The 130,541-nt window shown below is 38.6% G+C and overlaps 2 protein-coding genes across 2 annotated transcripts; one reads left to right on the top strand and one right to left on the bottom strand.

Moving 5' to 3' along the window:
- Positions 1-60,211: 60,211 nt before the first annotated feature.
- Positions 60,212-65,135, top strand: cldn11a (claudin 11a). Its single transcript, XM_020924375.2, has 3 exons — positions 60,212-60,447; positions 61,611-61,775; positions 63,810-65,135. Exons 1-3 carry the CDS (start codon positions 60,222-60,224, stop codon positions 64,070-64,072), a joined length of 654 nt encoding a protein of 217 aa, XP_020780034.1. The 5' UTR covers positions 60,212-60,221; the 3' UTR covers positions 64,073-65,135.
- Positions 65,136-80,690: 15,555 nt separating this feature from the next.
- Positions 80,691-121,692, bottom strand: slc7a14a (solute carrier family 7 member 14a). Its single transcript, XM_020923276.2, has 10 exons — positions 121,657-121,692; positions 102,519-103,016; positions 98,775-99,011; positions 96,700-96,917; positions 96,460-96,606; positions 92,675-92,883; positions 91,655-91,802; positions 90,584-91,079; positions 89,141-89,377; positions 80,691-81,481 (listed from the first exon to the last, which is right to left on the bottom strand). Exons 2-10 carry the CDS (start codon positions 102,823-102,825, stop codon positions 81,198-81,200), a joined length of 2,283 nt encoding a protein of 760 aa, XP_020778935.1. The 5' UTR covers positions 102,826-103,016; positions 121,657-121,692; the 3' UTR covers positions 80,691-81,197.
- Between the last annotated feature and the right edge of the window lie 8,849 nt (positions 121,693-130,541).

Raw genomic sequence — 130,541 nt, forward strand, 5'->3', positions numbered from 1 at the left:
AATAAAATATAAATGTGCAGTATGGAACTGTTCTGGTGGAGGGTTCACTAGGTTACTATGGCGATCTCTCTAGTTCCTAATTTATTAGGGATGTAACAATAACCAAAATATCGTGATATCTTATCATCAAAAGTCTCACAATGATATCGTGGCTGTCACAATATATTGAATTACAAGTTTTTTTTGCTTAAATGCAGTGTTTTATAGTACCAACAGATTATAAACATCGGGAACTACATATCCCATGATTCATTTCAGTGCAAACAACATGAAGAAATTTGTTTTTTACTTGAATTCTTGGGATTATGATGAAAATAATTCACACCAAAATCTTGTAATGGTATTTTAAAAGCAAAAAAAGTGTCCTCTCCAAAATATTGCAATAAATATCGTACCGTGAGATGCATATTGTGATAATATCATGCCGACAGATTTAGATATTGTTACATCCCTATAATTTATATGTCATTGGTTGATATAAATCTTCCATCGACAGCTTTGTGTGGATGGAACAAGAGCAGGAGGGTTTGGAACTACCTCCTGCATTGGAACAAGTTACTGAGGACTCAGCACTGTGGATGAACCTCCATACGGATAAAGGAGATCTCGAGGGTGGCTTACCAGAAGGAGACAGTGAATTTATTGATGAAGGATTTACAAGTCAGACTCCAACCCCAGATTTTAGTCCAGTGCCTTTGCGACTGACAATTGGGAGACATACAATGATGACTTTGATATTGAAGCTTCAGTGCTGGAACTACAATATCAGACTCTTTCTTTCAGGAGATATTAGCCTAACACCAATCTAAATTCAAGTCATACCAGAGGAGGATGATGAGGAAGATACTTTTAGTTTTCTGTCAGAGAGAAAAAAGGACCCTACTCCCACAGAGTGTCAGTCCAGTCTTTCACCTTCTCCACAGGAGGAAAACCAGCAGAGCCTTGTGTGCCAGGAACCAGAGCAGGTGAGCTGTGAAGAAGAAGATGGCACACCAAAGAGGTTCATGAAAAACAAGATGAAGACTGTTATGGAAACTTGCAATGAGTCAGGACCACCTGGATACTGGAGATATTTGGGGTGGGTTCTTTGAGGATCCTGCCTCCACAGTACATCACTCCAGTGTTTCACCTACTTCATCCAAATTATCCAGCAACAAGCAAAAACTGGAACAGCTGCAGGCTCAGTTGGAAGAGGAGTTTGCAACAGAAAAAAGACTCCAGAAAACAAATGATGAAAAACTTAATTCTTTCACACAAGACACAGAAGAGGAGAGGAGAGACTGATGAAAGCCGAATGTGATGAGATGCCAGTACAGCAGGAAGGCTGAACAGTTAAAGAAAGAATGTTAGGAGCTGGAGCAGGAGATGAAGTTAGGGCTTCTTAGAGAGGATCACCAGAAAGAAATAGGTGATACAAGGGAGGAACATCTTAAGGATCTGAGAAATGAAAAGGAGCAGCTAGAGGTGTCTCATGGTCTCAAACTGCAGCAACTGGACAGTCAAAACCAGGCAGAAGTTCTCAAGAGACAAACCAAAAACTCAGCCAAAGAATGCAAGCTTCAGAAGATGGCGAATGAGTTGGAGCAAAGACACTCAAACCAAAAGGCCATTCGGAAGGCTAGGGTGGTTCATTTGGAGAGAAGGAAGACAGATTTAGAAGAAGAGGATGGAAAGATGAAAAGTCCCTGCCTGATTTAATTTGTGAGCAAGACACACTGAAGGACACATTAAGAAACAACAGCTGCGTCACAAAATCAGAGCCTTAAAGAAGAAAATAAACTCTTGCCAAAAGGAGGAGGAACTTCTCAGAAAAGAGGTCAACAGCACCAAAGAGGAGCTGAGGAAGAATAGGGAGCAGAGAGACGCAATGGAGACGAGGCTGAACCTGCTGCAGGAGCAATATGACAGCCTAAATGTCAGAGTCAGATAGCTTGAGAAGAGTGCTTCAGACTGGAAATTCTTAGCAAAAATATATTAGAGATATATTAGAGATATTTGACACCTATGGTCATGAGCTCTGGGTAGTGACCGAAAGGACGAGATCGCGGATACAAGCGCTCGAAATGAGTTTCCATCGCAGAGTGGCTGGGCGCTCCCTTAGAGATAGGGTGAGGAGCTCAGTCACACGGGAGGAGCTCGGAGTAGAGCCGCTGCTCCTCCACGTCGAGAGGAGCCAGTTGAGGTGGCTCGGGCATCTGTTCCGGATGCCTCCTGAACACTTCCCTCGGGAGGTGTTCCGGGCATGTCCCACCGGGAGGAGGCCCCGGGGAAGACCCAGGACACGCTGGAGGGACTATGTCTCTCGGCTGGCCTGGGAACGCCTCAGGGTTCCCCCGGAGGAGCTGGAGGACGTGTCTGGGGTGAAGGAAGTCTGGGAGTCCCTGCTTAGACTGCTGCCCCCGCGACCCGGTCCCGGATAAGCGGAAGAAAATGGATGGATGGATGGATAGAAATATTTCTCATCTTGTGGGGCCTGTCAATGTCATATGTCAACTCCATCCAGAGATCCAAAGTCGTCATGTAGACAGTAGACCTCTCCAACAGCAGATGGAGAGACTCATATCCTGGACCAGCAAGGCACTCAGAATGAACCACATTCCCATCTGCATACAACCAATCCCAGGACAGCCCGAGCTCCAGGCCCAGTACTCCAGAGTATGGATATAGAACCAGGATTTCACCATCAGCTCCAACAGATGGCTCCCGATCCCCATGGAAACACCAGTGGACTTCTGTCAACTCCTCCCCTCAAGAGGCCTGCTTCAGTTCAGCTTGGACCACAAAAATAACTCGCAAGTTCATCACTATTAAGCCTGCACAAACATTTACACAAACAAAATTCAAGCAAATAAGCCCAAATTGCCACTAACACTGTTTAGGCACACAAGATCCACATTCCCTGTACCTGTGTTCCTATACGGGCTAAGTTTACACACACACCAAAACCTGATTATTATCTAATTTATAGGCCTTTAAGAGAACTTGACTGATGCAAATAGCAGAATTTGATGACTTTGATGAGTCAGTTTTTCCTATTAGAGAACCTTTCATCCCCATCATTTTAATGTGTTGTTTTAAGCTCGCACCCACTGCCATAATTAAAAGCACTTCCATGTCCTTCCTCTATAATTAACCATGATTTGTTGACCCACTGTTGTGACTTTCTAAGACCAGATCACGAATCACCAATCTGAAAATCACCTTCATCAAAAAAAGTGTTGGACTTTATTCTCATTTGTTTTATTTAAATGAAGAAAGAGTCACAGATAAAAGGAGAATGGTCTGCTATCGGCCACTTTGCAGCCTGAACACTGAACAGATGATTGAACACTGGCTGACCCGCTGGTGCGTTCGAGAGCTGTGAGAGAGTTGGAAATGTCGGCGCCTGGATGAATGGGACGCTCGGTTCAGGGACAATGACGTCTTATTGATTGGCCTGCAATGTGTTCTGCTTATTTACCAAAGTGCCCGAGTGAATTATGTGGTTAAACTTACAACAGAGTGGGTTAGACTCAAATCAAGTCTAGTGCTGCTCTCAGTAAGTGAAAAGTATAAGAGGCCCGTTTAAAAGTTCAGAGTCCGGATTGCTGATAATGTGTAATACAGCAGACCAGTGATTAGCTCTGTCCCCGTGGCACCTCAGAATGCAACAGGACTGACACCTGTTCAGTGAGAGCTCTGTTGTTAGCATATTGATTTGGTAAGAAGCATGAATGGGTTGCTAATGTGTCTGTCATAAGGATGTAACAATAACCAAAATATAGTGATAGTGTATCGCCAAAGTTCTCACAATAATACCATGGACCATCACAATATATCGAATTACAAGTCTCTTTGCTTAAATTAAGAGTTATGGTGGAGCAATAGTTTTTAAAAAATGACATAGAACTACATAGACCATGATCCTTTGCTCTATTTCATTGTAGACTACAAGAAGAAATAACAGTTCTGGGCACTTTTAAGTCTTAGTTCTTTGAATTAAGTCTTGTCAAGGCATTTAAGAGGAAACAATAGCATACGAACAGTTTTGTTGGCCTCCACAAAATATCTTAATAAATATCGTACCGTGAGATGTATATTGTGAAAATATCAAGAGATACCAAGAGGTTTGGATATTGTTACATCCCTAATCGTGAGCCTTCCCACAATATCGCAATATATATCGTACCGTGAGGCTCATATTGTTATGATATTGTATCATGAGACTTGGATATCGTTACACCCCTAGTCTGTCAATAAACACAAACTTTACAGTAAATCATAAATTATTTTAAAAGAGGGGAAAAAATACTTATCTCCAAAGGAATCTCTTTGCTTTTACCTGGAAGGTATCTTCAAATTCAAGTGTTTTGTCCTAAAAAATACATTTAAGTACAAGCATTCGTATGGTGAACAGGGTCGCCGTTCCACAGATCTGACCTGTATTTGGCCTAGAGGTGTCACCTGGTTCTCTCCATGAAAGTCGACAAGTTTAATGTCATGCTTTTTAGGCAAAGAAATTATATCTCAACAAGTAGGTGGAAAAGTTATATAGGGCATCTTTAATTATTTCATTTTCTCATGACTTCTAATTAATTACTTAATCACCGTATTTCTATAGCGCCTTTCAAGACGCCTAAAGCACTTTACAGAGCATTATTCATTCACTCCACACTCTGTGGTGGTAAACTACTATTGTATCCACACAAAAACAGTTGATGCCACGGGCGCCCCACTGTGCATCTGATTTTCACAGTGGTCTCCGTTCCAAGTACTAACCAGGTTTGGCCATGCTTACCTACTGAGATCTACTGAGATCACGCTTTAACAAACCAGTATGGTATTTTATTTTAAACACATTGGAGTTGGATCAGTGGAACCTATAGCTGAAGTTACCTACATTTGACAGTATTAAAATTTAACTTCTTTTACAGATCCACTGATTGAGACTTCAGTTTTCCTTTTCATATAAATCTTTCTTTCTGAAATTGAGTTGTTTTAAATGATCTCCCCTCATGCCCACTCCCCTCCTGTTTCTCATTTCCTCTGACGGTGTTGACCCAGACTGCAGTCGTTTACCAAAAGTCTATGTTGCAATCTGCTCTGGTTCTGGACTATCCCTGAGCCTCTGGACCTTACTCTCACTCATCCCTCTTCTGCCCCGCGCGCTGACAGCCTGTGCTCGGACTGTACAAGAGTGCCCCTGTCTCCTGATGCTGTAGCTCGCCCAAATACGCCGTGTTTTGGTGACGAATGACCCGGGAGCCATTCTAGTGCAAACAAAGTGGAGCATAGGGGAGTACAGGGCCATTTTAATATGAGGATGACAGAGCACTGCGGAGGCCTGCAGGAGGACCACTATATGAGAATATGAGAAGTCTGCACACACACAAGAGGCAAATGCTGCGCGGTTGGTCAAATACTCGTACAAGAGATGGATGAGAATATGGACAACAGGTTTTCTTGTGTAAATTTACAGGACAAAGCTAAAGTTTTAGGGGGGAAAGATGGGGTGGAAAACATCACAAAATGGTTTCCTAAAAATAAGCGTCTACCACAAATATTGTATTGGTCCAAAAATATCAGATTTAACTTCCTTTAAACATATATTGTGTAACTTTTCTGGTAGGTTATTTATCTCCATGGAGATAATTAAACACATTAAAGGGCCCATATTATGCTATTTTCTGATCTATGTTATAATGTCTTTATCACAAACACACACATTTTATGTTTGAGGAGGTAACAACATTCTAACATGGCTAAAAGCTCATAAGAGTTTGTGTAACATAGGACCTTCAAGCGGCCTAATATTAAGAGATAGATAAGTGCTTCAAAGGCTTATTCTGCTTCCAACCTTGACTGCTCCAAATACATCATTAAAAAATATTATCCTGTACACCACTTTGAATAATGAAATATCTTGATAAATTCATCCAGAAACACAAAAACAAAATAAACTGCATATTTCACACCTGCCTGAAACTTTCGTCGACTCATAGTATATGGTCGACCAGTGATATAGCAGTAGTTACATGATGTATTCTCTGCCCAGACTCTTAACGCACAGAAGGGCCCCAGTGTGTTTGTAATCTTCATTTATCCTCACAAGGTTTGCTCAGCACTGCTATTTCTGCTTCAGCTCTTATACTATACTCATATACTCATGTAGTCATATACAGTGACTAGCCAGGTGAAAGTATTTCTAAGAACAGTTACTACTAAAGCTAAAGTGTTGTAGTTTTAGATTTGCTCTGTCAAGAATCACAATATGGTCAAATTAACTCACTTCTAACTAACAAACTAACTAGCTTCTATGTCATTAAAGGTGCACTATGTAACTTTTCTGGGGACACCAACTGCTTATCTTCCTCAAGGTCACTGTCATTGCTTTTCCTTGAACTTTCCATACTACTGCATTAAACTTATCTTGCATTTGTTCAATTACAAAAAAGGAAGGCAAAAAAACTAAAACTAGTGGGACCGCCTCTCCACAGATCTGACCTATAACTTGACCAAATGCCACGGAGAAATATAATGCGAATATTATACTGCAGAATATTGCATTCACCATTTTACGGCTGTTAAGAAAATGTTTTATTTTTGAGCAGAGTTGGGACCAAGTCGTTGTTTTGCAAGTCTCGAGAAAGTTTCAAGTCTTTGACCTCAAGTCGGAGTCAAGTCCCAAGTCAAATACAGGCAAGTCCAAGTCGAGTCTCGAGTCACTGGCTTATAAGTCCAAGTCCAAGTCATCTGCTTTGAGCTTCAAGTTATTTCAAGTCTTTAAATCAAAGCACCAAATACAGCTTTGATTTTTGCAAATTATATGAATGAATTAATTAATATTTCCTTTTTTAAATGTCTTCACCAGATCTTAGTGTGAATCCTTACAGTCAGAACAGAAAGAATTCAGATTTAAAAGTGCAAAATAACAATTATTTTGTCATGAAGGATCATGTCCTATGTAGTTCCCTCTGTTATACTGTATTGTACTGCATATTACTGTATTGTACCGTATATTACTGTAGTACATTTGATGATACCATATCACAGTACTTCAGTTTCATTCAAAGTCATAAACAGAGAAGTGGGAGGGACATGTTCCAGTTTGTTCCTGTAAAATTCAGCACCACATTAAACAATTATAAAAGAGAAAAGTAAGTAAAACATATATATATTTTAGAAGCATCAAGTCTTCTCAAGTCGCACGCCTCAAGTCCGAGTCAAGTCCCAAGTCACTGACCTTAAAATCCAAGTTGAGTCCCAAATCTTTGTCCATTTTTAACAAGTCAAATATCAAGTCCTAAAAATAATGACTCAAGTCTGACTCGAGTCCAAGTCCCCACCTCTGTTTCTGACTATAACCCATCTAAAACCAAGTCAAGATTAGGTTATGTTTAGTTCATTTGGGGGTGACTCTCCACAGATCTGACCTGTAATGTAGCGTAGTGCTGTAATCTTCTTGTCTTCCTCATCTTACAATGGTTTAATCTATACTGTGGAACATTCTAGTCAAAGCAATAACATTAGTCCAGCGTGGTTCAGTCTATAAAAGGACCAAACCAAGAATAAACCATAAATCACAACAGCATACGGACTTACAACAGAAGGATTGTACTGTACTTTTTGTTATCTGTATATCTGTTTGTTTTTTGTATCTTTTATGTGAAGCACTTTGGTCATCTGAAGCGGTGTTAAATGTGCTATATAAATAAACCTGAATGGAATTTAACTGAGTAGAAGCCTGCATCATCATTACCTGAAGCAGACACTGAGAAACATTGTTCTTATTTAAAATCCCATTATAGTCCTTACACTACACTCTATCAAAGTTATCTGCATCAGAAAATCCGCATTGCTGTTTTCAAATCATCCCATCAAATTGCTCATCTCTTTTAACAAGAAGACAGACGCATTTCATAAAACGTTTAGCGCACCCTTTAAAACCCAGAGATCTGCTGACTGCACCGCAATGTCGCTGTACTGATCTATAAAGGAAAGTGCTTTGTTCATTCACCCACTTTAAACAATGGATGGGGCTGTCTTAGCTTTCCCCCAATCAAATGTGGTGCAAGAAGTACTCTGTTTTGTTACTTAAATAAAAGTACAGATGCCAGAGTAAAGAAATACTCAAGTTAAAGTAAAAGTGACTCATGAAAAAATCTACTTAAAGGTGCACCGTGTAACATTTTTGTTTGCGGATCCGTCACCTGCATGTTCATTTCATTTATTTTATTTGTTTGAGCCAGGTACAACAAAATTCAAAAACAATAACAAAAATAGTGATACGTACATGAACATATCTGGGACCTGGTGCTCAAAAGGAGTAGGATGTTTTTAAAACTTATGGAGTCCTATCCCAATTGTTTTACATAATCATGTGGTTCACGTTTTTTTTGTTTTTAAATATCACCTTTGGAGTGCTTAAATGTCATTTGCAAAAATATACCCACATATATATACAAAAACATATCCACACATACAAACATACATATGCATGTACACACACCTATACACACATATGTACATATATACATACATATACGCATCAATATACTCAATATAAATGTTTATACACACATGTGCATAACACACATAGACATACATGCAGAAACATATTTTCATTTATGGTCGTACAAACTAATAATAATGTTAATGTAGGCACAAAGTTTATCGTTTATGATCGTATAAAATAAACAGTAATGAGAATGAAAAATGCAAGGATTTTTTGTTTTCGTTTATGGTCGTTCAAACTAATAACAGTAATGAAGAAGGCACAAAGTTCATCTTTTATGATCGTACAAACTAAACAGCAATGAGAATGAAAAATTTAAGAATTTTTGTTTTCGTTTATGATCGTACAAACTAAACAGCAATGAGAATGAAAAATTTAAGGATTTTTTTGTTTTCGTTTATGGTCGTACAAACTAATAATATTACTGAAGAAGGCACAAAAGTTTATTGTTTATGATCCTACAAAATAAACAGTAATAAGAATGGAAAATTTAAGAATTTTTGTTTTTGTTTATGGTCGTACAAGCTAATAATAGTAATGAAGAAGGCACAAAGTTTATCATTTATGATCGTACAAAATAAACAGTAATGACAATGAATGTTTCTATGAATACATCACTGCTCTGCCTGAAAATATTCCACAGTATGACATTAACCTGCTCTACCTTACATTTATTCAACTATGGGTGGTTTTATAGCTCAAAATGCCTAAAAAAACAAGCATTCTGGTGGTGAGTGGGGTGTTCTCTCCATAGATCTGACCTGTAACTTGATCTGATTTGACCTCCATGAAGATAGAAAGTTTATATACCATACTGTGAAACATTTCAGACAAAGCAACAACATCTCCAGAGATATTAGAGGCAAAGTAAAAGTATTAAAGTATCAGTTTAAAAATGTCCTTAAAGAGTAAAAAGTACAAGTATTTCGTGCACAGTTTGAGGGCTTATAAAACTTCAAATGTAGTGATTTTAATAAAGATTTGTAAAGAATTCTGTTCTACAAAAACAACTCAATAGATTTTTTTTTCCTAGCTGTTTTTTATTTGTGTTTTTTTTTTTTTTGCTCAAACAAGTATGCTAAAAATAACCCCTCAGTCTTTTTCAGCAGGCCTCACACAATAATAAAAATTGTTTTCAGTTGCTTTTCAACCCAGCTCAAAAATGCAGTGGAGTAGAAAGAATAGATAACTTCTCTCAGATGTAGTGAAGTATGCTTTTCTCCAGGGAAATGTTACTGCTTTGTCTGGAATGTTTCTCAGTATGGCATTAAACCTATCTTCACAGTCAGAATGCCTGTTTCCTCTAACCACTTGTAACTGAATAAATGTAAAGTAGAGCTGTTTTGTCATACTGTGGAACATTCCAGGCAAAGTAATAACATCTCTATGGAGACCCACCACCAGAAAAGTTGTGAAATACCCCTTTAAGTACAGTATTTTTACTTTGTTCCGTCCCACCACTACAGATGAACACTTGTTAATATGAGGCCTGACACACTGGCGCTGTGCTCTGATCGCTGAATCTGATTATTTATTACAAATTAGATGAAGCACCCTGGACAAGAGGGTCACTGTTGAGTGCGTTACACCTTGCTTTCCCTCCATTACACTGACAGGCAGGCGTCTCTGGTTCTGTCTTGGCCTCTTGGCGTATATTAGGCTAAACTCGCCCCGCTAACCTCTCCCCGGCTCACTGCCCTGCTCCAGTGCTCTCCCGAGACGCCAACGGGAGATTGAGTGCTCCATTGTTTCGGCTAATGCGCTTTAGCTGGCCGTCAAAGAGGCTGCTGGGAGATCAGGTCTTAGCACGGGCTTGTCACTGCAGCTCGTGTGGCTGCTAAACTTGAAGCTAATGGGCTATAGCGCTCTGTTGTGAAAGGGAAAATGAAGCTTAGTCTGACTTTATGGTTATTTGGTTTGTAGCATTGTCTCCAAGCGTGGATTTGTTGGTTGTTTGAACGACAGATTCTCACATTGCAAACAAAATGAGTTAAAAGTGCACTGAGCAACTTTTAGGAGCAGGGTCTCATACACTGCAAAAAAGTTCAAATGATTTAAAATAAGAACATTTCACTTTATTTGAGTAGATTCAACATGACAAGTAAAATGATCTACCAATGGATTAAGTGTTTTTCTTAATTCAAGCAACATTAGATTTCGTTTCTTATTTTGAGTTATTTTAACAGTTGTTGTTTTTCTTAAGTGTAACAAGATTTATTTTCATATTTTAAGTGCAAAAAGTCTTGCTCCTTTGGCACATCAGTTTACAAGTGAAATTTACTCAAATCATTATAAAACTTTCTTAACTTGGCTAGATTTTAGTTTTTGCTGTTTGGTCTATGGGCCAGATCCCAAAATCGTATATCGATATCACTCAAGGTGGCAAAATCTATCAGTGATTTTGGAAAAGTTCCATATTTAAGCTTTATATTTTGGTGTGATAGACTTTTCTGAGTTTCAGCGGTATAACTGTTGCCAGCATTTAGAGTTTATAAACCACGTGTCGATATATGTCCAACACATTTTGGGTTGTTCAGGCACTTAAAGGGCCCATCTCATGCAAAATCACTCTTTTCACATTGTATCTTCTGCGCAATTTGGGTTTTGAAACATCCATTACACAATAGTTCTGAAATCTTACCCTGATAGTGGTAGGAATAAACTTTCATTCGTCATGGCGACACAGCGCGTTCAGCCGCATGTGTTGGACCCGGAATCGGACGAGGACTTTGAGGTGCACGAAGCTCAAGCACCGCGTCCACATCAGATGAACATTACTGATTGGTAAAGTATTAATAAACACTAGTAGATAAACTTATTGTATCGTGTACATTGCAGTGTTGAACAATGAGCTTATGCTGTCACTTTTGTTTAGGTGTTCATGTGGGAATTGTCAGCCAATGCAGGGTGGTGGTGGGGCGGAAGCGGAGGAGCAGGGGAGAGCGTGTGTGAAGCGCTTTCATTCAACATGTCATAGGTGTAGCTGCCGCGTCATCGTTGTAGCAGTTGTCACATGGGAGGGTGGCAGAAATATGCTGCAATTTGTTTAAAAAAAAAAGCCAAATCAATCTAAAAACCACTTCGGCAACATATACAAGGCCCACACATCACTCTTAGAAGGTAGAAAGCTCTGAAAAGTTGATTTTGCATGAGATGGGCCCTTTAAATAGTTTTTTGCAAATCATTATTCAATTGTGACTTTATTGTCTCCTTCAAAATTATTAAAACATAAAATGAATGTGTTATATATCATTTGTGGACATCATTTTTCGCAGAAACTACATCATGTGAAAAATATAATTCTTTGTTTTTGCACTCATGAGGTCTCAATCAACCCAAATAACAAAGAGAAATCAATAAAGCATGCCTTGCAAGAGTTCAGATCCTAGGAGGTCATGTAACGTGATCAGATAATGATTCAAGCTGTGTTTGGAATCATTTTTTAAAGAAAAACAAATTTGTCTTTGTGGAAAAGGGAGATGTGCCTTTGTGAGAGAAACATTCTTGTATTTTGTGGCTCACTGTGTGGTCCTGCTTTGAAACAGTAAAGACTTATTATACACTTTTTGAGTTGTCAGCCTCCACAGAGTAATTTAATGTCACAAACATGTGTCTAAAGGTTTCAGGCTAAAATGTAGTAAAACAGTTCAGGCGAAAAAGGTGAAAAAAAGTTCTTAAATGACATTTGTAAAAGCTACAGTTACCGGTAATTGGTAATTGTCAGACAGTCACAGTTGTGCTTAAATGAAAGGTAAGACTATTTCCTTTAAAACAATAGCAAACACAATCGTTTAATAGTTAAAGGTCTTTTCATGTTTGTAGCCTGAACAATTGAATTTACATATTCACTTTCTCCTCTCTGCCTCCAACGTGCCAGCGCTGCTTAACCCTTTAAATAAACCAATCTAATCATGGAGCCTCCTCGCCCTCGCGCTCTGCTGCCCGTTCACTTGTTTTCTTCTTCTTCAGGAGGAGAGAGAAGAGAGAGGGAAGAGAGAGAGAGAGAGAAAGAAGAAACAGAGCGAGAAGAGAGAGAGAGGAGAGCGAAAGCAGAGAGAGAGAGAGAGAATCGTTCCAGCAGTGAAGCATGTGTGTATGCATGGGGCCTCTTGTCTCTTCTCTTTTGTGTTTGGTTCAGCGATGCCCAACAAACTGATCTCAAATCAGGTCGACCTTGTCAGTCAGAGACGCACTGAGCCATAAGAGTCTCCGCACACATGTCTGATATGAGCAGCATGAAGGGTGCAGTATTAAAGTACACATGTGGAGAAACATACTAAACCACGGATTATGTGTTTGATTTAAGAGGCTGTGTTTGAGGTTGTATTGTTGTTCAAGGAAAGGCTTTCTTCTCATTTATTGGTAAGTAATGGACCATGAGAAGTCATTTTGTGCTGTTAATATTGAGATATAATTATCAAAACACAATCTCTCCGTGAACTTCAATATCAAAGCATTTTCTATTTCAAGCCCCCTTTAATATTTTTATGTTTTATTTTTATTTTGAAGCTTTACTATATTACTTTACTAAAATATTGAAATATCAATATATGTATCGTTTTATGTGCTGATACAGTATCGATATTGTGGGCTGCTGGATCGATATATCACCAAGTATTTTTGGTATATTTTATAAAATTATTTTGTTACAGCGCTACAGTGTTGTTGCTTGTTTAGAGGAAGGAAACTCGTTTATGTGACACATTTGATGATTAAAATGTTTGTGTTTCATATGAACTTTGCTCAAAAAAGACTTTTAGTATCACAGCCACGATTTAGCCAATACTTTATATTGAACTGTATCTAATCGATTTGAAATATATCGTATCGAATCGAAAGCTCACTGTATTGAGATATATATTGTATCGTGGCCTATGTATCGATGTATTTATCAGCCCTGTTACAATGTTGTTTCCTCATCAAAAGCATATTTGGAGTTATACTTTGTTACATTCACAGTTTGTGTTTAAATCTGACAAATCCTGCATATTTAGACTGAGTTCTTCTCTCAAACTGAAAACACTCTGTTCCACCTTGTGAGGTCACGTGGCAATACAAGACGTGCTTTTTTTTAAACTCCATACCTCTTCACTACAATCAGTTGGATGATTTCAGATCTGGAATTGCCCCTCTGATGAATTAAAGGTAAAAGACAGACAGCTGTTAAAGTAAAAACTGCCACTTTGTGACATCACATGTAGACAGATTAATAATAATAAAGGATTACTCAAACATGCATGAATAAAACAAAACACAACTCCAGAGGTGGTAACATCATTATAACATAGTCATTTTGTGTAATATAGGACGTATACTAATTTAAAAATGCTCTAAATCTAAATGTGACCACAGATAATCAGTATTACATATTTTACATGAGCGTCGACACATTTGCGTAACAAGGGCATATGTCAGTGTGCTTAAACCTTGATACTGGCCTGTGCTGGCTAATTTATTCAAATCATCATGCTGTAAAAGGGATGTTACAAACTGCTATCTACAGATTTCCAACATGGTTTCCTCATTATGCAGGACCTTTTGGACGTGTCACTGATGGCATATGTCATAGTGATTCAAAAAGGAAGTAATGGTTTTAATAACTGTCAGTATTTTCAACGAGTGCTCACTTAATGCCTTTTGATTGTTCTCTTTGTCTGATTAATCCTTAACCTAAACTGTACCATACAAACCCGGCGCGCTGCAGATCAGATGGCTCAGATGTGATAGTCTGTTTAATCCTAATGACTTTTCCTCTCACACGTTTAACATCAGCCTGGTTTTGTCACCCGGACGCAGCCAATAAAGCACTCTCTCTCCAGGCGTCTCCCGCGGCAACGGCACTCAATGTGGAATGCCAGTTTGCAGATTTATTTTAATTGAGAAGGTCGGCCAACGATGGTGCATCAAAGTGAGAGAAATTACAGTTTTAAAGAGCCTGAGCCCCACTTTGTCCCCGTGTATTTCATTGTGTTGCCCCAGTACAGATATATATTATACAAGAACAAATGAGGTGTATGTCTGTATGTAATTATTGATATACTTTGCAGCTCATGTCATCAAGTGTGACGCTAACTGAAAGCACTGCTCTGTCTGCAGCTCTGTTACTCAAATTAGCCTTAATCAGAGTTTATTTCAACGCAATCGGATCAGAAAAAGCTGATTTGGTTGGAACTACAACAGATGAGCTTTTAAACACATCTCAAAAAATGTACATTATAAGCTATCTAACATTACTCAAGAGTTTTTCCATTAGTCACACTCACCTTTTTGTTAAAAATCAAACACCGAAACACGACCATGAACACTTGTATTAAATCCATTTTGTATTTTATTTTTTTTTTTTTTTTGAGTTTGCAGACTATCTTAAAACTCTTTCAGCAGTGTTTGCTAATGTGTGAATTGTGAATTTGTGTATCATTCGTTAGTTTGTTTTTCAATATAAAACCAAAAAATAATAAAACAAACAAACAACTATTTTCTTCATTATTTGTCTCCAAAACCAAAATGAAAAAACAGATAATCATTCGTTTTTTCAGTTTTCGATTTTGTGTTTAAATGAAAAATGGAAAAAACAGATAACGGCCGTTTCCCTTTTACGTGACTTCCGTGACTGCGATGTCGGACTGAATCAGGACTGTTCCAGGTCCGGGACCAGACCGAGACTGAGACCAGAGCGGGACCAGGTGCCGGGACCAGACCGAGACCAGACCGGGACCAGACCAAGACGAGACCGAGACCAGACCGGGACTGAGATTAGAACTGAGACCGGGACCAGAGTGGACTCCGAGTTTTGACTCCGAGCCTCAGCTTCGAGCTCCGGCCCTGCCATGAGCTCTGAGCCTCCGGCCTGGTCCCGGTCTGGTCCCGGCCTGGTTTCGGTCTGGTCCCGGTCTGGTCTCGGTCTGGTCCCGCTCTGGTCCTGCTCTGGTCTCAGTCTCGGTCTGGACCCGGTCTGGTCCCAGCCCGGTCTCGGTCTGGTCCAGGCCTGGTCTCGGTCTGGCCCCGCTCTGGTCCTGCTCTGGTCTCAGTCTCGGTCTGGACCCAGTCTGATCCCGGCCTGGTCTCGGTCTGGTCCCGGCCTGGTCTCAGTCTGGTCCCGCTCTGGTCCCGGTCTGGTCTCGGTCTGGTCTGGTCTGGTCTGAGTCTCGGTCTGGTCCCGGTCTGGTCCCGGTCTCGTCCCAGCCTGGTCCCGGTCTGGTCCCGGTCTGGTCCCGGTCTGGTCCCGGTCTGGTCCCAGCCTGGTCCCGGCCTGGTCTCAGTCTCGGTATGGTCCCAGTTTGGTCCCGGCCTGGTCTTGGTCTCAGTCCCGCTCTGGTCCCGCTCTGGTCCCGCTCTGGTCCCGGTCTGGTCTCGGTCTGGTCTGGTCTGGTCTCAGTCTCGGTCTGGTCCCGGTCTGGTCCCGGTCTCAGTCCCGCTCTGGTTCCAGTCTGGTTCCAGTCTGGTCCCGGACCTGGAACAGTCCTGATTCAGTCCGACATCGCAGTCACGGAAGTCACGTAAACGGGAAACGGCCGTTAGCTGTTTTTTCCATTCTTCATTTAAACACAAAATCAAAAACTGAAAAAACAAATGATTATCTGTTTTTTCATTTTGGTTTTGGAGACAAATAATGAAGAAAACTGTTGTTTTATCGTTTTCTTATTTGTGGTTTTATATTGAAAAACAAATGAACGAATGATACACGGATTATTGTTTCATGATGGTAAGCATTTCATTATCTGATAAAAAGGAAGTGTGAATTAGCATGCTAGTTGTTGTCATGGCAACACTTTGCATTGTTGAGAGTTGTGAAAAACGTTTCATAAACTCTGTAAATAGTTAGGATGCTCAGAATGCATAAGGAACGTGACGTCCGCAGTGAACTACTTCTGTTTTACACATTTTAAGACAGTAACAATCAGGTACAGCGCCTTTAAGATCTTTTACAAATGAGGCACAAAATTATAAGTGCGATTATTACACATTTTCAGAGCATTCAACATTTCCTGGAATTGTTGGGAAAAAAAATCTCGTCTTTGTAAGAATAAGTACTGGACTAATATTATTCCAAAAGAGGATAGAAAATCTCCCTAAATTGGTGATAACTACCTTAAGTGTGCTCTTTTTGATGGCACAAAGTACCTGCGGAGGGATATAAAGACTAAAATGGACAAATGACGCCTACTTTAGCACTTCAGAAATCTGAGTTTGTTCCGACTCTTTCTGCAACATATTCATAATAGTTTTTCCTTTTTCTTTTTGAAAATTTACAAAAATATCCACCTTTTTAGTAGATCCTTGTCTTGTAAATATCAGTAACTGAATCTGAAAACACTACTTGGTATCAGAAGTAAATCTCCCATACGTTTTCCCATAGACTTTGAAGGAAAAATAAATAAATAAATAACAATGTTGAATGTTTAATGGCTTACTTGGGGCTAATCAGCTTGCAGTCATAACTAATGACCACATTTTTATTTCAAATCTGACTTTCAAATGAACTTAAAACCACGGAGTTATGGGTATGAGTTAGATAACAGGTATAGGTTTAGGCACATCACTGGTGCAAGGCTACTAGCCAGGCTGGTGCCACCTAGTGCCTCCGCTCAATTTTATTTCTCTCCAGCGTCTAGGTCAGGAATTGGAATACATTAGACAGTTTGCAAAAACCCCGGAAGTTGTAGACGACACACCGGCCAATCAGCGAAGAACTATGAAGCCATGACTGGGTACCTTTTTGTGGTACAGCACAACAGTAAACAAAGAGGTCGAGATAGATGTAAATGAAGATATACATTCTGTATTGGCAACGATTCCCGAGATCGAGGATTTAAAGCCGGAACAAAGAGAATATTTGGTGAATTTTATCAAGGGGAAAGACGTTATTGCCCTTCTTTCTATGGGATTACATACGTCATGACCAAATAGCAGCAACTGGTTAAATTAAAGAAGTACCCGCCTACCATCAAGTGAACAAATTCTAATGCTGCGAGGTCAGACAGTTTCCACAAAGTGAATCTGGCTGATGAATCAGGCTGCAAGGCTACTACAGTGAACATAGAAAGTGAGACAAAGCCTGCACACTTACTCCTGATTTTAAACTGCTTTTAATGAATGACAACATTTCGATGAGTGGATCTGTGTCAGGTCAGGTATGATGAGTAAGATCCACTTATCGAAACATTGTCACTCATTAAAAGCAGTTTGGGAGTAAGTGTCCAGGATTTGTCTCATTTTCTATAGATATCAGTTACCACATAGCAGGTTAGCCTTTAAACTCTTGATAGAGAATTTTGTTTTAAGTCCAAGGGAAATTTACTTCCAGAATCACCGCTGATGTCGAAGTTGGCGGGGTTGTTAAGATCCATAAACAACAAACACTAGGGAGTACAATAATTTAATGGGGTTGTCCAGAATTTGGACATAGGGCCTCATTTCCTAGTTGTCCAGAGTGTTGGAGACGTGTGGAGACACTTTTTAAAATATTCCATCCAGTCCTTGTATTTGCAGAGGTCGCTGGTGCTAGGCTAGTGCATGTCAATGGCCATAGTTATCCTGCCACTAAAAACAGTCTTACCCACTCCACAAAACACCCGAAGCAAATCTGTTATTACACCAGACTGTCGATGTAAATGTCTGTGTCGATAGAGTTATTTTAGAAGTAAAACCAACCTTCCATTTGAAGGATTTATGTCTGAACAGTAACAGCGAGTTGTACTTCCTGATAGAAAGCTTGGCAGTAGAGGACTAATATCAGAGAAAATGAGCCTCAACATGCAACGATTCACGTGATGCAAGGTTAGTTTTATTTCAAACATTATTCTATCAACATAGACATTCACATCAACAGTCTGGTGTAATAAGAGATTTGCTTCGGGTGTTTTGTGGAGTGGGTAAGACTGTTTTTAGTGGCAGGCTAACTATGGCCATTGACATGCACTAGCCTAGCACCAGCGACCTCTGCAAATACAAGGACTGGATGGAATATTTAAAAAAGTGTTTCCACGTGTTTCCAACACTTTGACCAATTAGGAAATGAGGTCTTATGTCCAAATTTCCAAACTGTCCCTTTAACGCTTAACTAAAGATTTTCAAATTTATTTTAGTTGTTCTTTCTAAGCTCATACAGTGCAGTTTTTTCTGTGGGCCATTATAATTCCAACACACCCAGTTGTCAGCACACCACCCTAGTCCTTGCACCTCTCCATTGGCTTCCAGTTTCTTTTAGAATTGATTTTAAAATGTTGGCTGGCCTCAGACTCAAGAAGAAACCGGCCTCTGGTCTGTTGCACTACTGCAACAGACTTTGGCCTGTTTAAATCCAGAATCAGAATGTATCTATTCAGAGTGGCTTTTAATACTCATTGATGCAGTGACACATTGCGCAGTTTCATTGTTTATGTTGTTGTTTATTGTTTTTGCATGCTTTTTATTGTATTGATTTTAATGTAAAGTACTGTGGTCACCTTGTGTGTTGTAAAGGGCTCTATAAATAAAGTTTGATTGATTTTGATATGCCTATGCCACTCTGAATGTAGCCTGAGTTTTGTGTTTCTAGCTGGTTTCAGTACATTATTATATCAAGTAAAATAATTTGCCACTGTAGCACTGAAGTAAATTATGTAAAAAAAAATTAATAATGGCACATTATTGGCCTTGAAATACAAATGAAAAACAAAAATCTGAAAGTACTTCTTTTTGATATTTTCTTGCCTGAATATAAAGGAAAGTTGCTCCCTTTGTTGTTGTGGCAAGACCTTTCCGTTCGCGTTAGACTTACAAATAAATTCAAACTACTCAAATGACAAAAAACACATATTCATTTTGTTTTTCCTCCTCGCATTTTTGCAGCGTGTTATGACTAAACAGGCTTTTCATTCTTTCACGCTTTAGTTTTTTTTGGCAGTTCTTTCTTGTTCTGAGCTCTGAATGATAACAAAGTGCTGTGGCTTTAAGGAGTAGATTATACAACTGTGTATGGCCTAACTTCAACCCGACTGGAGACTGCAGAGGCTCCCATCTCCATGATATATGCTCAGTGACAGTCCCACCCCCTCCCCTCTCTGTCTCTCTGTCCCACTGGCCAACACACAACCCCATCCAGATATTAGATAATGCACAGGCAGCCATGTAAAGAGCTATACGTTATTCTATTCCTGGTGACAACAGAGAGGCAGAGGAGGAGGGGGAGGAAGGGCTAATTTAAGCAAATGCACAAACGAGAGGAGAGGGAGTGAGGCTTTAATGGAGGAGAGTTCGCATGGTTATCAGCCAACTGTCGAGGACTTTTAAAATACGCTGGGATGCGCTCACATTTGGAAAAAAAACAAAATGACTGTGAGCTAATTCACTCTCCTGGCTCTGTGAAGGCGTAAATCTAAGAGCAGCTCTAATGAACTATTATGGCTAATATTACTGTGTATTTATGATGTTGACAGAGGCTATGCTCTTCGTACCATCAGACCAACACCTGGAATCCATCACCCGCTCGCTCTGGTCTCTCTGCAGTGCTCCTGACTCACATGCAGAGCTTCTCAGTCTATGGCACAAGTACTGTAATACACAGAGGACAGGTTAGGACGAATTCTTTATTGTCATGAAGATTGGACACATTGCCAACCTTCAGATGGACGGAGTCTCCTTTAAATAGTTTGAGTGACTGTCCTAAGATGTCCTCTGTACTGGCCCCTCCTCCCTCCACATATGGGACAGACACATGTGTCTCCCCCCGCAGAGCAGGGACTGCACCTCTCTCTGCTGTGCTGTAGTTAGCAGAGGGCTGCTGATGTATGGAGTGTAATAGCTAACAGCGTTTGTTGAGATTAATTGATACTAATGGCTAACACAGTTAGTGCTGAGTGATGGCTGCTCCTCTGCACAAGCACTGGAGAGCCACACACAAATCAAGTTTCCACTGGGCCCACTGCAGAGTCTGTCCGTCTGTTTGGTCTGCTCCACTGCAATCTCACAAATGGATTTTATGAACCTGCTATTTGGCTCCTCCGCTCAGATAGAGGGAGCTCTGTGGCAGAGTAATTAGTGCTATAGGCTTCTTCTACTGTATCATGTGGTACATGCACAGTTGAGTCAGTCTGGACGTGCACTGGACAACACTGGCTAACGTCATATTAACAGTGCTGCTTCTATGGACATGTATCTACAGGACAATGCTTTAGTTTTAATAATAATAATAATAATAATAATAATAATGGATCAGTTTTATATGTGCTTTTGTGGAGACTCAAAGATGCTTTACAGAGCATTATTCATTCACTCCACACTCACTGGTGGTAAGCTAATATTGTAGTCACAGTTGCCCAGGGGCAGGCTGACGGGGCTGTATCTGTTGGGGCCCTGTGCAAGATGAAATGGGAGGCTTTTATTTCACCAAATTCAGAGATTAATTTTCCTTTTGTTTACTTGTCACTGATCATACCACAGTCTAACTTCATAATATTGGCAAATGAAATAAGATAAAGCTGTAATAACTTAGACTTACAAACACTTGATTAGAGATTTCTGGGGGTCAAATTTAATCCACGTCCCTGTGTCACTGTCACATTCCTGTTCTGCTGAGTTCATCCTGTTTTGTCCAAGTTAGGTTATGTTTATGTTGGATTGTTAGTTAAGTTACATATATTCAGGTACATACTTTCCTAGATTTGGTCTTATGTTTTCCTTTTATTTATTTTTTTAGAACGTATTAAATAACTGAATATTATCCGTGTTAAACTGCGATGTCTGAAGTCTGTCCAATATTTAAAGCTGAAAGAACAACCGTGACTAATTGCTTTTTTTTTACATTACATACAATACAATATTTCCAAAAACATAATTGCCTTCCTCACAAAGTTGTGTTAAATGTGACTAAATCCAGTTCCTAATTATTATTTTTGCTCACGGCACCTTGCTCCATGAAGCAGTAATTTGGCTTATTGTTATGGATACTGCCACATTTGAGGAACAAGTTTGCATTTCACAATAAATTAATACCAGTCATGTTTTTTTCAAAGGTGCACTGCGTAACTTCTAGTGAATAGTCTCCATGGAGATGTTAGTGCTTTGGCTCAAGGGCGACAGCTATAGGCTACATTCAGTGTTGGGAAGGTTACTTGTAAAATGTATTCCCCTACAGATTACAGATTACACACCCCAAAATGTAGTTTGTAACGTAATGCATTAAATTACTTAAAGTGAGTAACGTAATCTGAATACTTTGGGTTACTTGATTTGCTGTAGAGAAGCAAAGACGAGGAAATCATAACATAAGATGTTTTGTCTGATAAAAGAAAATAAAAAGCCCAGACTTTACTTAACCAAATTAAAAATATTATTGATAGAAGAGGAAGAGACACGGTCTGCGCAGCATGGTTTAGTCCTGTTTTAATCTGGTTTAGTCCTGGTTTAGACCTGGTTTAGTCCTGTTAAATTCTGGTTTAGTCCTGGTTTAATCCAGTTTTAGTCCTGGTTTAGACCTGGTTTAGACCTGGTTTAGACCTGGTTTAGACCTGGTTTAGTCCTGGTTTAGACCTGGTTTAGTCCTGGTTTAGACCTGGTTTAGACCTGGTTTAGTCCTGGTTTAGACCTGGTTTAGACCTGGTTTAGTCCTGGTTTAGTCTGGTTTAGTCTTTGTTTAGACCTGGTTTAGACCTGGTTTAGTCCTGGTTTAGTCTTTGTTTAGACCTGGTTTAGACCTGGTTTAGTCTGGTTTAGTCCTGTTTAGTCTTTGTTTAGACCTGGTTTAGACCTGGTTTAGACCTGGTTTAGACCTGGTTTAGTCCTGGTTTAGTCTTTGTTTAGACCTGGTTTAGTCCTGGTTTAGTCTTTGTTTAGACCTGGTTTAGACCTGGTTTAGACCTGGTTTAGACCTGGTTTAGTCCTGGTTTAGTCTGGTTTAGACCTGGTTTAGACCTGGTTTAGACCTGGTTTAGTCCTGGTTTTAGTCCTGGTTTAGCCCAAAATGTGAAAACAGGAAAATACTGCCATGTAATCCATTTATTCCAACAAAGTAACTGTAATCCAATTACCACTCACTGAAACAGTAACTGTAACTGAATACAGTTACTCATAATTTGTACTCTGATTACATTACTCTGGTACATGTCATCTGTTCCTCCCCAACACTGGCTACATTACAGGTCAGGTCTGTGGAGAGGCAACACCATTCACAGAGAGAATGATTGTATTTTTGAGCAATAGGATCAGCAGTAATGAATAAATGCTACATAGATGTGTTTAATGTCATACCAAAGTTCCACAATGCACCTTTAATGTATGTTCACTTGACCCCACAGACTTTATTTGACAAAGTTCGAAAAACTCAAATAAACCTTGAGCCTGTAAGTGTTCTACAATGACTATCGCACATGTATTACCATTTACAGCTGCCTCGTCATTGACCTTGAAGACGTTCTTAAGCCTCCGTTGTGCGACGATAGCAACATTTTCATTTTCTCAACTGCACACACTTTATGCTATAGGATTTGATCTATGCTTCTGAATGCTAAATGGAGATGAGCTGCTTTTACCCGATATAATACTGATGAGTAAGTCTTGTACAACTTAAAGGGCCCATATTACGTTATACTTTCTGAGTTACGTTTTAATGTTGTTTCCTTGTCGCAAACAGACCCGGAGTTGTGTTTTGTTTTATTCACACATGTTTAATACACAAACCTGCATATGTTTTTTTTATAACTTTGTTTTTATTGGTTTTAAGTAACATACAAAAACAATAAAAACAATGTAACAACAGTGTGGAGTTACAGGTTCTTATTTAAACATGCATTTGGTATTGACATGTTTAAGTACTATGTTGTTTTACTGGTGTCATTTATGCATACATTCCATTTTTCCCATTGCTCATCGTATTTGTACCCTTTCAGTTTAAGATTATATGTTATGTTTTCCATCACTGAAATATTCTCCACAATCCTGATCCAGTCTTGTTGTGCAGGTGGATCTGGCTGTAACCAATTCTTTGTAATTCCCCTTTTAGATGCAGCTAAAACTATTTTTGTCAAATACATGTCCTCCTTCTTTATTACATCAGATATATTTCCTAGATACATCACCAGACATTGGAACACCATCACCAGACATGTTCGGAATTCCATATCCCAGAATACTCGTTAAGGTTGTGTTTAATTGTTCCCAATATACCCTCATTTTCAAGCAACTCCAAAACACGTGTGTTTGATCAGCGTCCATTTCTCCACACAACAAACCTGCCTATTTAATTAAGATCAGGTCTTCTCTCAAACGGAAAACACTCTGTTCCACCTTGTGACATCATGTGGTCATACAGGAAGTGCTCTACTGTGTTTTTAAACTCCATACAACTTCACTAGAATCATTTGGATAATGTCAACTCTGGAATTGCCAATCTCTGCTGAACTACAGGTAAAAAGGTAGATGTTAACATGAAAACTACCGCTTCATGACAAACCTTTTTTACCTTTTAAACTTTTTGAATAAGTCATACACGCTTTTATTTCATCACGCCTGGACGACTGTAACTCACTTTATTCCGGCATCTCACAAAACGTACACTACCGACTACAGTTAGTCCAAAACTCTGCGGCGTGACTTTTAACAAGAACAATAAGGAGAGAGCACATTACCCCAATTCTTGCGTCGCTGCACTGGCTTCCTGTTAATTTTAGAATTGATTTTAAGATTTTATTGTTTGTTTTTAAAGCTTTGAATGGACTAGCCCCACAGTACATCTCGGACCTCATCCAAATGTATACCCCCGCAAGCGCTCGGAGGTCCGAGGGCCAGCTCCAGCTCTTGGTCCCCAAAATGAGACTTAAAACCAGGGGGGAAAGGGCCTTCTCTGTGGTCGGCCCTAAACTCTGGAACACTCTGCTCCTCCACCTCCTAACAGCCCCCACAGTGGAGTGTTTTAAGTCTCATTTTAAGACCCACTTTTATTCTCTGGCTTTTAACACAGCATGAGTTGTGTGGTCCTCTGTGTCTTTTATTTATTTTATTTATTTTTTATGTATTTTATTGGCTTTATGTATTTATTGCTATTCTATGATTTTGCTCTTGTTTTATTATTTTAAGACTAATATGATTAAATCTGAGCATTTATTTGATCATTTTATTATTGTTGTTGTTATTATTATTTGTGCAGCACTTTGGAAACTGATTGTTTGTGAAATGTGCTACACAAATAAAGTGGATTGGATTGGATTAAAAAGTGGAAGAGAGGATTTTGAGATGTGGAGATGTAGACAGGTTAATAATGCAGGATTCCTCAAATACTGTATGTGTGAATGAAACAAAACACAACTCCAGGTATGTTTTTGAGGAGGCCACAGTATTATAACATGGTTTAAAGCTCACAAGAGTCAATTTTGCGTAATATATGACCTATAAGTCTTTTTTACAACTTCTTTTTAAAACTGGACTGGGACAGAAAAGAGCCAAGCAACTATTTCTTTCTTTCTTTCTTTTATTTTTCTTTCTTGAATATAGGGTTGCAGTGACAAAATGTATCTTTCTTTTTCTTACCTAAAAACTTATTGGGTAACTTTGCACCATTCTTCCAGTCTCTATATTCCATAGCTTTGTCTAGGTTGTCCAAATTGTGTAGAGGTTCATCTTAGGCAAATTATGTACTTCCCTCTCCCCAGACACCTCCTGTTGCTCTTCCAGCGTAATCAGACCTGCTTATGTGATATTTGTAAAGGCAATGGACTCGTATTTGTCAGATGGAGCGAGTTCAGACAAAGGCTGGTTAAACTATTGGCATTGCTTTGTTTTAGTAACAAAACACAAATAAAGCAGAAGTCAGGCCCTGCCAGCTGAAATAAAACAGTAACTGAACCGGGTTTTACCAGGAACAACAACAACAATGAGTCTGATTATTTTGGAAAACCCAGGCCCCAGTCTGGAGTCACAAAGACTCCACATTTTTGACTTTCTGCAACTAAAAGGTACACTGTGTAACTTTTCTGGTTGGGGGTCACTTGCTTGTCTCCATGGAGATGTTACTGCTTAGAATGTTCCACAATATGATAATGATGATAAACTCAACTTGCATTTATTCAGTTACATGTATTTTATTACTTTGAAAGAACTATTATGATTGGAAAAACATCTTACAACAATCTTACTGTAAGTAGGGTTTATTAGCCTTATTCTTCAGCCGGTTTCACTTCGTAAAAAACATCTGACTTCACATCATTAGAATTCGTTTGCTCAATGGTAAACAATTGCTGCTATATGGTATGTAATGTAACCAATAATGAGACTAACTGGTATATTAACCTTTTCCCAAATCCCGTAGGAAGAAGAGCAATAACGTCTTTCCCCTTGATAAAATTCTCCAAACATTCTCTTTGTTCCGGCTTTAAATCCTCGATCTTGGGAATCGTTGCCAACACAGACTGTATGGCTCTTCACTGATTGGCTGGTGCCCGGACTTGCACTTCTCGAGTTTTTGCGAACCATCTAGTGTATTTTGAACACTGATCTAGTTGCTGGAGAGAAATTAAATTGAGCAGAGGCACTAGGTGGCGCCAGGCTGGCTAAGTTTTAATGCGGCACGGTAGCTGAGTGGCTAGCACTCATGCCTCACAGCAAGAAGGTTCTAGGTTCGATCCCCAGGTCGCCCAGGGCCTTTCTGTGTGGAGTTTGCATGTTTCTCCCTGTGTCTGGATGGGTTTCCTCTGGGTGCTCCGGTTTCCCCCATCAACCCAAAACATGCTCCAGGTCTCCAGAACAGTTGATAGTCAAGGTCAGTTAAATACAATCAATCAATGAACCTGTCCAGGGACGACAGGTGGAAATTAACACTAGTGCTACAACCTGATGTACAGTGCATCTCTCCTGTCAAGGTTAATGCGAAAATTGTGCGCTGTCCCTGTCTCAAATAAAAATATAAATTAAATTAAATAAATGCCATACTGTGGAATATTTAAGGTAAATTAAAAAGATTTTTAATGGAAAATTACACCGGAAAAGTTGTCCCCCTTTACAGTTTTTTTTAGTTAGAACTACTTAAAAGATCCATATTAGGCTCATTTCTGATGTTATAATGTTGTTTCAGACAGAAACAGACCCGGAGTTGTGTTTTGTTTCATTCACACATGTATAACACACAAACCCTGTATTTTTAGGCTCAATTCTTCTCTCAAACAGAAAACACTCTGTTCCTCCTTGTGATGTCATCTGGTAATAAATGTAAAACTTCAAACACTTTCACTAGAAACATTTGGATAATTGCAGATCTGGAATTGCTAATCTCTACTGAACAAAAGATAAAAGGCAACTGTTAACTTGAAAACTGCCGCTTCATGACATCACAAGGTGGAACTTAGCATTTTGAGCTTTGGAGATGTCGACAACATACCAGGATTAACTCAAACATGTGTGGATGAAACTTCAGGTAGGTTTTTGCTGAGGTAATGACGTTATAACATGGCTTTACATTTCACTAGAATCCATTCTGTGTAATATGGGACCTTTAATGATTCACTTTGAGTTTATGAGTTTATATCGTCACTGGCTAACAATAACTAACATGCTGGTTCTTGGAAATGAAAGGCTTCATAATTACCACACATCTGCCTCGTTTTGATGATAATGGCTGCTGCATCTGTACTGGGGCAAGAGTGACGTGCTCGACTACACGCGCAATGACAAAAATCGGACACGGCCACTTCAAAATAAAAATAAAAAATCCCATTCAGATGTTGCTGTTGATATTTCAAGGTATGTAGTAGAGACCACTTAAACTTCTTTGTCCCCATTAGTACCATGCATGAAAACAGTATCATAGTTCAACTGGCAAAACACTATGACCCCTGTTCGAGAATAAAGTACGAAGCCTTTATTTCAATTTATTTCAGACATTTCAAAAGCGTTTATAATTTTACAAACATGATTTAGTTACAAAGTGATTTTCAGGGTCTTTCACAGGCGTTTTGTGCTTTTGAGAATGTGAAAAAGTCTTTGATAGTCTTTATTCACGATTGATACGAGCGCCCTTGAACAGATCTGCAGTGATGTGGGGAGCTGTTGTAGTTTTAGTCCCAAACACTAATTCTCCACAAGTGATAAGAGCGGTGATTAGCGTAGTGTAGTTAATTCCCCCTAGAATAATTTCATTTTTGTTATAATAATTTAGTGGTTAGTATCAGTGGAACTAAAGAGTGGATTTGCAGCAGTGAATTAATATTTTTATCATGTTAAAATAGATTTTGCGACTAAAGAAATACTGTAAAAAGAAAGTCAAATGTCAGTCCAGTTTGAGCAAATCTTCTGCTTTAAAGGGGCTATACTTATGCTATAATTTTGTTTCTTCATCACACGTTTAACACATAAACCCTGAGCTGAGTTCAGGTTCAGATGGACTATGGTTTGCAGTGGTCCAAAGTTATTCCTCACTTACTTTTTTGAATAGGCTCTACTCATGCTTACGTCACAAACCAGGAAGACGTTTGGAAAGATGCGATTACAACTTCCAGCGAGCTCTGTTCTAGGAAAAATAAGAAAATGGCCCAGTTTTCTTCATCTCCATGTCATTGAGTGTGTATACATGCACATGAGTATCCCGGTTATGATCGGGTTTTTGGAGTATCCCGGTTTCGTCATGGTGTATGTAAATGGTTTCATGGTTTCAGTATCCCGGTTATGGCAGTATCCATTATGAGAAACTGGGTTACTGTAGCTGGTATTTTCTGATAGTAACCGGGATACTGTGGCATGTATACGCAGTATCCCGGTTACTGCAACATAAATTTGAGTGCGAATGCGTCCAAAAGACATACTAGACCACTACAACAGCGACATAAATAAAGTGACCATATATGAGTGAAATGACTGCGCTAAACCTGCACAAGAATCTGCACTCGTACGACCTGCACACGTATGATCGCTGAAAAGTTCAACATGAAACATCTCCTATACGATATACGCACAGAACACACTTACCATCATCAGCCTCTCCTCTGTCACAGAAAAAACACATATATTCCACTGAGTCGTGACCTTTAGTCCGACAGAAGCTGAACTGCATCAGCAGCACAAGGAGTTAGCAGTTTTTATCAGCCCTAACAGTTTTTGTTAATTATCCATGCAGTCTTAGTTTCAGTAAAACGTAAACAAATGTGACAAAGCTGAATTATATTATCAAATGGACTGATGTGGTTATGGTTCATATGTTATAAAGCTGAGTTTTTTTATGCATAATATTTTAATAAAAAATGTACACGTTGGGTTTGATCTGTGCAGTGGATTGTGGGATATCCCATAGCTCCATACTGCTGGGTAGAACCATGGATCTATTCAAATAACCTCCCGAGCTTCCTGTTTGTATTTTTCCTGGTTTATTAACCTAAATCACGTTAATTTTTGCGCTTGCGCATTTGTAAGATCATGTCAAGAAACCGGAATACTCTATTTGATCATGTATACAAGAATATGAGTATCTCAGTTTGTCAGCACGCATGTATACACAGTATCCTGAATACTACCATAACCGGGATATGGCTAATAACTGGGATACTGATGTGTATGTACACACACTCATTGTAGAGTTTTGTTATGTTCAGTAAATCAACAATTCCAACCATACCTCAGTTTTCATCATTTCCGCACTGACACAAAACTCCAAGCGCACTGGGTACATGTGATTAGAAGAGATGAGGGGCCAAATTCAAGATGATTCCAAACAGCACATACGTCTGCAGTCTTCATTTTACTGCTGATCACATTTACTTCCATGGGTTTTATCACAGTCGGTCGGCGAGCCCAGTGTCAGGAACCACATCGGAAGTTGTCATTGCATTTTTCCAAATGTCTTCCTGGTTTGTGATGTAAGTGTGAATAGAGCCTATTCTGAGCATCCGAATGGTTCACCGCTATGAGTTTATCATTGCTTTTCAGAACTTTCAGAGAACAACAACTATTATGCCAACTGCACAATTCCTGATTCACAGAGAATAAAATGCATTCTAGTTAGATGCAGACAGTGCATCTAATTACTTATTTTGCCCTCAAGGACTGTTTATACAATATATCTGCCCTGGGACAAATTTTGCCCAAATACATGGAGGAAATCTGGCTCAGGCCCTTTAAATCATGATTTATACTGTATTCTATGTACTCTCTATTTTGCAATACTAAAGGCACACTATGCTCCAAAAAACTGCTAGTTTAGTCCTGGTTTAGTCCAGGGTGTTGACCTGGTTTATTCCTGGTTTAGTCCAGGATTTAGTTCTAGTTTACTTCTGGCTTAGTCCATGGTTTAGTCCTGGTTTAGTCCCGGTCTAGTCCTGGTTTAGTCTAGGGTTTAGTTCTAGCATACTTCTGGTTTAGTCCAGGGTTTTGACCTGGTTTAGTCCTGGTTTAGTCTTGGTTTAATCCAGGGTTTTGACCTGGCTTAGTCCTGGTTTAGTCCAGGGTTTTGACCTGGTTTAATCCTGGTTTAGTCCTGGTTTAGTTCAGGGTTTTGACCTGGTTTAGTCCCAGTTTAGTCCAGGGTTTTGACCTGGTTTAGTTCTGGTTTAGTCCTGGTTTAGTCCAGGGTTTTGACCTGGTTTAGTCCCAGTTTAGTCCAGGGTTTTGACCTGGTTTAGTCCTGGTTTAGTCCAGGGTTTAGTTCTAGTATACTTCTGGTTTAGTCCATGGTTTGGACCTGGTTTAGTCCTGGTTTAGTCCAGGATTTTGGCCTGGTTTAGTCCTGGTTTAGTTCCAGTCTAGTCCTGGTTTAGTCCTGATTTATTCCAGGGTTTTGTTCTGGTTCAGTTCCGGTTTAGTCCACGGTTTTGATCTGGTTTAGTCCTGATTTAGTCCAGGATTTAGTCCTAGTTTAGTTTAGTCTCAGTCTAGTCTGGTTTAGTTGGTTTGGTTTAGTTGCTTGACTGCTTAGGTTCATGAATACATTTCTTTATCTCTGTAATTCTCCTCAAGGTTTCTCTTCTTCTCATTGTGGTTTTGAAGTTGTTCTTGCCGAAAGGGAGGGTCTAAGGACAGTTATCCATTTGCTTGCTTTCTATTGATGGTCCATCTGCTGGTCTGTTATTGACCAATGACTTTCTCTTTGTTTTATTTTCTGTTTCTGTTTCTAAATCAACACTTCTGTGAAACCTGAGGCGACCGCTACTGTTGTGATTTTGAGTTTTACAAAAATAAATGAATTGAGGTAATAAGTGTTGTACAATATTTTGGTCAACAGCAGAAGATAAATTTGTCTAAAGCACAAAAATAATATTAACAACTAAAATCATTTTCTTTTTTGGTTGCTTTTTTCAGGCTTCCACCATAGACTGTATAAAGAAGTGTACAAAGGGAGTGTATAGTCCCCCATATACAGTCTATGGTGAACTTTAGATAACGTCAAAAGTAATACCAAAGACCATGTAGCTTCTGTAGCCTCTGTAACCTTCTCACTTGCTTTGATCCAGCCCTAACACAGTGTAGAGTTAAACAGGTGTCAGGCAGTTCATATAGAAGCTCCTCTGACACTAAGATGGGAGTGATGAATATGCACAGGCCTGAATTCAATCTCTGCTAATGTATTCAGGCCCAGAGGGGAGCAGGTTAACACAGGCGTACGGCCAGATACAAGGAGACACAGGTATGAAGTAAGTGCTGCGACATGCTCCGCTTTTCACATCATTCATATTATTGTGCTGGGATTAACACGAAATGTCTTAATCTCACGTCAAGATGGATGTCATTGATTTGTCTGGGATTTGTTTAGTCCTGGTCTAGTCCTGGTTTAGTCCTGGTTTTAGTTCTGGTCTAGTCCTGGTTTAGTCCCGGTTTTAGTTCTGGTCTAGTCATAGTTTAGTCCTGGTCTATTTCTGGTTTAGTCCTGGTTTAGTCCTCAACTAGTCCAGGTTTACTTTTGGTTTAGTCCTGGTTTGATCCTAGTTTGGTTCTGGATTAGTCTTGGTTTATTTCTGATTTAGGCATGGCTTAGTCCTTATTTAGTCCTGGTTTGGTCCTTGTCTAGTCCTGGTTTAGTCATGAGTTAGTCATGGGTTAGTCTTGGTTTAGTCCTAATTTAGTCCTTGTCTAGTCCTCTTTTAGTCTTGGTTTAGCACTTGTCTAGCCCTGGTTTAGTCCTGGTTTAGTCAAGGTTTAGTCAAGGTTTAGTCATGGGTTAGTCTTGGTTTAGTCCTGGTTTAGTCCTTATCTAGCCCTGGTTTAGCCCTGGTTTAGCCCGGGTTAGGTCCTGGCTTAGTCCTGGTTTAGTCATGGTTTAGTCATGGGTTAGTCTTGGTTTAGTTCTAGTTTAGCCCTTGTCCAGTCCTGGTTTAGTCCTTATCTAGCCCTGGTTTAGTCTTCGTTTAGTCAAGGTTTAGTCATGGGTTAGTCTTAGTTTAGTTCTGGTTTAGCCCTTGTCTAGTCAAGGTTTTGTCCTGGTTTAGTCCTTGTCTAGTCCTGGTTTAGTCCTCAACTAGTCCAGGTTTGATTGTGGTTTATTCATGGTTTAGTCCTGGTTTAGTCCTCTTCTAGCCCAGGTTTAGTTTTGGTTTAGTCCTGGTTTAATCCTGGTTTGGTTCTGGTTCATTTCTGGTTTAGGCCTGGCTTAGTTCTTATCTAGTCCTGGTTTAGTCATGGTTTAGTCTTGGTCTACTTATGTTTTAGTCCTTATTTAGCCCTTGTCTAAACATGATTTAGTCCTGGTTTAGTCCTTTGCTAGTCCTGTTTTAATCCTTATCTAGTCCTGGTTTAGTCCTGGTTTAGGCTTGGCTTAGTCCTTATCTAGTCCTACTTTAGCCCTTGTCTAGTCATGGTTTAATCCTGGTTTAGTCTTTGTCTAGTCATGGTTTAGTCCTAATCTAGTCCTCGTTTAGTCATGGGTTAGCCCTGGTTTAGTCCTTGTGTAGTCATGGTTTAGTTCTGGTTTAGTCCTTGTCTAGTCCTGGTTTAGTCCTGGTTTAGACCTTATCTTGTCCTGGTTTAGTTATAGTTTAGTTATGGGTTAGTCCTGGTTTAGTCCTTGTCTAGTCACAGTTTTGTCCTGGTTTAGTCCTTGTCTAGTCATGGTTTAGTCCTGGTTTAGTCCTGGTCTGATGGAGATGTTATTGCTTTGCCTGTAATGTTCCACACTAAAGTAACTATCTCCACGGAGACAAGAAACTCATACGACTAAGTCAAGTACCAGGTCAGATCTGGGGAGAGGGTTGATGGGTTTTTATTCTTTATTTATTTACTGTTTACTTAAAGGTGAACTGTGTTTCCATGGAGATGTGTAATGCTTTCTCTGGAATGTTCCATGGTATGACTTTAAACATTTCCATCTAGCATTTATATATTACGGGTGTTTCTACTGCTCAAAAATTAAACTGGGGCGACTCTCCACAGATCTGAAATGTAATGTAGTGTAGTGCTGTAACCTGCTTGTCTCCCTTGTGATAAATAAGTTTGGTCTAACTGTGGAACATTCTAGACAAAGCAATAATATCTCCATGGATACAAGCAGGGGCGGACCCTCCACTAGAAATGTCACACAGTGTACCTTTAGTATGGACATAGCAATTACACTGGATTAGACCAGATCATTTTCAACCCCTGGCCATAGGTTTTGGTTTTTTTAAGAGGTTTGGAGTCCAGAAAGAAAAGTTCAAATGTGTACACAAAAGTACACAGTTACGTAAGACATAAGACAGATACAAGTCGGCTTAGGTCAAGTTGTAAAGAGTGGTGCAATACTAAACAGATCATAACATTTCTATTGATGAAACTTTATCTACAGAGGCCAGAAAATATTGCAAATTACAAATAATCAAGGTAGCTTTGATAACTGATAAACAAATCTAATAAACGTGTACAGTTTTTGAAGGCCTGAATAACTTTGAAAAAATAAGTAATTGCAATTCGATTTACACTTTATTCAAAACATTTCCATGAATTAAATAATGACAGCAGAACTATTGGAAGAACCAGTGAAGAACATGTTTGTATACAGCACAGAGTTAGCAGGATTTGGACATAATAAGGTTAAACAGGGATATCTTAAAGGTGCATTGTGTAACTTTTCTGGAGGGGGTCCCCAACCTGTCTCCATGAGGATGTTTGTTCAAAAATATCTTTAAAAAAAACCAAAACATCCATTCTTAATGTGAGTGGGGTCGGCTCTCCACAAACCTAAGGGTGCACTCACACTAGGACTTTAGAAGCGTGCGCAAACACGAATCGTCCCTAAAGCGCGGTACGTTTGTCCAGTGTGAGCGCAATCGAAACATGCTCCAGGCGCGGCACGGATGAAGGAGCACACCAAAGCACGGCATGGTTGCTCATGTATGCGCACACACGATTTTACTACAGGAGCTCTGTCAGGTGCGCTGATGTTACTCATGAGAGGGAAAACATGAATAAAATCTGCTCCAAAAAAACACGGCAAACCTGCACTCACCTTGAATAAGGACAGACAGAAGTTTAGCTGCCTCTCGTCTCTGTCTGTCATCACTGCTCTACGCTGTTTTTATATCCATAAACTCACGGAGGAGCATGTATCATAAAAGAACGCCTCACTATTTAATAGATATTTCTGCCACTAGACTTTTTTCTCTGCAAAAAGTATTAGCACATGTAATCAAACAGTGCCACGTGATGACGTCATTGGGTCGTGGCCCGGTTCTAAAGTCCTAGGCTACGTTCAGACTGCAGCCTGAAGTGACCCAAATCCAATTTTCTGGCCCCTATGTTCCTGTATCTGATCTTTTAATGACAGTCTGAACGACACAGATCTGATTTTTTTCAAATGTGACCCAGGCCACTTCGATATGTGCTCCTAAAACCGATACATATCCGATCTCTTGACATGCGACTTCAGTCTGAACGGCCAAAGCGAATTCATCCGACCTACACGTTATTAACAAGCCACAAACGTCACTATTCTGCGCTGAAGTAGGCAAAAATTGTTAATGAACTCTATGTCACTGAAGCGAAGCACATCACCACTCACCACTCTTGTCTCCACATCCACACGTTCCTTTCAACACACATTGCTGCCGCTGTCCCACAAAACGCCACGGCCAAAAACCTCGTCCTTCTCCTTCTCAATCTCCTCCTTAAAACAAGTAAGTTGTTCATGCTCTGGCTCTGGTACGAGAGGAACTTTAAAATCGCCAGGTGCTCAATGCTCATCCAAGTTTGGACAACTTCTGTAAACACACGTGTCCTCCAGTGCACATGCGGGACACTTTTGGGCCATTTAATGTTCACAGTGGAGATCACATACAAGTCGCATTTAATTGGAAATGTGAATGACCTCGCAAAAACATCGGATTTCACAAAAAAATCCGAATCGAGCATTAAGCCCTGCAGTCTGAACGTAGCCCTAGAGTTTGAGTGCAGTCTAGCCTGTAATTTGGCTGGAAAGGCTCCATGGAGATTCATCATTTAAGGCCAAACTGTTGAACATTCTTGGCACATCTCCATGGAAACAAGCAGGTGCTGACCCCTCCACCAGACATGTTACACAGTGCACCTTTAATGTAACTATTTGTAGCCTTAGTGCTTGATAAGAACCGTAAAAAACACAAAAAAATATATTTAAAAGTCGTTAAAAGTAAGAAAACACAGTACTTATTCAGAATACTATTTTTGAGTAACTCTGTACAGTTACACTTTCATTTGGCAGAATGCAGCTCTACAGTTCTGATATCAGAGTTCTGATACCAAAGATTTATGTAGTAATTCATTCAATTGAAGTATTTTTCCCAGCATTTATTACAAAAGTGTCATGTTTGAATTTCAACTCATCAGTCACTATAAATAAATACTAAATCCATTTCTCCAGCAGATAGTGAACATGACAAGAACAGATCAACAAATCCTGTAACAGCAATTCATTTTGTCACATAAAAAAGACATTCTACCCCTTTTTCTTTGTAAAAATCTATGAAATTTGTCTTATGTCTTCTCTTCATGCATGTGGGAATTTGAACTGAAGAATTATTGATGGCATGTCTTTTTTCTCGTGCAAAATAGCTGAAAAAAATCCAATAATATGACAGGTATTCAAGTGAAACTATGACTGATGCCTTGTTTGGATTGCAAAGATTTATTCGGGCGCATTTTGTCATCCATTTGTGTGATTCCAGCTCCCACAGATGAATGCTGTGTCCTTGGGCAAGACACTTAACCCACCTCGCCCCTCGTGTCTGTGTACACTGGTGCAGGAATGTGTGTGTGAATGGGTGAGTGGTTCGTTGATGTAAAGCGCTTTGAGTGCCTTGAAGGTGGAAAAGTGCTATATAAAAATGTGTCCTTTTGCCATTTTACCAGAATTTTCTTTTTTTTTCTTCCAACAAATCCTATAATAACCATTCATTTTTGTCATATTGTACCATTTTTCTTTGTAAAATTTGTCTTAACATGCCTTGAACTGCGGAATTATTGATGGCATGTCTTTTATTGTCATCCAAATCTCTGAAAAAAATCAACTAAAATGAAAGGTATGCAAGTGAATCTTTGACCGATGCCTTATTTTGATTGCAAAGATTTAATTCGGAAGCTTTTTGCCACAATTCTCATCATGTTTTTGCCTACAGACGCTCAGTTGTGGGTCCTGTCCTCAGCTCCTCCCTGTTAATCACAGAATAGGACTTGACAAGCATTTGAAGGAGTAGCCACAGCCCCTCCCCCCGGCCGCAATGACTCATCCAATATGGCCGACCCTCCATCAAATCGGGCCAACCGCAAAAAGGGTTCCCTCCGTCTTCCAATCTCTCCATCACGGCACCTCTTCACCCCCACGGCCGTAACTCTTTTAGTGGGACGTCGGCGCACCCCATCCCTCCCTTCTTACAGACAGAAGATGCTCCAATAGTTTCTACTTTTAAAATGTTCAGTGTTCAGGTTGGTGGAATCATACTCTTATCCCATCAAAGGTCAAATTGTCTGTTACGCTTTCAAAGTTTTATATGGCGCAAAAAAATGGACTCCTGCAAGGTTTTAGTCATGTTATAATGTTGTTGCCTCTTCAAAATGTACCTAGAGTTGTGTTTTGTTTCATTCGCACATGTTTGAGTAATCCTGGTTTATTACTCTGGCTGCCAAAGATCAAAATGCTCTGTTCCACCTTGTGATGTCATGTAGCGGTAGTTTTCAAGTTAACATCTACATTTTACCTTTAGTAGGGACTGGCAGTTCAAGGGCTGAAATCGTCCAAATGATTCTAGAGAAGGTGTATGGAGTTTGAAACACAATGGAGCACTTCCTGTATTACCACATGACATGACAAGGTGGAAGAGAGTGTTTTCTGTTTGAGAGACAAACTCAGCCTAAATATGCAGGATTTGCATTAAATATGTATGAATGAAACAAAACATGACTCCAGGTATGTTATACTATAGACCAGAAAATGGATATGAGCCCTTTCAGGACTATTCAAATATGTATATGTTTTACGGCCATGTGGACTGGCTGCACCTCACCCTGCACTCCCCGTTTGCTTTACTGCTTGTGCCTTTCGATATTTGCATACGTTGTGGGAGTCCTGGCTCGTGATTGGTGTGGTACGTCTCCCCTTCCTGCTGGGCTGGCACCGATGTTCGTCGTGCCGTGGTTGCAGGATTGACGTCCCACTCCTCCAGTGCCCTTCCTGATCTGCCAACCCCTCGTCCTATAAAAGTCCTGTTCCTCCGGGCGGCTGAACTACAGTGTCAGCTTGCTACACTCCATGATAGACGTGTCTCTTGTTTCCTCCTGTTTGCTAAGTGTGAATTGTGTACTTGAGACACATTTTTGTAACTGCCAGTTTGGCTCAGCCCTTGGGGATTTGTATTTTCTTTGATTTATCTTTGTCCCATTAGAGTTATTGTTTAGTTGTATTGGGCATTTTTGATCTGTTATCTTATGTAAATCCCCTTTTTGTTATTGTACTTACTTACATTCACTTTATAAAAGCCACTTATATTACATCACATCTTGTTTGTGTTACTTTCCTTTGTCCCTAGCACTGGTTTATAACAATACATCAGTATCTATGTGTGTGATTACATCTGCAAAAAGGAGAGATTTGGGAAATTGTGAGGTTCAGTTCATAATAATTCATTTTCATTTATTTATTTATTTATTTTTGATGACTTTGTGGCACTGCTTTTAGTCACTAAGGCAGCTCAAGAAATGTAACTCACCAGCACTTAACCATTCTATTTTGTTAGGGCAAATTGTAGCACTTCCATCTTGAAAGATCTTTTAGCACGAGCTCTTGTCCCATCCCCATCTATGAATTATTAAAAGTCTAAGCAGCTGGTACTACACGTTTGGGTCTGGCACAGTTTCCTCTATGTGAGCCAAAAAAGAAAAAAAGAAAAAAATCAGTGAATACTTTTTCAATTCTTTGGGTCAAATGAATACTGAGCATCAGTCAATCGCAACACTACAGTCTGTCTTATATTGGTTGCCGTAGTCTAAAATGTCATGACAGCAACTTGATGTAATTGCAGTGTCTAATTTAATCCTTGGAATTCGGGAATGCTGATGGAAACTGTTAAGACAATCCGGTGCAGTTGTTTATTAGCTTAAAAGTGCACTGTGTAACTTTTCTGGTCCATCAAAAGCTTTTATCCTTGGAGATGTTATTGCTTTGTCTGGAATGTTTCACAGTTTGGTATTAGCAGTAGCACGCTGTGATTTTTTCAACCGGGCAAGCAGAAAGTAAATACGCGGGGCGGACGCAAACATGCGGACTACAATTGAAGGCAACGTTTTATTTAATACCACTTAAAGGATATAAAAACATGATTTAAACATAAACATCATCAGCCATGAAATCAGCATGAATCCAAACAAGCAATCTGAAGTGCATGGCTATCACTCTCGATCTTAAATCACAAACTCTAGGCGACTTTACACAAGCTCAAAGCGCCGGTTCTTCTTCAGATAATGCTCAAACACTTGATCATAGAAGGTAGTACTCTCAGACTTAAGTTTTTTTTAAGAGCTCCCTCTCTATTTCCATTAAACCTAGAGCAGACAAACATTCCTGCCCAACAGTTGTGCGATGTGTTGATTGTTTTCAGTGTAGAAAATACGCAGACATAATTTACCAGAACACCTCAGCATCTAACCTTCGAATGTTAGATGTCATTTATAATAGTATATGTAGGTTTGTATTAAGATGTCCCTATAGAACGCACCACTGTCAAATGTATTCATCACTCAAGTGGCTCTCTCTTACATCCAGAAGACAGTTACACTTTCTGCAACTTGTGTTTAAATGTTCCCACCCTATTTAAAAGAGTTTTTGATTCCATTTAGATCAGCACATCATTTACGTCACACTCAACAATTATTTTTTAATGTTCCTATAATAAAAAAAAGAAATTGGCTGAAGAGCATTTAACTTCAAAGCTCCAAAAGAATGGAACAACTTACCCTCCTCAATTCGACCAATTACATCAATCCACCATTTTAAGGCATCAGTCTTCAGACACTTACAAACATCCTGCTTCTGTTTTCGATAAAAATACATTTTTGTTCTATGTACTTTCTGGTGCACAAGAGTTTTTTTCTTCCACTTACATTTACAAATATAAGTGTGGTGATGATAAAATCAGAGAGATGTATGTATACCTTAGGATCCTGGACTGTATAGTATGAATGCTGTCTGTGTGTTGTGTGAATGTTGTCTTTTGTTCTGTTTTGATTAGTTTTTCTTTCTCTTCTGTAAATGCTGCTTTTGTTAATGCATTAGGACCCCCTCGCAAACGAGATGCTACATCTCAAAGACCTTCCCTTATAAACAAATAAATAAAAGTTCTCTCCACAATTGCTGTTGTGGATGGAATGATCAGGAACAAGCTGCAAAGTTTATATATTTCACTTGTGGCTTCTTGGATCCCACTGTCCATCATGTAAGATGTTAGCTCCGCTGCATTGTTTTTAGCCATGTTGTGTGATGAGTACAAAACAATAAGCTCAGTGCGCAGAAGAAGAATGTCAAAGAAGTGCCCATATGTGTCCTTCAAAAATGCCAAAAGCTGCTTCAGGAAAGGCTTTGATGTACTCAGAAAATATGCCCACATTCAGCAGTTTTGGGAAAATTAGTTTTTCAAATGAACCAAATCTTTTTTTTTTTTTTTTTTAGCTGGGACAAATATTTCTGTGTACGACTTCTGAAAGTCTTCTTCATTACTCACTGAAAGCCTCGATCTTCTTGCTGGATTTTCCTCAGAGTTTATCGCTGTGGCAAAGTCTATATAGACAACAAGAAATTCAGCTTATTTGTGCTCCAGATGTTCAGTGACTCTCTTCACTTCTGCCTCACAATACCCATTAAACCTTTCTAGCTTCAAAGAAACCAAATCAGACCAAGTTACAGGTCAGATCTGTGGAGAGGCGACCCCACTCACAGTCAGAATGCCTGTTTTTCTAGGTATTTTTGAGCTATAAAACCAGCTGTAATTGAATAAATGTAAGGTAGAGCTGTTTAACATTCCAGGCAGAGCAGTGACATATCCACAGAAACAAGCAGATGACGAACCCCCAACCAAAAAGTTACACAGTGCACCTTTAAAGGCATTGTACCTGATTTTCACTGTTTTAAAAATGTGGAAAACAGAGCTGGATCATTTTAAATATTTTTGCTGAGCTCCAAGTTTATTCCCCACTTACCTCGCGCGTTCTTAGCATTCAAATTATTCACCTCAATGAGTTTATGAGCACTTTTCACTTTTCACTTTTAGAGTTCAGTTTTGACATCACAATAATGCAATCACTTATTTCCAGGTTTGCAGATCATAAACTGCAGGCGGCACACAGCGGTACAACTGATTTTACAAAATACTGAGGAAACATGTAGCTCCTTTAAGCGATTTGTATAGCGTTCCTGCACATAAATACTAAAATAATCTCAAAGGTACACTATGTAACTCTTTGGTTGGGGTTCCATCACCTGCTTGTTTCTATGGATATGTCATTGCTCTGCCTGAAATGTTCCACAGTATGACATTAAACAACTCTACTTTACATTTATTCAATTACAGGTGGTTTTATTACTCAAAATACCTAGAAAAACAGACATTCTGACTGTAAGCAGGGTTGCCTCTCCACAGATCTGACCTGTAACTTGGCATGGTTTGGTCTGCATGGTGATAGAAAGCATTAAAGCCATATTGTGAAACATTCCAGACAAAGCAACAACATTTTGACAGAGAAAAACATTTGATGGACCCTCCAAGAGAAAACTTACACACTGCACCTTTAACTTATACAAACTGCTTCAACTTTTCAAATTTTCATTCCTATTGATACTGGAAACAACAGAGAACTGTGAATTTGAAGAGGCTTTTCTGTTTTTGTAGCTCCTCTTATCAATGTTTAGCCAACAGATAATCAATTTAATCTACAATAAACCCAGTTATGTAAGGTTTGAGTTCTCTGTATGCAATGTAACATGCTCTTTCCACTTTAATCATTTCAATCTTTGTGAGACTGCCAGCTCTGCTCTGGTAGTAGACCCTGCATTTTGACTCCGAGCTACACTTTAAAGGTCCTGTATTGCACAGAACTGACTTTAATGAGCTTTAAGCCTTGTTCTAATCCTGTTACCTCATCAAAAACATACCTGGAGTTGTGTTTTGTGCCATTCACACATACGAAGTTTGAGTAATCCTGCATTATTAGTAAGGTCTACATCTCCTAAGCTCAAAATGGTCTGTTCCACCTTGTGATGTCATGTAGTTGTAGTTAAGTTAGCTGTTATATCTTTTACCTTTAGTTCAGTAGAGATTGGCAATTCCAGGGGTAAACTTATCCAAATTATTTTAGTGAAGATGCATGGAGTTTAAAAGCCCTTTTTTTTTTTTTTTTTTCCATTAAAGGGATAGTCCAGAATTTTGGACATAGGACCTAATTTCCTAGTTATCCAGAGTGTTGGAGACGTGTGGAGACACTTTGTTTAAATATTCCATCCAGTCCTTGTATTTGCAGAGGTCGCTGGTGCTAGGCTAGTGCATGTCAATGGCCATAGTTAGCCTGTTACTAAAAACAGTCTTCCCCACTCCACAAAACACCTGAAGCAAATCTATTATTACACCAGACTGTCAATGTAAATGTCTGTGTTGACAGAATAATTTTAAAAGTAAAACCAACCTCGCATTTGAAGGCTTTATGTCTGGCTTGGCAGCGGTGGACTGATATCACCTAGCACCTATCTTACCGGCAAAGATTCCACTGCTGCTGAGAAAACAGTCCCTCAACTTACAAAGATTCATGCGATGCAAGGTTAGTTTTATTTCAAACATTATTCTATCAACACAGACATTTACATGGACAGTCTGGTGTCATAATAGATTTGCTTCAGGTGTTTTGTGGAGTGGGTAAGACTGTTTTTAGTGTCAGGATAACTATGGCCATTGACATGCACTAGCCTAGCACCAGCGACCTCTGCAAATACAAGGACTGGATGGAATATTTTTAAAAAGTGTCTCCATACATCTCCAACACTCTGGATAACTAGGAAATGAGGTCCTATTTCCAAAATTCCCGACTGTCCCTTTAAATGTATTTATTTATTTCATTTTCATTACATTTATTCCACATTTAGAAACAAGCATAGGGTGACCAAACGTCCATTTTTCCCTGGACATGTGCGTTTTTTGCATCCTGTCCTGGGCATCTGTTTTTTTGTTTTTTTTTTAAGTGATGGAAATGTCCGGGTTTGGGGGCCATTAAATTGAGCGTCTCTTGTAGCTCTTTGTACACTCTGAAGGAGCGAGCAGACACAAACAGTTGGTCAGCCTGCAACATGACGAAGTGCAAATGCACACTTAACAATGACTTGTACAAGAAATTCTCCATTTTCTGTCCCAGTCGAGACAAGTGGGAGGTCATGTGCACAGGTTGCGAGGTGAGAGTCGCTCAATGTCGAGGTCCCCCATCCCTGGTAAGGTATCCCGGTTTTCACAAACGGAAATATGGTCACCCTAAACATCAAGCAGATAGATAAACAGATAGAAACACAGTGGAGCGCTTTCTGTATTACCATATGACATCACAAGGAGGAACAACAAGGAGTGTTTTAAGTTTGAGAGAAGAACTCAGTGTAAATATGCAGGATTTGTGTGTTAAACCTTAATGAAAAAAACATAATTCCAGATATGTTTTTGATGAGGAAACAACATTATAATTAGGGGTGTCAAATTATCGCGTTAATTGTGATTAATTAATTACAGTCATATTTAGCGCGTTATGTTTTTTAATCGCGTTAATCTCATTTTTAATCTCTAACTTTACTATTTCTGTATGCGAGTTGCTTTATTATAAAACCTGTTTTTATGTGTTGTTGGGACAACAACACACACACACAAAAAAAAACATTTATACATTTTTTTTTATTTCGGTAATTCCACTCATTGCCGGAAACCCACACAAAACGCGCGCAGTAAGAGCGATGTAAACGTCATGTTGGCGGCGTCAGTCGCACAATGGACGAGGTCGAAGAGCCAGTAGAACAGAGTCAGCAGTGCACAGGTAAAAACACATTCATGTCTTGGAAATTCTTCTCCCGACGTGAAATATAAAAGAAAATAACAAATATAAAATCGCCTACAACTTAAACATCACTGGTGAAAACAACCTGCATAGACTCATGATGTCTGCGCTACTGTCCTATAGTGACCTGCCACATGAGGGGACACGCACACAAACACACACAAACACACAAACACAAACAAACAAACACACAAACACACACAAACACACACCTTCATCATCGTCATTAACCTGAGAACGCGCGGACCACGTTTCCTTCCGTAGACACTGCGCGGACACCGACGTGCTCCTGTGAGCCGCGTGTGGACCGTGTTTTCTCGCGTACGCGGCGTAAACCGCGCTTCCTCCTGTGCGCCTCTAAACCAGAACTAACACCAAGACTAAAACCAGGACTAAACCAGGTCTAAACCAGAACTAAAACCAGAACTAAAACCAGGTCTAAACCAGGTCTAAACCAGGTCTAAACCAGGTCTAAACCAGGACTAAACCAGAACTAAAACCAGAACTAAAACCAGGTCTAAACCAGGTCTAAACCAGGTCTAAACCAGAACTAAACCAGAACTAACACCAGGACTAAAACCAGGATTAATTAATTCCAGGACTAAACTAGGACTAAAGCAGGTCTAAACCAGGACTAAAACAAGGACTAAAACCAATGATCTCATATATAAAGCTTTTCTCTATCAATAATATTTTTAACATGGTTAAGGAAAGACTGGACTTTTTATTGTCTTTAAGTAGACAAAAGTTATTATGTTCAGATTTCCTCGTCTTTGCTACTTTACAGCAAACAGTTTCTTATTCATGGAGACTTGGGCTCAACAGCCAAATTGGAGAGATTTGTTAAACAATAAATGACTTTATAAAGTCACTTTTTTAAATCTATATCAGTCTTTTGATCTGCCACAATAATGTAATAATGAATTTAAATGAAAATACCTCAAATTGAAGGCTTTTCTCAGCAATTTTTAGGTGAGATTAAAATTAGATTAATTAGATTAATTAATTACAGATCATAATTAATTAATCTCTAAATTTTTTTAATCGCATGACACCACTAATTATAATATAGGTCAGAAAATAGCCTAATATGGGCCCTTTAATCATACAATATTTTTGAGATTGACAGCCCTGCTCAGGTAGTAGACATCTCACTCATTTTGACTCCGAGGTACACTTTAAACTCTCCCATGTTCTTACCTTATAACATACACGCACGTTCCTTGGTACATTTTACATTCTCGGGGGGTTTGAAATCCCATCAGCCCTCTCTGTCAGAGTCGCTACTGCAATCCTAACCCCCATTAACATAATATTCCCATACCCCCCTCCTCACTCCTCACAGCGCGTATTGGTTTCAAAGTCCTGGCTCCCTCCTCTTCTTCTTCTACTTCTTATAGCAGCTTGTGTAGATGGCTCCGAGTGACAGGGCATCTATGGAGGACTATGGATTACAGGGAGAGTCTATGAGGAGGTTGACACATGACTGACAATCACTGTAAAGCTCCATCTCAGGCCCAGCACGATATAAGACGAAGAAGAAGAAGAAGAAGAAGAAGAGAGAGAGGGGGCCTGTTTACGCCAACCAGACCATTTCAGTGTGTTCATGTAGTGCGCTAACCTGAATGTATATCTGTGTATCTGATTTTTGGGAGCCGCTTAGTGGAGCTGTATGAATTTAAAAGATGAATTTGTGTTTTGAAGTTTTAGCATCACTCTGTTACAGTTCAGCGTGGTGGTGACGAACAGCAGAGAGGAGGGATTTCTTGAATGTTAGATTTTCAAATAAACATAGGCATACAATATATAATAATTTAACATACAAGCATTCTGAATACTAATTTTGAGTAACTGTATTCTGGTATAGTTACTTTTTTTCATTAGGTGGTATTCAGAATTAGCCAGTGCCACCTAGTGCCTCTGCTCAATTTAATTTCTCTCCAGCGACTAGATCACGAATCAGAATCCAAGGTTTGCAAGAGCCCCATTCACACACACATTCATACATCAGTGTACACAGACACTGGGGTGAGGTGGGTTAAGTGTCTTGCCCAAGGATACAACAACAGCATTAATCTGTGGGAATTGGATTCACACCAGCCAATCACCAACCTTCAGATTAGTGAACAAAAGCTCTACCAACTGAGCTACTGCCGCCCCAAGTTGTAGACCGCCCACCAGCCAATCAGCGAAGAGCTGTGAAGACATGACATCAAATTCAAGTACCTGTCTGGGTCCCTTTTGTGGTACAGCACAACAGTAAATAAAGCGGTCAAGATGGATGTAGATGAAGCCAGACATTCTGTGCTGGCAACAATTCCCAAGATCGAGGTTTTAAAGCTGGAACAAAGATAACTTTTGGTGAATTTTATCAAGGGGAAAGATGTTATTGCCCTTCTTCCTACGGAATTTGGTGCTTTACACATGTCACAACCAAATAGCAGCGATTGGTTAAATAAAAAAAGTACCCGCCTACCGTCGAGCGAACAAATCCTAATGGTCAGATAGTTTCCACAAAGTGAAGCCAGCTAATGAATCAGGCTAATTCAGAATATGGTTACGTTACTAAAATCAAAGAAATATAGTTCTTGATCAAACAATTTAAGCTTCAAACTGCACAGAATATATGAGAAAAATATACATATAACTGTTGCCACTGCAGTCCACTTCACTCCTGCAGGCAGACTCACCACTGTGGAAGATGAGCCCGATGAGAGTGCTGTTTTGTTTGTGTTGTTTTCTATGACAGTGACAGTGAAACCTTGCGTGCACCGGGAGAAGAGCAGGGGGGAAAGTGCACAGCCCTGTGGACTTCCATGTTGATAGTGTAAGTGTCCGAGACCATCTTCTCCAGCCACACACACTGATTCCGGTTCATCTGGAAGTCAGCAGAGAGAGCTTGTCCTTGAGCAGAGCAGGAACGATGGTGTTGAACACAGAGTTGAAGTTCACGAACAGGATCCTGGAGAAGGTTCCTTGAGATTCCAGGTGCTGCAGGATGAAGTCATGGGCAAGGTTTATGGCGTCTACATACTGTGGAACATTACAAGTAAAGCAACAAAATTTCCATGGAGACAAACAGGTGACAGACCCTCTACCAAAAAAGATAGTTAGATAGGTAGATAGACTTTATTAAAAATGTTCAGGAAAATATTTTGTTGCAGCATTCATTCACACATATTCAAATAGTGCAACTTCAAACATTTCCGATCACTTTAGCTAATGTTCCAATGACAGAACCATTTACGGTGGGGAGTCTGGACAGCCTCAAATATGAACTTTGTTTTGGGCCTAATCACAGGAGACCAATCATCTGCACTTACCTGAAATGTGCCGGTTTGTCAGACTGGAGCTCCATTTGGAAGTCTTTTGTTTGCTCGTCACTCTTCTCTCTCAGCTCTGTTTCTCTGCCTGGGTCTTTGTCTGAGCAGCTTTCATTTTTGGACATTTTATTCTACGATTTATGGACTACACCGCTGGAAATTCATAATGATTCTATGAAAAGATGAGGAGATTCCAGGAGATTTTTGTTAACTTAATTTTGATCTGGACGCGTCGTACCAGCCACAGTAGCGCACATCAATTACATCTCACTTTTCTTACCGGAACTTTGAATCTGCTTGAAAAGTAACCATTGATATCCTAAATAAAATACATTTTGTTTGTGTATTTGGTCCTATAGTGTAAATAACTGAAAAGGCAGGTGGGAAAAAAATCATATTTAGTTTAGTTTTAGGTCATCACTATTGTTGTGTCCATGTGCAAGACACTTCACCAGATTATAGTTTTTGAGTGTTAGGTTTTTTTTTTTCTATAGAACACCTTTAATGACTCTCCCCCAGGAAAGTTACATAGTGCACCTTTAATATGACTAAGGCGTGAATTAATATTGTGCCAAATTGAAACAAACTTGAAAATGCACTATCATTTCTAATATATCATTAAAGCTGTACTGTGTAACTTTTCACTTCAGGGGTCTGTTAATGTTCCACAATATGGTATTAAACTTATAGAAGATGCATTTATTCAATTGTGGGTGTTTCTGTTGTTAAAAATCCCTGTGGTACGTGCATTCTTACTGTGAGTGGGGTCACCTCTCCACAGATCTCACCTGTAAATTGCCCTGTTGACATCGCCTCCTTGTTTCTATGGAGATTGAAAAGTTTAAACCTATACTTCGGAATACTGGAGACAAGCAGGCGACGGGCTTTCCACCTTTAAATAAATGTCATAAAATTCTCAAAATGACAAGAAAATGACAAAACAATCTGCCTAAAAACAACAAATGTACAGTTAGTATCTCCGTTGTTGCTTTCAATTTCACGTTTGTCTCCCAAACTCTACTACAAAAGATTGATTCAGAAGAACTTTTAAAAACTTCCCTCATCAAACTCAGTGAGCACAGTTCGATATCTCCTGCTGGGAATTCATGTTTGAAACCAGCATTGATTAACTTCAGCGGACGGACTTCTCTGTGATGAGTTTATCCTAAAAAAAAAAAACTCAGCAAATTGCGAATGATACACAGCAACTCAATGTAACTTTTAGTTTCCAGCAAACTTTCCACTAATGAACTATATCAAAATCCCTCGATACAATATTTTCACGGTTCGATATTTATTGCAATATTTTGTGGAGGCTTACAAAATTGTGAATATGCTTCTTTCCTTTTAAGAGTCTTGGAAAAGTCTTGAAAAGTTATAATATGAAGAATTCTATTTTTAAAGTGCTTAATAAGAGTTATTTCTTCATGGAGTCTGCTCTGACAACTACAAAGCATCATGGTCTATGTAGTCCGCTCCTTTTTTTTTAGCTACTACTGCACCATGGTAAGGCAAGTTTATTTGTATAGAACAATTCATACACAAAGTAAGTCAAAGTGCTTTACAGAAAAAGAAAGATGTTAAAATCATGAAGAAAGTCACTAAAACTATTCATTTAAGCTGAAAGATTTGTAATTCGATATATCGTGAGGGCCTTTGATATTATTGTGAGGCTTCTGATCAATCAATTTCACAATATTTTGATTCTTGTTCCATCCCTACTAACCACTGAGACATTTCGTTTTATTTTTATATCCCCAAATTGTACTATGTAGTGTTTTAAAGTAATGATTTTAGGAGCTGTCTCTGAAGTGAAAAATGGCTAGCTCTCCAAGCAAATTATAGCTATCCTGAATTCGGAAAGAAAGGTATTGCCAAGATGAGTATCGCACCCAGATCCTCATATAGATTTTCTTGTGGCAAAACAAAGTAGAAACACGGGGCATCAGATAAAGCGTTCCTGTTTTGAAATGCATGACAATACGGAGCGAGTGGGCTAGTTTTGTGATTATAAAGTTTTCATTTATTTCGTGTCTTTGTGGAGAAATTTGGCTCAGAGCAAGGGTCAGTAGCGTTAAAGGTGCGCTATTTAACCCTTTGGATGGGGTTCGTCACCTGCTTGTTTCTATAGATACGTCATTGCTCTGCCTGGAATGTTCCACAGTATGACATTAAACAGATCTACTTTACATTTACTGGTGGTTTTATAGCTGAAAAATACCAAGAAATCCCCTCCACCAGAAAAAGAAAAACATGTAGAACAGGCAGTTCTGTACTCTTCGTGAGTATACATCTTAGGTACTTTACTTCAAGGTCTATTGTGTAACTGTTCTGATGGAGGTTCTGTCAGTGCTTTTCTTCATGGGGACCAAACCAGACCAAGTGACGAGTCAGATCTGTGGAGAGGCGACCCCACTCACAGTTAAAAGGCTTGTTTTTCTCTCTATTTTTCAGCTGTAAAACCACAGGAACTTGATCCATAAAAACAAGCAGGTGACGATCCATCAACCAACAAGTTACATCAGGGATCATCAAACTAAGGCCCGCGGGCCAACTTCGGCCCTCCACGCCCTTTTGACCGGCCCCCAGCCCCTCTGCCAACCACCACTTGAACTGGCCCTATGAAGCGATCCTTAAAAGTTGTCAGGGCCTATTTTTTAAAAAGTCTGCATCTTGTATTTTGTTGAATTTTTCAATTTAAAATTTATATTTATATGAAGTATTTATATTTACAATTAAATAATTATGTGATGTATTTACATTTGCCGCCGAATTTTCGTCACATGACAAGCTCGAACATCAAACAGTGACAGTCAATGCACGCACAGAGTTCTGTGGTGCAGTTAAAGACAGCAAAATGGCTCCTGTTAAAGTATGAAAAGTTGACAGAGAGTGCCAAGTTTTCAGAGAACAGTGAGTAACCGATTATTTTTTTGTTCAGTGTAAGGAGCGTGCAGTTTGTCTGATATGTAAAGAAAGTGTGGCAGTTTTCAAAGAATATAACCTGCATCATCGTTATACAGCCGACCCGACCCCGGCCCCTGTCAGGAGAGATAATGTGGCACCCAGAGAAAAAAGTTTGGTGACCCCTGAGTTACATAGTGCACCTTTAAACAGATTTTTTTTCATGTGATACTTTTACTTGAGTTTGTTTTACTCCAGTATCTGTACTTAAGTATCATATTTGAGTACTTCTTCCACCACTGAGAAATGGACAATCTACAAAATCACACAGGCTCCACTTATCAGCCCAGTCAGTCCATGCTGTTTATACATTTTATAGACTGGGGCGCTGAGTGAATAGTTTGGGGTCACTCACATATCTGCTTCCATTGAGAGACATGGGGCTGTGTGCATAGACTGATTGCTATGCTGCTCCTGTGTTGCCGGACTGGTTGGGAGTGATGGAGGACTTACTTAACTCTATTCAGCAAGGACGACAAAAAGGGCTCCCTGTGTCCTGTGGAGCTGCAGCTGAACGCCAGGGCGAGGGCTGAGCTGTGCAACGCCGCCACCTGTTGGCCACAGCAGAACTCAACACAGAGAGCTTCTCAGTTTGTAGGATCGAGTATCAAAATGTACTGCACTGAAAAACATAGAAAACATGTTCTTGCTGTGAGTGGGCTTGCTTCTCCACAAAACTGACTCTTAGTTGTCCTGGATGACGACCTCCACCAGCTTGACTCCATAGAAATATTGTTCCTTTGGCTCTAATGTTCCACAGGATGGCATAAAATCTTTGTACAATTATGCAGATGACATGTCACCTAGAGAAACTTACATAGTGTGGCTTTAAACCAAGGGTGTCCAAACTTTTTTCATCAGGGGCCACATTTCTAAACACAGATGAAGCAGAGGGCCGATTGAGGGCCGTAGACTGGTGCTCAGTACAGTGAATAATTGAAATATGTGCCTGTTTATCACGTTAGAATGAGCCGTCAGTCTTTATTCATGCCAAGATCCTCAAAACCACAGACTAAATATTCAATATTTGCTTTAGAAAGTAGATTTTCAAAAGACTTGCAGTAAAAAGTTAAATTTCGATTGATGGAAGGTAATTTGGGCCAAGTCACCTGGAAGCTTGAGGGCCAAGAAAAATTTGACCGAGGGCCGCATTTGGCCCACGGGCCGTAGTTTGGACATGCCTGCTTTAAACAAATGTCTACATCAAAAATGACAATATCAACAAAAATTAGTTTATTTCTAAAGCTCTAAATAATATAATGTACTACAGTAGGAGCTGCTATACTCAAAATGTTCTGAAGTAGAGTAATTTACTTTAAAATAATATTACTCAAGTAAGTAAAGAGTAGTACTCAAAAGTAACACGAAAAGTATGGTCAACTTTTCTGCAGAAAGTGACTCAAACAAATGCATAAAGAGGTTTATACTGTGCTTTTTTACAAGGGATTTCAGGAGTATTTTTGCAGATAATTGTCATTAAACAAGTGGCCATCAGACATTTACAAATTAGACAGCTGGAATTATTCATGTTTTTCTTATCTAAAACAATATGCGTGCTTCTTTTTGCAATATTGTGCAGTTTAATTTGATATTGTGGCAGACCTCTACGTATTACAAGATTTATTTCAGTTTGTTTCAGTTATTCCTCCCTTACTTATGCATTCAAAGCATCTTAATTGATTCACTGCGATGGCTTCAGAAGTGCTTTCCACGTACTTTCAGAGGCCAGAGCAGTAACGCTAAAACAACTAGCATGCTAACCACGCACTCCTCAGACAATAAATCTGTTTTATAATTAGACAGTAGGCAATTCCACAGTACAGAGCTGACTTATTTTGACCTGAAGAGGAGCGTATGGAATATATCTGTACTGGAGCAAGACAAAATTGTAGTAAATGAATGGAAAAAGATACATAATGTCTCTAGATTTTTAAAGCCAAAGTATCAGCGTCGGTATTGGGAGTGAAAAAGCTGATTCGGTGCGTCTCTGTCCTCTCTGTTTACTGCAGTAACTTTATTCAGCCTTTAGGAACTTGTTGTTTTGGAGCATTGGTTTGGAGCAGTTTTTTCGAGTGGACAGAGCAAAGAAAAACAATGAGCAGACGTAAACATATGAGCCAAGTGCAACTGAAACCTCTGCAGCAAAGGAAAGCAAAGGCAATCTTACAACAGGGAAGAGAAAACTATTCACAATCCACTTAGTTACATGATTCTAGACTGTGTTGGTATTCATGAACTTTCTCTTTCTCCCTGCTCTCTCTCTCTCTCTGTCTCACTCTCTCCCCTTCATGTTCTCTCTTGTCACTGTTTTTCTCTCTCCCTCTATCTCTTTGCTCTCTCTTTCTCTCTGTCTCTCTCTCTTCCTCTGTCTCTCTCCTTCTCCTCTCTCCCTTTCTTGTTATCTCTGTCTTTCTCTCTCCCCCTATCTCTTTGCTGTCTTTCTTTCTTTCTCTCTGTTTCTCTCTCTCTCCCTCTGTCTCTTTCCTTCTTTCTTTGTCTCTCTCGCCCTTTTTGTTCTCCCTGTCTCTGTCTTTCTCGCTTCCTGTCTCTTTGTTCTCTTTCTTTCTTACTTCTCTTTCTCTCTCTGTCTCTCCCTCTCTCTCTTTGCTTTCTCTGTCTACCTTTCTGTGTCCCCCTCTCTCTCCCTCTGTCTCTGTTTCTTTTTCTGTTTCTCTCTGTCTCTTTTCCTCTCTCTCTCTCCCTCTCTATGTCTGTCACTCTCTCCTTCTCTGTCTCTCTCTCTCTCTGTTTCTCTCATTATCTCTCCCTTTCTTGTTCTCTCTCTCTGCCTTTCTCTCTCCCTCTATCTCTTTGCTCTCTCTCTTTCTTTCTTTCTATCTCTCTGTTTGTCGCTCTCTCTCTCTCTGTCTCTTTCCTTCCTTCTCTGTCTCTCGCGCCCTTTTTGTTCTCTTCTTCTTTCTCCCTCTCCCTCTTTGTTCTCTTTCTTTCTGTCTCTCCCTCTCTCTCTTTGCTCTCTCTGTCTCCCTTTCTGTGTCCCTCTCTCTCTCCCTCTATCTCTGTTTCTTTTTCTGTTTCTCTTTGTCTCTCCCCCCCTCTCTTTCTCTATCTCTCTCTCTCCTTTCCTCTCTATCTCTCTCTGTCTGTCACTTTCTCCTCCTCTGTCTCTCTCTCTCTCTTCCTTTCTTGTTCTCTCTGTCTTTCTCTCTCTCTGTCTGTCGCTCTCTCCCTCCCTCTGTCTCTTTCCTTCTCTCTCTGTCTCTCTCACCCTTTTTGTTCTCTCTGTCTCTGTCTTTCTCTCTATCTCTTTGCTCTCTCTCTTTCTTTCTTTCTTTCTCTCCCTCTTCTTCTCTCTCTGTCTCTCTCTCTTCCTCTCTCGTTCCTCGTAGTCATCTCCAGTGGTTTAACCCTTAACCCATAACCACACATTCAAATCTCCCGGTGGATCACGAGTATAAGATCTCCTTCCTTCCACAACACCGATGATACCAAAGTGAAAAGCTTCTTCGGAAACATTGAAGTGCGTAACGAAACAGTGGGACCATCTTGTAACAAAAGTACATTGTTTTTGCTTGATAAAGAGATGCCAATGCGTGATAGAAAATGATTCAGTCCAATAAAAGAGAATCCATTGGCTGTGTGTGAGCAGTGGATACGCACCACTGGGCTCTGTGCTCACACAAAACAATCAGCACTTTTTAATGGGCTCGCTTTGTGTCTGTGCAGAGACAAAGAAAATACAAATCAACCATGTACTTTCTTCAGTCAATCAGGGAAATCACAGCTCTCACACCACGAGCAAATGGCCTATAGCAAACACCGCCATGTGTTTAAAGAGGGGGCTTGTTTAACTTTGTAGCAATATAATAAGACGATACTGGATAGATATTACAGCTGGTAAAGTGCACTGTGTAACTACGCTGCTTTTTTCATTAGAGATGTTCCACAGTATGGCATTAAAATGTATCTATCCACTTAGTACCTCCGCTCAATTTGATTTCTCTCCAGCGACTAGGTCAGGAATCGCAAAAACCCAGGAAGTGCGAATTCGGGCATCAGTCAATCAGCAAAGAGCCGTATATTCTGTGTTGGCAACGATTCCTGAGATCGAGGATTTAAAGCTGAAATAAAGAGAATGTTCAGTGAATTTTATCAAGGGGATTGACATTATTTGCATGGACTGATTCAAATCTAATTCAACTCAACTGAAAGACATACTGATGGCGAGCTAAGATACCTTGAACCTGGATTAAAACACCACGGATGAAACTATCATAGAATCATTATGGACTATATCCATAAACTGGACTGGTTTTTATTTTTCTATTTTGTTCTTCTTTTGCTGTTGTGTTTTGTTTAAATTATTTCAATATACATCACAAAAAATTCTGTCTCTTGTCTTTCACTCAGGCTCAGGCTCCAAAAAGAACAAATCTTCTGATGCTGCTTCTGTAGTCGTAGTCTGTAGTCGTAGTCTGCCCCCAGCCCTAACATTTCTGTTATACCCTTCCTCCTACAGGATTTGGGAAAATCTTAATATACCAGTTATCAGTGTTGTGCATGAACGAGTTCAAAAGAACACGTTCATTGAACACGTTCATTTTTCAGTGAACTTTGAACTGAACGCAACACTTTTGTAAATCAAGAACTTGAACGTGAATTTGTTCAAATTATGTGTGATGAACGACGTACGTCACTGTTGGGGTTCAGTTAAACGTCGGAATTTGACGAGTGACGATCTGCTCGCACTTCACCTCGCGAAACCACAGCCGCGTGTCAACGCGAAGGCGACTCCACCGGCAGCTTTAGCGGAACGTACGGGCTCTTGTGTCTCTCAATGGGAAGTCAATCAAACTTGACTGGGCGCGTTTAGCTGCTTGTATTTACCTTCTGTACAGGCTGACCACGGCAAACGCAAGGATTTCAAAAGTGAATTTCAAAGCACTAATTAACAGTCTATGTGGATCTGGGCTCTTTCACATGATACACAACTGCCCAGGGAGCACAATGTGCTGATGGTAAATGCACATAAAATACAACAATAGATACATGCTCTCTGTGTATTTTGACGGGGATACGCGCCTAACGCTCGTGTAGAGCGTCAAAAAATAGGATGGATCCTATTTTCTGAAATCTACACGCACAGGACGTGCTGCTCCGCGCGCGTATATATTTTACTTGGTACAAATGTCAGTAACGCGTGTCACAATGCTTTTTTAACCTGGATTGAAATGGTGGGTTTTTCGTTTTTCTTCATACAAATTTGCTAAAATCACCGCGATATCAGCAGCGGTGAAACGCCGGAGGTGCGCCCGCGTAGACCGTGATCCTGAGCGAAAGGACCGACGCAGAAGTCCGCGCTCCACCGAACTAAACGCAGCTGACGCCCGATCGCACTCGGGGTTCTCTCAGGGGCGGTCCTAGATTCCAAGTTCTAGTCCAGGATTAGTCCTGGTTTGGTCCTGGTTTAGTCGCGTTTAGCTGCTTGACACCTTCTGTACAGGCGAACACGGCAAACGCACCTGGTAATTCTTTCAAGTTTAGCCTGGTTCATTCTGGTTTAGACCTGTTTAGACTGGTTTAGTTCCTGGAGTTCTGGTTTATACTGGTTTACTGCCCTGGTTAGTCCTACTGCAAAAAGTCAGTTTACTGGTTTGTGGGTTTTAGGTGCAATAGTCGTGTGGTTATGGATGTAGAGGTAAAGTCAAAAAATCTGAGGTAGTTCCTATTTTCTGGTTAACAGTTTCTTGATTGCTGCTACATACGTTTGGGCGTATTATTTTGGTTGGTACATGGTCATAACGGCGCGTATGTTCCTGCTTTAACACCGACTTAACCTGGATTGTGGAGGAGGTAATTAAAAGGTCTTAACAGCATTAGCTAAAGTTTTACCGCGATACAGACATATATTGTAATGCCACAGTGCGATCGGCGTTTACCCTTTAAAGGAAGGGATTCACAAACCACAGTGGAATCTGTAAAGTTGTTGTCGAAAAGGCCTTCCAACACTGGTCTCTATTTAAATCATCTTGGGAAATGGTGAACTTTGTCCCTGTTTCCCAAGTTCTTAGTCCACAACAAGGTTCAGTTTTTTAGACCATTAGTGAATTAATCCTGCTTGAAGTTTCAGGGAGCAGATGGACTACAGGCCGGATACAGTTTTGATCACTGAGTGATAAAGCTAGTTACTGTTTCAGAACATTCACATTGTTGGTGAAATAAATGGAACCTACCTCTAAATGACAAGCATCCATTGTGGGGCTAAACAGGAAACTTGCCCCAGGTAAACCACGTGAGTAAACTAGGACTAAAACTGTTTACAATTAATCCCTGGACCTTCTTGGGCAAGAACTTCACAAAATGCGTGTAGGTAAAACCATTTGTGGCAGACAGTGATTTTATATGTTTCCTCATATTTCAGCATTTCTCTTACAATATATTTTTAATATGGTTAAAATATTTTCAAGTCTTTTCCAATACGTTAGTCTACTTACAGCAAACCTATTCATGGAACTTGGCTCAACAGCCATTTGAGAGAACAACACAATGATTTTCAGGATGTGTTTGCTTATGTTCATAGTAGTTTTAAAAAGCAGGACAATATTCAAGTAATCCAAAGTATTATAAGCTCACTTTAAATATTTAATGGATTCGTTAAACTACATTTTGGGGTATGTAATCTGTAAATTAGGGAATACATTTTAAAAGTAACTCCCAACACTGATCTCGACAAATAGCAGAGATTGGTTAAAATGAAAAAAGTACTCTGTACTGTGAGCGACAAATCTAATGCTGCAAGGTCAGACTTTTTCCATGAAGTGAAACCGGCTGAATCAGGCAGATGCAGAACCAGGCCAAGATGCAGGTATTTTTGATCACTGCCTGTTATATAATAAAAGCTAGACAAGGCTGTGTGGCAGAACATTCCATGCAAAGCAAACACCTCCATGAGGACAAGCAGTAATAGCTAAAGTTACACAGTGAACTTTATGAGCAGTATTTTCACAGTGAGTATTATTTTTGCAAATACAATTCATCCTGGACCTTCTTGGGCAAGACACTTCAGCAATCTTGCGTGTGTGTATCCAGTTGTGGCAATCAGAGGACATTTTTATATACTAGGGTTATTCAAGTCTTCTACAATACGAATCGTCAGTATGTAAATGGTTTTATTTATTGTGATATATGGAAAGCTCATGATACGGTGGGGAGACTCACGATTAAAGAAGTAACAATATCCCTCACGTTCTGTATGATATTTCACGAATTCATCTCAGGGTACGATTTATAGTGATAATGGCAAACAATACTGTGTTCACTTCCTTTTAAATGCCTTGACAAGATAAAAAAACTAGCTTACAGGTATTTAGAACTGTTATTCATGTAGTCTACAGTGGGAGCAAAGATCGTGGTCTATGTAGTTCCCGCAGTCTTTTTTTAGCCATTGCACCGACTCTTCAGTTAAGCGATTGTAATTCTTATGTGTTTGACGTTACTTTATCGATCCGATATTTTTATTTTACGTATTTTTATGAATTTTGAATTTTGTGGAATTTGAGGTTGAGCTTCAAATATTGTAGAAAATGCGAATTGCCAAGTGAACACAAAACAACTGAAATATCCCTTAATAGCTTTATTTGGAAGATTTGCACTATAAACCATTTACTCTATAATATTCGTGCAGTGTACATCAGCTTCATTAAGGCTCCCACCTCGCCTTGACTAGTCAAAGTTTGCTGTTATAAAATGCACAGTAGAGAACATGCATAATTTAAAAATAAAACATTTTAGGGAACTGGAGTGGGGGAGGTACTGGGAGGAAGCCTGAGGGCCGCCCAGAACAAGATGGGGAGACTTCTGCTTTTCCTCAGAACGAGTGTGTCCCAGAACAGCCACACACACTGGAGTCATGGAGAAACAATGTCATCCTCCCTAAAAACTATTGTGGCACTGACACTGAGTCAAACCAAACTGTCCTGCCTTTCTATAATATTATTTGTATAATACTGAAAAAATACACCCTTTTTTCATTTGTTTATACTTCTAGGAATGCACTAAACAAGCACTTTGGAGACTTTTTGTATTAGTTTTGAAAATTGCAACAACTACTCTGCCTCTGCTGCTATACTTATATTTTCTATAGAAGCTAATTACATATAAACCTAATGTTCCCCTAATGTATTGGTAATTTCAAGGATATAGCAAGTCAGAAAGAAAGTTTTATTCCATTCAGTTCAATTCCATTTGCTTTTGTTTAGCCCCAAAACCACACCACTCACCTCACTTAGTTTATAAAGCAAAAGGGTTGATTTAACCAACAGAAAGTGAGAAAATCAAACTGTGAAACACTAGGGATGTAACAATAACCGAAATATCATGAAATCTTATCATCAAAGTTCTCATAACAATAAATGACGAGTTATGGTGCAGTAATACACGCATCAAAAATCTTGGACTTCTGGTCATCGTGCAATGCATACTGGGAAGGATTTTCCAAAAAAGTGAGCATCAAACCGCCATGTTTGTTTTCCCAGTGGGATGCGTCTATTGACAAAGCCGATCTTTTCAAGTCTTTTGAACCATATCACTTTTGTTTCTGGTTCTGATATTGTCATATTTTAGTCTTGGGATTCAGACATCGTAATTGTGTAGTTGTTGGATGTCCTAAGAGCGGAAAACGGCTCGAGAAGTTTGTTTGCGAACTCCATAAATGCAGAAGGGAATCAGACCTGTGTGACTGCAAAAATCTGTTCAAACTGTTTGCCTTGCTAACAGAATGAAAAAATAGTGAAAGTCGAAGGCGATGGGCAGTATTGATCCACAGAAAGGACAAAAAAGGTAACCTTTCACTGCCTAAGAAATCATCCCGAGTTTGCAGCGAACATTTTTGCATTTATGGAGTTCGCAAACAAATTTTTCAAGCCATTTTCCGCTGTTAGGATCCAACAACTACACAATTACGATGTCCGAATCCCAAAACTAAAATATGACAATATCAGAATCAGAAACAAAAGTGATATGGTTCAAAAGACTTGAAAAAGATCGGCTTTGTCAATAGACGCATCCCACTGGGAAAACAAACATGGCGGTTTGATGCTCACGTTTTTGGAAAATCCTTCCCAGTATGAATTGCACGATGACCAGAAGTCCAAGATTTTTGATGCGTGTATAGCTAAAAAAGGACAGAGGGAACTACAAAGACCATGATCCTTTGCTCCATTTCATTATAGACGACATGAAGAAATAACTAAGCACTTTTAAGTCTTAGTTCTAAGTTCTTTTAAGTCTTGTCAAGGTCTTGTCTTGTCAAGTTTTAGTTCGCCTCCACACAATATCGCAATAAATATCGTACCGTGAGATGTATATCGTGAAAACATCGTACCGAGAGATTTGGATATTGTTGCATCCCTAATCGTGAGCCTCCCCACCATATCTTGAACTTTCCCACGATATCGCAATAAATATCGTACCCTGAGGTTCATACTGTGATGATATCGTAACATGAGACTTGGATATCGTTACACTCCTATGACATACAGTCAATCACTGGTCAATGTCATGTCAATCACTTACCCACCTCCTGTTTATAGCAGACTTATTTTGTATTACTGTATTTCTATATTTTGTTTGTACTTACACATTTGTGCCTTACTTAACATCAGCTTCTTGCTATTTTTGCTACTTATTTTGACTTTTTATTGACATTTATATTGTCGCTTTGTTATTATAATATATTGTGATGTGTGAGCTACTGTGTCCAAATAATTTCCCTTGTGGATCAATAAAGTAGTAGTAGTTTTTTATCCGGTCATTTTGCAGCACTACAAAACAAAACAAAACAAAACAAAACATAGACTACAACCCCCTGGATCATGACCGAAACGGGTTTAGACTGAAGTAAAAAAGTACTTCTAATGCCAAACCCTTTTAAACAATGACAGAATTCCAAGAACGAAAGCAGCGTATGAACAGCAAGTTTGCATTTACAATTTCACTTACGACTTACTGTATATAAGAGACAAAATATAAATGAAAACGAACAAAAGTTAATGCATAATTCATTCATTCCAGAGCTCTATATCTTTGAAAACATAATGCTCTATACTTTTTTTTAAGTTCATATCTTCATTTTTTAAAGATGCTGGTTTTGTTTTCATTTATGGTTCCACAAAGTAATCATAATGATAAAGAAGGCACAAAATGTATCCTTTATGATCGTATCAAAATAAAAGGTAATGTTAAAGAAAAGCATGTGTTTAGTTAATAGTCGCGGTTTACCTGTGAAGACAATATATCCAGTTTTCTAAGTATTTCTGTAAGATAAAATTTTTTATTTTGTTTTTTGAAGTGCATCAAATCAGTACAAGCTTTGATATGGTCTTTTAAACAGTGTCCATAAGTCTACTCCACATCTGGTAACACATATGCAGGCTAAGTCTAGTCTAAAAGTCGAAATCTAGTCTAAGTCTAAGTTTAAAAGACAAGAAGATCTTTACATTTTAGCAAGATCATTTTATTTTTATCATTATTTTTGTGTTTATGACTCGTATTCAGCGTCCTTAAAATGAAAGATTTTACTTTGAACTGCTTGGATCATGCTGTGTTCAATCACTCATTATTTCTTTTGCTTTACTTCTGTTTGTCCAGCAGATGGCAGCATTTCCCTTCTAGTTTAACTCTTATCTGTTGATCCACTTTGTACCATGGATGAAAGAGGCAGTACTTTTAGCTGATAAAAACATTCCCAGACGTGTTTTTTCTCACATCACTGTGTCCCTTTTGAGAAATGCTTCTGATTGGTTGAAAGTCAAATCTGAGCAGTTTTTTTAGTATCAGTCTTTCCCTTATAAACGCTGCGATGATGAGAAAGTTGTATTCTTTTAACAGCAGCTTTCGAGAAAGGACAAAGGACTTACAAACGTGTACACTTGCTCAAGGAACGATAATACAGCTGGAAATTTATTGTAGCTAACTTTTTTATATTCTTATTTTACGATTTCTTTTAAAGCACCGTTACTTTTGGCGCAATGGCGAACTCCTGTCTCCAGCTGACCGGGTTTGTGCTGAGTTTTGTGGGCTGGCTGGGCATCGTGATAGCCACTGCCACCAACGATTGGGTCATTAATTGTAAATACGGACTTAACACGTGTAAGAAGATGGACGAGCTGGGCGCCAAAGGGCCGTGGGCAGACTGCGTGATCTCCACCGGGATCAACCACTGCGTGTTTCTTACGCAGCTGCTGGACCTGCCAGGTACGCACGGCCAACGACGATACAGGACCAGCAGGACAGGCTCAATGAAAGTTTTGACCAAATCTTATTAATGTGAAAGTATAATGAAAACAAATTACTTGGGAATTATACAACCGAGACAGAAATATTAATAACAGTAGGATTCTTCAAATATCTACCATACATAGTACTACTACTACTACTGCTGCTACTAATTACTTTAACCACTTGACTATCAATATCAGATTTGCACCTGAGATCAAAATATGACTATTTATTAATGGTTACAGTGGTTGATATTATGTATGATTATATAAATGTAAAGTACTTTGATCTAACCCAGACATGTCAAGCTCAGGACCGGGAGCCAAGTTTGGCCCTCGATACAGTTATATTTGGCCCGCGAGATCATATCAAATATGTATTACAGCTGGCCCACTGGCTACAGAGACATTATTTATTTATTTTTTATTTTATCATTATTATTATTTTTATTATTACACTTGTTCTGGATTCAGTGTTTAAGCAAAACTATTATTAAACATTTATTTTAATAAGAAAAGGTTTAACATTGTATATCTCAAAAGAAGAAAAAACTTGCAGATGTTGTTGAAATTTTTCAAGAAATATTTAGTCTGACCCACAACTGAGTCCCAGTTTTTAATTTTGGCTGCCACATCACAGCAATAGGTGTTTCCTCCTCATAATACATTATGTTGTCAATATTATCTTTTAAGAAAGATAGTAATAATATAATGCAGTGTAATATAATAAATATACACATTACAATATCTAAAACTAATTCTAATACTTTTCTGACAAACATTGTGATTCGATTTCCAATGTTTTATTAATAGGGCTCTGTTCAACTTCACATTTTAAACCCGATCTAGAAACTTAAACAGACTGAAAGTGGTTTAATGAACTGACAAACTAATACAAGAATCACATGCTTGTATTTCAGAACATGTTTGTATAGGGTTTGGTATTTTACTATCAAATATAACTAAGAATAAGAGTATTTTCTTTGTTGTTTTGTTTTGTTGTTTTTGGAAATTATGGTATTTCAGTTGCAGCCATTCAAATTTAGTTTCGATTGTGATTAATCTTGCAGCCCTGCCTGTAGTTAGATTCAAATAAAGTGAGTATTCGCCTGTAATTTTATTCTTGTTTGTGTTTTTCAGCGTACATCCAGACCACACGTGCCCTCATGATCACAGGGTCCATCTTGGGTCTGCCCGCCGTGGGGATCATCCTCATGTCTCTGCCCTGCATCAAACTCGGCAACGAACCCCAGAGCTCCAAAAACCAGCGCGCCATCATCGGAGGAGTCCTCATACTGATAGTCGGTCAGTACTACTACTGCTACTACTATTTCTATTACTACTGCCACAACTACTGCTACTACAACTACTTTACTCACCTATGCCTATCACTGAATGGTTAAAGAGTGGGTATTATGTAACTTTATGAACTTCCTATCATGTTATAATGTTGTTCCCTCATCAAGAACATGCCCGGAGTGTTTGTTATTATACAGTATGTCTTCCAAGCATATTTGAATAATTTAGTGGTTAGCAGTATGAGCCTGTCCAAGGAGTGTAACTCATGCACCCACATGGCCATTTGTCATAAATATACACATCAGGATACAAAACAATACACTACAACTTCACAAACCTGATGCGATGTGCAGTAGTTTTATTAGCGGAATGTACTGTGACTGGAGTGAGCAAAGGGAGAGCGTAAAAACGAAACTGAAACGAACTAATTCAACATTTAATATAATGTTTTAGTGAATAAAAGGTAATGTGATGATCTAAATATGTTATGTGTTAAAAATGAATACCCCACACAAGTGTAATATCGTCTCTTTAATGAAGAATGGGACAAAGTTGAGTGTCTGTTCACACTAAACTGAGATTAAATTCAAAACTAAACCAGGACTAGAACAGAACCAAACCAAAGGCCATATCTTGTCTAAACTGGGCTCAAACTAAGACCCAAAAGTCCTGATGTGGACTTTGGTTCTGTTCTAGTCCTTATTCAGATTCAGATTTAGTCCTTTTTGTATGTGTACGGTAGTAATAGAGTACATTCAAATTTTCCTTCTATTTTTCTTCAATTACTACTACTAATACTACTAATACTACTAGTACTACTTCTGCATCTCTCAAAAAGTTTGAGACATATTGGATTTCAGACCGGTAGTAGTGGTAGATAGTGTTAGCACAGGTGTTGTTATTTCATGTCCCAACCTGATCCCCATGACATTGACCCCCCGTGACCCCAAATGAGAAGCAGCTGACGGGTGAGGATGTCCAAAATGGCCGCCTTCCTTCCCTGACAAAGATGCCTTGACACAGAGACCCTCGCGCATTCCTGCCCCCTCCTAAACCGTCCACACCCTAGTGGTCAAGTCCGTCGGCATGGAAACTCACTCAGCTGACCCCTTTACTGTGTTATAAACGCTGCTTTTTCCACTGTTTTTGTCAGATGAAAAACCAAACACCTGTGTCCAGTTCTTTATTTTTCCATCGGCTGCTGTTGACTTTAATAGCACGGATCTTTCCAATTCAAACAGGGAATAGCTTTCTGTCTAGTGTGAACAACAGCAATGGGCTTACTGTAAAATGGAAGTTTAATACCAAGTCTGGTGAATGGATGGTGAAAATGTCTCTTTCTGCCTTTTCGATCAGTAAATTTTCTGTCAATATAACACATTGTCAATAATAGTTTTCCACTACATACATAGGGATGCACCGTTAGGATACTGGTATCATATATTGAACATTTTGGTGAATCAGATATCGATCTCAAGATATTGGTTCAGATGATATGTAGCTGAAAACTACCACTATATGACATTACAAAGTTAAACAGAGCATTTTGAGTGTTGGAGATGTAGACAAATGTAGTGTGAAAGAAAAAAAACACAATTCCAGTTTTTTTTTGATGAGCTAAGAACGTTCAATCTAACCTGTCTTAAAACCATAGACTGTATAAAGAAGTGGACTAAGCGAGTGTGACGTCATCCATTGCGTTCAGCTCCACTCAGATGAAGTTATCAAACAGTTATTGGAGCGAATATGGAGCAAAAGACAAAATAGCAAAATATAAACACCAGGATCATGTAGAGTGGGTCAATGTGAACATTTTAAGACCAAAATGGCAAGGCTCACTGCAGCAGTTACAGAGCGAGGGGCCTCAATATTCATATGTAAAGCAATGGGAGCCGGAAGTGCCCATATATGAACTTCCTACGTCCATTTATATACAGTCTATGCTTAACAGAGCTTAACATTGCACAAGAGTCAATTTTGTGTAATATAGGAACTTTAATTTACTTAAACACTTTATATTAACCCTCCTCTGCTCTACAGGGGCGTGTGGGCTGATCTCCACAATCTGGTTCCCCATCGGCGCGTACCAGGAGCAGGCTCTGATGGCGTTTGGCTTCTCCCTGTACGCGGGCTGGTTCGGGACCATCTTCGTCCTGATAGGGGGGTTCATGCTGGCCTGCTGTTCCTCCGAGTCCCACCCACGTGCCTACCAGGACAACAACAGATTCTACTACTCCAAAAACGGAAGCAGCACCGTCCCAGCACCCACATCCGCCAATCACGCCAAGAGCGCACATGTCTAATTGGACTTTAAGTACTGAGTTGTTATGCAGAAATACTTTCTCCAACTTTTTTACAGTTCAGAAGATGTATTTGGCATTTCAAAGTACAAGAACCAAAGGACTTTCTACCACTGGATTTATTCAACGCGAAATAAATAAGGCTATGTCAGTGTATTGCAAAAACATGAATCTACTTGGGGCTATCCATGAAAAATTTGGACTGTTACCATAGAAAATATCACTTTAAAACTACTAATTATATATTTTAATTGGGAAAAGTCTTCAAATCATCTAGCAGGATTAAACCAGGTCTTAACCAGGTTTAAACAACATCTGAACCAACTGGACAAAACCCAGTGTAAACCAGCATCAAATGAGAAGAAATCCTGTGCCGAGCTCAGATCCCGGACCAAGACTAAACCAGGTCTAAACAAGGACTGAATCCAGGACTAAACAAGGATTTGTCCCAACGAAAGCTTTGAAGAGGCCCACTAAGAAAGAAATTAGCAATAATAATGTAGACTACCCTTGACTTTAACCCTGGATCCATAGACCAGACCACTCTTTTTTGATTTTATGGCTTTTATATAAAGATCTTGAACAACGACAAGAATAAAAGTAGTTACAATGTTGGGCTAGGTTCAGCTTCTGCTCCGGTTATCAAAGATTTTAAATACAGTGGGGGCCTTACTGATATTAAGTTTATTAAGTACACAAGACAGATGTATTTTAATAACATTCAATTCTGATTGGACTATAATACGCACTGTGTAGTGATTCTAAAATGTTTTCTACAACTTTTCGGCAGTTCAGAAGATATTATATTTGGCATTTCAAAGTAGAAAAATGAAAGCAAAAACATGGACGTTCTACCACAAGATTCAGTAAACAATAACTTCCACTTGGGACTGTCCATGGGTTTCAGGATGATGAAAAATATATATCAAAATATGATATCTTTTCAGTGGGGAAAGTTTTAAAATGGTGCATGTAACAGGAATCTGAAACCCACGAATAGTGGGATTAAACCAGGTCTAAACAAGGTCTGAATCAACTGGACTGAACCCAGTGTAAACCAGCGCCACATGAGATGAAATCCTGTGTCTACATCAGGTCCAGACCAAGAATAAACCAGTCTAAACAGGACTAAACCAGGTCTAAACCAGGTCTAAACCAGGTCTAAACCAGGACTAAACCAGGTCTAAACCAGGTCTAAATCAGGTCTAAACCAGGTCTAAACCAGAACTAAACCAGGTCTAAACCAGGTCTAAACCAGGTCTAAACCAGGTCTAAACCAGGAACTAAACCAGGTCTAAACCAGGTCTAAACCAGTTCTAAACCAGGTCTAAACCAGGACTAAACCAGGTCTAAACCAGGTCTAAACCAGGTCTAAACCAGGTCTAAACCAGGTCTAAACCAGGTCTAAACCAGGTCTAAACCAGGTCTAAACCAGAACTAAACCAGGTCTAAAACAGGTCTAAACCAGGTCTAAACCAGGTCTAAACCAGAACTAAACCAGGTCTAAACCAGGTCTAAACCAGGACTAAACCGGGTCTAAACCAGGACTAAACCAGGTCTTAACCAGGTCTTAACCAACTGGACTAAATCTTATTTAAACCAGCACCGCATGAAATGAAATCCTGTGTCTACATCAGGTTCAGACCAAGACTAAACCAGGTCTAAACAAGGACTAAACCAGGTCTAAACCAGTTCAAAACCAGGTCTAAACCAACTGGACTAAACCAATATAAACCAGCACCAAATGAGAAGAAATCTTGTGTCTACATCAGATCCAGACCAAGACAAAACCAGGTCTAAACAAGAACAAAACCAGATCTCAACCAGGACTTGTCCCAACTAAAGCGCTAAAGAAGCCCACTAAGAAATACTCCAGATATAACCAGGTCTTAACCAGGTCAAAACCAGGTCTAAACCAGGTCTGAACCAACTGGATTAAACCAGTATAAACCAGCACCACATGAGAAGAAGTCCTGTGTCTACATCAGCTCCGGACAAAGACTAAACCAGATCTAAACAAGGACTAAACCCAGGATTAAACCAGATCTCAACCACCAGACTAAAGACTGAAACCAGACTAAAGCAACTAAAGACTTAAACAGGCAATTCAACCAGCTCTTGTCCCAACTAAAGCACTGAAGAAGCCCACGGCAAAACTGCAAAACTTATCATCCTTCATTGTCACCGAATACCTTTTTTTTTTTTCTTACAACAGAACAATTTCATTTCAAGACTGTTCCTTCTTTGATAGACTGCCCTCTCAGACACGTAGGTCTTGGGAAAACCGTCTGCTGTTAGACATTTTTATGATAATTTTTACGTTTTGTGATTACTTTTTGATATATTTTGCTATTTTCCATGTTTTATTGTAATGAAGAATCCTCCGAGTCTCAAGTCCATTCAGCTTTTTGAATAATAGGCTTCATTAAAGGCGTTGCACTGTTTTCCTTTGAGATGAGCCAAACATATTTCAAAATAAAAGTCTTTCTGCGATATATGTACAGGGTGTAATGTAATATAATGGAGTCTAGGCCACACACTGACCTATAGTACTGTATCATTAGGTGTAAAATGCTTCTCTTCAGTTCATGGTTGAAACAGCGTTAATGTAAGTTTATGACAGACAGTTATGTAATATGTACGTTTTTTACAGTCCAAACTTTTTTTTTTGCTTTATTAACACATCAAGTTGTACTGTCTATTGTTTAATGTTGTTTATTGTTTTTAGTTTTGTTATTTTTTCTTCGTTATAATGGTTTGCGGTGGTTTACAATATCAGATATACGTGAAGATATAATTTCCAAAACTATAAGCAAGCAGTCTTTTAATAAAGGCAGTTTACATGTTCAAATATTACTGCATATTTTATTAAATATGCAGTACCTTCTCATAAGGCATAGTAAATAAACTACACAAATTGTATGACAGTACTTTGAATACTTTAAGGATGAAATGTCCATGGTGTAAAGGTTCATCAACAAACATGGTAAAAAGAATCAGTTTTTAGTAGTTTTTGTGAGTCTGGATTCAGAATGAAATATATCATGTGTTATTTTGTATTGTGATGGCTAAAAACACAGTATTGTTTAATGATCATTCCTACTCTGTACACTGAACTGATGAAAACTGTAATCAATATTATACATTTCTGAGTCATGGTCCTCCTCGTCGGCCTACAGACTGTGTTTGGACACAGATAGTATCTGTGCATTACATCACTTGTATGTGTCATCTTCTCCTCCTGAGTCACCCACAGCTGTCTTATCGCTTTTATTTATTGTACTGTTGATTTTCTACAATAAACAATTACAGTGAACACAGATTGTTTGCTATTTGTATCATTTACATTTTTTCAGGAATAGCTCCAGGAACATAATAGTGCTGGGGTGTCAAACTTCACAGAGGCCAAAATTAAAAACTAGGACTATGTCGTGGGCCAAACAAAATATTTACTGTAAAATTTCAACAACATCTGCATGTTTTCTCTTATTTCAAGATGTGTAATGTTAAACCTTTTCTTATTAAAATAAATGTTTAATAATAGTTTTGCTTAAACATTGAATCCAGAATAAGCATGATATAAAATAATAACACATTTTTAAATAAATAAGTAATGTCTCTATAGTCTATCTATGTGTATCTGTAGCCAGTGGGCCAGCTCTAATGCATATTTGATATGATCTCACAGGCCATATATAATTATATTGTGGGCCAAATTTGGCTCCCGGCCCTGAGTTTGACATGTCTGTATTTGCGAATCTTTAGTACATTTAATTGGATTCTGTACCATTTCAAAATACAGATGAAGATACCAACTTAACTCAGTAAATAAAACATGACAAATACTTTTTTGTAATTGTCAATAAATATGAGCAGTTTTAGCCGTTTTTGTACACACAATACCTTTTTCAAATATTTTTCAATATTTAAAACATTATTAAAAAAACAAAGGAATACATATTTTCTTTAACGTTTTGTTTAATATTTGTTTCTGCTGTTTTTTGTGCATGTCCTTGCTTCGATTAATAGTGAAATGTTTGCGTTCCCACTGCTTTAAGGGAACCGTCTGTGGAGTGGACAAACAGAAAGCAGGCTGCTGTGTGTTTTTACAGTGTATCAGATCTGTGTGACCTTGAGAGACCAAAACAGAAGAATGTGTCCCAGAAAAGCCACACACTGTACCTCCCTCTCTCTGAACAAGCACATCACACAGGGAAACAGACGGAGGGAGGGAGAGGAACAGGGAGGGAGGACGAAGAGAAGGAGGGGGAGGAGAGAGAGAGTAAATGTGTCTGATAAATCTTAACTCATCCGAGAAATACAGTGAGTAATATCTAAAAACATATGCGATAGGCACAAATACATGCTGTACTATCAGATTGTGTTTTGTTTATCTCACAGACAACGATGCAAGATCAGCGTCTGCTTCCGGATCTGAGAATTTTGGAAAACCTCATTAAAGTACCCATTTGTAATCATAGTAAAACATTATACTTCTTCAGAATGAGCTGAAGAACTAAACAAAGCTTTGATTTTCAACTCCATAAACACAACTACTGCTGTGTGAGTATTATTGCATGACTTCTCAGTATAGTTTTGCCTGAGAATGTAGCTGTGATGCCAATGCCCCCTCCCCAAAGCCCCTTGAGGTGTACAGTAACATAACATAACATAACATAACCGTCAAACAGACAAATAGATCCACTTCTAGTTACAAGTTGTTGTTTTTTTTTTTTGTCTGTTGTTTTTTTGCAGTGTATTTAGGGCAGAGGTGGGACCAAGTCATTGTTTTGCAAGTCTCAAGTAAGTCTCAAGTCTTTGACCTCAAGTCCGAGTCAAGTCCCAAGTCAAATACAGGCAAGTCCAAGTCAAGTCTCCAGTCATTGGCCCATAAGTCCAAGTCATCTGCTTTGATCTTCAAGTCATTTTAAGCCATCATAAATCATAGTATATTTATATATGAGTATTTATAGTATGTAAGAGTTGTAGTAAAGTAAATTTTTCCTTTTAAATGTCTTGACAAGATCTTAGTGTGAATCATTACACTCAGAATAGAAAGAATTCAGATTTAAAAGTGCTTCTCAAGTCTTCTCAAGTCACAGACCTCAAGACCGAGTAAAGTCCCAAGTCACTGATCTTCAAGTCCAAGTCTAGTCCCAAGTCTTAGTCCATTTTATCAAGTCAAGTCTCAAGTCCTAAAAATAGTGACTCAAGTCCTGACTCGAGTCCAAGTCACGGCTTGCAAGTCCCCACCTCTGATTTGGGGTAATTCATCTTTTACAAATACTACATTATTACTACTATCTTACATAATGAGCTATAGGATAAAATAAATAAATAAATAAATACACTGAGAAGATTTTAACGATGTGTGTTGTGATGTGTCCCTGTGAAAATGTATGATGTGAAAAAATAGTATTCATTGAGAATTTTTAACAGATAAATATATATAAATTAAATATATAAATCTTTCCAGTACTGTCCAATCTGTCTTCTATTATATTTGGATGACCACTATCCTGGATGAGCCGCCCTCTGTCCCTTCAACCTGGGGGGGAGGTCTGGCCCTTATATGCAAATGGATGCTTGTTAGTCCAGGACAAATCTGCAGCCATGTCCGTCCATCCACAATCTCTCCATCATTATGGTTCTTCTCGAGAGTTCTCTTTTTCCTACTGTGTTCTTTTTTTTTTCTTTTTAAGTTTTTCCTTGCCGACAAGGAGAGTATAAGGACAGGGGATGCTCTGGGCTCGGTTGTTCATCTGTCATTTGTTCATCATCATGTCATTTGTTTTTGACCGATGTTTGTTTCACTATTGAATTTTCGTTCTCTTGGTTAAATCCTTAGTTCACTACTACACATCCACAGCTCCAGACGCACACTGCGCTCCAACAGATACATAACCTGGTCGTTCCTAAAGCCCGCACAGCTTTGGACCTCTCCTCATTTCAGTTTTCTGCAGCAAGAGACTGGAACCACCTTCAACAGACTTTAAAACTAAGTTCATTTTTACTTCTGTCTACTTTAAAAAAAAACTCCATCCAGAGTATTTTACAGGATAATTGCACATGTTTTTAACACTTTTATATCTTTAATCTGCAATTGTTGCACTGTCTTACATCTCTATTCACTGTTTCATATCATAGTTGATGTGTGAGTGTTTTCTGTTTGTGCTTTTGGTTTATGTTGCCTCTTGTCCAGGTCGTCATTGTAAATAAGAAGGTGTCCTCAACTGACTCACCTGGTAAAATATTGAATAAAAAAAAAAAAAGAAAAAAAGAAAATGAGGTGAACTGATTTGAGAACCAGCTTAATTATTACTACCCTCACTCTACCCATTTCAACTAGAAACAATCTACTTTCAATATTATTCAAACATATGTAAATAACTGTCAGAGTATTCCATATAATATAATTCCGGCCTGAAGCCACAGAGTCCACAGGAGACACAGTGTGCTCTGAAGTGCAGCGTGAGCCAAAAACATGATCCACACTCACGACCACAGAGACATGAGCCCACAGAACGCTGGTCACATGTCTCCCTGTTATTCTCTAATATAAATTTGAGTCTAATATGAATTTCCTCGTTGTTTTCTGGCAACATTTTCACATGCATGAGGTGTATTTGTAGGAAACCGTCCAAAACAATATTGTCCCCGAATTAATACTTTGCAGTGACATCACACTGGGGGTGCTGTACATGTATGCGTATTGGCGGTATGTTCATTAGTTACCATGGAGACACAATGCACACATTAGCAAACACTGTTAAAAACGCTTTAAGATCACCTGGAAATGAGATTTAAGCAACACATTTTCAGGAGTCTGTGATTAATACGAGCGTTCATGGGTGTTTGATTTTGGGGGAAAAAAAAAAAGGTGAGAGTGACTGAAAAACTATTTTAACCAGCTTTTTCTTGTCAAAATGTGTTTAAATAAAGCTCAGGTTAAAGTCAAACAAGCCTCAGACAGAGACCAACTTTTTTCCATTAATTTATTTGGTGTTGACAAAGCAAATGGTGTCAAAATTTTAAAAACATACTCATAATTTATATTAAGAATCTCTTCTGATGTGTAAAAGGAAGCTGTTTGTCTACTATCTCTAATTGAAAATATGAAAGACCTTATTTTGATGACTAGACCTGACCTCACACACACATTATCAGAGTCGCCTTTCACTTGAATATTTTGCATTTATGATTCACAATATTTTCGCTGATCTCACGTCTCCTCTGCTCCAAACTCATTAAACCTTTTCCGGACCAAAACATGAGTGGGCACAGATGTCTGCTTCATCCTGGCATCTCAGCGACAGTGTGAGCCATTCGTAATGAAGTTAATATTGCACAAAGTAATGGTGCCTTGTGGACTTGATGTAATATGTGGGCCTCTATCTGATTACTCATACAGATCTGTTTGTTACAGTAATGAAGGACTGAAAGTTTTACTCACAGATAATTTGTCTACTGCTGATAGGTAATCTCAAAGTGATGTCTGACTTCCTGTAAAAACCGTGAATGCTGTTTGGGAAGCTCTTCTTTTGTGACAGTAACTTTTATCCATTGTTACTTTTAGTGCAAAGTACTTTTAGTGTAGCGGTATGTATTGTTGTATACTGTCAAATGGCAAGTAACCTGTCAGGATTTTTGCTTAAAGGGCCCATATTATGCCATTTTCTGATGTTATAATGTTGTTTCCTCATCAGAAACATGCCAAGAGTTGTGTTTTGTTTTATTCACACAAGTTTCACATTCACACAAATCCTGCATATTTAGACTGAGCTTCTCTCAAATAGAAAGCACTCCGTTCCACCTTGTGATGTCATGCCGTAATACAGGAATTCTCCACTGTGTTTTTAAACTCTCCTTCACTAGAATCATTTGGATAATTTCAGCACTAGAATTGCCAATCTCTACTGAACTAAAGGTAAAAGGTAGATATTAACTTGAAAACTGCCACTATATGACATTACAAGGTAGAACAGACCATTTTTTAACTTTGGAGATGTATACAGACAACAATATAATAAAGAATTACTCAACTCAAACATGTGTGAATGAAACAAAACACAACTCCAGGTATGCTTTTTTAATGTTCCACAATATGGCATTAATCTTGTCTGTGTTCATCAAGAAAAGCAGGTGACGCCATAGGCCAAGTGACACGTTAAATCTGTGAAGAGGCGCCCCCCTGTCATGGTAAGAATACTGTAGAAACACTTGTATGTGAATAAATGTCAGATGAGTCTAATGCCATACTGTGCAACATCCCAGGCAAAACAATAGCAGAAATGTTACATAGTGCCACTTTAAGATGCAGTAACATTAGTAGGCTAATAAAAGTACATAAAATATAGTGGAATACTGGTGAAGTCGTAGAAAAAATTGTTGTAATTTAAGGGACAGTCCGGAGTTTTGGACATATGATCTCATTTCCTAGTGAGCCAGAGTGTTGGAGACGTGTGGAGACACTTGTTTAAATATTCCATCCAGTTCTTGTATTTGCAGAGGTCGCTGGTGCTAGGCTAGTGCATGTCAATGGCCATAGTTAGCCTGCCACTAAAAACAGTCTTACCCACTCCACAAAACACCCAAAGCAAATCAATTATTATGCCAGACTGTTGATGTGAATGTCTGTGTTGATAGAATGATTTTAAAAGTAAAACCAACCTTGCATTTGAAAGATTTATGTCTGGCTTGGCAGCGGTGGACTAATATCACCTAGCACCTACTTTACCGGCAAAGTAAAATTCCGCTGCAGGTGAGAAAATAGTCCCTCAACTTGAGACGATTCATGTGATGCAAAGATAGTCTTACTTCAAACATTATTCTATCAACACAGACATTCACATGGACAGTCTGGTGTAATAACAGATTTGTTTCGGGTGTTTTGTGGAGTGGATAAGACTGTTTTTAGAGGCAGGCTAACTATGGCCATTGACATGCACTAGCCTAGCACCAGTGACTTCTGCAGATACAAGAACTGGATGGAATATTTTAAAAAGTGTCTCCACAGGTCTCTAACACTCTGGTTCACCAGGAAATGAGGCCCTATGTCCAAAATTCCAGACTGTTCCTTTAATGTGACTGGAACGGAAATTCATAGTTGTGTGTTACAGTGACAAAATGTGTACTTTAACTCTTGTATGAGTTGGCACTTTGCACTATTTCTGATATAACAGCACTTTAAAAAATACTACTCAGTGTCCCTGGATGTATCATTTTGTACTTCCAGCAAATTCCAGAATAAGTGAAAGTAAAACTTCAGCAGAAAAATAAAGACAAGAGCCAGTTTTTGGTATTTGCAATAAATAACTTTTTCCATGGAAGCAATATCAACATCTTAGCCAAAAGTAAAACAGTGCAACCAACACCTGTGGAAGAAACCCATTACAAAATCCAACTTAGAATATAAAAAACTACTACAGTTTACTCACAGTTGTGCCAAAAATATACAGAAGAAATACCAAAGCCGATCCCACCGATGACAACGACTGGCCACAGAACATTAAGCAAACAGAGGAACATGGCACGCAAATACTAACTGACTTTAAAAGCAATAGTGGCGATGTCGTATTCTGCTTTATATAGAAAAGATTGTGCACACTATCGATCTATAACGTTGTCCTAATTTTATAATCCCTTAAAGGAAAAGGATTAAGGATTATAAATGAGTGATTCTAGGCAGTTTGTTAAAAATATATTTTCTTCAAGGGCCTGTGTGAAGATTTAAAGTGCCTATGACGGTTAGACTATTCATTTGACTAAAGCACAGTTAAGATCATTAGATTTAGAAGTGCATTGTGTAACTTTTCTGGTGGAGGGGCCGCCACCTGTGGTCTGCATGATATTACTGTTTTGCTTTGATTATTCTGCAGTATGGAAATAAAGTTGGTAATCACAATGGAGACAGGTTAATGGTCAGATTGATGAAAAAGCAAGCCTGCAGATGGCAAGAATTCATGTTTTTAAGGTATTTTTGAGCTATAAAACACATGTATTTGAGGAAATGGAAGGGAGATACAGTATGTTTAATGCTCTCCGGACCCTTCACCTTAGAAGTTACACAGTGCACTTTAAAGATGCTACAATTAGCTTTACATTTTCATTCCCAATTTAGCATTTCTTTAGGTTTAAAATATTACTTCCTGGTTGGAAATCATGTATATCATGCGTATCATCTTGTAACTTGCTGCAAAACTCCTCAAATTTACACAGCAATTACAATTTGACAAATAAACGTACACAAAAACACCATTATTTCATTAAAATTGTGTTTAGAGTATCTGAAAAAGTGTTTAGTTTGTGTAAATTGTGAAAAACTAGGATAGAATTCTTTTCAGTGTGATGTCATCAATATGGGAATCTCTAAAATAGAAATCTGCACTTTTTAACTAATTTTCAACATATTTTTCAACTTTTCTTCTCAAATTGCTTCTTGATTTGTGTAAAATCGGTTGGAAATCATGTACATCATGCGCATCATCTTGTAACCTGGTCCAAAACTCCTCAAATTTACACAGAGAATACAATTTGAGAAATAAACATACATGAAAACACAATTATTTCATTAAAATCATGTTTAGAGTATCTGAAAAAAGTGTTAATTTGTGTAAATTGTGAAAAACTAGGATAGAATTCTTCCCAGAGAGATGTCATCAACATGTAATTTTCAACATATAATTCAACTTTTTTTCGTAAACTGCTTCTTGATTTGTGTAAAATTTGAATTTATATTTACAACAAGTGTTATTCCACCAGATTCAGTCAAATTTTGAGAATCATCCGAACCACCATACGCACTTTAATCCAGTTCTATCTGTGCATACCAACCCCATGCATTGATCAGCCATAACATTACAACGACCAGTATTTCATATAGTGTTTGATCATTTGACTCCAGCAGAGCCTATAATATTAAATATGTACTTTCCCATTTTTCTAATACAAAATTTCTGACTAAAAATCAAAATTTAAACAGCAGGTGGTCAAAATGTTACTCCTAACCAATAATTTAAGCTTGTAGAAAAATATCTTACATTTAATTTTTTTTACTTCAAATCTTCATTGTGCCTGCCTATAGTAATCGCTGTAACAATACTTAAATCAAATACTACTGAAAAACATTGTTAAAAGCAACGTAATTCTAGTAGTAGCTTAGTCCTACTGGGATGTTGTCACTGCGAGCTGTCCATTCAGAAACAGTAAACAAAGATGGCGGCTTTGGCTTGCAGAGGTGGTGGGCTTTGTGGTAGTGGTGTATTGTCCGGTGTGGGGGTCTCCAGTGTGCTGCTACATACAGTAAGAGAACGCAGGGTTAGTCCTTAGAGCTGGGTCAAGGTAGCAAAATGATTCATGGTTTGTTTACTGTATATGTGTATTTTTGTTATTTAAAATGTACTTTAATTGCTTTACCTTCTTTTCAATCATTATGTAAAATGTACCTGGGGAAAGCAGATGAAGTGGTTAAATGTACAGAAGCTAGTATCCAGGTACACACCATAGACTGTATAAAGAAGTGGACTAAAGGAGTGTGACGTCCCCCAAAGTGTTCGACTCCAGTCAAAAAAGCAAAAATAAAAACTCCAGGATCAGGTAGAGTGGGTTGATACGAACGTTTTAAGACCAAAATAAAGGAACCTGAGAGCAGCAGTTACAGAGAAAGTGGTGATGTTTTTTCAATGTAAAGTCAATTGGAGCTGGAATTGATGAAGCCAGATGAGCCCCCATGCTCACTTCCTATTTGAAACGCAGCAGTTAGCAGGAAAGCCCCGGGGTTTCAAAATGGTCGCCCATTCAAGTCAATGGGCCGAGCTCAATGGCGCATGACTCCAGAGCTTTTAGCCCAGTGAGGTTCTGGTGGCTGTGGGCCGACCGAGCATGTGCAGTAGTGCTTTTTTTTCTCTTGCGGGCGCACACCAATGCACATGAGCGCACACACGGAGCGCAGTCTTGTGTATCGCTTTGACCAATCAGAGCGAGAGGAGCTAGAGCGGAGCGGAACAAACTATTATAAAGCATTTTTAAGACAACTGAAGGATTTTGAGCTGAGAAAAAGTTAATGATCTAAAAATAGGTAAAAATCGCCACAAAATCCAACATTTTTGAAAGTTATAGGTGCCCTCCCAGCCAAACGTGAGCAGTTTGTGATTACATTGCGCTCTATGAGAAAAATCTTGTCTTAGCTGAAGTACCAGTGAGTGACCACTACGTCAACTGGAGGCAGCGACAAGCAGCAACACCCTATCCAGTTATTTAAAAGATCCGTGTTAGCAGGTTATGTTCGTTATGTCCAGGCTATGTCCATTTATATATACAGTCTAGGGTACACACAAGGAAACAGAAATCTATCTCCATGGAGAAAAGGAGATGATGCCACTAGGCCAAATCACAGGTCAGATCTGTGGGAGGCAAGCCTGTGTACAGTAAGAATGCATGTTTTGAGATATTTTTGAGCATAGACATTTGAATTTGAATACATTACAAGAATCTGGCAGAACCTCGACCAGATAAGTGATTTAATTTGTACACGCCCCATCCAAATCCCACTTCACAATAACACCTGTCTACAAACGTCTTCAGAACCAGAGAACAGATGGTGTAACGTCATTTTACCCCCAGCTGTAAGGACTACCTGTGCCTTTATCATGAATGCGTCGAGTGTGAGTGCAGTCGATCACCTCATGCCAACACAGAGCATGCTACACACGTCACATAGAGGCTACGCCATAGACACTCATGCATTCACTCCTCCACAGAAACAACACTCAACACGACAACAAGTCTGTCTGTACATGGTTGTCAGGGGCGACGGTGGCTTCGCGTGCCCCTGGATTTGGCTGAGCTATGGTAACGAAGCAGCAGCAGAAGTAGTAGTAGTAGTACCAGAAAAAGTACAAGTAGTAGAAGTATTTTGGCTGAAGAAGAGCAATGGTGTACAGGAGAAATCATGTGCATTTTTGAAAGGTGTTTTCTTACAATACTGACAATGGATGATTCAGCATATCTTTGAATGTTCCGTAATATGACTTTAAACTTATTGATCACTATGGAGACAAGCAGGTAATACCGCAGATGGTCCTACTCACAGACTGTTGTGGGGTATTTTAATAATAAAAAATACCTGGAATGAAATACATATAAGTTTAATGGCATACTGTGGAACATTCCAGCCAAAGAAATATAACATCTCCATGGAGACAAGCAGCATAGTGTACCTTTAGCCAATTATGAATTCATTATAATAATTATGTGATTGCATATGTTGAAATCCTTTGGTACTGTTCTTGCAATGGTACATAATGTAAGTATGTTTACATTTTAGCTGCCAATCATACATTTTTGAGCAGAATCACTCATTGCCAGTTTCGTCTTCAGTGGCATCGGGCAGTTTTATAATAATACAATGTACAGTAATTTCACTGGGCAACAGAATGGTCCTATTCTAGGTCTAAACATGTGGGATTGGAGAGTATGTCAAAGCAGAGGTAGGGCGGGGCTATAGCGTGGCATCTTTAGGTTAGTGCATTTGACAAATAAGGCTTCCCTGGCAGAGACCAATGCAGCAACAGGGGTCAAGATCTACAGTAACACACATATATATATATACAGCCAATACCAAATGTAGCCTCCCCAGTTTGTATTTCTGCTAATCGGGTGGTCACCGACTCTCTCACAGGACCATACATTCTTCATATGGACACAAAAACCTTGGCAGTTTACACGGTGGACTGATTGACTTTCACAATACCTCATAGCGATAGTGCACTTAGCAGCATACAGACAAAAGCTACATGCATGCGCTGAAAATCAAGAAAAACTAGATACACTAATCAAGCAAAACATTGTGACCACCTCCATAATATAGTAGTTTAAGTTTCTCATCCTTTGGCTTTTCTCAAGTCATACGTTGCTGTGAATGTTCCACAGTATGGCATTAAATGTATCTAAATCCGTGGAAACAAGCAGTCCATATCAAAGGTGCAATGTGTAACTTTTCTGGTGGAGGGTCTGATATCTTAGTCAGGCTGGCGCCACCTCTCAATTTCATTTCTCTCCAGTAACTAGGTCAGCAATTGGAATACACTAGACAGTTTGCAAGAGCCCCAGAAGTTGTAGACCGCGCACCGGCCAATCAGCGAAGAGCTGTGAAGCCATGACGTCAAATTCAAGTGCCTGTCTGGGTCCCTTTGTGGTACAGCACAACAGTAAACAAAGCGGTCGAGATGGATGGAGATGAAGCCAGACATTCTGTGTTGGCAACGATTCTCAAGACTGAGGATTCAAAGCCGGAACAAAGAGAAAGTCTGGTAAATTTTATCAGGGGGAAAGACGTTATTGCCCTTCTTCCTACAGGATTTGATGCATTACATATGTTATGACCAAATAGCAGTGATTGGTTAAGTACTTGCATACCGTCGAGCAAACAAATCCTAATGCTGCAAAGTCAGACGGTTTCCATGAAGTAAAACTGGCTGATGAATCAGGCTACTGCCACCTGACTGTCTTTGCCATTTGCCTGGAATGTTCCACAGTATGGCATTAAACTTATTTAAATTCATGGAGACAGGCTGCGATATGAGAGATCTGTGGAGAATGGATCCCACTAATGTTTTTCAAGATATTTCTGAGCAATAAAATACCTGCAATTGAATAAATGTATGATGGATAATAATTTAATGCCATACTGTGGAACATTCTGGACAAACCAATAAAATCTCCATGGAGACCAGCAGACCCTCCACAACACTTACACAATGCACTGTTGAAGAAAGTGTCGAGTATTGCCTATACTCCATTAAGAATGCATATTTTCAAGGTATTTTGGCATTGAAAATACCGGTAACTGTATACATGAGAGATATATACATTTAATGCCATACTGTGGAACATTCCGGACCCTCTACTTGAAAAGTTACATAGATACTCACATTTGCTACCTAATATTGCACCAACTAACCAGTATCATAATGAATATATGATCTATCAGTGGTCACAATGTGATGTTAACGTGCATTAGAAGCGAGGCTTGTTATAAAGAGAAATCCAACCCTACAGCGCCACTGCTGGTGACTTTGAGCAACACAACTAACAGGAACCAAGATCACAGAGGTTGAATGGCTCCTCTTTGGAAAATACAATGAAAAAGAAAATCTTATCAATGCAAACATGACTGCAAGATTTGGTATGTGCGGTGGTTGGTTGATGTGGATTGCATGCTGGGAAATCAGGGCAATATAACAAATATACTGTAGACCACAGACCAAGTTCCAGTGTATGGTAATGGGTACATTCTTACATAGAAAAACATTGACTCAACAGTGGATGAAGGCACTATTGCAAGCAAAGTCTGTGTACTATTTGTAACACATAACACCACTTTCTCATTCCTGATCCAAAAGGGCTAGATGGTCAGCACAAAAGTTATGATACAATGAACACATTTGTAATTACTTAAATATAGTGTTAAAGGCCATGTACTTTTCCATGTACTTGGGCAAATTTTGTCTTTCTTTTTTTGTTCCTTCATAGTTTTGATGAGAATCTATAATGTAGGTCTAAATAATCATGAAAATAAATAAGAAAAATAAATACAAAAGTGTGTCCAAACTTGTCATATGCTGTATAAGCAGCTCTTAAATTCAAAATAAGTCAGCTGTGTGTTGCATCTGTCTGCATCTAATTATAAAGTGTTTTTTATTGTCAGTTTATCAGGAAGTGCATGGTTAGCATGCTCTGAAAGTTGAAAAGCACTTGTTAACTCATCATGGTGAATAATTATAATAATCAAAACACATAAATGAGGAATATGGAGAATTTTTTAACTTTGGACCACTGCAAATCTTTTAAAATGAACTTTTCCAGGTACAGTGCCTTTAACAGACTGTAAAGGAAATATTGTAGGTATTTCTGTTACCGGAAATTAAATTTTGATTCATAGTCTGTCCCACTCAACACTTTTCAAAACAAGCTGTATTCCTCTAATCTCTGTTTCCAGGAAAATATAGTTTTATCTGGTGCTTTTCTTTGACACTGCCGTGTTGTGTGGGGTGCCCGTAAGTGAATAACAAGTGACAAAAATGTGGCCTTGACTTTTTCACAAGAGCTGGAAACAAACTGTAGCAACTAGAGGTGAAGAAAGAGGCTGCTGCTGGGAAACCATCTAGCCCTGTAATATGGAGGACCAAATATGAAGAGGAACCATTGTGTTATATTGGATGGCTTGTTCAAAATCAGGGACAAAAGATCTCAAATCATTTTCAGTACGCAAGTTACGTGCTATATAAAAAAAAAGTTGATTTTGATTTGGAAATAATCAATAATAAAACCAACAGAAGTAATTAGAGAACTAGTGTAAATTTAGGTTTATCAGTTATCAAATTCATACATATAAAACATAGATTAATGAATTGTGAATTGCCTAAATACATGCCAAATCATGTATGGAAATCAGTTCTGAGGCAGATTTTAAAAAGATATTGACAATACTAAAAAATAAAATAGGGATAACAAAAGAAAAAAAAAATACACTGACAACCTATGTCACACAGTAGCACGTGCAGTTTTATAGGTATTCCTGATGATACCCAACTTAAAGGTGCACTGTGTAACTTTTCTGGAGGATGGTATGCCACTTGCCTGTCTCCATAGTTACAAAATTGCTTAGAATGTATGGCATCATTGTTCATCTCCAGGCAACTCCACTCACAGTAAAATCTAAGTTATTTTGAGCATGACAAACACCCGCTATACAAATGCTTATGAGTTTAATGCCATGCTCTGGAACATTCCAGGCAAAGCAACATTTCCATGGAGACAGGCAGGTTGCATAGCCACTTTTGCAATATCCTACCAATCCTCAGAACAAAGAGATCATTTTTAATATTGAAAATGTTGTCCCCTGTGGTCATAATGTTTTGCTTTACATGTTTTTAATGAATTATTTGAGTCATTTTTGGTCCTCCATAGCCAGTTAACACATGAAGAACAACACACATGCATGCATGCTTACACTATCATTCACACACACTCACACACTCACACATACACACACACGCACACCCCTCCCCTCCCCCCATGATCCCACAGGCAGCAGACGAGGCAGTACATTCATAGAGACACAGTCCAATCAGAAATCTAGGGGGTCTTCTTCAGCGAGTCCATGATTTGCTATGGTCCTGCCTCCATCTTTTGTCCCATCACTCTGGGGTTTGGTGTGGCTCTCTGGCCCCCCCTGCTGGCCGTCCCATGTGTCTCCCGTGGTGGGGGGGTAGAAGTCATCGTCGAAGCCGCAGAAGCCCTCGTCCACGCCCTGGTCATAGCGCTGGTACGTGGAGGCGTGGGCTTCGTTCTCCCGGGCTGTGATCTCTAGAGTACTGTTCCACATGCCGTAGCCAAAGTAGATGAGGATCCCTGCAAACAAAACAGACAGGAGGTCATTAATTACAAGTGATAATGCACGGTTTGGTTTGGGGTGACATCTGCTGGTGAGATTGCAAATCACAATACAAAGTTGCCATTTAAGATTTGTCTGCGTACACTTGGCTCCCTGGAGTCTTGTGGTCTTTATATACAATGGATATGGAGAAAAAAGTATTCTTATTCATTTCCTACTACTATAGCATGACAATCTGAAACTATATTTACCATATACTTCATGATATTAGTCTGGGAAGATTCTTGAATTCTTGTGAGCTTTAATCTATGTCATAATGGTGTTAGCTCCTCATAAACAAACATTGTGTTTTGTTCCATTAACACATGTTTGAGTAAGCCTTTGTTATTATTTTGTCTACATCCCTGAAGGTCAAAATGTTCTGTCCACCTTGTGATGTCATACAATGGTGGCAGCTACCTTCTATCTTTAGCTCAGTAGATTAAATCGCTTATTACCACATGACATCACAAGGTGGAACAGAGTGTTTTCTGTTTGAGAGAAGAACTCAGCCTAAATAGGCAGAGTTTGTGTGTTAAACATGTGTGAGTGAAACAAAACACAACTCAAGGGACGCGAATGTGACTGTTAGGACGCACCAAATGCAAGTTCAGAGAGAGACTGGCTGAACATAAAAATGCCATTAGAATTCAATAGTTAAACATTATAAAGCGGTTGATTACAGCAGCCCAAACTTTCTCAGGGTTATGGTGATAGAGGTCATCTCCTACAACTCTCGAGGAGGAGACTGTTTAAAACGTCTTCTCCAAAGAGAGACATTTTGGATTTATACTTTGAAGGCTACGGCCCACTCCGGTCTCAATGAAGAGGTGGATTTTTTACCCTTCCTGTAGCTCCCCCTTTGCTCCTATAAACTATTTGAACTCTAAAGCCTCTACATCAGGCATGTCCAAACTATGGCCTGGGGGCCAAATGTTTCCCTCAGACAAATTTTTCTTGGCCCTCATGCTTCCAGGTGAATTTGCCCAAATTACCTTGCATCAATTAAAAATACATTTTTTACTGCAAGTTTTTTGAAAATCTACCTTGATAAAGCAAATTTTTAATATTTCGTTTGTGGTTTTAAGGATCTTTGTATGAATAAAGACAGATGGCTCATTCTAACGTGTTAAACATGCACATATTTCAATTATTCACTGTACTGAGCTCCAGTCTATGGCCCTCGATTGGCCCTCTGTTTCATCTGTGTTTGGCCCTTGATGAAAAAAGTTTGGGCACCCCTGCTCCACATATATCCATGCCTTCTTGTTACTCTGTCTCAGTGTATCATGTCTTTATATTATCTTATTGCCAATTGTTAATTTTGTATTTTTATAGTATATTTTTGATAAAAAATGTTTCTACTTGTGATACTGTTAACTTAAAACATAAAAGGATAGTGGTTCTTGTCTGTTGTGTTAGAATGATATGTTGTCAGAATACTTGGATTCAGCATGTGTATTTTGTTTTTAATGATCACGTGTTTGGGGTTACATGACTCCTATAATTAGAGTCACACCTGCTGCTCACTCTGTCATTCCTGTTGAAGACTCATAAGTAGTAGAAACACACTGGTGTGACCATTAATAAATACATCACAAATCAGAGTGCTTCTGCCATCCTCTTTCCTCTCTGCTCTGTAAAGCGTCTTTGGGAACAGAAAAATGTCTGTGAAAGCACTATATAAATAAAGACTTACTTACTTGCTCTGCAACTCAAGTGATGTTTTTGATAAGGAAACAACTATATAATATAGATCAGAAAAAAACTTAACGTGGGCCCTTTAAAAAAATCTAACAATAACTCATATTATTCAGTTTGAAGTTAAAAACATATCCAGAAATCCATCTTCTTCTCTTATTTGAGCCTGGGAGTGGTTGCTTCTCAGTACCTACACTTGACAAATAAGTGAATGACCTATAGTGGTTCATTGAAAAAGACTCAATGCATGATGCACCTTTAAAAGAAACACGTCCAAAATACACACTCACATACAGTAAACATCTTCTACGGGAAATGAAAGCACATGAGACTAGCTCCTTCCTTCCTCTTAAAAACAAACGTACAAAGAGCCACGCTGGTTCAAACACAAGCGCACCCACAGTCCCAGAATGAAGAAGCAGACTCATTATTTACAGTCACAACATCACACATCTGCAGCTGATAAACTCCATGCTATGAGTCTTATGTAACGGTGCGTGCTCAGCCTAAATCTGACTCAGTTCTGTGGAAATACCTCAAAAGCTATTTATACTCTAAGTTGTTTTGGTTATGCTGATTAAAAACTCTAGATTTTATACGGTGGTTATGCAAAGAAATAAACTTAATGGTCTTATGGGCTTCTTAAAGGTGCTCTGTGTAACTTTTTGGTTGGGGGTCCGTCACGTGTATGTTTTTATGGATACATCATTGCTCTGCTTAAATTGTTCCACGATATGACATTAAACAGTTCTACTTTACATTTATTCCATTACAGGTGGTTTCATAGCTCAAAAATACCCAGAAAAACAGGCATTCTGACTGTGAGCGGGGTCGCCTCTCCACAGATCTGACCTGTAACTTGGTCCAGTTTGGTCTCCATGAAGATTGAAAGGTTTAATGGAATACTGTGAAACATTCCAGATAAAACAATAACATCTCAGTGAAGAAAAAGCATTTATCGGACTCTCCAGAGACGTTACACAATGCACCTTTAAGAAAAACAGGGTCACAGTTGGAAACTCCAATTATTTTGTGGTGGAAAGTGACAAACATGGCAACCCAAAGGAGAATCTGTTTTTGTTTTAGCTTAACATGTTTTGTCAATCAAATGTCCTGCCAACTGAGTGAAGCTACACTGCAAAAAGTCATATTTAAGTAAATCCAGATTACTCAAATTAAGAATATTGAACTTGATTTCAGTAGATTTCACTTGACAAGTAATATTGTCTACCAGTGGAATAAGTCCTTCTTTCGTAATAATATTAAGTGTCTAATTTTAAGTACAAAGAGTTGTTGTTTTCTTATCTTTGGTCTAACAGTCTGCATTTTCTTATTTTATGCACAAACAGTCTTGTCCAATAGTTAATAGTTCTTAATCCACGTCATTTGATTTAAGATTATATTTTTTGCACTGTACTGTCTATGATTAGATAAGCCAACCAGCTCCTGATGTAAGACACCAGAGCACAGGTGAGGTGATGGGGAACAGGTTTCACATCTGCCCTCTGATAAAGGTGACTTTAAGTAAGGTGCATTGTGTAGCTTTTCTGGTGGAGGGCCCATCAAATGCTTTTCTCCATGGAGATGTTAATGCTTTGTCTTCGCTTGTATCCGCAATCTTGTCCTTTCAGTCATTAACCAGAGCTCAAGACCGTAGGTGAGGGTAGGAACGAAGACTGACCGGTAAATTGAGAGCTTTGCCTTTTGGCTCAGCTCCCTCTTCACAACGGTCCGATACAGTAACCACATCACTGCCGACGCTGCACCGATCTGCCTGTCAATCTCACGCTCCATCCTCCCCTCACTCGTGAACATGACCCCAAAATACTTGAACTCCTCCACTTGAGGCAAGGACTCTCCACCCACCCAGAGAGGGCAAGCCACCTTTTTCCAGTCAAGAACCATGGCCCCAGACTTGGAAGATCCTGCTGATCCTCACCTCAGCCGCTTCACACTCTGCTGCAAACCGCCCCAGTGCACATTGCAAGTTCTGGCCTGATGAAGCCCACAGGACAACATCATCTGCAAACAGCAGAGATGAGATCCTGTGGTCCCCAAACCGGACCCCCTCCGGCCCCTGACTGCGCCTAGAAATTCTGTCCATAGAAACAATGAACAGAACCGGTGACAAAGGGCAGCCCTGGCGGAGTCCAACATGCACCAGGAACAGGTCTGACTTACTGCCGGCAATGCGAACACAGCTCCTGCTCCGGTCATACAGGGACCGGACAGCCCTTAGCAAAGGGCCCCGGACCCCATACTCCCAGAGCACCCCCCACAGGACACCACGAGGGACACGGTCGAATGCCTTCTCCAGATCCACAAAACACAGGATGGCATGAAACCTTTCTATCTTCATGGAGACCAAATCAGGCCAAGTTACAGGTCAGATCCGTGGAGAGGCAGCTCACTGTCACTGTTTTTTTTAGGTATTTTTGAGCTATAAAACCACCTGTAATTGATAAATGTAAAGTCGAGCTGTTTAGTGGAACATTCAAAGCAGAGCATTTAGAAACCAAAAGTTATTCGGTGCACCTTTAAGCCTCCTCCTAATTAATTATGTGCATTATGTAGAAATGTAAACATTGAAATTTATTCTTTGGTGAGGTGATCGAAGCAGTTAGAAATGATAAAATTTTAAGATGCTGTTGAGATGAAATGTGTATTTATTTGTGTTTGGAAAGTTTTGAAGCCAGATAAAAACATTTGGCATGTTTTTAATCCCTTGTAAGATAATGATATAAGGCTGATCTGGGTCTGTACCATGAAGCATCTTTAAAAAACAAAACATGAATTTCCCTCAGGATCAATAAAGTATCTCTGTCTCATAAAGCATTAAAAGGACTGGAGTGATTATAAAAGTCTCAGTCATGGGCGACAGTTGTGTGTGCCTCATTGTTCAAGGGTCTCTCTGTACTGGAAAATCGGAGGAAAATCGGGCTCAATGTTAGTTTGGAAATTAAAGACAAACTTCACAACCCCCTAAAAATGACATGTGTTTCTGATAGTGTTTCAGTTTGCATATTTCTGAGTTTCAGATGACATCCCAGTATTTCATAGGCCAGTAATGAAATTTATTGTTAATATGCAGATTTATGATTTGAAGTTCAAAGATCTCTTGTCACTAACAGAAAAAACTGGATTAAACATTTGTGGATTTTCCTTTTGAATATGAGTTATAGAAAAGGAAGAAACAAAAATGTCTCTTCTCTATCTAAGAATAAAACAAAAACACCTATAACCTAGCCAGACTGGTGCCACCTAGTGCCTCCGCTCAATTTATTTCTCTCCAGCGACTAGGTCAAGAATCAAAATACACTAGACGGTTTACAAAAACCCCTGAAGTGTGAGTTCGAGTACCAGCCAAACAGTGAAGAGTCATACATGCAACGATTGACGAGATTGAGGATTTAAAGCCAGAATAAAGAGAATGTTCAGTGAATTTTATCAAGGGGAAAGACGTTATTGCCCTTCTTCCTACGGGATTTGGGAAAAGCTTAATATACCAGTTAGCCCTGTTAACGGAGCATTACATACGTCACAACCAAATAGCAGTGATTGGTTGAATGAAAAAAAAGGATCTGCCTATCTTTGAGCGAACGAATTCTAATGCTGCGAGGTCAGACGGTTTCTACAACGTGAAACCGTCTGATGAATCAGACTACCAATAACCTGCTTTGTCACTCAACATTGTATAAATCTACTTGCAATACAATATTAATGCCCCGCCAAATAATTGATGCCTTGCAGCGACGTCACGCTGGGGGTGTTCTACATGCATTTCTATTGGTGGAATATTCAGCAGTTTCCAAGATGACACAATGCACACAGATAAAAAAAAAAAAAAGCTTTAAGATGGTCTGAAAAGAGAAAAAAAACACACAAAATGGATCTAAACAACACATTTTTCAGGAGCCTGTGATCAATATAAAAGTTGATGGTGCTGTTTAGGAGTTTGATTTTCTACACAAAGGTGAGAGTGACTAACTGAAAAACGGTTGGCCTATGATAGACAGGTTATGACTGTAATTGTGGTCAGAGTGTGTTTAAAAATAAAGCTCAGATTAAAGTCTAACTTGAGTAACAGAGCTTCAGACAGAGTAGTGCATTCAGTTAACTTCACACCCACAGGGAATGTTGATGATCCGCTGTGTCTAGCCAACCTTCATCTACGTATTATTGAAGTGGAAATATGCAAAACAAGTCATCCACATTGGTAAACACGACATGCATCGGACAATTAATTTCATTTAACAGTGTTGACCTTTCGGAAATGATTAATGACTAAATAAAATACACATTAAATACACAGCATGTGATGGGGTTTATGGGAATTAGTTCCGTGTTGCTGCATGTTAATGTGAATATTAAAATTATTGAACTTCATTATCCATATAAACAGCTTAAGGGTCATGGTGTTTACATGTAAATGATGAGGAGGGGCTGGTCGCACTATACAAACTATGTCCTGGTCATGTACAGTCATTTTAGCATGAAATAAAGTACACTGACTAATGTTTCCAGCTTATATGAGTAACAGTATTGTCACATTTACCATTAGCCACGACTACCATGTTATGTTCATCCTATACAGTCGTCCCTCACTATAACACGGTTCACCTTTCGCGGCCTTGCTGTTTCACAGATTTTTTTTGTGTGTGTGTGCCATTTTGCATGCTTTTTTAAGAGTTTGAATGCACATTGTGTTCCTCCACCTGCGTCCTGATTGGCTAAGGGACTGTACACCATTGTCAATCAGTCTCCTCCGTGCCGTGTCTCCTGTACAGTGCAGAATGCGTTCAGCCACATTTACATAAATGTTTGATCTCTGGCAGTGTGACTCTGAAGTGCTGTATGTTTGCAAGTTTTTTCTTCAACAAAACCCACAATGTCGATGAAACGTTCTGCACCGACAAAGGCTCCTGCTGTCGCACACAAAAGGCAGAGGAAGACGCAAACCATCGCACAAAAAGTTGGACTTCTGGACATGCTTAAGGACAATAGAAGTTATACTGCTGTAGGGCACCATTACGGAATAAATTAATCTTCGGTTTGTTACATAAAGAAGGAGGAAAATAACATAAGGACGATAGCAGCAATAAGTTTTAAGAAGGATGCAAAAATGGCTGTAACTGTCCTGTCTGAGAAAAATGTATACAGTGTGTGGAGAGGGGTTTTACAGCCTTAAAACATATATCATAATTGTAAAAAATAAAGATGACTACTTCGCGGATTTCGCCTATTTTGGGTTATTTTTAGAACGTAACCCCTGCGATAAACGAGGGACCACTGTATCCCAAAATTGCAGTTTCAGTCATTACAAAAACTGCAATAATTTGTCACATAAACAGTATTTCTCTACAAACCTCATAATCCCATGTCTTATGCCCTGAAGTTTTTATCGTTTTTTCATTGTTTTTGTGTCATAGTTATGTTAATATTGTTCATGTTTTGTCTTGTTAATCTATTTTATTTTTATTATGCCTCAGCACCATGGTCTTGGGGCTAATTCTAGTTTAGTAATATCTTTATGAACTTACACTGCCTCCCTTCAGTCTAGTCTAATCTAATAAAACTTGTCAACCCTGTGAATATCTTGTGCCAAATGTTACTTTACTTGTGAGAGAATTTAGATAATGTATCCTTCACTTCATTTATCTGTTTAACATTGCTTCCCAGGAGCCATAGTTACATTATCATTTTCCCTTGGCATAACTGACATAACACTGGAGTCAAAATGGCCTAGTCTGATTTTGAGCCTCTTATGCCACACAAATGTATTATATTCTCCAAACCTTCCTGGAAATGTTAAAAATGTGCCGTCTGAAAATAATCCTATAGAACCATACTACTAAAACAATTGCAAATCTAGCTGAAATTACAATACTTGTCAGAAAACAGCTAAATATTCTTCTAAAATTGTTGAAACTTCTTACCCACGAGACACCAGATGGAGAAGCGGATCCAGGTGATGGCGGAGAGCTTGAGCATGAGGTAGATGTTGACTAACATGGCCGACGCGGGGACGAAGGGCACGCAGGGGGCCATGTACGGCAGACGTTTGGGGTTCTCCGGCTGCTGGAGGATGATGATGATTAGGATGGCCAAGACCAAAATGAAGAAGGTCAGAAGCAGTAACGCCCACCAGCTTCCCTCGCCAATACTGCTGGAGCCTAGGTTAGAGATAAAAGAATAACTTTAAAGAGATGCAGTGCTGTTTTGATTTCAGACAGGTATAGATAAAAGTAAGCAACATCTGAGAGAGGAAACTTCACCAAACAAACAAATCATCACGTAATATTCAAAAATCTAAATCAGCGAATTAGAAGTCTTGAAATTCACAAAGATGTAGTCATCAAAACTGAATTAAGCTTTCCAGATCAGAGGTAAAGCCCAATTTATGGTCATGCATCAAATCGTGTGCAACGACCGATGTACAACTTTTATAACTACACGTCAAACTCACGCAGACAGCAAGGGAAAGCAATTTCCGGCACTCCGCTATACCGCTGCATTTTGTGTAATTAAACACAATCCTAGCCTCCTAGCCTTGTGGCTGTGAATTACTTTGTGGTACATAGAACTCTAAGCAGGTCCATAAATCAAAAACAAATACGACAAGGCGACGACGGCAGTGTGCGTCGACTCAGAACTATAATTCAGCCTTAAGCCTCATGTCTCATTATTGAAAATGATCAGTAAGTAGTAAAAAGTATTTTGATGCCAAAATCAGTTGTCTCTGGAAGGCTGAGTTCTTTTCAAATACAAAACACTCTGTTCTAAGTTGTGATATCATGTGGTAATTGATGGGTTTCAGATGACATTACAGCCAAAGTTATTTAATTCAGATGGGAGGAAAGTAAAATGAATATTGTTAAAATGCAGATTTGTGTAGCCATACAGTGAGTTCTTGTGTCTAGACACTGATAGAAATGTTCAGGTTCAACATTTGTGAATTTACATATTGTATATTTCATGGTAAAGTACAAGGGAAATCTGGCTCTTGCCCCCATCACATTCTAGAATCTGAAAACCACCAATACAAGAAGTGCTCCACTGTGTGTTCACTAGAATCATTTGGATGACTTCAGCCCTGGAATTGCCAATCTTTGCTGAACAAAACATAAAATATAGCTGGTGGTGCTACTGTAAAGGAGTTGGAGTTGTAGACGGACTAATAATAAAGGATTACTGAAACATTTGTGAATGAAAAACAATTCCAGGTATACTATCGATGAGGTAACATTACAACAGAATTCATTTTGTGTAGTATAGAACCTTTAAATCTGTCCCCAGCTTGCGTATACACCTGAACAGTTAAAAATAAAAAAAATCCATTTGCACATTGCTGTCATAACATAACATATGAGAAAACTTACCAAAAATGATGAAGGAGCAGAAAGCGAATATGAAGACAAACAGCAGCAGCACACAGATCGTAACAGTCTTTCCGGTGCTTGGAGTCGGCCGGTCCATTTTCCCCGGTAGACCCAGCCTGATCCTTAAAGTGTAGTACCGCGGACCAATCAGCTTCTTCAACCTCCTGGCCATCCCCGTCTCCGTCTCCTCCGACTCGATCCCTGTCGTCATGTCAACTGTGCCATAGTTGGGGTGGCTGGCGTTGTAAGCGTTTTTATCCGGTTTTCCGATTAGCATTTCGTTGTCACCCAGGGAAGGGAGGTTTTTGGCGCCGCACGTGTTGGTGGGTGGGCCTCCGTACTCGTCCATTTCGGAGGTCGGGGAGCACGCGTCTTTTTCACATTCGGCCAAAACTCCCTCCTTGCGTTTTTTGCTCTGTTCTTCGGACAGGAAGTTGACGAAGCCGTGGATGTCACTCTCGGGTTGGTAACGCAACAGCAGGACACAGAGGCTCACCTGGAGGATGGAAAAAAAGAGTTCATTTTGTTATGTTCTTTCATTAACAAAAAATATACATAAATACTACTACTAATGCACTCTTATGTTTAACTTGTAACTTGGGGTAATAGTTGATTGCCAATGAGGTAAAGATGAAAATAGAAAACATTGGAAAATGAGAAAAATTGTTTTTTTCTTTTTTGCATTAAATTGAGCTAAAATCATGTAGAAATGTGTTTTAAGAATTATTTTTTTTACTGAATGTTGTCTCTTTGCATCTGGAATGCATTTATTAACAGCTTACCCAACCCACTGAGGATTTAAGGACAGTTTTCATTGTTCAAAATTAAAAAAAAAAAAAAAAAAAAGAAGGGTACATACACTAAAATAGCCACTTTTTTTTCCTTTTCTTTTTTTTCGCGATATTTCCATCATAGCAGAACCTCCAATTATTAGTCTTTAGATTCAAAGTTAACAAAAAAAATTAATAAATAAAAAAAATTAAAAGTATGGCAGACCATGTCCAGTACCAATAAGTACTATGGCAAGTAAGTATAGTTCTATAGTCCCACCGTTCATTACACAGGACTTACGAGAGTGTAGGCCAGAAGCGTTCCTATGGACATCATCTCTATGAGGTCTCTGAGGCTCACCAGGAGAGAGAGCAGAGCGGCCAGGAACCCAGAGACCACACAAGCCACAGCGGGGGTCTCTGTGTATGAAGACACATTAGCCAGGAACCTGCACACACAAAAGTACCCGGTTAGAAGACAGACATGGAGAAATACTGTGATTATGTTGTTTAGAGACAGAATACTCAAAACAATTAAAACAAACCAATTAAAACAACAGGTCTTAATTGGTCACCACACTTCCTAAAGGCAGACAGGGGATGTGCTAAACAGTTATCCATGTGTTTGCTCTCAGTGTTGGTTGATCTGCATGTCCTTTATTGACTGCTGACTGACTTAGATTTTCTAAATTTCTGTTTGTTAAATCAGCTATTTTGTGAAGCTCTGTGAGTGACTGCTGTTGTGGTTTGGGGCTATGTGAAACAAAGTGAATTGTGCATCCTTTTTATACTTGGTCATTTTTAAATGTTTCTGTGGCTAGTAGTAGTACTACTTTAGTTTAATTTATATTTCAAATACTGTCCAGTTTTGGAATTGGCAAACCATCTCTTTCATTTTGTTTTGTTTTTTTCTTAATTTTACTACTTTCTACATTATATATACGTAAAGAAGACATCACATATGAAGTAAAATATATGAAATAATGTAGCAAAGAAAAATACCTACTACTGTAAATAACTCGACTACTGTTTTAATATGTTTCATATTCAAATCCTCAATTTACCCAGGATCCGCTTTGTCGAAAAATCTTTACCTTGCTTCATATATTAGATGTCTTCTGTGTGTATATATAATGTAGCAAGTAGTAAAAAATAAAATAAAAATTTAAAATGAAATGGCAGGGTGTGTCCAAACTTTTGACAGGTAGTGTAGATATAGGGAGGACACCACCTGGCATTAAACTGAAGAGGAAAACTTGAGCTCACTTCTACAAAGTGTGTGTACAAAGAAGAAGTATTACATTACATATACAGCTCTTACTTGAAGAGCAGCCCGTCCCCGGCCATGGCGTAGATAACTCTGGGCATGGGGAACAGAGAGCCGAGCAGAGACACGGTGAGTCCGGCGATGGAGCCCACTGCTACGATGTATTTGGCAAACATAGAACCGTGCTGCGCAAACATCTCCATGAGCGGGGCGTCTGCGTCGATCTCGCTGTACGGCACCATCAGGGTCAGGATCACAGACACCTGGGGCGAGAGGGCACAGCTAAAGTTTAGAAGGGCTGGTTCATTTGGGGGTCAAAAAGTCTAATTGTATTTGTTTTGTTGATTTTGTTTTTCTGGTAAGCACTGCAACTGTTATTAAATTCACACACACCACTTTCATACTAGGCAATGAGGGTTAAGTGTCTTGCCTAAGGACACAACAACCGAACTTGGTCTGAGTGGGAATAGATCCTCTGAATTCGGGCTGGGGGACCACTGCTCTAACCACTGAGCCACTGTCGCCTCAAACCTGACAGAAACCTAAAATAAAACCTATAAACTAATGCAACAATCACATGAATTATTGTAAATGTCTAAACTACAAAGCTTTTTTTTTTTTTTTTTAAACAAACCAATTTCAATCTTCACTATTTACCAGTTAAACATTTGACATTTAAACTGCAATACAGTATCAAGAAACTAAATAAGTTTCGTGATACTTATTATCATGAAAATAATGATACTGTTTTTACAGTCCATCAGAAATATACGGGTAAATATCTCTGCTATTGCACAAACATGAACTGTAGATGTATCTCATTAATGCAGAAAATATTATTATCACTATATATCCTTGTTTTTTGGAGCTTTTAAAACATTTCAATAAATGATGGCTGCTTGATTTTGTCATTTTGTAATTTTGCATATTTCCATATCTCCCACTTCTCACTGTGTCTAGTCATATTTTCTTATCACTGTATGCGTAGCTGTGTATTTGTGTATTTGTATGTGTGTGTGTGTGTGTGTGTGTGTGTGTGTGTTGTGAAGCTGACGTGTAAATTCATGCAGGGCCATCTGTCACAGCGACTGACCCGCGATACACAGGGAGGATTTGCCTGGACCGATTATAGCCCCAGAAAAGCATGAGAAAAGACCAGCCCATAGAAATGCCTGTGTCCTGTTGAACTTTGACCTTTAGGCATTTACTGTAAACGTTTATTGTCGTCAAGAATAATATGTACTATTTAGACTGCATCCTAAAGTCATTGAAATACTAAAAAGAAATGTTGATCTAAAACAACATAATAATAGAAATAGGTCCACTGTTTTCCTGTTCAAAATATATTTAAAGGTACACTACGGAACTTCTGCTTCTCTCTCTGAATTTGTTATGGAATATTCCAAACTATTGCATTAAACCTGTGTAATCTTGCATTTATGAAATTACAGAGGTTTTTATTGCATCACAAAATACGCATGCCTCTCCACAGATCTGACCTGTGTAGTGTACTACATAGATCTACATAATGTACAGTAATAAATTGTTATAACGTGCAACACTTGATATGTTTTTAAATGCTTCATAGTAATAAATTAAATTAAATATTACACAAAATTGACTCTTGTGAGGTTTAAACCATGTTATAATGTTTCCTCTTCAAAAACATACCTGGAGTTGTGTTTTATTTCATGCACACTTGTTTGAGCAATCCTGTTTTATTAGTCTATCTACATCTCAAATGATAAAAATGCTCTTTTTCACCTTCTGATGTCATGAAGCAAGTTTCCAAGTTAACAGTTACTTTTTTTTACCTCTTGTTTAATAGAAATAGGCAAACCCAGGGCTGAAATTACCAAAATGATAGTGAATTTGCATGGCATTTAAAAACACAGTGGAGCCTTGTCTGTATTACCACATGACATCACAAGGTGGAACAAAGTGATTTAGTTTGATAGAAGAATTCAGTCTAAATATGCAGGATTTGTGTGTTTAACATGTGAATGAAACAAAACACAACTCCAGGTATGTTAGTGATGAGGAAACAACATTATAACACAGAAAATAGCATAATATGAGTCCTTTAATTAACAACATGCCTTGAAATTGAAATCTTTCTGTCCTTAAACAATTGAATCCCAGTTTGTAGTTCGTGTTATCAGAGAGTTTGCACAAAGCTGCAGAATTGGGTCATTTCTGGAGCTTACAGAGTTTCATACAGCGTTAGAAAGAGTGAGAATAAGTGGGATGAGTTTCAAAGAAAAGTTGATGCAATCTTTGTTCTCTTTGGGAGGTGCCAAAATTGCTCTATTCTTATTGGCCAATTTTAAACCGTAGCCATGGCAACAACCTTCTGGATAAAAACTGTCAAAGTAGATTGTGTGAGTGGAATAAGTCGAGATCAGAGCTGGGAGACACCCACACTCCAGAGGTCTGATACTCGGCCTGTGCGTCTTATTATAGATACATATATCTTTTATGATTTGACAATGCATCAAAAAGCACTTTGTACATAGGCTACATGCCTGAAGCGTTAGACATGAAGTTAACCAAACTCATAAACTACACACATGCTCCAAACTAGTGACAGGGGAAGGGTTATGTCATTCTACAAATGTAATTTGTATCTGAACACATGAACATGTAGATGGGTTAAAATTACTTTAATCTTAGTTTTTATCTTAATCATGTTTTGACTAGTTTAGATGAATTTACTGAATGGAATTCATTTGGGGATCTTTATGACTTGTTACAATACATGACTTCTCATTTGCCAGGACATGATCACTGTAATAATTGTCCAGAATCTTGCTCTTTTCTGTAACCTGCTGAAACTATAGTATTACTTAATTATTCAACTTATTTTAGACTATAACCATTTATTTATTTTTTTGCAGTATTCAAACAGAATATAGAGCCTATGTGAGCAAATGCCACGTGTTGTGTGCCATTGCCCCTTTCAGTGTGACATCTTGCAAAAATCATTGCTAATAAATTTGACAGAGCAGTGGATGCTGGTTCTTATTTATACAGCAATGTTGAGTTTGGCTAGCCAGGCTGGCGCCATCTTGTGCCTCTGCTCAATTTAATTTCTCTCCAGCGACTAGATCAGGAATTGGAATACACTAGATGGTTTACAAGAACCCTAGAAGTGCAAGTCCTGGCACCAGCCAATCAGTGCAGAGACATATATTCTGTGATGGCAACAATTCCAGAGATCAAGGATTTAAAGCTGAAACAAAGAGAATGTTTGGTGAATTTTATCAAGGGGAAAGACGTTATTGCACTTCTTCCTTTTGGATTTGGGAAAAGTTTAATATACCATTGAGCCCCGTTAGTGGCGCATTACATACAACGTGACCAAATAGCAGCGATTAGTTAAATTTAAAAAAGTACCTGCCTACTGTCGAGCGAACAAATTCTAATGCTGCGAGGTCAGATGGCTTCCATGAAGTAAAACCAGCTGATGAATCAGGCTATCAGGCTTTGTCAGAGCATAATATATGCTTTTAAAGACGGGGCACCTGGCTATGAAAGGAGAAAGTAGGTACTGAAATCAATTTAACTTGTTCCGAGCTCTAACAACCCCTTTGATGCTTTTGGACATGAGGTTTTTTCAGATGGAGAAGTGAAGCATGGTGGACAACCCTTACAGCCAATCAGCTCTCTTCTCAAAGCATCATATAGTGCCTCATGTGGCTCTTTCTTACAAGTTTGTAATATAAATGCATATAAAATATTTTAGAATTAAATACTCTTTTAGTTGCAGGAAAACAATCTGTACCAATTTATAAAAGAAAAGTAAGAAATATTGAGTAATTCCTCTTGAAGTCACTTACAGACACATAAGCGGTGAGGCAGGTGATGAGTGATGCGGTGATGGCGTAGGGGATAGACGTGTTGGGACTCTTGGCTTCTTCTCCTGTTGTGGCGATGATGTCAAACCCAATAAAAGCATAAAAACAGGTGGCTGCTCCTTGCATCACCTGCAGGCAAAAAATAGATCAACAATTATTTAAACCAAAACACACACACACAGCTGTCTCCTCCATTTGTCCCCCTCTGTGATTGTTACTCACCCCGGACCACCCAAAAGGCAGGAAGCGCCCCTCGTCCCAGTTCTCTCCGTTGACGAAGAAGAGGCCGGCGATCATCATGAAGATCCACACCACGAGGTTGATGACGTTCAGAGCATTGTTAAAGCCCACAGAGTTCTTTACCCCCAGAGCCACGATGATGGTGACGAGGAGAGCGATGAAGAGCGCAATCACGTCTGGGTACGACTGCTCACCTTTACCTGCAAAGACAAAATATGTTGTAAAATATGATAATGTACATAGAAATACAATTGTTTTAACGTCTGTTCCAAACTTCCAACCCAGTCCTCTTTATTTGTACAGCACATTTTAAAGTCTGTCTGCATCTCTGAAGCTCAAAATGCTCTGCTCCACCTTGTGATGTCATGTGGTAGTTTTCAAGTGAGCATCTACCTTCTACAGAGTATGTTCAGTTTGAGAAGAAAACCTAGCCTAAATTTGCAGATATAACTCCAGGTATGTTTTTGATGAGGAAACAACATTATATCAGACAAAACACTGTAAGATGAGTTCATTAATTGTAATAATGGATTAGTCTATTCATTACATTCAGTAGTAGTAGTAGTAGTAGTAGTAGTAGTAGTAGTAGTAGTAGTAGTAGTAGTAGTAGTAGTAGTAGTAGTCATCTTGCAGCACTACAAAACAAAACATACTACAGGATCATGACCACAAGGGTTTAGGCTGAAGTAAAAAGTACTTATAATATCAAACCCTTTTAAACAATGACAGAATTTCAATCAAAAAATTTAACAAAACAGTGTATGGACAGCAAATTTGGATTTACAATTTCACTTACAACTTACTGTATATATAAGAGACAAAATATAACTTAAAACAAACAACATTTTTTGCATAATTCATTTATTCCAGAGCTCTACATCTTTCAAAACATAACACTTTATACTCTTTTTTTAAAGGCTTCTACAGTGTCTACTAATTCCATACTTGTGGTGGCACACCATTACTGTAGTCACAGCTGCCCTGGGGCAGTCTAACAGAACTGATACTGCAATCCTATGCCTATGTATGAATGCAGTGTATGTGTGGATGACTGGCATTAAGTCAAATCCAGAACCTTCTTGCTTTGAGGTGAGAGTGCTGCGTGTGTAACAATACTAACAAAGTGCACTATATAATACTATATAGGAGCTATCTCTTTGTGCCACAGGAAAAAGTAAGAGTTTCCATTGAGCAGTGACCAGCTGCATGGTGGTGGTGGTGTGTATGTGATCACTGTGCGGCCAACAGGAAAGAGCAGTTATCAGAGGGGAGTTATCAGACGCACACATCTGCAATACACATCAACTACAGCTATCTGACTAACAGGCCTTCCACATGGGCTAACACCTTCAAGTATACGTCAGTAATGAACCAGCCCCATTCTTACAGCCTTCTCACCTCTTTTAATTTATGTGGTTCTCCATGATTTGGGAGATCATCCAAGCAGCCAGGAATAAACAACCTCAAACTGCAAATGGGTTCATACTAATCAGCACATAATTAAGACAGGCTTTCTAGTATTCAAGATGTTACCAGATCTGCAGCTTTTGCCAACTACCTATTTACACTGTGCAAATGTTTGGACTGAGTGTCTAAACTGTGCGAGTGAGCAGGATAATGTATCAGAAGAAAGTTTAGTAAGGTTTATTGATAGTCCAAATATGACAAAAATATGAAAAATGTATTATCTATGAAAAAGTTTTAAATATTAGTTGTATATGCAACTTTTACACTTTTTACACTTTTCATTGTTGTATGATCTGCATATATGCAAGCAAATTTTGTAAAAGAAACACACAATAGGGCCATTCCCTATCAATGAATATGGAATGATCTAAAGTCCTCAAAATGGCATCTATAATCATGAGCTATCCTCTTTCTTGCTGTGTGCTTTTCTGTTCTATTCTAAAATGTGCAACATCTTTGAAAAACAAATACACAAATCAACCACGCCTCACACCCCCTCGCTCTTACTTACTCCCCCTCTTCCCTCTTACTCGCTCACTAACCCTCCTCCTCCTTACTCCTCCCCCTCCTCCCCTCTCTTCCTCACTCACCCAGTCCTTGCAGCGCCCCCACGTGTGAGATCATGAAGTTGCTGATGCTGTGGTTGGCGAGCGAATCGGCCATGCTGCTGAGCGCCGACGCCCCCGCCGCCGTGCCGATCAGATACTCCAGAATCAGGTTCCAGCCGATGAAGAAGGCCACGCACTCGCCCACCGTCACGTAACTGTAAGTGTAGGCTGACCCGGTGGTCTTAGGCACGCGGACCCCAAACTCTGCATAACACACACCTATACAAGACACACAGAGGGATTCATGAGCAAGTGGAGATACTGTACAAATAATAAATAAAGTGTCCAAAACACCCTTACAGAATTACTGGTGTTTTTATAGCTCAAAAATACCTAGAAAACTGATATTCTGACTGTGAGCAGGTTGCTTCTCCACAGATCTGACCTGTAACTTGGTCTGGTTTTGGGTCTCCATGAAGATAGAAAGGTCTAATCCCATACTGTGAAATATTCCTGGCAAAGGACTAACATCTCCATGGAATAAAGTGTTTGATGGACCCTCCACCAGAAAAATTACAGTGCACCATTAAAATTAAACTACTATAACAAATTTTCAGATGTAAGTCTCATTGCTGCAAAAAAAAAAAGCTTAGCCAAAACTTTAGATATTAACACTTAAATCTATCAGAAAATGACTTAAAAGCAGTGAAATTATCTACCACATAAATTTACTTGACAAGTTCTCTTGAAATAAACGACCTCTAGACTAGAATTAAGCAGTCTCAGAACTAGTAAGTAGATAATAAATCTGAAAACAAGATTAAAACTTTATATAACGTTGAAAGTCTTGGCCAGATCAGAGAAATTTGCTTTGATTATGTGCAAGTTAAGAGCTTTTTCTTTTTAAGGCGCACTATGTAACTTTTCTGTTGGGGGTTTGCAAATTGTGTGTTTTGAGATCTTATTGCTTTGCCTAAAATGTTCCACAGTATGGCATTAAATGCATCTATGTCCATGGAGACAAGCAGAAAATGCATACAGGCCAAGTTATAGGAGAAGAGTTTAGAGTAAAAATATGTGTATTTCAAAGCAATAAAAATATCTATAATATAATAAATGCAAGGTATTTGTTTAATGCTATACTGTGGATCATTCCAAGCAAAGTAATAACATCTCCACAGAAAGTAGCAGGTGGCAGACCTCCCACCAGAAAAGAGACACAGTCCACCTTTACTTAGATGAAAACCTTAAGTTATTAAATTGTATAATATTTGTCTTATATTTATGGCAGTTATAGTTATACTTACATAGATTAGAGTTACATTATAGGTCTATTTCATTTAAGTAAAAATTACGTGAATGAAGAAAGTTTTATGATGATCTGAGTCACTTTCACTTGACAAGTAAAATGATATACTTTATAGACAAATTATAGACTTTTTGTACTGAAAATATGAAAATATATATTGCTTCACTTGAGCGTGCTTTGTGTAACTTTTGTAGTGGAGAGTCTGTCAAATGCTTTCTCCTGCTTTCTTTTTGTCTGAAATGTTTCACAGTATGGCATTAAACCTTTCTATCATCATGGAGACCAAATCAGACCAAGTGACAGGTTAGATCTGTGGAGAGGCGACCCCGCTCACAGTCAGAATGCCTGTTTTTCAAGGTATTTTTGAGCTATAAAACCATCTGTAATTGCATAAATATAAAGTAGAGCTGTTTAAAGTCATACTGTGGAACATTCCAAGCAGAGCAATGACACATACGTAAAAACAAGCAAGTGGCGAACTCCCAACCAAAACATTACATAGTGCATCTTTAACAAAAACACCTCTTTGCACTTAAAATAAGAACCAAAGTCTATGTTCCTTCATTTAAGAAACACACTTATTCCATTAGTCGACTATTTTACTTGTCACGTTGAATCTACTCAAATGAAAAGTGAAACGGTCTCAATTTAAGTCATTTTAACGTAACCTAGATATTGTTTTTTGCAGTGCAGTGTAGTGCTGTACTTCTAGGCTTTGTTTTTGTATTGACAGAAACATTAGCACAGATGCCCATGAGTGCTCTTTCAAATATAACTGTGTATAATGTAAACTCCCTCTGATGAAAGCACACTTAATACATGCCTAATGGAGCCTGGAGATTGGAGATTGGAGGTTGTATTAAATAAGACTTGAATAGTTTTAACTTGTTGAAAATACATAGAGGACAAGGGTTCAATTAAAATACAGATGGACAGTTTTTTGTAAATTAGAAGGACTCATAAGAAATTTCAATGAGTAGAAAACAATTAGTAGTAGTAATAGTAGTAGCAGAAACAATTACTTTTACTACTAGTTTTTTCCCTGTATTACACAAAATTCATTCTTGTGAGCTTTTAAACCAAGTTATATTGTTAACTTATCAAAAACATACCTGGAGTTGTGTTTAATCTGTGTATCGTCCAATCATTCATTTTTCAAAATCAAACCAAAAATAAGAAAATAACAAAACAACAATTTTCTTCATTATTTGTCTCCAAAACCAAAATGAAAAACAGATAACGATTTGTTGGGTTTTTTTGTTGTTGTTTTTTTTTTCAGTTTTCAATTTTGTGTTTAAATGAATAATGGAAAAATGGATAACGGCCGTTTCCTGTTTCATCCAATTTTGACCCATTTTATCTTTAGTAGGAGCAAGCACACACACGTATGTATGTATGTATGTATGTATGTATGTACGTATGTATGTATGTATGTATGTATGTATGTATGTATGTACGTAAGTATGTATGTACGTACGTATGTATGTATGTACTATGTATGTATGTATGTATGTATGTATGTATGTATGTAGTATGTATGTATGTATGTATGTATGTATGTATGTATGTATGTACGTATGTATGTATGTATGTATGTATGTACGTATGTATGTATGTATGTATGTATGTATGTATGTATGTATGTATGTATGTATGTACGTATGTATGTATGTACATATGTGTGCTTATATAAGGTAAGTGCAAGCTATACATATACACTTTTTATATATATTATATATATTTTTTGAAATAGTGTTGTTTTGTTAACATGATCACCTAAAATGTTAGACACACGCAGTTTAAGTTTAGGTCCAAAAGCTGAGATGTAACTGATTGCCGGAAACTCCGTTTTTTTTCCATTATTTATTTAAACACAAAACCAGAAACTGAAAAAACAAATCATTATCAGTTTTTACATTTCGGTTTTGGAGACAAATAATGAAAAAAAATATATATATTTTTTTTGGTTTTATTTTGAAAAACGAATGAATGTATGATACACGGATTGTGTTTTGTTTCATTCACACATGTTTGAGTAATCCTTTATTATTAGCCTGTCTACATCTCCAAGGCTCCAAATGCTCAGTTCCACTTTGTGATGTCATGTAGTGTTGGTTTTCATGTTTACAGCTACTTTTTTACTTTTTGCTCAGTAGAGATTGGCAATTCCAGGGCTGAAGTCATCCAAATAATTCTAGTGAAGGTAAGTGGAGTTTAAAAACATAGTGCAGGTCTTCCTGTATTACCACATGACATCACAAGGTGGAACAGAGTGTTTTCTATTTGAGAGAAGAACTTGGCCTAAATATGCAAGGTTTGTGTGTTAAACATGTGTGACAACAAGTAATTTTCCTAAAACATTTTTCACACCAAAGATTTTTTTTTTTAATATATTGACTCTACAGCCAAATAAGTTCACAAAAGACGTGTACGGTGTAAATCAATGGCTGACATGTTCTAATGTGACTCATCCTCACCGGACAGTATGGAGGCCACAGCTGCGATTATAAAGGACACTATGACCCCGGGCCCGGCCATCTCCTTGGCAACCAGCCCGGACACCACGTACATGCCCGTGCCCACACAGCTGCCCACGCCCAGAGACACCAGGTCCACCGTCGACAGCACCCTGGCCAGCTTGGTCCCATGGGCGCCTGTGCCGGACATGGCCGAATCCAACATGGACTCCACCGGTTTGGTCCGCAGAATCCTCGAAGTGAAAGTGTTCCAGGCTGACCCCCATTGTATCCTCCTCGGGTCCAGTTTTCTGACCAGACCACTCATGTTGGAAAAATGTCTAAGGTCCCTATGTAATAACGGAATAGGCCTCCACAGATAGTATAAGGTGATATGGGGTTTCCTTAGAGGCGGGAAGAAAATATTATCCAAACAGAAGATCAGATTCACTACGTCTGCATCCGTTTTCAGTGGGACGTGCTCTCAGTTTTTCCAGACACGAGGAAGAAGAACGTCATCTGTAAAACAAATACAAAGAAATATCATGTTATAGAAACTTCAATAGGGGGAAAACCAGCAATACTTAATCTTTTTGGTGCAATCCATCAGAAATGAAACCTGGCTGGGAATGCATTGAGGTTCAAACGTGAATGTGACAGCAATATCAGACACAAAAATGTAAACAATTTCTAACTTAAAGAAGATCTATTATGCTTGTGTCTGCTATATAGTTCAAATCTATGACACCCGTGGATCATTATGTTATAATTTGCACATTTTAAATTGCAATATTTATTTAAAATGACAATACAGACACACATCCACTGACTTCTGTGAGAAAAGTGCGGTGTCCAGTGGGAGCAGAAATCGCTGTAAATATCATAACAACAGAGAGATATGTTGCTGTCAACACCTCTGATCGATAGTTGCAGCAAGTAGCAGATTGTTTTTTTTTTTTGTACTAAAAGCATGACAGTGCAGAATCAGATAAAGAAAGTCAAACTGGAGAACAAAGTACAGGACTTGATCAGCAAAATGGTGCCTTGAAAATAAGCGTTTAAAGATTACATGCACAAATCACTCCAAATACTACTTCAGGTAAACAAATGGTGAGGGGAAACAACTACTACATGATTAAAAAAATAATCTATCTTGCATATAGGTCTGCTTTGATGGAGTTTTATGACAGTTTCTTATTCTAGAATAGAATATATATTTGATTATGGGTCGACGATATTGAGAAAAATGAAAAACTTCAACAGAATCCAATATAAATGTGCCAAAAAAATATCTTTAAAGGTAGGTGAGGTTCAAGTACAAAAGGAAAAATTCTATACAAGTGCCAAAACAAAGTATATGAAAGATGACAACATAATTTTGATGGGGTTTTTTTATATATTTTTTTGTTTATACAGTATAGCTATAGCAGATATGAATGACTTCTACATGCCCTCCTCTATACATACTATTTTGATTTCATATACCCATAAAACTATATGAAACGATCTTGTACTCTAGACAGTCTAACACCTTTAAACTTCATTCATATTTGATCCCGAGCCCGGCAGGGAAGATGCATGACACAATGAACCACAATGGGACTGTACTCCAAAGAGGAAGCACCTAATTACCGGCGTTTCCATGGCAGCCAAAGTCATTAGAACTGTCCAAGGATGGCGCTGTATTGTGTGTCTCTGTGTGAGGGCGAGCGGGAAAGGCGCGGAGACTCCCCAGTGCATCATGGGATTCTCCAGCTCTGCGTGTCCTACCTCCTGCTCTAATTAAATGCAAAGGTGTGAGGAAAAATTGATTCTGAGATGTGGGCTGTGAGACAAAACGAAATCTCTTCAAAACCACAATTTGAATGGTTGTAACGAGGAGATCACCAGAATTACATTTATTTAGATACTATAGAGTTCTCTGTAAACAACATAGTATCTTGTCTCTAGGTCTGAATGATAAAATGCTACAGAAAAATAGCACAACAAACAATAATATTGAAACTAATTTATGCCATAGATACAAGGACAATAAAGCAGGATGATCCCGGTAAACAATAACAATAACAGTATCATTTAAAGGCATGAGCTGCAACAAACAGCAGAATGAAGTAATAAAAGTTAACCATTTGAAACTGACCCCCTATCAAACCTAAACCTACACAAAAACTATCAATCCTTTGTGTTTCATTTGCGCCTTTTTGTGCTGTGACAATTTTCATTTGTGCTAGAATATTTCTAAAATTATTAATCAATATTTTTGTGGAAATTATATGACGTCTGACATCTTTTTCGCTCAGCTGACGGCAGCGACTTTAGCAAAACTCTGCAAAACTTGTAAAGATAAACAATCTCACGCTGTGGGAAAGTCTTTGGTAACTTGATTTTGATTTATACTTTATATAATAGACTTTTCCACAGCCTGAGATCGTTTATCTTCACTTGCTTTGTGGAATTTGCAAGTGTCAGCTAAGCAGAAATGACATCATATAATTTACATAATTTTAGAAATACACTAGCACGAATGAAAACTGTCACAGCACAAAACAGATAATGCAAATGTTTGGTATAATTTTCTTCCTGTTTTGAGCGCTATACAACATTTTGAGGGTCTGGATGACGTCATCGGCCAAAAATAAAACTGCTAATATCTAAAGAACCATAATCACACAAACCAAACTTTCTGCAGCACAAAACAGCACGAAGCACAAACGAATGACACCATTTTGGGCCATTTTAGAGCATTTTGAAGCTTCCTGGGGGGCTGGCTGACCCCAATTTGACCTACAAAAGTACTGTTTGAACACACAAACAGAACACAAATGATTGACGGTTTCTGTGTAGGTGTGAGTTTGATGGGGGTCCAACTTCACAGAGGTATAAAAGTTACTTAACAATCTACCGCTCAAATCTCGTACTACAACTGAAAGAACAAAAATCTCGCCATTATTGTAAAGAAATTGTACACACCATAAATACTGAGCCCAAAATATATATTGTTCCAGGTTTCATATATTGAACAATAAGTCGATATGGTATTGTGACAGGTTTATCTCTATAGCTTCAACCTGCCCTAGGACTACACGTGGAAATGCATTTTCTCCTATAACCTGATACAGTACATCCTTCCTTTTGGTTAATGTTTATTCTACAATGTCCCTGTATAAATCCAAACATCATACCTTAGACTCATAAAACCTGCTAACCCTGTAACCATCTTCAACGCTGGGTATTGAAACAGGAACCTTCTTGTGGTGTGGCGAGTGCTAACCAGGCATAAAGCTGGCAAATAAACTCAATACTTTTACCACGACAACTATTAATTAAGCTTAAATAAAGCTCTGAAGAACAAGCCGTGAAACTGTAGCTAATATGCAGAAGTAATAGTGCTACTTTGTCTAATTTTAACTTCTGACATTTTGAGGACATTTCACCACTGGACCTTTTTTTTTATCTTAATTGAAATGGCAACAGTGCTAATTAGTCATCCCTAGAAGCCATGAGTATCACAGTTACAGAAATAAAGCTGACACTTCTTTGACCCATGACCTGAAATGTCATTCATTACAGTTACGATTCCTCCTAATCCTAGAAAATATTAAAATAGAGAATACTATAAAAGCGCAGCATAATCAGAGACGTGTCCACTTTAGACAGCCGTGTCACGTTATTCTGCTGGGAGAGGGACAGTTAAGTGGAGAGCTATTCTAGTCTCATTGTAGCAGGGCCTTTATCAGCTCTGTTCTGCACAATGGACGCTCTGAGTGTCTATTTTAAATCTGATCAAACACAGATCTGGTCTAAAGATGGCTCCTTTTTTTTTTTCAACCACTCAGACCAATAGTACACAGTGCAGTTTGTAAACAGTGTCTAGAATGGATGGTCTTTACAGGCTGTGCACGCCATAAATTCTGCATCTGTATCAAAGAAATATGGTTAGTTTATGCACAATTTGGTATAGCTTTATGACTGGTTTGCATTTTCAGATCTGCAGCTGTTGTGGGGCGTTTTGACTTTGCACTGATCAGTATGAAATCTTCGGTCTTAAATCTAAAGCAACAGTTGAGACCTTTTTAGATTGTCTGTGGACTGTGGACAAATCTTGGCTAAAGAAATAAGCAGTATACTGAAACCTAATCTTGTAAAGCCAAAGAGGGCATTTGTGTCTGTATACTCACCTTAATTTCATATTTATTTCTCCATAATCAACTAAACTACTAAATATGACTATCCCAGGTTTGGTTTATTTTGTCTTCGTTTAGTTCTTTTAAGTTAATCACAACACACTCAAGATACTTTAAATATATTTTATTTGGTTAAATCTATTCAATTTAGTTGGACATTTCAGTTATTCCAGACACTTACCTGTTTACCTGTTTGTTTGTCCACATGGTCTGGAGACAGAAGAAGGGGCGTGTCCTACGTCGGCCATATTTAAAGCCTCTGGGGGCAGGTTTTGGGTCAGACCATGTGGAGGGAGAATTGGTTTCAGTTCTTTTGTTTTATGGGTTTTGTGTATTTGATTTAGACATTTCAGTGTTAATAGTTTATGTTAAGCAATTTAATATAAAGGAGACTTGGGCCTTTGTGGTAAATCTCATGGTTCACTTTAGAGAAAAGTGAAGTTAAGTTTAATATTTGACCTGTAGGAGATTTTGTGCTTGCCTGGAGGGAGGTCCTTTCTGTGGGGGGGATATAAAAACAGTTCAATTCTTCTGTTGTTTTTACTTAATTGGAGCACAGTTATTTTTGTAAATATGTTTTTGTTTTTTGGGGTTTTTTTGCAATATACCAATGTGAATTTATGAATACTTTTTTTGGTGAAATGGAACATTTTCTGAGTCTGCCTTCTGTTTGAGATCACATTGGCCAGCTTCCCCACAGGCTGCCACCTTCAAACTGTTAGATAAAAGTAAATTGAAATTGTTGCGAAAATTATTATTTCTGATTTTCAACATTAAATCGTGGTACTTTCTTTTATTACTCTGTGGTGTTATGTCTATGAAATCTCTCAGTCGTCCAGGTTTGTGAGTGTATACTGGTCTATGTGCTCTTATTCTGATACAGCTCAAGATCAATTCTGTTAGGTTGATTTTTTTTAGTATCGATATTTGCTCAAATGAGTATCTAGTTTTGTAGTATCAGATTTTCAATACTTTTGACAACCCCAGCATGGACGCGTGAAATAACAACATAATGGGACTCTTTCTTCTAGGTTTGCGATTTGTAAAATGTTTTATAATATAATGCAATATACTAGTATTCTAAGAAATACAACATATATGATTCAAAGATGTAAACACAGTGATACAACATATAAAAGAATGTAGTTAATGTTTCCAATTAGCTTAATGGTTGATAGAAAGTTCAAAGTAATGTTAGATCATTAAAATGCTCTGCCCGGTCCTTGTGGTTAGATAAACCAATTAAAACAGATGCATTATAATGCGTTTAGCTGCTGTAGGACAGAGCACAGAAGGAGACGTATAATTGAAAACCACCGTCATGAAAGTTGTATTGATTTTTAACCTATTAACGCAAAGCAGTGTGTCCTTGGTGCACAGGAAACTTGAGTCAGAAATATGGATTTTCTGTATTCAGTATTTTGTACTGTTGCAAGACAAGATACTATTTTACATTAATTTAAGGGGTCGACTGAAAATAGGAAAGATATATATATTGTGTTCATATTCAGAAACAGAGACAGAAAGGACATTAGTATAATATAAGTCTTCAAATGTTTGCCTACAATAACTTTAGAAGTATCTGTCTCCATAAAGACAAGCAGCATAATGTGGAACATTCACAGCAAATTGTGAATGTATTATCACATACAGTTATACAGAACTGAACTGAACTGGAAAAGTAAAAACATCTTCATGGAGACAAGCAGTTTGGGGACCCCAGTGAAAACCCCATGTGTCTATTAAAATAACCCACACCAGAAAACTTACATAGACCACTGTGCACCTTTAAAAACTTGCTTTTGACCATTTAAAAAGTGAATTTGAATAATATCTTGTAGCCCTAAGTTTAAAGTTCTCCATCATTGTGAAAAGACTCATGTTTTTATCACAAATGAAATCAAACTCTGAGGAAATACCAAACTGACACACTGCTCGGGCTCCTGCGCTGGCTGCTTGTGTGAATGGGCTGTAGTGATTATAATGACAGGTTCCCTGGAGGAGCAGTTACTTCAGAAAGGGCTCTCGTCTTGATGGTGCAAAATGAAAGTGGAGAATTCCCCCTCCGCACACACTCTCTCTAAACTCTCTTTTATTCTCAGAGGTGGAGAGATACAGGGCAGTTATTAGGCCTTATCTGGCTCCACTCTACTCCACTGTTTATGTAGCCTGTTTAGCACAGACAGAGCAGTGCATTAGGCTGCTCTTGGGCTTCATCAGATTGAAAGTTTTGACATATACTAATATACAATTAAATAGTAGAAAATTGTGAGACTGAGAGGTCTGTGCTGGGACAATTCATAATTCACTATAATACTGGGGTATATAATCATTAAATGTAATATCTCAGATGACAAATAAAGGCTACCTGAAATAAGATATTGGCTAAATACACAATAAAACTAGAATATCCACCGTATTGCTATAACTGTATTTCACAAACATTGATTCATCCGCTAGTCCAATCAGCTTGGCATTGGCCAGAGATTTATTGTCTGTTTTAAAGCTTCTAAAAATGACCCAAACCTGATCCAAACATCTGTTACATTTTAATATGCTCGAGTTGTATTGACAGTAACCAGCACCTGCCCTGCCTGTTTAAACAGTGTTAGATCAACACAAGATAGAGACACAATGACAGGAGCAGGTGCACACACTGCTCCTGCCATTGTCCACCACACTTTGGACTATTCTCTTTGGTTTATATGCACTCATGTAAAGAGATACGGCAGCATTAGACTATATAAACATTAACATTTGAATTTATTTTAGGTTTAGGATGGGTTCTTGTTTCTGTTTACAAGATTCATCAATTGAAATATCCAGTATCAGTTTTTTCCGACTCTTTTCATTCCATAACATTTTTAAGTGTAATTATTGCAGTTATAATAAAAACATAAGAGATTTGGTGGATAATTATGACAATTTAAAGACTTGTGAGCGTTAAGACATGTTATAATGTTGTCACCTCATCAAAAACATAACCACAAGTTATGTTTTGTTTCATTCTCACATGTGATGTCTTGAAAGGGTTAGTGGTAGTTTTCAAGTTAACAGTTACTTTCACCTTTAGTTCAGTAGAGATTGGCAATTCCAAATTTATCCAAATGATTCTAGTGAAGGTATACAGAGTTTAAAAACACAAAGAAGCACTTTGAGGATTACCACCTGACATCACTAGCCAGGCTGGAGCCCTTTTGTGCCTCCGCTCAATTTCATTTCTCTCCAGCAACTAGGTCAGGAATTGGAATACACTAGATGGTTTGCCAGAACCCCGGAAGTGTGAGTCCAGGCACCAGCCAATCAATGAAGAGTCATACATTCTGAGTTGGTAACTATTCCCGCGATCAAGGATTTAAAGCCAAAACAAAGAGAATGTTTGGTGAATTTTATCAAGGGGAAAGTCGTTATTGTCCTTCTTCCTACAAGATTTAGGAAAAGCTTAATATACCAGTTAGTCCCATTAGTGGGTAACTGGTATATTAACATACATCATGACCAAATAGCAGCGATTGGCTCAATTTAAAAAAAGTACCCTACTATCATCGAGCGAACGAATTATAATGCTGCGAGGTCAGACGGTTTCCACAAAGTGAAACCAGCTGATGAATCAGGCTATGACATCACAAGGTGGAACAGAGTGCTTTCTGTTTAAGAGAAGAACTCAGCCAGCCTAAATATGCAGGGTTTGTGTGTTAAACATGTATGAATGAAATGGTCTGTTTTTGATGAGGAACAACATTAAAACATAGATCAGGAAATTGCGTAATCTTTAAGAACCCTTTAAGAAGTTGAATTTTAGGATGCATAACTAAACACTTAAGAAGTACTTATATTTTAATGTTTCAGAGCAATATAAAAAGCATATGTTTAATTTAACATAACATTACATATAAAATAGAATTACACAAAATGATATAATGTACAAGAATTATGTCTATAATCATGATAATCAATAATCAAATTTGACAATGTGACTTCCTGATATGAGGGAGTCTATTTTTCTATTCTATCTTTTGTCTTTTTTAGACATTGTTTGATTCTTGTAAGTTTCCACATCCTTCCTTTTGTGTCATCTTGTGATGGAAACAGCAGGGGGCAAAATCAAAAATCACAGGTTTCTTCAGAACTGGTCAAAGTAGTGAACCGTAAGTCTCCCAGCGACTGCAGTGTTCTACCTCTGCAGATCTTTCCTATGCCAATTCTTTCAGACTTCTTCAATTATTCAGTATCATAGAAATGCAGTTTTGAAATATGATATTACCAAACTCTCTACCTCGAATAAATGAGAAAAATGAGACCATTTGGAGAAAAAATGATTCAGCATTACAGCATTATCTCTCCCTGAGTCGTGTGTGTGAATTATAATCCTTTTCCCAATATTCGTCTTTGTAAACAAACTCTGTGTTCAGTCAGCGGGCTCATGCACACGATCAATACTGAAATCCTCTGTCATTGTGATTATGAAGAAGCCTGGAGCCTGGCCCATAGACGGGTGATCTGTCCTTGTGACTAGCCAGGCGAGACCAAGAGTGTCCATTTTGTGAATGGATGGATGGGAAGAATACTTTGTACATTAAAGCAATACAAATAAAAGGCTTCGGTACAAATGAAAAACTTCAGTAGAGATAACTGGCCCTCACCTGAAAGTCTGAAAGCACAGGGCCAAGGCACTGTGACCATGAATATTGTTACTATCAATTATATTTATAAAGATACTGAAAAACTTGTGCCGATACTGAAAAATGTGTTGGATCTGATATTAGCTTCCTTATAAATTACTGTAATTATTGTAATAATACTATTACCTGGCTGGTACTTGAGATAAATAACAGCTACGCAACACATTTGGATCAGTTCTGTCTTATTTTATTTTTTGTTTTAAGGAAATAAATGTTGTTTTGCTGTTGAACTATAGTATCAGAATCAGTATCGACATTGAAAATGCTGGATCAGTGCACCACTACTTTATGTACTTTTAATCACCGCATTCCCCACTTCAGTACCATCTCACTGGTATCATAGCAATAACCTCAGTATCAATGCACCTGCACCAGGAAAACAAATGTGAGTAACACCTCCAACACTCACACACACGCACACACACACACACACACACACACACACACATGCACACACACACACACACAGGTTACATAACAACAAAGCAGAGCTAGAGTTTGAAAAGACTGTCCTCAAAAACATGAATTATAGTTTTATCATTACATGCGACGAGCTCATTTTTGAATAATGCGAAAAGACAACAAAGGACGAACAAGTGATACAGTTAAAATATATTTGGCCATTTTGCATCTGCTTTGAATTCAGAATAAAATACAGTTGCAAATGGTCTTAAACCCTGATGATATTAAAACAAGTGTTCAGTTCTTCATAATGACACCAAACAGATGCCATCTGTTTTAATTGTTTAAACGCTGCTCAGATTTATCACAGTTATGTAAATTCTCTGGAAACAAACAATTCAGACTTTGCAGTGACATCATGCTGAGGGTGTTATACATATATGTCTAACGGTGGTTTAGGGGTTACCACATTTACCATGTTATTTGTGAGAGACTTGTTTAACAGCACAAATCATCTCCCCTGTCGTAGTTTCAGCCAAGGTGTCTTCACTTTTTATTTTGAATTTAGATGAGCATTTTCAGGAGGAAATCTGCATGCATACAGTGGCGCAACAGTGTGTGGAATTCGACTGGGTATGCATGCTGTCTGGCTCACCTGAGACAAACTGGTGCATCCAGAATCTGACAGAGGTGATTGCAGATCCTTCTCTGTTCACTAATAGTATCTCTGTATATTCTGTACATTTGTTGGGATGCCTCCTGCAAGTTTATTAGAGTTGCCAGAGCAGCTTGAAGGTCCGACCTATGAAAATGATCCGTCATGTTTATTTCTGTGTGCTGTATATATGTGACGTAAACGCATACGCGACATGAGCAGATCTGAGCAGAGTTTTGCGTCTTGGGCAGTGTAGACAGAAATGCTATGATGGAGCGTATTCAACTTTTCCACTCTGGAGGGTGGTTTCACATTTTTGCTTTTTTAAGCCCCAAAAACGCCGTCCCCGTCTAAACCAAAGGCAGTTCTGATAACATATTTTGTCGTATTACCCGCAAGCGTTCGTCTGTAAACAGACCCTAAGTCAGTTCTTTCTGGTCAGATTGTGTTAAAATAAAGCACAGATTAAAGTCTAACAAAGCCTCAGACAGAGCAGAGCCAACAGTTAGCACCACACACCCAGGAAATGTTGATGACAGCAGCTGCAAAGTATGAATAGTTGTCTGACTACCTGCAGTTGCACCTCTCACTCACCCCGATCAGACTGATGAAAATGACAGAAAATTGGAAAGTGAGGAACGCCTGCCTCCAGGAGAATACTGTATCATGGGCCTCTCATTAGTCACACTTTAACGATCAGTGTCTCATCTTCTGACAGTCCCTTCAAAGAGGGAGACAGAGACTAGACAGAGACCGGCACCAACTGTCACTGCTTCAGAGCTGATCATTTTATTCATCTGGAAAAAGGTATCTAAGAGTTTAAAGGTGCTAGATGATGTGAATTTGACTCTTGTGAGCTTTAAGACATGTTAGAATGTTGTTACCTCCTCAAGAACATACCTGGAGTTATGTTTTGGTTCATACATTAATTGAGTGATCATGCATAATATTCCTGTTCATAAAGCTCTAGTTTTCAAATTAACAGCAACCTTTTACCTTTCTTCCTTAATGTGTTGCATCCCAAAGCCTGAATCTTACCTCTGATTTCTACTAAACGAATAACAAAAGCAGCGTCTCTCTCCCTTTGTCTCTGTGTGTCTGTGTCTAACCAGCCGTATCGATGACAGCTCTGCGTGAGACCTCGAGCTACGAGACAACAAGGGTCGCGTCAAACCATACACACACACGCACACACACACACCTCTGCATCTGCACTGAGGGGCTGCAGTGGACCACAAGCAGAACCAACACCCGAGCCAGACTCTCAGCACCATATGTATTCTAGTCACACACTCGCACATTAGGGGTCACCTAAAGGAGTTACTGGGTGACTTATCGCGGTGTCGCCGTGACAATGGGACAACGTACAGGTGGGGTGCACTTTATTGTCCCCACAGGGAAATTCGTCGTACACCTGGGGACGCAACTCCGTGATCTTGTTGCTGGAGGATTTGAGCCACTGTGCATGTTTGGGTTAACGGCGAAAATCAGAGTGGAGGAGGAGGTGGAGGAACATGCAAACTCCACACAGAAAGGCTCGGGGATTGGACCCTGAACCTTCTTGCTGTGAGGCATGAGATAGAGACGCTAAACTCATAAAAATAGAGATGCTGCACCAGATTACAGCAGGTAGTTTCCATCTGCAGAAATAAATTATACAATGTAATTATATTCAGTCAACTATAAGAGCAATTGACAAAGTCCACTCTCTGACACACACACACTCTCACACACACACATGTTCAATACAGTCACACACCTCAAAAGCATTAGGGATTTACAAGATCATGAATGTCATCTAATAAAATACAAATTAACCCAGCATTTTTATATTTCACTGTTACATCAGTCCATAGCTGCTGTGAAGTAAAGTTTACTAAAACAAAACTGACCGACCGACTGAGGGAATAAAGTCATACCTCCCGATCAGACATGTGGAGACTATTTGTGTGCACACGTACTACTGTGGGATGTTGGTAATGTTATGCCTCATTTATCATTACAAGTATTGATCCATTTTGTCCCGCTTTGTATTTCTAGTAACATCGTGTTTTGTCCTTCAAATCATTTTTCAAATCAAATTTATGAGCACCACCAGAAAAGACAACGATTACTATCTCATTGTGTTTTCTATTTATAAACTTAAACTTAAACTTAACAAAATTAACTATTGTGAGCTTTAAGCCAAGTTATAATGCTGTTACTTCACCAGAAACATACCTGGAGTTGTATACTGAAGTACTTAATGTAAGGTTTTAGGTATCTGAACTTATTTTTAATATATTTTACACACTATACTTGTAGTGAGATTTCTTGTATTGATTAAGTATTGATCCATTTGTGCTGCTTTGTATTTCTAGTAACATCATGTTTTTGTCCTTCAAATTATTCTTCAAATCAAATTTGTGGGCGCCACCAGAAAAGACAACGATTACTATCTCATTGTGTTTTCTATTTATAAACTTAAACTTAAACTTAACAAAATTGACTATTGTGAGCTTTAAGCCAAGTTATAATGCTGTTACTTCAACAGAAACGTACATGGAGTTGTATACTGAAGTACTCAATGTAAGGTTTTAGGTATCTGAACTTATTTTTAGTACATTTTATACGCTATACTTGTAGTAGTGAGATTTATCACTACAAGTACTGATCCATTTTGTTCCGCTTTGTATTTCTAGTAATGTCATGTTTTTGTTCTTCAAATTATTCTTCAAATCAAATTCATGAGCACCACCATGAAGACAACGATTACTATCAGTTGTGTTTTCTGTTTCTAAAATTAACTTAAAATAAAACTTCAGAAAATTGACTATTGTGAGCTTTAAGCCAATTTATAATGCTGTTACTTCCAACAGAAACATACCTGGAGTTGTATACTGAAGTACTTAATGTAAGGATTTAGGTATCTGAACTTATTTTTAGCACATTTTCAACTGTATATTTTTACTTTTACTTTACTATTTGAGAGCAGGTATCTGTACTTTCTACTTCACAACACTTTTGAACTTGACTGAAAAGTGAAACTATTTATTGACTCAAAGTATACTTTTTTCATGTGATACTTTTGCTTTAATACTTTTTTGCTCCACCATTTGAACTTTTACTTGAGCAACAAAATCGAGTACTTCTTCCACCACTGCCAGTAAGTAACAAGAAATACAAGCTCAAATCCACCTCTTCTATATAACACAGTAAAATATAAAGTTATTAGCATGTACGCACGGAAATCAATGCTAAATGACGAGAAAGACAACGGAATAAGATTACAGTGTATGAGAGGTTGTGATTATATTAGCCTTTAAGCCTGCTCTCCCTCATTGACGTCAGCGCTGAACCACATCAGATACAGGGAAAGGTGAAGGCCTATTCAAACCCCTGTCTGTTTGTGTGAACGCTCTACTGACAAATACCGAGTGAAAGGAGGCTGGCATATTTAAACTGTCAGGGCAAATTGTAGATTAGTGTCATAACGTCAAAGGGAAGCGGCATTTAAAGGGCCAATACTACGCACATTTTTTATCTTGGTTAAAATGTTGTTTCCTCATCACAAACATACATGGAGTTGTGTTTTGTTTCACTTGCACATGTTTAACACACAAACTCACAAATGGAAAACACTCAGTTCCACTTTGTGATGTCACGTGGTAATACAGGAAGCGCTCCACTGTGTTTTTAAACTCCATACACTAGAATCATTTGGATTATTTCAGCCCAGGAAGTGTTGAATAAAAGTTAAAATGCAGCTGTTCAATTGAAAAATCCTGCTTTGTGACATTTTGAGCTTGGGGAGATGTAGACAGACTCATAAAAAAGTGGGACCCAAACATCTGTAAATGAACCAAAACACGAATCCAGGCAAGTTTTTGATATATAACACATCTTAAAGCTCACAAGAGTCAATTTTGTGTAATGAAAGATCTTTAAAGTCTGTGTAAACACCAATAGATGTTTGTGTTGTTGTAATTGGCAGAGGACAGTGCCCGTTTGGTTTTACATTTCACTATTGACATGACACACAATAGGAGCATGCTAAACCCTTGTTAGTCATTCTATAAGCCCGTAACATACAAACAGACAGCACAAACACGAATTACGGGATTAATAGACGTTCCAGTTATTTTCTGCAAGATGAAAGCACATGCTAATAATGCACTTTAGTATTTAGTGTGTACTCAGGCTTACAATTGCTCCGATATGATACTGGTAAAGGACATTTTGATGGTTCCAAGATATCAGTTCAGTCGATATCCCATTTTGGTCTATAAATGGGTGTAATAAGATGATTTACTGGGCAATGTCGGCCCAAAACACCTCGTAATATTGAACTTGTATTTTTTTCAAAGCTGTCCCGTAGCTGCTTTAAATGATCAATTGTTCACCATATGCTGCTTGTGTTTAAAGGAAATAAATCAGAATTTCAGTCTCTGCCCTGTAGTATCAGTTGATATCGTCAAAGCCAAAGTATCGAAAACAGCATCGGAATAAAAAAAGATGGATCAGTGCATCAGAATCCGTCAAAATTTAGTGCTATTTTGAGTCTAAAACATTGACAATATGCAAAACTCTGTGCACTTGAAGCAGATTTGAGTGACAAAATAAAAGATAAGAAGCATTAACTTTACTTTTTGAACTGAAAGTGCACTATTTTTTCTGGTGGGGCGTATTAACAGAATGTTCCAAATACCTTGAAAAACTGTGAGCAGGGTTGCCTCTCCGCAGATCTGACATGTAACTTGGACTTGGACCTCTCTGTGTAGATAATGAAGTGTAATGCCATACTGTGAAATATTATAAACAAGTTCAAACAAGAGCAATAGCCAGAGCTTGTTGACAACAAAACATTGGCCTCAAAAAGCGAAGTCAGTGCAGTTGTTTTTGTTTGCGCTCACTTATAATATTCCTGGATGTCTCAGCATTCGCATAAATTAATTCATACTGTACTAATTTATTTTTAGATCGTTTTATGGACCAAATGTTGCTGTTCTTTGACCATTATTGATATGAATGGTCTGTGCATTCTTAGAAGAGGATGGCGTGCGTGTTATATAACTGCAGTTCCTTTGAATTTAACATAATCTCCAGCAACTGATTCTTGCAATGTGCTTTGTCTTTCCTCCTCTCTCTGCAGGGTTTTTCTCACATTGTTTCATTATTAGAGTTAGGAGTGCTACATGAGGTAATACGTCCTCAGAGCCTATTGAATCTGTGGTTGGTGCCGCCGTGACTCACCCATTTACACAGCTCGTGACGTAAATATTTATGAATGGAGTTTTCGAGTGGACATTTTGAGCTATGACGTCATTCTCTCAAGTCTCCGATTTAGAACTAAGACGCACAATGTTTTGATTTATTGATTTAGAATAAAACTCGTCCCATGCCAACAGAACCTTTTAGTCATCTTCAAGCCAAGTCACAAAAATATCAGTTCTTCTGCTTACTACATCAGCAGTCACAATGTCCTCTAAATCACAAGCTTAAAGGTTTTATGTTCAAAAAAACGGACTCCTATGAGCTTTAAGCCATGCTAGAATTCTGTTAGCTCATCAGAAACATATCTGGAGTGTTTTGTTTCATTCACACATGTTTGAGTAACACTTTATGATTAGTGTGTTTACATCTCCAATCTCAAAATGCTCTGTTCCACCTTGTGATGTCATGAAGTGGTAGTATTCATTTTAACAGATACCTTTTACCTTTAGTTCAATGAAGATGGGCGATTCCAGGGATGAAATCAATCAGATGATTCTAGTGAAGGTGTATGGAGTTTAAAAACACAATGGAACACTGCATTACAATATGACATCACAAGGTGGAACTGAGCGTTTTCAGTTTGAGAGAAGAACTAAATATGCAGGGCTTGTGTGTTAAACATGTGTGAATAAAACAAAACACAACTGTAGATATGTTTTTGAATCAACATTAGATCAGAAAATAGTGTAATATGTTCAATATATACTAGTGGTGTCAATAAAGAGTTCAATTCCAAAAACCAATATCACAGTTTTGAACAATTTTTGTTTTTTTGTTTTTTACTATCTTAAAAATAAAAGTACAGTGGATTTTTATCAAGGATAGAACATTATTTTGCAGTGGTCGGTCCAAAACTCTGGAACTCTTTGCCCATTGAGTTACGGTCCATCCCTGACCAAAGCCAAACTTAAAACCTACTTATTTAGAGTGACTTTTAACACTTAGTGGCCCTGTGACACTTTCTTTATTTTAACGGTGTGATGTGCTTTGTTGACCTATTTGTATGATGTTTATTGTTTTCTATCTTGTTTTAATGTTGTACAGCACTTTGGTCGGCTTTGGTTGTTGGAAGGTGCTATAGAAATAAAGTTTGATTGATTATTTTGGTATACATTTCATTTTGTAAATACTACTATACAAAGAGCTTCTGATGGCTTTTTAATAATTGCACTTTTAAATCTTGGTAAACTACATCCAACAGTTTGCCGAATGTCTCTCCATACTCTTTGCCCCCACATAAAACTGCTCACTGTATCAATTAAACTGTGAAAAATGGAAAATAAACCCCTCACAATCTTTATCACCATTATGAAAACCATCTCATCATCTCTATCCAAACCACCGCTGTCTACTCATCTGTATTAGACAGATTAGACAGATTCCATCTCCACCTCCCCCTGAGTGTGTCTGACCTGCTGGAGTCTCCCTCGTTGTGACTCAGTGCTGGGACTCGAGTGTGAGGGGTATACAGGGAGACAGGCTGCAGTATCACAGTGTTGGAGCTCTTATGTAATCCTTCTTACTCTGCTGCTGTTGTTTTTCAACATTTTCTCTCATCAAAATCATCCTTCACATCTCTCACAGGGCTCACAACGTACTCATTTAAAACATGGAGCGCTCACAATAATATGAACAAATTTGAACTTTCTTTTGCACAATTGGGGAAGATTTTGGTACCCGGTGATTAATTACTATTACTTATAATAGCTAATTATTATGTTTTGAGTAACATTTGTCAAAACCAGTTAGTCAGGGTCATTTAGTGAGATAGTTTCACAAACTTGTACAAATTTAAAGCTACAAGTTTACAAATGGGCTTGTTTTAGGTGGGGAGAGGAGTACTAATATTCACAATGTCGGTGTTAACAACTGACACAGATGTATTACTTTTTATGCATAAAACTTGTAGAAAGAAGGAAATAAATGCTCTTTTCCACCTTGCGATGTGATGTAGAGGTAGTTTTCAAGTTTACAGCCAGTACTGGGAAGGTTACTTTTAAAATGTATTCCCCTACAGATTACAAATTACATCCCCCAAAATGTAGTTTGTAACGGAATCCATTAAATTACTTAAAGTGAGTAATGTAATCTGAATACTTTGGATTACTTGTAGAGTAGCAAAGACTAGGATGGTTTAGTCCTGGGTTAGTCCTGGTTTTAGACCTGGTTTTAGACCTGTTTTAGACCTGGTTTAAATCTAGTTTAGATCTAGTTTAGACCTGGTTTTCATCCTGGTTTAGATCTAGTTTTAATGAGTAGAATTATCAGAAAAAAAAAAAAAAAGGAAAAAAAAGGGGGATATAGCCCAAAATGTGAAAACAGGAAAACAGGAAAATACTGCCGTGTAATCCATTTATTTCAACAAAGTAACTGTAATCCAATTACCACTCACTGAAACTGTAACTGTAACTGAATACAGTTACTCATAATTTGTACTTTGATTACGTAACTCCAGTACATGTAATCCATTACTCCCCAACACTGTTTACACCTATTTTCTTTAGTTTAGTACAGATTGGCAATTCCAGGGCTAAAATGTATTGAGTTTTAAAACACAGTGGAGCACTTCCTGTATTAAGACATGACATCACAAGGTGGAACAGAGCACTGTTTTCCATTTGAAAGGAGAACACAACCAAAATATGCAGGATTAATATGTTGAACATGTGTGAATAAAACAAAACACAGCTCCAGGTTTATTTGTGATGAGGAAATTACAACATAGATGAGGAAATGGTGTAATATAGACCCTTTAACACCATATCACAAATCCACTATTTCACAACAAAAGCCTATTATGGAAAGTAGCGGCGCTCGCTTGACATAAAATTACTCCGCTCACAATAGGCACCTGTTGCGCTGTCAGCCATCAAGCTATTAGCTCCTGTTTAACTGAAGACTGTTTTCAGCACCACGGACAGGGCCGGCGAGTCACCACTACTACTCGCTATAAAGGAGTGAATAAAAGAGGAGGAAAACACCCAGAGCGGCGCCCGGGGGACAGGACCTTATGGCCGATCGAGTGAGTGGAGGGCGAGATTGGAGCATGTCATTAGGGATTAGCCCAGATCCACAGATAGCAGCTTTAAACGTCTGAGAGCGACACTAAACAAGCAACTATGAGTGCACTGTGATGTCTGAGTGATAAAAAGACGAGGAAATAGACTGACAAATGACAAAATAATGATAAATTGTTAAGATTGAACGTAGGAATGCACTGATCCGATACCAATACTGAACAATTTTCTGGATCGGATATCAGCTTCTAAATTTTGGTTAACTTGAAATCCTGATTGGACATAAACAATGACGTAATAAGACTATTTCCTGGTCACAGAGCATCCAGAAACTCATAATATTTGAACTTTTATTCACACTAAGCTGTTCTGCAGTTACTTGAGAGATGAACACACATTTGGATCAGTTTTGTCTTATTTTATTTGTGTTTTAAAGGAAATAGATGCAGCTACTTAAAGCTTTAGTGCTGGAATTGGTACTGAGACTGAAATGGCTGGATAAGTGCTTCTCTAACTGAAAGCAGAAATGGCATTAGAGACCCAGACAGGTCCACGTGGCAAAGAGGATTCAGGGTCACCGCTATAAAGGCCAAATACTGGACGTTTTATACAAAAATTGGCAGAGACAGACTTAAAATGATTAGTTTATCAAATTAATTTCATACAGATTTCCATGTGTATCAAGTTCTATATCGATATTGGATTTTGTGCACCATTTTTACCATAGATTATCTTACTTAAATATGAAAATATGGTCTAGTGAACAAGCTAAAACAAAACCCACATTGTAGAGTGGACTTGCTTGCAAGAGATGAGATCCTTGATACATTTGTTACGGCAGCAGCAGCACAGTCTCACATCAATTAAACATAGGCGTACTCTAGTTGGGCGTACAATGCAGTATCAATCACATATTCTCATTTCAGAACTGGATCTTAGCTACTACAGCATTTACTACGCGCTTACCTGCAAAATACTTTACGCAAACGTCCCTCGCTGCGCTCCCCACACTGCAGCCCCGTGGTCCCGAGGGAGAAGCGCTAACACCCGCCCTAAAAACTCTCCCTGCCCGCTGCCTGCTGCCTGCTTTGTTTTCGTTTTCTTCTGGTCCACTGATAACGCCCTCGCTGAAGGTAAACGAAAGCCAAAAAGCCGTCCGCGTAACCATCCCACTCAACGTATCCTACGCCATAGCAGACCACGGCAAAAGCGCACAAAGGAACACGAAAACGGGCGGAGTAGATGAGAAGAAAGTGATGGAGAGACGTGGATGGAGTTGGGGTGAAGTTAACCCGCGGGATAGATGCGGGGAAGTGTTTGTAAAATGGTACTCACGGCGAAACGGGGCGATTCTAGAGGTCCCGGGTCGGACGCAGCGGTCGGTCATCGCCAGCATCAGTAGCAGCATCTCAGGGCAGCGCGTGCACCAGCGCAGAGGAGCAGGCGGAGGAGAGAGGGAGGAGGGAGGAGAGGGAGAGAGAGAGAGAGAGGAGGGAAAGAGAGATAGGTGGTGATGCAAAAGCGTTAAATCATTCAGAAGGACGCAGCAGGACACGTGACCGGCGACGCGCTGCTTTGTTTTTCCGGTTTGCAGTTACGCGCTGGTTGAGCTGTTATAGCGTGGATGGATTTATGAAAAAATAAATGTTGTTCACTTGAAATGTTGCAGAATTATAGACTACACCAGCAGCCCAAATCATTATAACTGAAGCTACGGTCAATGGGAGTAATTCAGTAGCCTGTGTATGTAATAGTTGGTTGATTTGTGGTAAAAAAAAAAAATAGAAAAAAAATCTCTTGGTATTATAAGAAAAGTTTATAAATTTCTGGACTCTACGTCTGTACTTACATTATACTATAGTTTAATTTATCCCTATCTGTCATAGTGTAATATAGTCTGGGCTGCACTTTCTCTACTCTGAACTAAATATTATTGGTGCAAAAACGTTTTGTTCGAATTGCAACTCATTCTATGTCACTAACATTGTCTGCACATTTATTCACCAAACTTAACATTCTTAATATTTATGAGATTAATATTTATCAGATTTGTATTTTTATGTATAAAATTGTTTATAATTCAACAACGATCCCCAAACATTTCACTTTTTTTTTTTTTTTTTTTTATGCACAATGACAATGAAATTTTGTTATGTATTCATAAGGTGGAGGCTTTAATATAAGCCCTATTGGGTTTTTTGCCTCTTCTGGCACCTACCTTTTATCTAGTGTGGTTCTTTTTATTGTCATGTTATATGTGCAAAATAAATAAATAAATAAATTTACATTGCTTGTGTATTACTTGGGCTATAACTTGCACCTAAGAAACTATAATAATCATAATGGCAGGGTATTTTTTCTCTTATTTATACATCTGTAACCCAGAAAATTCAGAAAAACTTAAAGCCTATATTATGCAAAACATACTCTTGTGATCTTTTAGCCATGTTATAATGATGGTCCCTCCATGAAAACATATCTGGAGTTGTCTTTTGTTTCTTTCACACTTTATTATTAGTCTGTCCACATCTCCAAAGCTCAAAATGCTCTGTTCCAACTTGTGATGTCATGTTGTGGTCATTTTTGAGACAAGAACTTGGCCTAAATATGCAGTGTGTGTGAGTGAAACAATACACAACTCTAGGTATGTTTGTAATAAGGAAACAACATTATCAGAACACAGTGTAATATAGATCAGTGTTTCTTAAAACTTTTATTCTGGGGACCCATATTTTAAAAGTCACAAACCTTTGTGATCCAAGTCAATAGACATTATTGGTAAATCACAAAATAAAGGTGGATTTGACCATGACTGAACATTAATGAGGATATTTTATTGTTGACTGACTGATCGTGTCTCTGAAAAATATCTATAAGTCATCTATTTGGACATTAAATGTAGCCCATTTCTTTTTCTTTTCAACATTCAATTGAACCAACAATATTGGAACAAAATAGCCTTATTTTATTGACTATTTTGTTCCTACATTTTAACATGTATCATAACTGTATATTGCAGACTTACATACAGAACGTGACAAGGCGACCCAGAAAAACTCTCTTGAGATCCACCTGACAGTCACGACCCAGTCTTTGGGAACCAAGGGTATAGACCCTTTAAGATTATCAATGTAGCACACTAATTGAAGAAACTATTAACTACCAGTGAAGCAGCATTTGATGGTGCAGTCGATGTGATGCACCAGGGCCCACTTTGAGGATCCATCATGGGTTAGGATTGCCCCCCCCTCCCCAGTACCAGTGCAGTACAGACAGATAAATGACTGTTCCCAATTTGCACCGTTCCAAATTGCGTCCATCCAGACCGGGGCCTTGCACAAACACTACGCCACTACAAACTAATATTGGTGATCTTCTCTTTATGATATCCTGCTCTGAAATAAATGAAACTTTGTCTGAAATAGTATTGATGTTTTGTTGTCTGCACTATATACTCCACTACTTAAAGTAATAACAAATCTATATAGCAGTGTGTTTTGCAAACCCTCACTGTCACATGCCTGTAATGCACTGTCCGATCTCATTTAGCCAAAACTCACCTGGGACAGAACATTAAAGAGAAAGAGAGAGATGAGTGCTCTGCTGTTCACTTAACAATTGCTCTGTAATTGCTTTACAGTGAAAATAGATCAATAGTTGTGAAGCTGTCAGAGCCACAGCAGCAAATCACTGAATAATCACAACCAGCTCAGGCCACTGTTTCACAGCAGAGGGACGGCAGCTATTGGACTTACATTCTGTGCATCCTCTTCACGCATTATTTAACAATATATCTGAAATTAAATGACTGTTTGTGTACAGTTGGATAGCAGATTTTCATTAGAGGGCCCGTATTATGCTACTTTCTGATCTATGTTATAATGTTTCCTCATCACAAACAGACCTGGAGTTGTGTTTTGTTTCATTCACACACGTTTAACACACAAACTGCATATTTAGTGAGTTCTTCAAATGAAAAACACTGTTCCACCTTGTGATGTCGTGTTTTTAAGCTTCTTACACCTACACCAGAATCATTTGAATGATTTTAGACCTGGAATTGCCAGACTCTTCTGAACTAACTGAAGGTAAATGGTAGCTGTCAATTTGGAAACCATCACTATATGACATCACAAGGTGGAACAGAGGATTTTGACCTTTGGAGACATAGACAGACTAATAACAAAGGATTATTACCAGGTGTGTTTTTGAAGATGTAACAACATTATAACATGATTTGGCTAATGATATTTAACTTGTGACTGTATCGTATTTTACGGACTATTAGACGCTCTGGATTATAAAACGTCATTAAATGGTCTATTTTCAAACTTTTTTCACAAATAAACCACACCGGACTTTAAACGAAACGCAACAGTTCGATGGGTCAGTCGGACTTTGTTTGGTGCTTTCACGGAGACTCTGGGCTTTGTTCAGTTGTGGTGTGTAGGGAGGGTGCTGTCTGGGACCACTGGATTGTTGGCGTGTTCGCAGTGACTCGGTTGTTCAAGTTGTGGCTCAGAGTGGCACATTGGACTCGCTTTTCGGTTCGTTCCTTTGTTCCGTTCCTCGTCCATGTGGAGTGATGAGTGTGACTGCGGGTGTGTTTTACCGCGCGGTCGCTGTCTGCTTTGTGCATGTTTTTGTGCGCTGCGGGTGGTGCGGCTTTGTAGTTTACTGAAGTCGTGCTGGAACACCCGAGTGGATTCGTGTATGGGGGGCTCTGGATTACGGGGTTGTTTTTTGATGCGGTTAGAGGCTTAAGAGCGCGTCTAATAGCCCAGAAAATACGGTAATTCTATGTGAGAGGGGGTTGTTTAACAGTAAATACCACATCACCTTTTGTAGCTCCAACTAAATCAGTTCTTTCTGGTCCGATTGTGTTAAAACAAATGTCCGAGTGAAGTCTAACAGAGCCTCAGACAGAGCATGCCTACAGTTAGCATCCCACCCCCAGGGAATGTTGATGCCATCAGCTGCAAAGTGTCAGGAGTATTAGAATTTATGGAGTAAAGGAGAGCGGGGGGTTGAAGTCCAGTACTATATTTACGTGACAAAAGAGGATTAAGAGCTGTTTACTTATTTACGCACCCACAGGCTCTGAAAATATCTGAACATTAAAACATATGAGTGTGTGGAGCAAAAGGCTTAAGTCAGCTGCAGTGTACAGTGTGGGAACAGAGATTAGATCAGCCTTACGCATGAATAAATAAAACATAAAAGAAACAAAGGACATCAACCACACAACATGCATTTATTTAGTTATTTAGTTATTCATGAAACAGCTCTAGCTTGGTGGGCCAGTGTCTCTTATATTAATTTGGTTAGAATGCAGGAGGAGCTGGGAAACTTGCAAATAGTTTGTTTTGTCAAGGTTGGTTCCAATCCAGTCACAGCTGTTTCTTCAAAATCTCTCAAATGTAGAAGAAATTTCAACTAAATGTATAACTTCTTTTACCCCGATTTGTCATTTGTAGCATTTTCTTTTTTTTTCTTCTTGTGTGCCATCACCATAGGCTCTCTTCAATGCAATTACAACTTCCCAGTCCCAGTTTTCTTCATCTAAATGTCATTACTGTAGCGTTCCGTTAGTTTCAGCTAATCAACAACTTCAACCATACCTCAGTTTTTATAATTTCCCCACTGACGCACAACTCTGAGCGCACTGGGTACATGAAATTAGAAGAGATGAGGCGCCAAATTCAAGATGATTCCAAACAGCACATACGTCTGCAGTCTTCATTTTACCTCTGATCACATTTACTTCCATGGGTTTTAACATAGTCAGTTTTAATAGATTCATGTTTGGCGAGCCGTAAGTTGTGATCGCATCTTTCCAAAAGTCTTTCCTGGTTTTGACGTAAGCGTGAATAGAGCCTATTGTTTTGTCACAGACCATGTATTGCTCTGATTGGTTAATCCACCTGTCAGTCACACCAGTTGGAAATCAGGGGAAATGGCAAGCTCCACACTGTACGTCTTTATATTGAGAAAGCACATAGGTCAGGCTATCCAGGGATTTAGAATGAAAAACAAAATTGCATTGTTGTCACAGCAGTTAGCAATTTTAAACAAAATGTCTTTTTTTTTTTAAACAGGAAGCTGAACATCTGACATCTTAGCAAGCTTCAGTAAACTCATTCTAGCCACTTCACAAGAGGATGTACCAACACAGATGAGAGAGCAGCAGTGGACCTCAGTCTGCTGTACATCTCCATCTAAAAAGCACAGGCCACAACTTTGAGGACAGTGAGGTAGAGATTTTAGTCAAAGAAAAGAATTGGTTTGAGAGGGGAGTTAAAGGCTATTTTTGTTTTTTTAAAGAAATAAAATCCTTCTCTAAACAGAAATAGGGGACTCAGACATCATCTGTCTCCTATTTACAACTCCATCCTCAAACCTAATTCAAAACAAACAAGAGAATAACAGGTGTAGCCAGGTCAGGTCCAGAGGTGTGGAAGCTCCATTATGGCCATGAATTGTTATGCTAATGTGACTCCACACTAAGTGCAGTTCAATAGGCCAAACTAACTAACAGAAAGTGTAAACAAGTAGGTGTGTGGTTTCAGAGTAGTTTCATTGCAATTAGTTCCTCCCAGCAGACAGATATAAGGAAGTGTCCTCCAGCGTCTAAGCAGAACTGAAAAAGCAGCTTGGACGAGCTGGGAAATGTATTCAACCAAATAAACTTTGTCCAGTTGACAAAATTGAATTTCTCCTTTGCTATTTATTTTTAATTTAACATCCAGAGTTCCATTGTATAGCACTGGATGTATCTTTGTGGATACAATCACTACACCTAGTTATAGATCAGATCTGTGGAGAGGTGACCCCACTCATACAAGAATGAATGTTTCCTAAGTTATTTATGAGCAATAAAACTGAATGAATAACTTTAACGCAAGAATTTTAATGTTAAAAATTTCAATTCTTTTCAAATTATAATGACTTTCTCTCTTTGTCATTCCAGACAAAGCAATAACATCTGCATAGAGCAAAGTAAAAACAATGTATCAGATTTTTCCATGTATTTCAGTAAAATGCGTCTCGCCCCAGTACAGATATATGGTATAAGCAGCTCTCAAGGTCAAAATAAGTCTGCTGGGTCTGCATCAAATTATTAAGTGTTTTTTTGTCTAATAATTAGTCCATGTTAGCATGCTAGTTGTTGTTTGCATTACTGCGAAGCTAAAACTCCACTCTGGTCTCTTGTGAAATAAGACTCATCACGGTGAATAGTTAGAATGTTCTGAATGCATAAGATAAGTGATGAAGAACTTTGGACAACTCCAAACTGTTTATAATAAACTAGTTCTGTTTTTCATGTTTCTGAGTTTGAGAAATATTCAAATAAATCCTTAAAATTCTGTCACATCCTCCAGAATCAGGACTAATGCCAACATAAAAACAGAAAAGGGACAAATCTAAGGAAGGTCATTTGTTTCATTAGATTTTAAATTTTAAATCCATCTTAAAATTTTTTTGCTTTGAATCATTTAGTCCAAGAGAAAAGCAGTGCACCTTTAACACGAGTATACAGTATATGATGATGTTTGACAGGACCCCTTAGCCTCTCTTTCTCTTATGTTCTCTGCCCTCCCCCTCTCCTCCCTCTCTCTCCGCCTCTCCCTCTGTGTCCCTCTCTCTTCTGTTTAAATGTCATCCTCTTACAGCCCTGTGCAGGAGGTGATTCACCAGCTCTCCGCCCCGAGCTCAGAGACAGCTGTGAGACCTGTGTGCCACTGCCCATAATGCATCACTGTTAGATGAGGTGGTCAGGCCATGGGGCTGGACTGACCCTTTTGCTGTCTGACACATCTGAACCTCGGGGCTTTGGAGACTTCCTGAAAACAATTACACACTCTGCTCTGTGTGTGAGTACCACAGAAATGACTGCAGCTCTGAGGAAAGTGTGATAACAACAGACAACAGGATTTTATTTTATTATCTGTTAATTATACTTCATTTATTATGTATTCTGACCTGAAGGATTTTATAATGACCAATTATGTGTGTGTTTTCACTTTTTAAATGTGATTTGATTTACTAATTAATGTGTTTTCTAATTAATCAAATGAATCTAAATAAATTAAATAAAAGAATGGGTATTATGTTAAATCCACTTGTTGAAGCTTTCTGTCATGTAATAATAATGTTGTTTGTTTCTTCCTCAAAAACTCACCTGAAGAGTTTTAAGGTGTAGTCCATGCATGTTTGAGTAATTTTGTGATCTCTCTTGGGCCAAGCTTCGCAACGTTCTTGTGGTTAGTTGTAAGATTCTGTCCAATGCTCAGCCCAGAAGCGTATGTCATTCATTCTCCCACAAATACACAAAACAATACTCTACAACTTCACAAACCTGATGTGATGTGCAGTAGTTTCATTAGGGGGATATATGCACAGTGTTGGGGAGTAACGGATTACATGTACCAGCGTTACGTAATCAGAGTACAAATTATGAGTAACTGTATGTACAGTTACAGTTACTTTTTCAGTGAGTGGTAATTGGATTACAGTTACATTGTTAAAATAAATGGATTACATGGTGGTATTTTCCTGTTTTCACATTTTGGGCTGTATCCCACGTCTCCTGCCCAGACCGTGCAGATACAGCCATCCTCCTGTGCACCGTGTGTGGACCGCGCTTCCGCCTGTGTGCCTCTAAAACACAATTAACACCAGCACTAAACCAGGACTAAACCAGGATTAAAACCAGGACTAAAACCAGGACTAAACCAGAACTAAAACCAGGATAAAACCAAGACTAAACCAGTACTAAACCAGGATTAAAACCAGGACTAAAACCAGGACTAAACCAGTACTAATCCAGGACTAAAACCAGGACTAAAACCAGGACTAAACCAGGACTAAACCAGGACTAAACCAGGACTAAAACCAGAACTAAACTAGGACTAAAACCAGGACTAAACCAGTACTAATCCAGGATTAAAACCAGGACTAAAACCAGGACTAAACCAGGACTAAAACCAGGACTAAAACCAGGACTAAACCAGGACTAAAACCAGGACTAAACCAGAACTAAACCAGGACTAAACTAGGACTAAAACCAGGACTAAACCAGGACAAAACATCTTATGTTAAGATCTCAGTCTTTGCTGCTCTACAGTAAACAGTTGCTTATTCATGGAGACTTTGGCTCAACAGACAATTTGAATAGAGCAAACAAGAATTTGCAGGATGTGGCTGCTACATTCATGTAGTTTAAAAAGCATGACAATATCAAGTAATCCAAAGTATTCAGATTACGTTACTCACTTTCAGTAATTTAATGGATTAAGTTACAAACTACATTGTGGGGTGTGTAATCTGTAGTCTGTAAGGGAATACATTTTAAAAGTAACCTTCACAACACTGTATATGCATCAGTGAAATGCAACGCCCCAAATTTTAGATAATGTAATATTTGTTCACTTTTGACATCACTGTAAAATATAAGTGATTCACTGTAAATATTAAGATGTTTTTTCAATGCAATGAATAGTCCGTAAACTAAGACATTCATTCGTAAAGGCAGTGGGGGTGAGATGCATTGCCCAAGGACACAACAGTAGTACGAACTGACAACTCAAATCATCACCATAACAGGACCAGGAAAACCTTCTGCTAAACCACTGTTTCCTTTTGCCTGTGTAGAAAAATAACATTTATACATGCATATCTGTAGGAGAGAGCTGTTTTGCACCAAAGAAATAAACACAGTTTTTATTCACAACCCTGACCAAGATTCTAAATATTATGGGCTTCTCAGATCCCTTTCAATTGTTTTTAAGTGCCTAAGACAGGTTGGACTATTCATTTTTACTAAAACATACCAGATATATTTAAGATTT

Source organism: Boleophthalmus pectinirostris, unplaced genomic scaffold, assembly GCF_026225935.1.
Source record: "Boleophthalmus pectinirostris isolate CB_2022bp ecotype Guang Dong unplaced genomic scaffold, ASM2622593v1 HiC_scaffold_10, whole genome shotgun sequence".
Lineage (NCBI taxonomy): Eukaryota > Metazoa > Chordata > Actinopteri > Gobiiformes > Gobiidae > Boleophthalmus > Boleophthalmus pectinirostris.

What these genes read in the sequence shown, in the direction of transcription:
- slc7a14a (XM_020923276.2), bottom strand. Translation starts at nt 102,825, where the DNA reads ATGAGTGGTCTGGTCAGAAAACTGGACCCGAGGAGGATACAATGGGGG. An exon ending in TGCCTTTTGGGTGGTCCGGG is followed by an intron (nt 96,607 to 96,699) that starts GTGAGTAACAAT and finishes TTTTGCCTGCAG; the next exon opens with GTGATGCAAGGAGCAGCCAC. An exon ending in CTGCTCCTTCATCATTTTTG is followed by an intron (nt 89,378 to 90,583) that starts GTAAGTTTTCTC and finishes TCTCTAACCTAG; the next exon opens with GCTCCAGCAGTATTGGCGAG.
- cldn11a (XM_020924375.2), top strand. Translation starts at nt 60,222, where the DNA reads ATGGCGAACTCCTGTCTCCAGCTGACCGGGTTTGTGCTGAGTTTTGTG. An exon ending in GCAGCTGCTGGACCTGCCAG is followed by an intron (nt 60,448 to 61,610) that starts GTACGCACGGCC and finishes TGTGTTTTTCAG; the next exon opens with CGTACATCCAGACCACACGT. An exon ending in AGTCCTCATACTGATAGTCG is followed by an intron (nt 61,776 to 63,809) that starts GTCAGTACTACT and finishes TCTGCTCTACAG; the next exon opens with GGGCGTGTGGGCTGATCTCC.